The 144,179-nt window shown below is 36.4% G+C and overlaps 2 protein-coding genes across 2 annotated transcripts; one reads left to right on the top strand and one right to left on the bottom strand.

Annotated features, from left to right (window-relative positions):
• Nucleotides 1-10,570: 10,570 nt before the first annotated feature.
• LOC149799712 (uncharacterized) lies at nucleotides 10,571-14,085 on the bottom strand (the record flags this gene model as incomplete). The annotated part of the gene is made up of 1 exon (XM_089958263.1): nucleotides 10,571-14,085. A coding segment is annotated over one exon (3,504 nt), but the record flags the coding sequence as incomplete, so codon positions are not given.
• A 65,721-nt stretch (nucleotides 14,086-79,806) lies between these two features.
• On the top strand, nucleotides 79,807-141,919 carry LOC149799711 (beta-1,4-galactosyltransferase 4-like). Its single transcript, XM_089959083.1, has 8 exons — nucleotides 79,807-79,941; nucleotides 85,840-86,159; nucleotides 119,687-119,922; nucleotides 120,356-120,558; nucleotides 129,594-129,716; nucleotides 136,473-136,577; nucleotides 137,258-137,417; nucleotides 141,297-141,919. The coding sequence occupies exons 2-8, from the start codon at nucleotides 85,844-85,846 to the stop codon at nucleotides 141,333-141,335; spliced, it is 1,182 nt and encodes a 393-aa protein (XP_089815209.1). The 5' UTR covers nucleotides 79,807-79,941; nucleotides 85,840-85,843; the 3' UTR covers nucleotides 141,336-141,919.
• The last annotated feature ends 2,260 nt before the right edge of the window (nucleotides 141,920-144,179 follow it).

The raw sequence follows: 144,179 nt of genomic DNA, 5'->3' as shown, positions 1-144,179 counted from the left end.
CCTAGGTACATAATCCTTTCAGATCTTGGCTGAGTAGAAGTATTATAAATGTTCATCTGCATTGATGGGGTGATTTTCTGTCTGATTGGTTGAAATTGTCATATTTTAGCGACTCTGTTTTTTTCATGCTTTTATAAAAAGAAAACAAAAAACAAAACTTTATCAAGATATCGAATTTGTTTTACTATCCGCAATATCTACGCTTATTAATTAGGCTATTTTGCCATGCTGAATTTATTACCACTCCAGAAACGGTGTTTTTGGTCTGATTTTAATCAAACTCGACAAACAGGCCAAGATGTCGGATGACTTTTCGTATTAGCCTGACATATACATCATTATGAATTGATTTAGCATCTGACACGATGTTTTGTCTACTCCATATACTTCAGTTTTAATAGGATTTTAATCAGACTGGATAAATTGGTCTACGTAATTAAGATCTTGTCTGATTATGATTAAGACCGAAATGTACGCGTATTAATTAAGTAACCCTGCTTTTTGATTGGTTGAACTTCTCACTAATCTATCAACTTTATTTCTATTCCGATTTTGATGAAACTTGTTAAACAATCTTCTATTGTCAAGATATTGGGTGTGTCCGAATATAAGCTAGGTGTACGCTTATTAATGATGTAATAATGTGTCTGATTGGCTTGTTACCAATATGTATATATTGAACTCCAATCTGATTTTATTTAACCATAAGCTTATATTATCATTGTTCTACGCAGGTTATATAATAAGTGAGCTCATTGCGTATTATTGAGATACCTTTCATCTGATTGGTTGATGAGGTCATCTACCTGAACGTATAATTTGCTCATCCAGTTTCCTTTAAACTTGTTAAATGGGTTCATATGCTAGTAATTTATATTTTGGATGACGTCGGTTATGGGCAAAAGACGGTGCATATTAATTATGCTTTTAAAATTGGAAGAAGTTATTATCCCGCCTGATAAAATAATAAAATAGACAGTCGCTTCACTAGGGTTTGTGTCACCCAGTGCGGTAACTCATGGTGTCACTCCCATGGACCCACTTCCTGCACACAAATTCAAACATTTTATTGACAGTCATGTGCGATAACTCATGGTGTCAACCCCATGGACCTCCTTCCTAGTCAAAAATTCCAAAATTTTATAGACAGTCATTTTGGTGTCACCCGGTGCGGTCCGCATCTCCGGCATCCCCCTAATGACGCCGCTGAAAAAAGATTCGATTGTAATCAGCGGTACCCAGTTTGGGAGATACTTGAAAAGGAATGTGTTCCTAAAATGCTACATAAGGCAGCTTGGGGAAATGATTAACTGTTAAGTTATGTAAGGCATTTCAGTCAGGGCCATTCGAGCCTGTTATTATTTGAATTTAATGACTACACCTTAGAGCTGTCTCACTGTATGCAACGTATTCACCAGTCACAAGTAGATCTGTGGTGACTTGAATATCTGGAATACCTTGCTAAACATTACTTTAATGTAACCCTAAACGTAGCGTTAGTTTATTGGAGAAGATTAGCTCAGACCTGTGATATGTCACATGATGCCGCCTTTTGTTATATATATATATATATATATATATATATATATATATATCAAAAGACGGCATCATGTGACATTAAAACAATATATATATATATATATATATATATATATATATATATATATATATATATATATATATATATATAATTTTTTAATGTCACATGATGCCGCCTTTTGCTATATAGTTCTTTTGTAAATAAAAAATAATCTAATTAATAACTATTGGCGATAATGTACTATTGTAAGACATAACAAAACTGAGTGAAGTTGAGTGAATGTTGTATTAGTCTTTACTGCACTAATAATTAATTCTGCAAATAGAAAACCCCGCTAACCTTAAACCGCATCCAAACAATACGAGAATCTAAGCTACTTTACAACAGACATGTTCAGATTCCTTCAGGGCGGGTCCGGATAAACGATTTTTAAAGGTACACCCTGTGACGTAAATAAGCAGATAAAACCAAGCCTTAGGTTGCAAGTGCCTAGGTTAAAAAGAAACAAAAAACGAGTGCGAATTGAAACCTCGTATGATAAAGATTATAACCGATTATTTAATTTACTAACAAAGAGTTGGTTATAAATTTCACTTGCTCTGTACCCCTATGTTCAACCAAAACTTACTACTGTATAACATTTGCTTGTCGCAGACGGGTTTATAAAGGGAAAAAACTCTGTTGTAACTGAAGGACTTCAAGGTGCCGTTATTATCTTGTCACAGAGATCCTTTATCCTTAGCAACAACTCTTCCACAGACTTCGATTTTATTTCCTTAATATAAACATACATCTAACCCTGTATTGGATATAATATCACTATTATTCACTAAAGAAATAACAACATTTTATGCAAAAGTCGCTTTACTTGGGTGTCGGAAAATATAAATCGTTTTGCGAATGTAGTGATATTTGATTCTTTGTGGGATGAAAGTGTGTGCTAGAAGAGTTATCTCCCTCTTATTAATAACATATTTCTCAATCGTGCGTGACTTGAATACAAGCCAAGGAGAACATGTAATGTGCACATCATTGAATTTTGCATATATAATGAATTCTACGTCGATTGTATGGAATAGTTGCCAAAATTATACAACAATTTAAAATATTTCAGTTTTGTCGTCGAATCAGCTTAATGATATTGATGTCCTCTGCTTACCAGCAACGCATATTAAAAAGCGCAAGACAGCACCGATGTATTCTTATCGACAGCAAGATCCTCGGGTTTAGTTTTTTCAAGCAAATTGAGATTAGAATGGGCGTTGGTTTAAAAGTAGATTTAAGATGACAACTGCAAAACGGGTAAAAAATTTAAGAATTTTTGCAAGCCGTGATTATCATAGGCCACTACCTTCGCACGGTGCTTACTAGAAAAAATAATCTTTATCACGGTTCAGCTCAGTGTTGTGCATGTTTGATACATGATTCTGACCACTGATTATGAATTGAGCGTTGTCCAAATCTCCAAGTAGGGGAACATTGTACTTTTGGTTCGAGCTAGTGGATGTAATATCAACGTGAAATATTTTAAAAGTTTCTGAGACTTTTATCAGTTCATTCCTATTCTACATAACGTTTCTTTGTGAGCATAGGCATGTTTACTTTTATTCTATTAAGATTGTTTTCGTAGGCCATAATTAGCTTGTGCTTACCCGGTACGAAGCTGATTGTTGACATAGCTGTTATTGGTACCCCACCTAAGGGACACGAATTTTAAGAAAATGTAAGAAGCGCATACTTTTGTTTGTTCATTAAGTTTTTCGCACAGTTTAAAGAAGCACATGTGTTGTTTACTGATTCATTTAGTGCATAAATTGGGTTAATTTTCTCCAACGTCAACCAAAAAGTGAATTAGTGGTCTGATTCTTAACTCAGTCAATTTCAGTTGCAGTTCAACGTGAGTGTTTTAAATATTATTTCATTAGGAATCGTCAGAGGAAATGAAAAACATTGTTCAAGTATATGCAGTGAGTTATTTTTGAGAAATATTCATGAAATCTCTTTAATTTCACCTCATTCATTCAACCTCGAGTCCGCAGTAAATATCGTCAATGTACATTGTGATGCGTTTTAATTTTGGTGACAAAAACAAATATTGATTTTGGTAAATTTGATGCTGATTGCTGGTTACATTGTTGCACAGTGCATTGTTAACTCCTGAAACATAATTATTATTGAACTACAGACTCGAGGTTGTTCGGATCTTACCTTTCGGGCAATGGTGGAATCCAAGACTATTCGAATGCAGAACGGCACTTGTAGGCGGCATTTGTCCAGACGTCAGACTTGGCGAACAATTACTGTATTTTCTTCATTATGTCACAAACTGAAAGAAGTGTGTCGAGCTGTTTTGAACATTGAACTATTCTTGATTAGGACTGGCTTAAGTTGGAAATTAGCAGACGCAATTAGGATAAACTAGCAGTGTTGGAACTACTGAGGGGTGCGGACTGGTGTCTTCCCTTGTGGTATATTGTTACAGGTTAGAACCCCCATCCCTTGATTCATGGACGGATACTCCAAATTTTATTTGTAACGAACCCCTGTGTCTGGACCTATGAATGATGGTCAAGCTGAGAGAGATGATGATGATGATGATGATGATATTATTGTATTCCTCCATTTCCTGAAGATTTTAAGACAAAAAAGAAATGCATTTAAATACACAGAATCACAAAAATAGTGGATTCGTTACTTATTGACAGTATTTCCAATAGCAAACGAATAAATAAATTAAAATCATTACTAAACTAGACATATATATATATATATATATATATATATATATATATATATATATATATATATATATATATATACGATAGAACATTTGCAAATGTATCCTGACAACAAAAATAGTTTCCTAATCGCTTTGCAATCCAGTACAAGTAGGTCCATGGGGGGTGACACTATGTGTTACCGTACTGGGTGACACCAACCCTAGTGGCGCCAGAGAGTGAGAGAGGGAGGGAGAGGGAGAGAGAAATTTAATAACTTTAAAAATGTTAATTAAAGCAGAATAATGACTTCGATGAACTGTCAATATATAAAATATTTTAATTACCTCTTGTTGGTTCGTCATTTCGCATAGTTTCTATTCCATGTTAACAGCCAGACCCGGTCAGACTATCTGGCGCCCTAGGCAAGGTTAGATTCTGGCGTCCCCCCCCCCCCCCAGAAAATATCAATTTCAAAATTTATAAACAATACATTTTTTTAAAAATGTGCCCCCTGAAATCAGCGCCCTTGGCGGCTGCCTAGTTTGCCTATATGGTAGCGCCCGCCCTGCATGTTAATTTCCATAAGCCAGTACTCTGCATGCCTCGTTTCCTTATAATGAAAAATTTATACATGTGGTATATCATTGATACAGCGTATACACTTTATATATATATATATATATATATATATATATATATATATATATATATATATATATATATATATAGAGAGAGAGAGAGAGAGAGAGAGAGAGAGAGAGACTGTATGCATGCATATATGTATAATGTTTAACGGCACATAAGCATAAGCATAAGATGGAGAAATTTGTGTAACAAGATACAAACGTAGAGAATAGGTGCATGTTGATTTAATCTTAAAGTAAAACTATATGAATCAATTAAAACTCTTCAAATTAGGAATCAAAATTTTGAATACGAACAAAAGTATTTTCCAGAAAGGAGAGTTCGTCTATAACTTAAATATTATTGTTACTAGTTGTAATTAGTAATTATAATATTCCATGATGACAATGAGTGATTAAGATTCTTTGACGTGCCTTTTAAAGTTTATGTTTGTGAACGGTTCTCAAAAGTAGTTCACTGACATGCAACGTAGTTTAAATTTATTGGAAATATATGGTAATAAAAAGGAGTTTGGGGGTTAATACTAAGAAAGCCGAATCAGAAAACCAGGACCCATCCGAGTCTCGGAGAAAAGGACCTACATTGGTGAAAACAGGTTCAAGTTGTAAATCATTTAATTAACTGAGTAATGTTCATATTTATAATGACAATATTTCTCTGAATCAAGAAGCATTCTCCGCGAAAGGTCTTAAAAGCACTCAGTACAATGATTGTCAATAGGCACAATTATATTTTGATTCCAAAACATATATGTCATCTGTTTGACGCTTTTGCTGAGTCTGTATTAAGTTGTGCCTGTGCAATATGGGGATTTTAATTTCAAGAAAATTTTGTAAAGGTCAGTTAATTGTTATGTCTTTCACATGAAATATATGAATATACGGGGAATTTGGAATATAGCCTCCATATCTATGTTGATAAGCTCGAATTATTAAATATTTATATATGTTGATAAGCAATAATTAATAAATGGTTATGTATGTTGATAAGCACGAATTATTAAATATTTGTTCATCTCGATAAGCACGAATTATTACATATTTGAACTCAAATGCAAATACTAGAATCGTAATTGTTAAGTATTTATAGAACAGAATAATAATTGATTGTAGTAACGGGTATACAAATTAAGCCAGTTATAGTAAAGCCTTATTAGACGAATATGGCTTTTCTTATCTTTGGAATGAACTATCCGTTGTTGGTGCAAAGAATGTTTCATTTATCAGGCAAAGAATTTCAGTCTGTGTTCATTTCAAATTCTATAAATGACACTGAAAAACATTCTTACTTTACGTCCATACAAACGTTCTAATGATTGGTTAGACGAATATGACTTTTTTCAATTTGTCCTGTTCAAACCATCTTTGTAGGAAATATATATGTATATATTATTATACAGGACCTAGTGTTTTCAAATTTATTGAACTTGGGCAAGTTAAACAAAAAACAACAAATAGTGCGCATAAACTGGCATATATATCTATGAAGCATCTTGTTTCAGCATGACTTTATTATAGTCTATATATATATATATATATATATATATATATATATATATATATATATATATATATATATGAAGTTATACTCCAGACTCTTTGCACTAATGATCTTTCATCCTTTGTAATTTTCATCCACACATAATACTCCATATTTCCGCCTTGTATAGGGATATTTCGTAAACATACGCTGTGTGCGCTTATGTTACTTGGTGTTAGATATTTCACTCCTTACGTATTTCGTATTTGTACTTCTGAATCACAGATTGATGATAAACCGCATAGTTTAAGTACGAATAAGGTCATAGATCTGTTCTGTTCTGCTCTGCTTTGTTTAATCAAGGACCCTGGTCAGTAATATGTTACGACTCGATGGTCATAAAATAAGTTACAAGAAATATCAAAACCAACACGTTTTGTATAACTGAACATATTAATTTATTTCACTAAAATACAAAGTGGAGGAATTGAAAATAACTTACAGCATTGTGAATGAAATCATAAAATCCTAAATGTTTTATCAATTCCAATAGTTTCGATTATGCCGAATGAGTTTTAAAGATATTCCGAATGATAGTTAAGTACTGATATGTCAATAGTGCAGAAGAAATCGCTATGATATAATCCGTAAATATCTTGAAATGAATTCACAGTAATTCCAATACAGCAATAAATCCAAATGGTCTTTAAATGAATTCACAGTAAGTCCGTATAGCTATTATATATCAGAATAATCTTGAAATGAATGTTAGAGCACTTCAACGAATGATTAAATGAAATAAATAATTTCCTTTCAGTGAATAACTTTCAAGACTGATAGTACTACTAATTCTAACTATTAATTCTCTGATATAGAATAGTACCATGCAATAGAGAGAAATGCAATACGGGGCAATGAATGACTCATCTGGTCATTTTAAAATACCCTGTCAGTAAACTTATCAGCTGTTTTAATTCTGTCTAATCAGAAATTAGTTCACACTGGTCTTTTATCAAAACTGATGTATTTGTCAGATCACGTGATGTTTACTTGTACTTCTAGTTCGGCTCAACCTTGGAACTTAGGAATGTATCCGGTTACGCATTTGATAGATGTCTCATCTTACAGTACAAACCAATTCTTAGGATATTAACATTTAAAAATGACATTAATTAAGCGCCCCTGACAAAAGCTATTATTATGAAAACGATAATATAACATTAACAATACTTCTTCAACCAGTCTTTCTCGTATTGAATTAATGCAACAAATTAAACACAGTAAGGATTTTCGTGTAATGAGATTCGAGTTATACTTAATTTTTTCTGTTGAATGCAACGATTTGACGGGAAAACAACTAAAATACTCAAGCTGTCATACTGTATCTACTCTGTACACCGCCACCCCTCACTGTTGCTTAAGGAATGTAGGAACTCAGACTCACTACAACAATAATGACAATGTTAGTAACTGACTTTAATTGTTCACTATAGACCTCATTTTAAAATAAAGGCACACACACACACATACACAAACACAAACAAACCCAACACCCCCCCCCCCAATAAAACAGAACAAATAAACTTTACTCCCTAAAACATTCATTTGCGAAAAATAACAAAAGCGTATCGAAAATTCTCAGTTTTAAAGAACCAATACATTGTAATTTCTCTATTATGCAAACTAAAGACAATAATAATTTGAAATTTTTATTAAAGATAAATGATAGAGGATTGCTTGATAGACTCGAGTGCGTTCATTTATTCAATTAACTTAACATAAGAGCAATAGTCTCTTTAAATAGAGATAATGCGATTTTATACTACATGTGTAGTATATCACAAAATGTGTAGTATATTACAAAAGTAATTTGTCGTACAAAATAACATTCAAGACCATTCAAATATTGCCTGGTCGACTTCAAAATAAACTGGGCGACTTCAAAATAAACTGGGCGACCTTAATGTTTCACAAATGATGCAAATCTACATCTTGCATTCAATTATCACAGCATCGAGACAAGCGACATCAGCCCTTATACCTGGATGATCAATAATGCGTAGTATGAGGAAGAATTTGATGACTACACCTGAACCTTTGTTCATTGACTTTGCTCCTTCATGTGTTTCGGAATACGTTTACACATAATAGTTGATGTGGAATACGTGTTACATAGAATAGTTGTTGCAGAATACGCATTATACGCAACAGTTGATGCGGAATACTTGTTACACAGAATAGTTGTTGCAGAATACGCGTTGCACGCAACAGTTGATGCGGAATACGTGTTACATAGAATAGTTGATGCCGTATACGAGTTACATAGAACAGTTGTTGCAGAATACGCGTTACACACAACAGCTGATGCGGAATACGTGTTACATAGAATAGTTGATGCGGAATACTTTTACACGCAATACTTGATTCGTAAAAAATTTCGTTAAAATAAACAGCCAGGTTTGTATACCATGTATAATAATAATTGTGATAACAACATATATTAATAGTTCAATGCATTCCACGTTTTCTGAATGTGTGTGTGGCACATTCAATAATGCAACTGTACACTACAACTGTAAAGGTATTCTTTACACCCTCCCCCCCCCAAAAAAAAATATCTTTCTTTATCAGCTATATCTCAAATCGTGAATTGCATTTTTTCTTTTGATGACAAATGGTCGAGATAGGCATAAAAATGAACACAAAGTACATGCGTACACCGAAATGTGTGTCCCTTGCCCACGATTAGCTATTGCTATATTTACAAAGGAAGAATAAACTATTTCACATTTTGATAGACATAAATATCGTCATTTGTACCTGACGTTGTAAATATATAAGTTGCAGTTTGGCAGCGATTAAGTGAAGAAGAAGTCATCCTCGTTACTTCCCAATTTATAATGGACTAAATATTTATGTGTATTTTTTAATTAATTAATTAATTAATTAATTAATTTATTCATTGATTCATTGATTGATTGATTGATTGATTGATTGATTGATTAATTAATTAATTAATTAATTAATTAATTAATTAATTCATTCATTCATTCATTCATTTATATGACTGATTGCGCGAGAAGTCATACACATAGATTTGCATATAATTGAGTGATGGGCATAAAACAAACATAGATAAAATCAGTTATATGCTTCCCATTACTCCCAACATCTATCTGATGACTCCAATAACAATTTATTAATTTCTTGGCTATTTTTCTCAATTCACAATGAATACCTTATCTTCTAATGAGGTAAAACGTTAATGTACAATTGAATACATATGCACATCAACTTTGGAAATGTCATTACTTTTAATATGAAGTATATTTCAAATAATTTCAGTTCGAGGAACCTGGTCTGGAAAAAATGGCGATAGCAAATGCATGTTACTCGAACCTCTTGTATATTTTCTGCGGTGAGTCATACTCCATTGCATTTCAAGAATAGTCTCACAGCTTTGCACACCCATTTTTGGTGGTCAAAGAGACAAGTGTTTGATAAATGATAGGAGACGAATTATAATTCTGTAGCCTATCTTCTTAACACACACACACACACACACACACACACACACACACACACATATATATATATATATATATATATATATATATATATATATATATATATATATATAGCCAAACTGTTAAATTGATAGCCTTTGAGGTGATTTATTGAGCAAAATTATCATTTTTGAAGTGGTTATTGAGCAGTCCTCAATTTTAAAATTGTTTACTGAGGGTTTCAATTTTATTTTTATTATGCTTTATTATAGATTTTCTTAGCGTGCTTTGAAGTTAATAAGAAAACTCAGCAGTTGTTTACTTCTTTGCCATTACATTTATCTTTAAATTTTCCTACAACTTGTTTAGATCCGGCACTAAACAGAACATGGTCGCTAGGATAATCACTTGTATCATGTTATGTACTATTGTTTCATCTCATCATCTATAATTTTTCTGTTAGGTTCTAATATTAGACTATATTAGACAGGTTTCTAGAATTACAGTTTATCATGGCAGTTTTATATACCCTTTATGTTAAAAATGTTTTTTCTTCCGTGACCGAGCAACAGTGGGAATTTATTTAGTCATTATGCAAAATAAACTTCAACCAAAATCGCTGTAATGTATAGTCTTACTGATTTTACAAACTGTCTTCTCTATTCCATATTCTAGGTTTCATAATCTGCAATTATTGGACAATCATTTCGTCAACAACCACGGAAACTGCGATGTCTCCTTCCACATCAATGTCCACGATCCCATCGTCCACATCCTCGACAACGCCTTCTTCCACATCATTAAATACAACTGATTTACTTGGAACTTCCACGAATTCGTCTCCTGCATCGATGACAACACCTTCTGCCACAACAATATCAGCAAACTCATCGTCTGCATCAACATCAACTTCTTCTTCCACAACAACGTTAACGATCTTATCCTCTGCATCCACGGCTACGTCTCCTTCCTCAACAACATCAACAACCTCATCGTCTGAAGCGTCATCGAACTCATCTTCTGCGTCGACGACATCGCCTTCTGTTACAACAATGCCAATGAACTTATCGTCTGATTTAACAACTTCTCTTTCCACTTCCACAACAACGTCAACGATATCATCGCCTGCATCCATGACAACGTCTATGTCAACATCAATGAACAGTTCAACTAATTCTACTATAACGGACATGAACTCATCGTCGGTATCGACGACAACTTCTCGTGCCATAGCAACGTCAATGAACTCGTCGTCTGTATCAACAATAACTTCTCCTTCCACAACAACGTCAACGATCGTATCGTCTACATCCACGGCTACGTCTCCTTCCTCAACAACATCAACAACCTCATCGTCTGAAGCGTCATCCAACTCATCTTCTGCGTCGACGACATCGCCTTCTGTTACAACAATGCTAACGAGCTTATCGTCTGATTTAACAACTTCTCTTTCCACTTCCACAACAACGTCAACGATATCATCGCCTGCATCCATGACAACGTCTATGTCTACATCAATGAACAGTTCAACTAATTCTACTATAACGGACATGAACTCATCGTCGGTATCGACGACAACGTCTCCTGCTATAGCAACGTCAATGAACTCGTCGTCTGTATCAACAATAACTTCTCCTTCCACAACAACGTCAACGATCGTATCGTCTACATCCACGACTACGTCTCCTTCCTCAACAACATCAACAACCTCATCGTCTGAAGCGTCATCCAACTCATCTTCTGCGTCGACGACATCGCCTTCTGTTACAACAATGCCAACGAGCTTATCGTCTGATTTAACAACTTCTCTTTCCACTTCCACAACAACGTCAACGATATCATCGCCTGCATCCATGACAACGTCTATGTCTACATCAATGAACAGTTCAACTAATTCTACTATAACGTACATGAACTCATCGTCGGTATCGACGACAACATCTCCTGCCACAGCAATGTTAATGAACTCGTCGTATGCATCAACAATAACTTCTCCTTCCATAACAACATCAACAATCTCATCGTCTGAAGCGTCATCCAGCTCATCTTCTGCGTCGACGACATCGTCTTCTGCCACAACAATGTCAACGAGCTTGTCGTCTGATTTAACAACTTCTCTTTCCACTTCCACGACAACGTCGACGGTAGCATTGCCTGCATCCACGACAACGTTTATGCCTACATCAATGAACAGTTCAACTAATTCTAGTATAACGGCCATAAACTCATCGTCGGTAACGACGACAACATCTCCTGCCACATCAATATCAATGAACTCGTCGTCTGCATCAACAATAACGTCTCCTTTCACAACAACGTCAACGATCTTATCGTCTACATCCACGGCAACGTTTCTTTCCTCAACAAAGTCAACAGTCTCGTCGTCTGAAGAGTTATCCAGCTCATCTTCTGCATCCACGACAACGTCTGTGTCGATATCAGTGATCAGTGTAGCTAATTCTACTTTAACAACCACAAACCCATCGTTGGCATCCTCCACAACGTTGCCTTCTACATCAATAACTCCAAAAACCGATTCATCGAGCTCATCTTCTGTATCGCCAACAACGCCTCCTGTCACAACAATGTCAACGAACTCATCGTATGCATCAACTACACCTTCTCCTTCCACAATCACGTCAACGATTTCATCGTCTCCATCGACGGCAATGTCTCCTTCCACAACAACGTCGACAATCTCATCGTCTGCAGTGTCATCGAGCTCATCTTCTGCTTCGACATCGCCTTCTGCCACAACAATGTCAACGAGTTTATCGTCTGATTTAACAACATCTTCTCTTTCCACTTCCACAACAACGCCAACGATAACATCGCCTGAATCCACGACAACGTCTATGTCTACATCAATGAACAGTTCAACTAATTCTACTATAACGGCCATTAACTCATCGTCGGTATCGACGACAACCTCTTCTGCCACAGCAGTGTCAATGACCTCATCGTCAGTATCAACAATAACTTCTCCTTCCATAACAACGTCAACGATCTTATCGTCTTCATCCACGGCAACGTCTCCTTCCTCAACAACGTCAACAATCTCATCGTCTGAAGCGTCATCCAGCTCATCTTCTGCATCCACGTCAACGTCTGTGTCTATATCAGTGAACAGTTCAGCTAATTCTACTTTAACATCCACAGACCCATCGTTGGCATCCACTACATCGTTACCTTCCACATCAATAACTCCAAAAACCGATTCATCGAGCTCATCTTCTGTATCGCCAACAACGCCTCCTGTCACAACAATGTCAACGAGCTCATCGTATGCATCAACTACACCTTCTCCTTCCACATCCATGTCAACGATCTCATCGTCTCCATCGACGGCAATGTCTCCTTCCACAACAACGTCGACAATCTCATCGTCTGCAGTGTCATCGAGCTCATTTTCTGCATTGACATCGCCTTCTGCCACAACAATGTCAACGAGTTTATCGTCTGATTTAACAACATCTTCTCTTTCCACCTCCACAACAACGCCAACGATAACATCGCCTGAGTCCACGACAACGTCTATGTCTACATCAATTAACAGTTCAACTAATTCTACTATAACGGCCATTAACTCATCGTCGGTATCGACGACAACCTCTCCTACCACAGCAATGTCAATGACCTCATCGTCAGTATCAACAATAACTTCTCCTTCCATAACAACGTCAACGATCTTATCGTCTTCATCCACGGCAACGTCTCCTTCCTCAACAACGTCAACAATCTCATCGTCTGAAGCGTCATCCAGCTCATCTTTTGTATCCACGACAACGTCTGTTTCTATATCAGTGAACAGTTCAGCTAATTCTACTTTAACAACCACAGACCCATCGTCGGCATCCACCACATCGTTACCTTCCACATCAATAACTCCAAAAACCGATTCATCGAGCTCATCTTCTGTATCCACAACAACGTCTCCTGCTACAACAATGTCAACGAGCTCATCGTATGCATCAACAACATCTTTTTCTTCCTCACCAACGTCAACAATTTCGTCGTCTGAAGCGTCATCCAGCTCATCTTCTGCATCCACGACAACGTCTGTGTCTACTTCAGTGAACAGTTTAAATAATTCTAATATAACGACAACAAACCCATCGTCGGCATCTACAACAACAATGACCTCATCTTCAACAACAAGCACAACTATTTCACCTGCAACTACACAAAAGGGTGTTCAAATACCAGATCTAGGTAATCATACGGGTTATGTGCTGAAGTTTGCTTTTACGTCATGTTATTTGTGCCATACGACTATGTGCTGAAGTTTGTCTTTGTTAGTTGTGCAATACGAGTCCAAATGAGCAGAATTGAAACAATGCATTGTCATTAATTATGTTAGGTGTACCCAGCTTACGTTACGGGAATGTACAGGTGGCAAACATGTTTAATCAAACGCAGATAGAACGAACTATTTATTTCTTTGATTTCCAAAAAAGTCACCCTTAATTTAATAATTTCAACACAGTTGCATTAAGTTTTGATTTTTGTCCCACTTTTACAGGTATCTCTAAAGTTGTGGCTATTCACTCGTAAAATCAGTGACCACTATAGTTTGAGTAGATAACCAATGTGGTGTGAAAGCATCTATGCTTGTACTCTCTGCTATTTTTAGAGGGTTTGTTTCAAAACGCTTTCAAAACGGTTTGAACCTATTTTCTTTATGTTTCGTAAGGATTTAGAAACTAAAAAAATCGATTGATTGTTCTAGTGGTGGTTTAATAATTATTTTACCTATAAGCAATTACCATAGTATAATCATGTACTTGTATCAGTTAGAATTAATTACAGCATATAGTGTTAATGTGTTCATTGGAAGTTATATTGTCCAAATACATTTTGTAAGGACCGAAATGACACGTTAATTGCAAATGATTAAATATATGTACCTTGTTATGGGTGAACACGTTTCAGGAGTAGATAAATCATGCCTGAGTTGTCTCTCTTGACTATTCAAGAGTATTGAGTGTAACTGCTGATAGGTGCCCGGCCCTTTGGATGTACGGGGCCCAAGGCAGCAAAAGCGATGAGCCGAGTCCCAAGCAAAACAATGCATTGCGGAGTTGATTTCCTGAAAGCGCGGGGCTCAAGGCGATTGCCTCGTTCGCCTTGCCCTAGGGTCGGGCCTGCATGCGCAGTAATGATCATAACAGACTATCAATATGAATATAGTTGTTTCTCCATTGTTTGAAAGTGAAGCCATTCTAACTCTATCCAAATACGTTTATGCACATGATATAGAAGTAGAAAAGTGAATGTTAATGTTTGTTCCGGAAGACTACCGGTAACTTCGAAAAAAATCGTTCCACCTTTATAAACAGTGAACTACTATCACAAATCATGTACAAATGACATTACTGCTCAGTTCTTCTTTTTGTAAACGATTTTTCATAGATATTTATTATTATCTAGTCCTTTTTGTTCTTGCAGTTGTCCGTTCTGATCGTAAATCAAACATTTGAAACTAATTTTTAAATCATCGAATCTGTCACAAATTCTCTCAACATGTATATCAAACATTTTTAATGAGCACGGGGTTGTATTTCATGTGGCGAGGTCTTGAACGGCCATGACAGGAGTACAGTTATTAAATCGAACTCAGAACCGCAGAGGTACTAAACTTCTTGGCCAATTCCCCTCGCTATACAAGCCTTTTAATGTCATTTTATACATACTGACAACATTTCACTGCATTGTCGACTTCAACCCTGTGAGACAAACGTTTTATGATTTGAACTCAATCCATAAGATGATGATGTGCCACCGGAGGAAACCTCGGTCTTATTTAATGAATGCGGTCAATATTATAAATTATGACCATTTTATTTAATGGTTTTATATTTTTGATGTTAATTCTTTTATTTTATTTTAAAGAATACTGGCATTTTTTGCCTTCCGTATTTTGTCTTGCAGGATTACAGGTTTAATTTTACTTGGTCTAATTTATTTTCCCAAATATTTAGAACATTTTTCATTTTTGCATCTTCAGAATTTACTTTTAATCGGCACTGTATAGCCATTATAGTACCGACTTGCTATGAAATCATAGACGTATACACGTTTTTACTGTAGAACATTAATAAACTTTACAACAAAATTTTATATCCGAATATGGACCCCTGTACAAAATTAATTCAGGGATATCGATGTAAAACAAAATTGTATGACGACATACATTTAAAAACCGAACATATGGCTGAGTTCCTAGGCTAAAATACATATACACGTTAGACCATTGCTTTTTTTATTTTTAATTTGATGCTCCTGAATATATATTTACTTCGTGAGCAATTAGACAATATTTAGCCTTCAATCATTATCCAGATATGATTATTTAATCCTAGGATGTTTATCTTTACGTCACACTGTGGCTTGGCACATAGCAACGTTATAGTTTGATGGATGATATTTAACTTGTACTTATTTTGACAAGAAATTTATAACACTTGTTGAATAATGCAGTATACCACTATAAACTGCTTGAGGATTACATTGTTATTCCACTTGTTTCATAAAGAAAAAAGACAGATTAAATGAGGATTCTACTGCTGACACCTCACAGCCTCATCCCAACACATTTAGCTGGTTAAGACATAGAAGTGACACCCTGGTTTTCTAAAGGTGTTTTGAGAGGTGTTAGGTTTCCTTGTCCACCCAGTTAGCGTTTTATGTTTTGGTGTTGTTATAAAGTAATAATGGAAATATAAATAAATGTAATTTGAGCAGGGCTGCTCTCTGTTTTGTTCGTCAAATGGTAGTTACAGAATTTTGCATTAACCCAGAAAAAGTTTTGGATAATTGTACTGTCTTCCCTATGCCCGGGTTGGCATTGGGCCTGACTTCCAACTTATCATCACTTTGAACTTAGGATAGTACTGCCAACCCCCCCCCCACCCCCACCCCCCAGGTTACTAAGACGAAGGGAGAGGTTTCTTTCCTTTTTTGTCCCTTGTATTTAGTTGCATTATAGTGACTTTGCCAGAGTCATTTGTCCTTGTGTTGTGTATTAATGATTATTGTGTTGTATTTGTACCCATATAAATGAAAGAACAGCTCTATCTAGATCAGATTAATTGTAGTCATGTTTTCTTATCTAAGCTTAGTGGGATAATAAAATTTTGAAAGGATATTTCAAGCCGAAAATAAAATATTTAGTGTAAAAATTAATAAGGTGACTAGGTGCATTTGCTTTTGAGGATTCGTCCTTGCTGCAGGGTTTGCATAACTGGTATGCGATTTGGCGTTGGTTCAGGTTAATACTTAATATAAATATGTATTATTTGATCATTACCAAGGTTACCAACACGCCTAATCAACAAATGAAAGGTGAACTACTTTTCTTTCAGGGCGCCAATATGCGCACTGGTCACATGACCAAACATAATACATGACGTATATGGTAAATTTATGGCTCTGTTTTCATTAGTTAGGAATTACCTGCACGTGTATGATACCAATCGCAGTCTTACATATTTGCTTTTTGATCACACATAAATATATATATAAATCAAGACCTGAGATGATTCCTTGATTCCTTTTCCATATTGTCGATACACTCTATTCACTGAGCTAATCTGAACACGCAGTACGACGCGGACACTTCAATATCTCAACTAATGGACATTTTTTTAAAACCTCCAACCAGATTTTTGATTTTTATACAAAAGTAACGTTTCCGGTATAGTATCGCTGATTACCTCAGTAATTTAACAATGTTTTTTTTTTCTTCTGAATCTCAGTAACAGAGGTATATTTTCACTTTTGTACTTTGGTATTTTTTTTAAATTATAAAATCCCATTATAAATACTAAAATATAATACTTAATATTTTTTTAGTGCAATGTAAAGTTGCAATCTCGCCTTTTAGTCTGTTTACAAAAATTTGAAGTGCTTTATTCAAATTTAAAAAGTAAGTCTTCTTCTGACAAATAACTAATAAAGTTTGGTTTCTTTCTTTCACATCAAAAGAACACTCGTGTAACATTTTCTCTCTCTCTTTCCTGCAGCATCGGAAACTATATATTTTTTTTTTTTACAGCGAACGTCGATTTGCATCAAATAAGCAGTGTCTGACGCAGACATGATTGGATAACACTGGCAGGCGAATGGCAGTCGTTACCATATATTTAAATAGTGTTAGGCTGATGCCGCGTGTGAACTATGTGGTCTGAACCTATTGATGTCAGCTGACTGAGTGGGATGATACATTTTAATCGAGAATATGATCAAGTTAGCCTTTAATTGTTTTCACCATTTCGAACGGCTACTGCAAATCTGAAGAACTTCTGCCAAGAGGAGCAAGACGCGCGCGCGCGCGCGCGCGTGTGTGTGTGTGATTTGGATTTTTATCATAGCTTTAACAATTTTTCAATCATATCACTACGATATCTGCAGTGTGGCAGTATATAATGATGTCTAGCATTGTGGTATTATGCCGCAGACATGTACCACCCAGACACATTATCCTGACACCAGGCCGACCAGTCCTAACGCTGACTTCTTAATGCTGAGCTTCAAGCGAAGCAGCTGTTTGTACCATTTTCATAAGTCTTTGATATGACTTGGCCGGGGATCGAACCCACGACCTCCCGCATCCGAGGCGGACGCTATAACCACTAGGTTACCGGAGCGTAGCAAAACGTTTTATTGCATCAGATAAGTTACATTATACATGAGAAAAAAATACCTCTCACAAAGTATAAATGATGTACTATCATTGTTAGTTTTACACGTTCCGTAAGTGTGAAACATAATGCATAGCACAGGCCTACATTGAATGGAATTTGAGCTCAATGGAATATTTTATCAAATTAGATATTTGGTCTTCTAGAATATCATTCTGCGATTGAGGTTGGGGTGATTTTGAAAATCTACGATATTTTCTAATCGTCTGCATTTTTAAATGCTAAATTTATTGAAATCAATGTTTACATATTTCTGATGTTTAAGTGTCATTTCAAACTATTCTCTGATTTTTTAAAATTATGGGTTCCTTTAAAGTTTTTACCTTATAATGTATCCTAAAGTATTTTTCCTTCTCTCTTTCAGGAAAATATGATCTGGCTTTACAATTTACAGTGAAAGTGAATATAAATTTCGATGATGGATACAAGAATAAGACATCAGAAAAATTCAAAAACTTGGCAACAAACTTCTCCATAGTGGTATTTCATCTCTCTCTCTCTCTCTCTCTCTCTCTCTCTATCTCTCTCTCTCACACACACACACACACATCATCATCATCATCATCATCATCATTATGATCATCATCATCGCTTACTATTCAAAATACAAGCTGTTGGAGATCTTATACCGGCGCTGTGCTGATACTTTTGTATGTATAGTAAAGATGGACTATTTCGATTTCTGTCAGAAAAGAATGCTAATAAACATTAGGGCAAATTCGACCTTAGCTCTCACAATCTTACTTCAGTTGTCAAATGTTTCTGTATCTTAGAGACTTATTTTTATTAAAAAAGTCTGTTAAAATGTTCGATGTGTTATTAATTTCTCTGTATATAGAATGCTCACTTTATAGCTTTCGCTATAATTTCAGCTAACCGATCTTTACAGGAAAACACCCGGCTTCAGGTCAATTCAGATATTGGAATTCATGTAAGTATTATATATAGACTACTTACAACAACAAAAACAATGATAATTTTTACGTTTAGGCTCTTACAAAACGAAACAAGTAAAGACTGAAGACAACAAGCTTTGTAAATTTAACAAATAATTTTTTCCCTAGAAAAACAAGGTAAAAGTGGGAAAAAGAACTTACGGTTCTACCAGTCAAATTCAAAAATAATCCAAGAATAATCCAAGAATAAAATAATAGAAGTCCTTGTAATAAAATGTCCTAATGAAAATGAGTTCGAATCCCGATGAAATCCAAAAGTGTCGTACTGATGTGTCAACAGTTCTTTGTTGATTCACAGAAAATAATATTTCAATGTTTGAATTCTTTGTAAATTTTGATAACTGTCCTTATCCAAGAATTAATTTAGGGCACAAGTTTTTCCAGTGAAAAATAATCTCTTGGAATCCAAATCATTTGAAGAAAACGAAATAATTAGCCCCCCCCCCAAAAAAAAATGGTCACAACACTAAAACACTTTGACTTCTCAAGTGTTAATGCGAGAATAATTATTATTTCTCAATGCATTAATATTAAGTCTCAGTAAGACGCAAAACACGTACTACCAGTATGGCCTCGATTTCACTTTATGAATCTACTCTAAGAAAGAATAAAAAGAATTTTAAAAAACCCAGTTGTTTACTTCACCTCATTGATTTCTGAATCAAGGTCAGGAACTAGGTCAGCATTAGATACAAAGTTTCTGTTATTAATGTTTACAAAAGACAGGTCAAACTGAATTGAATTTCAAGAAAATGAATTTATGGAAAATGTTAAATCCAATAAATAAATTACATTACAATAGCATGCAACGGAAGAAATTAAATTAAATCAAATACGAATTAAATCAAATATACATAACATAATGACAATGCCAAAAGTATATTGGTAATTTATGCCATAGGCTAATAATACAACTAATATATATATATATATATATATATATATATATATATATATATATATATATATATATATATATATATTAGGTTTGAAGGTCAAAGAGCAAGGTGAGTGACATTACTGTAACCTTTATACACAAGGTGACATTACATGATGCTAAATAACACATTACATTATACAAAATAACCAGTTACATAATGTTAAATAGTAGGTGTAACTATTTCTGCATTGACGATATGTTATTTTCGTCAGTTTCAGCTTGCGACGCTTCATAATTTCCTAAATATGAAGAAACCATTAATATCCGCGATACCTACTGTAATTATATTAACATTTGGATGGATCTCCAACTAAACAGTAGTCTCGCTTAGTTAGGCCTGGCGTGGTTCCGCGAGATCTCCTCCAGACGAGAGTACGGCAGTGGTCTACATTGCAATGATTGGAATGCTCAAAACGAGAATTACCAACGATTATGTTACGTTGCTGATTGGGTAACAGGGTAATGAGTGTTCTAAATTAAACATAGATCACATAAATGCAACAATTTCACATTTTTGTTTAAGTTTTGTACCGACCATATCAAATATCTATGAGTAATATAGGCTTCTGCACATTGTCAAAGTATCACACTAACTCATTGAGTACAACAACGGTTCTAGTGTTACTTTTTGGCACCAATACATATTACCACCTCCAAAGTATAATATAAATATGTCTTCATTTATTACTTATTTTTAAATTGTGCTGATGAACTTTATAATAATAAACAATGAAATTATCGGGCTGAATCCCGCCCCTAAGAAAAAATAACATGAAAGAAATGAGCTAAACTTAACAGTGCCAATCAACTGCATTGATTGAATTGGTGTTGAGCAGACCTTTTTTACATAGTCGATCCTCCAGAGTCACGCGAGACTCTGGTTAAACGAGACTCATGGAAAGGATGGCTGCTGTAAGAAGGCTTTAGAGTGAACACTTGCAAGGCTGTCTAGAGTAGAATGAATATATTGTCGTTTTTAATGTGTAGACATGTTTATTCATATCAGATCTGAAGATTATGCTTACTATGGTAAAAAAATGTTTCCACAGATGACTTTTTTTTTCTCACCTAGCAACTACCTGATTAGAACGACCGATACATTTATTCCATTCCCCCCAACATTATTCCAACGTTCTTAATTGGGGACATATATAGGTGCTTAGGCTATCTTTCGTGAGGTAGGTCAAACTAGGCTTACACAGTGTTTGGGGCACTTTCACGCATGTATGGCAAGAAAACCACAATCATATTGCACATAAATAAAGGCAAATAAGTTTGCTATTCATTGAACACTACTTTGACACTAAAATGATAATTTTACATCTTCTATGAGGTATATTTCCAAGAAGCCCTGATTGTAGGGTTACAACTAGAAATACTGTATTTTGGCTCTTTTATTTAGAGGAGAGTCAAATTTGAGCGTCCGTGATGGACCCTGGCAACAGTTTTTACTATCATGTGACTTGATTCTCAATAAAGTCACCTGATTTGCTTTTAATTTAATCGTGTTTGCCTTAAGATCCGCTCAGGTGGCCTTGTGGTTAGAACGTCCACTTCGGATGCGGGTGGTCCTGGGTTTGAACCCTGGCCGAGTCATAGTAAAGACTAATAAAAATGGTACTTACAGCTGCCTCGCTAGGCGCTAAGCATTAAGAGGTCAGCGTTAGGACTGGTCGACCTGGTGTCAGGATAATGTGACTGGGTGGGACATCATGCTGCATGTCTGCAAAAACACAGACAAATAATACATTATGTTTACAAGTAGATTTTTAAACAGTACAGTGTGGTCATAAACGAACTGGAAATACGTTTTTAACCTTTGCGAATTTTTCATCTGGTTTCAAACTTCTACTGGTATATTAGCTCTCCCGACCCCACCCCCACCCCCTTTCTGGCTGTCACAATGGGCGGACTGCCCCCTCGCACTCCCATTGATACGACACTGCTTTGTTCTTTTCATTATCAAATTTTAATGTTATTCTTCTTCTTTTTATTATCGTTTTTTTGTTGCTTTTGATCTTTCTGTTATTAAGTGTTGGTTCCACCCTGTTCTTGCACAACACGTACATGAAATGAAATTTGAGGCAAGACAAATTTCCATCTTTATTTTCAATTCAGTGTTAAAGAAAGGCCACTGTAGCCTTTATCAGGTCCGACAAGGGGGGGGGGGGGCGGGGATATATTCCCTGAACCCGGGCCAGTAAGGGGACCCTGGCCGAACAACACTTTTTAATTTTATAAAAGAAAAAGTTTGTTTGAACAAGAACTAGGAGAGACCATGTTGTTTCATGCCCCATGGCCCGTGATCGCTCTCTACAGCCCTGGCTTTTATATAGCTCAAAATAATGTCATATATAATAACGCAAATAAGTTTAAGAAATAGAATTTTCGTCAATATCTGAAGTTTGATAACTTCTGAAAATTCGAGACCACGGTAAATCTGGGGGCAGAAAAGATTCACGCGGCAGCAAAGCCAGTGAATTTCTTGAGAGTCTCAAGTCACGTGATGGCAACACGATTGTCAAGCATCGTCAGTGACGATCAAATTTAATTGCCTCTCTGCTAGATGTAAGAACTAAAGTGCAATATGTTGAGTTGTAAATCGTGTTGGAACTTAAACTATTCTGCTCAGATGGTGAGAAAAATTGCAATTTTTTGTCCAATTAATGATGTATGACTAGGAGAATGGCTCACCTTAAATTCCGTGTGCTATAGCCATCCATACTTGTGTAAAAGTACCACATATTTAGCTTCCCTCAACAAAGGGACTCCTACGTACCGGACATCTGATCAAAAGCAGATATCTAATGTCCCACTGGAAGATCTGACGGCGACTGCTTAGGGGTCATCTTATGGTGACCTAAGCAGTATGGCTGAAGAGCATCAGTGTGTGCTGAACGAGATGATTCACTTTCAGACTTCTGAAAGCTGCCTTTCCATTGGCTAATGCAAAGGTCACCAGAATTAACGACCATCAGAATGAATTTTCTTTATGGGGACAGAACCAACGATAGCGGTAGCATTAGAGTTAACGTCTTAATGTGCGCTTGCATTTCTATCTATCTATCTATCTATCTATCTATCTATCTATCTATCTATCTATCTATCTATCTATCCATCCATCCATCCATTTATTTAGCAAATTTTTTATTTGGTTTGAAAACCACATATATATATATATATATATATATATATATATATACATATATATGACTTTTTCAGGGCCGGTTCTGTTATAGCTAACTATTCTGTCATTGTCGATGCCGCAGAAAAGGTGAATGATGTTTTAGGTTACATAAACAACACCGTGGTTCCAGGATTGGTAAATGAGACTAAATTTGGGGCCAGTGTCAACGACAGCTACGTCAGAGATCAAATGACAGCGATTATAGGTGATTTATCTATCTTTTGGTTATTTCATTTACTCCAGTCGCCATCATATTTGTGGATAAAACAGGCCAATGTGGCATACATTGTACAGTTTAGAAACTTTGTTACTACCATGAAACAGCTCCGGTGGCCTAATGGTTAGATTGTTATTTGAAGAACGACTGTTACAAGTATTACAGACAATTAATAATGTTGGTGTATTGCTTGTGAGTGACCTAAACTACATAATTAAGCATCTAAATTATACAATTTGCTTTGTTTAAAAAAATATCTTTTTGCATTCATGCACGGGAATATTTGTATTTGAGTTTGAGTAAGTTATAGTAGCGTAAAATAAGGTTATCAGTAATTTCGGACGCATCTTGGTTATCTTGTGTCACACATACATTATTCATCATCTTAACAGAAAACTTAGTGCAGATAACCATGGAACATGGACATATTTTAACAGCAGTTGTGGTTAATGCTTTCATGATTACACTTTAGCATCTTTAAGATTCTGGACTATACATTTTTTTTTTTAAGAAACGAATCTGATAATTTTTTAACCATAGTGTTAAAATTACTTCCCTTTTCTCGAGTTACGTCCCCTACACTGCCGAATACTAATTCATTAATTATGATGCATAATAAGCCTGTAAATGGCTAATCATAACATAAAGAAGACTTTATGATAAATATAAAATGTTTAAATTTATATGGTTATATAACCCTTAGATCAATTTTTTTAATTCTTATGACGTTAGTTTACATAGTGCTGACAAGAACAATACAAAATTAGATAAACCAATGTTGAAAACTGTAGTTACTTTATCATACTATCCCAGACAACCGGTATAGTGTGAACTTTTCAACTTTGGAGACGAAGAAAGAGCCTGGTCTTCTGAAAGACTTTTGAATATCAAATTCAGTATATAGGTTTCTACAGTATGGAAATGCCAGCTCATAATTAATGAATATATTTCGAAACGATCTTTCACAAGGATAAAGTACAATGTAAACATATACTACTAGCCTTCCATGTTAAACAAAATTTATGAGGTGACTTAGAGTATTTTCTAATATTCCTCCTGAATAACTCCTAGGATAAATTTGAAAATTATTGAATAGTAGTAGGTTTAAAGTGAATATACCGTTTGAAGAAAAGGATATTTTTGCGAAATGAAGCCCCTGATGCAAATGGTGATCTCTGGGGAAAATATTATACGAATCTGGATCAATCTCTCACTGCGGAAGAGATTCATAAAGCTATCGATTCAATAAAAGTAAAAAAGTACTGCGACCAGACGGTTTGTAAGTAAGTCATTAATGTCTAGAAAATTACCACAGAATGTAAATTTGAAGAGTAGCTGCTTTATGGGATTATTAATTAATTATGTAAATTTAATTAATTATGTAAAATTAATTAATTATGTAAAATTTGGAGTATAGCGGCTTTGAAGAGTTATATATTAATAACTATTTCGAATGTGTTTAGAAAATTTTAACAAGATGATAAATGTAAATTAACATAGTTGGAAATGGTCACTGAATGACGACATCATTTTGTGGCAATTGGAATATAGATATAACGCATATGTACATTAAATTTGACTATTCTGATGGAACTTGTTGATGTGAAACTTAATGGAAAAGCAATTTTATTTAAATATCATACTGTCGTCTTGATCATGTTGAATCATGAAACGTCCATAAAGTTTAAAATTTAGCATATTTTGTACTCTATGTAATGAAAATGTGAACTGACTGGAAAGCAAGGCAAGGTTGATTAGTACATTAAAAATTGAAATGTCCGCGTTGTATCCTAAAAACATTATGTTTTGAAAATAACAATTACCACTTACTGAATTAGCTTCTGTAACTTTCAAACACACACACACACACACACACACACACACACACATGCGTGTGTGTGTACGCACGCACGCACGCACACACATCAATACCAAATAATAAATAAATCAGAAAGTGAATAACTGCAATGCATAACTGCAATACATACAACTTCTTTGGTACTCTTTTACAGTTAACCTGAGCAATGTAGATAAATGTACACTTGCAACGTCAAAACTCTGTCCATTTGGATACACATGCTCGGAGGAAAATGGAACTGTTCTTTGTTCAGACAAGTGTAATAAACACAACTGTGTATACGGCTCCTGCTACGTAGACCATCTAGAAGAGTCAGTTCTGAAATGCAGGTAAATAGGCGTTTGTATTATTAAATCCTTATCTAACTTGTTTCATCGATTCTCTCCTTCCATTTGTCTTCTTCTGTTTTATTTCCTTCCGTTAATACATGCAACAAATTTATTACTTACCTAAATACCTTATTACTTATTTCTTGACTTACCTGTATTGTTAATATTGCAATAACATATACAGTTTTATGGGGAGAGAGTGAGTTCGCTTCCTGTTAAGTAATGTATGAATCTATAATTATGTTAGATAATGCTATTCTAATATTGATGTCTACCTACAGTTCTACGCGTATTTCCTGTTTTGACAATGATTAAAATTTAAAGTTAAATTTCACAAAATCTTTTTAATATATACAAAACATTGTGTACAGAATGTTGTTGAACTCCATAATCAAGATATCTGTGACATTTATTTCGTGGTTATAAATGTTTGAAATATAGAAACATAAAAATTGCGTTAAATAGCAATGGCCCTGGAGATGAACTGATCTCTCGACAAAAAGCCACCTCAATGTATTTTGCTTTTCTTCTTCCTTTCTTCCACCATCATGTCTTCCTAGCAACTAACGGTTGCTGAATGTATTTTTCCTTAGTGTTGCAACGATCTCTTCGTTCAGACACCTAACTCGTTTCTTTTTTTATCCTTGCAGATGTCCCGTAGATAGCTACGGATATGTCTACAGCGGGAACCTTTGTGAGAACAAAGAACTATCAAATCTAGTTGTGATAACATCATCAGTAGGTGGGGGTATCCTTGGCATGGCAATTATCATAATATTAGCTATATGCATCAGATCCAAGCAAAAAGGATATCTGTATAAGTCAGACGAATTTTCGTGAGTACATTGAAATCAATTTACTCTGAATATTTTTTCTATTGAACTTAATTTTATATTTCTTTAATATTTATAAAGTTGTTCCTTTTACGTATGCATGCTATCATTGGTTTCCTTTCAAGTGTGGATGCAATTTATTTGCGGAGGACTTTTTTTCGAATTTAAAAGTTGCTAAAAAGCAGCAAATGTAAAATGTTCCATCTGTGAACAAAATATGACCTGATCCATTTTCACAATGTCTAACATCAACAATACTGAGGTTATACCATTATTTTCCAAGTCAATAATCTCCATACCACGAAAATGTATTAATCTTTTACATTACATCTTATACATGATGGATGGATGGATGGTTGGATGGATGAATGAATGGATGGATGGATGGATGGAATGATAAATGGATTGATGAATGGATGGGTGGGTATTCATGTATGCACATGCCGCTGAGTGCTTTGATTACTTATACATGAGAGCTTCGATATGACAGATTTAGTAAGATTAATCAGCCCCAAAACTGTGCCGTACAGGTCTGAGGCTACTTTATCGGACTATCACTGACCATAGGAACTACCTGGTTATTATAGAAACGTGTAAATTCGATTGTTATTCTACTGAATTATGAGACCAAAAAAAGTAAAAGGAAATTGCTTATGAAAGTCAGAGAAGTAAACGAAAACTAAAGGTCTCGAGTAGTTTCTTTTAATCACTTCTACAGAGGCAAACAGACAGAGACGGAAAAACATAGATTCAGCATGAATTCTTCCATTGTATTAATATTGTCTTTTTCAATTTCCTTTCCAGATTACAAGAAATTCCAGATTCCAACGAATGGTTTGCACGTGCATGCACATACCAGCCCACATTTCGTCATGAAACCTCGTTAGGAACTGGAAAAGGCGCACTGGTACATTATTTAAGAAAAGTGGACATTTACTTGAAAGGACTTCACACTTAAAATATATACAAAATAATTAAAAGACATGTTGAATTCAACCGGTAAAGTTCATGCTTTAAAGAAGCTCAAAATCACATTGTCATTCCATATGTGGCGTATAAACATAATATGCCAAACTGGGAATTAACGGATATATTGGTAAACAAAGTTATGACCTGAAATATCGTATGAAGTAATGAAATATTATGGTAAAAAGAAACAAATCTGTCATGTTATGCATTCAAAAATTATAAGATGCTGACTTAATGACAATTTTTATGTAGGTCTTGTATCACAATGCTTCTATATTGAAGTTATATATCACACTGGGCCAGACTTTTTTTTAATTCATTTGAAAAACTTGAAATATTAGTTTAAAAATTATAGAAGGGCAGTTTTGGTCAAACGACGTCAAGTCTGTGTTTTAATGGTTGCTTCAAAGTACTTCGTTGTGTGTAAATACAACATACATTTTTTGTCGATTGAAATCACAAAAGACAGATGACTTAAAACAATTTGAGCAATATCAGCAGCACGGAACAAATACTAACTTCCTTGTACTCATCTGTCTTTATCTTGCTCATTATTTCAGACTTTTTTTTCCCCCAAGAGAACAAACATTCAAGGAAAAGTGAAAAGTGAAAGCATATTTTTATTTCAGAGTGCAGCTTTCTCTTACGACAATATAGACGACTTAAACAGAAACTACAGCCGCGACAACGTGCCAAGAAGCGGTCCATACGACTATATAACGGTCGACAGAAAGGTATGAATTGGAGATATAAATAGAAAGTGTTCATTAAATGTTAGGACAGTCTACATACGGATAATTGTGTGCACCCGGTACCTCTGTTATAAACGTACTGAGGAAGGCATCATACCAGAAGACAAATTTATAAGAATTTCCTCATTAAAAAAATGGCCAATAGCAGATGGCGGATGTGCTGCAATAGTCTTGTATGGTCAAAAAAAAAAAAAAAAAATACCCCGAGGTATGGATAGTGTAACATAACAAGAGTTTTATTCTTACCGGTTTTTTTATGATTTGCTCTGGAAGGATCGTCAGCCAATATTGTAACGGCTATTGGAAACTTACTGAATTGATGTCCTTATCTTCCATCAAACGTGGCAAACTTTTTAATATTCTAAAAATGTCTTCATGCGTAATGCAAATTAACTCTTGCCCTCAACCATGTTGAAAACTATGTAAGCAAACCATTCAGTGAACAGTCCCCTTTCTTTTCGAGATGAGGTCATTCAATTACACTGCATTTTGCTATATTTGATCATGATCTCATTATATATAATGAAATTAGAAAGCCGGTGAGGAATGCATATTAAAACAGAGATACTAGATATAAAACATTTAAAACTAGTCACAATGTAAACATAGTGAGTGCTATGTTTTGGAAGAGCTTAGCAAAACTACATTTTCACATGCAATTTATGAAGTCTGTCATTTTACAATCCCGTTAATCATTTCAACAGTTCAATGGATCACTAGACAAAACAACTGCTACTGACTCCTAAAATAGTCCCCCAAAAAATAATTCATTTGTCTTCTCTTTTTGACTAAAGACCTACTGACTAGCGAACAATGTTGCTTATATTCAGTAATTGAGGCAATAAGCCTAATCAGAAAACAAAATGTTTAACTAGTTCAACCTCTCTGCTTTTGCGTAATACGAGAAAGCAAATAGGTGTGATTCGGTCGATTCTGGGAAATGTCACGTGTGCTTCAAATCACAGGTGCCCGACACGAGCTTCATGTTGAGAAAACAAAAACAACAACAATAATCTGAAGGAAAGAAATCATTCACTGACAAAAATACCTTAGATTACCTCATGACCCGTTCTGAAGCCTGTCTTCCATGCTGTATAAGAGAGAATGTAACTAACTTCCTAATACTTCGTTCCATCCATTTCCCTCGATTTCCTTCTGCTATTTCCGTTTTTAACGGCACACGATCATACTCTATAGCTTGTTTTACTTCTGATATATTTTTCTATTCATCAATACATAATTGACTCTTCTGCGTTGCACCAAACTGAAGTTACTGGTTCCAAAGCATGTGAAATTTGTGAATTTTGCTCGCCGAGACAACGTTGTTAAGCTGTCTGCATAGTGCTCCATCACCGCAAGCAATGAATTCCTTATATTTTCCTTCTAGGTATTTGGAAGAATCTTTCTAATTGGCACTAAAGCCACTATTGAGAAACGATCGCAACAAATGAAATATAAACTGATTGTGACCTATTTCTTGAAATGTACGGTTTTCTCAAATTAACAGATTTCCACCCAACGACGTCGTGGCAGTGGCATTAGACTACCCAAGGGAGATAATCCACATATAATTATGTGAGATAATCTGAACTTTCAATGTTCCAAATATTGATGTTATTGTGCCCATCCAGCAACGCCATTTTAAATAAAATACAAGCAACACCATTTAGTTAAGAAAACAAAGCTAGAATGTTTAAAAATTTCATAAACTTTCTGACTGGTTCAATAAAAATAACCGTGACCTAAACATATATGACTTTCGCTTACTTTTACAATAACCTAGTATCAGATGGATTATTTTATTCCTGAAACTAAACGGAAAACGGTTTTCCCGAAACAGACTACACTTGGATCAGGATCTTGTACAGTAAAAGTTAGTTTAATTATACATGTATATTTGGTAATTATGCATATATATTTTGTACCTGAAAAGCAGCAGAGAGGGTGAATAGTCTCTAATTGGTCCACCCGTATTTCGTCAAAATAGACCCTCCTAGAAAATCACCAAAACAAAAAACCCACTGCATTTCGTCAAAATAGATCCTTGTCAAGGATACATTGAATTATCCGCCTATCGCTGATCGTGATACATCGAAGGAAAATACACGATCGTGTCGGTGCCAAGTTGGAGTCGCGCCCTCTCTGCTGCTATGAATTTATCCAAAAATTTTATCAATGCCTATACGATATCTTGTTTTAGGAGCATGTAAATTTATTGTTATAAATCCGTGTGGAAAAGCTTGCGCTCGTGAAAAGAAGTTTCTAAATTTAATTATATCCATGTCACCGCCACACCAAGTTTGATGAATATTTCGCAACGTATGAGTATCGACTCCATTAAACACAACTAAAATATTACAGTTGTCTCTGATTACTTTTGGTATTTGTGTGTATCGTTGAGTAACATAGATCACATCAGTGTTTTTATGTCTACCTCGAGGAAATATTCTAGCTGGATTTGATTGTTTGTCCAGCATCACATCATCGTATACAACCAAATTATTAATAAATCCGTCTATGGAATCAACTGACGGTGCTTCATTAATATCGGTTATAAACTCGATAACATCGTCATTCAACAATCTTGCGTTTTCATTAAAATCCTTAAGTACATCATAACATCGTTGATCATCCACAGACGGGGCTACCAAATACAACTTATCCCATTTTAACCATCTCATTATCAAATTAAACAACAACTGTGTCTTTCCGCTTCCAGATGGTCCTATTATTATCATTCTGATGGAATTCGGTAACGCGGGATGATGCTTGACTGGATCTCGTTTTCGAGTCGCTGAGAAATCAATTATATCCATATTAAGTACATGGATCTATACTGTGTGAAATGCAGGACACGTACCCCAACAGATGATCTATAACGGTTACAACAAAAAATAACAGATCAGCGGTTACGGGTAAATGTGAACGATGCGGTACAAAAAAAATAAATTTATTCCCTGGCAGTCAAATAATATTATAAAAAAAAAACAAAACAAAAAAAAGCAAGGAGGTGATATTGCAGCAAAATTAGGAAAATTACCAGGAACTCCGAGGGCCAAGTACCCAGGAGAAAAACATCTTCCAGGCTATAGTTATTGTGGCCCTGGAACCCGACTCGATATCAGACTTGATAATCAGGATCAACCAAAACCAGGCGAATATCCAATAAACGCTACTGATAAAGCGTGCCATTTTCATGATGTAGCATATAAAAGTAACTATCTACAACATAGGCATCTCGCAGATGTGAAATTAATTCACGCGCTAAATTCTATAAAAAATAAATCCTTCAAGGAATCATTGGCTAACTGGTTAATAAGATCCGCGATGAAGGGTAGATTAGCGCTAGGTGCTGGTAATATATAAATGGAATCGATTTATTATTCCCCAAGAGGATACTGGAAAGGTAAAGCAGCAATTAGTAAACTCGCCGAAGCAGCAAAAGTTACACGTGTTACTGCTAAAAAATGGTTATCTAAGCAAGTGATATGGCAAATTTTCCTTCCACCACCGAAACGAATTCCGTATTGGTATTTCGATGTTAGTGTTCCTAAGGAAGTTCATCAAGCTGATATTCTGTTTTTACCACATGATATCGTTAAATTCCAAAGAAGTCAAATAACATACAAATACACGCTAACTGTAGTTGATGTTGCAAGTAGATATAAAGAAGTAGAACCATTATCAACGAAGACAGCAACTGAAGTAGCCGACGCGTTTGAACGAATTTATCAACGAGGACCCTTACGATGGCCACATTTACTACAGGTTGATCCTGGCAAAGAATTTCTTGGTCCAGTATCATCGTTGATGAAGCGACATAATGTCAAAATACGACATGGACATACTGCAATTCATCGTGACCAGGCAATTGTTGAACGATTTAATCGAACACTTGCTGAGCGGTTATTTGGACATCAATACGCGAGGAAATTTATTCAAGATGAAAGATCGCGCGAATGGGTATCAAGATTACCAAGTGTGATGTCCGCGTTAAATAACGAGATTACTCGACAACCAACATGAAACCGATTAGCGCAGTCACAAAAAAAACATATACCAATACAACGACGTGATTTTTCAGCGCAGCCTGTATTAGGTAATACCAATGTTACTGTAAGATATTTATATGAACCCGGTGAACTTGATGGTGGTAAAAAAGAGCGACTGATCCTATTTGGAGCATCACGACACACAAGATATCTACCATAATATGATCTACTGGTAGACCTGCAATCTACAGACTGGATTCAACTGCTCCTCAACGTGGATTTACACGTGAGCAATTACAAATAATTCCTGAAGATACGCAATTACCACCGCAATCACTTAACTAGCAACCCTGCTACGATTACACTCAAGACAGGTCAGCATCACATTTTCACGTATATGACCGCAACGATTATCTTTTCTATCTACGGTAAATTGTCTTGGATTATTATTCGAATACTTCCATAACATTATACAATTACAACTTGCACAATGATTATTATGTTGTTGTTTCAGCACTATGACAACGTCAGTGTCGAGATCAAAGTTGCGTTTATTTTTTTTCACTTTGTTTATAACCACCTAATTTTTTTCTTATTATATCGTTGTCAATATCATCATTGATCAATGACGAGTCCATGACGATTCTCCGCAGTTGAGATATTCTTCTGACTCTGGACACTGCAAGATAAACTAAGTTTGACCATTCGATACGATCATCAACGTTCCAAACAACTGTATCAAATATAGTTAATCCCTGAGATGAGTGGATCGTCATCGCGTATCCTAGCGTCCACGGAGATTGGTCAGCGTGTAGAGCATCCTCAACAACACTGACATCAACTGCGACAATATCATTCCACACAAGATTCTGTTTCTCGGTCTGCCCTGGTATATCAACGTCAATATTCTGCCGTCGCGTATCTGCTGGTCGATATCATAACGAAACTGGCAATGTTGGAAACTTCTCTCGTTGTAACTGATACAACTCCCGTTGAAGTGTATCACGAACTATATTTTTACTTGCCACTATTAAATCGTTTGGTTTCCACGTTTGTAGAAATTCGTTCATAGAAGTTTCTGAAATTATTTTACGCGCTATTTCACATTGAATTTTATTCGGGTTTAGTCTGATTAATTTTTTAATTCCTTTCATTCTGCATCAAGAGATCTGTAATCATCAGTTATCTCCGAGTAATAATCAACAAAATCCTTCAACCAATGGTGTGGAGATGGTCCATCTATAGGTGGTGATTGACCATGATCACCGCGCATTATTACAGATGTATTTCTTGTTAATAACCAATCGAGAAATATTTTTAATATTTCCAACGACACTGTACATATTTCATCCCAAATAATAATCCTTGGAATATATTTCTCTCCCATTCGAGCTGGAGTCCATGTGCCACCAATGTAATTGAAAAATCCGTGATAAGTACAGGAATTAACCCCTCGTTGTTTCATCTCTCTGGCGAGTCTGTGTGTTGGTGTTAACACAATCATATCTGAATTCTGAAATAATTCGATTTCCTGAGTTGTCTTACCAGAACCTACCGGTCCGTTCAAATAAACCATTATGTGTCTGGATACTGGATCATATACGGATGGCTCCGACGATAATTCTGATATCTGATCGCGATAATAATTATCCTTAACCGCAACATACGCGGATTCAAAATAACAATGTAATATTTCCTTTTTTATTCTCCACGAACCCCAAGATTCATCAGTGCTTGTAAAACCAACCAGTAATTCTGAATATTTTTTATCGATATAAAATGAATCTGTTGCAACTTTAACTGCAGTGTCAGGAAATCTATTTATCATCGATAGTAAATTTATAGAAACATAAGTGAGCATTGAAGATCTTAAATGTGTATACTGAGGGGATTCTCCATCAATGTAACTAACAATTGTGCCCAGCTTTTTTCCGTCAGACAAGTAAATGTTTTCCCGATTGCAAAATATATTTCTCGTAGCGGTATCAGCAACTATAAAATCTAATTCAACATCATCCATAATCAATCGTGAATGATATCGTTTATGATCATATGCACTATCCTGAGTAAATTTACCGATTATTTTTCTACCGAGATCTTTTGCGGTTTTTCACTGTTGTTGAGTTTAATCCTGAGAATATTAGGAGCATCATAAAAAAATTTGTTACAACCACAGGTTTGTGTTCGAATGTTTCTTTGGAGAAATCAAAGATGGTCTTGTGATCGATCATATTGACGGAAATAAACTCAATGATAATTTATTCAATCTTCAGGCTATTACACAAAACCAGAATTGTGCACGAGGAAATGCTGGGGGAAATAGAAAAAATCCTAAAGCGATAAAATCCTTCAATGCAGAGACCAACGAAGAAATGATATTTCAATCAATGTATGCAGCTGGAAAATACTTTGGTATTAACCCCGCTGCGGTACGATATGTTGCAGAAAATATAAACAAATCCACTTTTTCATACCGATTTGAAAACTGGATTTCGTTCTCTTATATTCTTCTGGTGCTAGATTGAGATAACTCTGTCGCGATTGTATAACAAAAAATTATTTTCAAATATCAATGATGAAGATAACTATCATCTTTCCTCGAATTATTTTTATTTTGCTGAAGAAATATTTCAGATTGTTACAAATTTATTTAAAATATATATATATGTTGCATAATGAACCTTGAAAATATCAATGATATAATTGTTGCTATTAAAAAATTAAAAAAACGATGGTATAAATATATCCGTTGAACTAAATCGGGAAAAAAATTGTTTCAGATTTTGAAACATTGCAAGAATCTAAACACGAAGGAAGATATATTTTGCCATCTGAATACAGATTTATAAAGAAAATTCAGGCGGCGATGTTTCAGTCGCTAGCTGCGGTAGAAGAAACGCGGATAAAAGAGTTTGTTTCGTTGTCTTGTGCAACTGAAAAAATTTTGTCGGAATTATCTCACGAATATGAAGCAAAAAAGATAATTAATACTCGTGTGAGGCAACTAAGAAAAATTATGTCAGATAGTGAAGCGATCGAAATCGAAAGTTAGACTCGTTGATTTTATCAAGTAAGTACGTGGAAATAAAATCGAAAGTAAAAATAAATTTCTGATTACAATATTTTTTTTTATTTTTCACTGACAATATTTTAAACTTTTTTTTCACTAAAAATTGTTGGATTTGCACGATTTTTACTTGTAAATATCCAATCAGAATTGAGAAATTTAACAGATTTTCAGTAAGAAATAAATTTCTTATGATTTTTACTGAAATCTGAGCGACAGTCAGTCATTAAAAAATATATCCACCTTGACTGTCAGGAAAATTATTTTTCTTGAATCGTAGATTGAAAACAGTTTCACGATTTCACAAGTAAATTAATATTTATCGTTTCATTTCTCAAATCCAATAAGTGGCCTAGTTGGTCTGTTAATTTGAAATTAATTCTTGATAATAGACGATTATGACATCGTAGATAGACCGGATTGATAGGCTCTTGCACAATCAAAAATCCAGGTGGTTCTTTTGGTGCAAATGAATAAAGAATAAATCCTTGCTGGGTTTGATTTGATATTGTTGTGTCCGTACTGTAGCTTCCGTCGACGATATCACACACAAGATTGACCGCGATCACAGAAGTTATATTTACGATTTTCGGAGATACATGTCGTCCTTGCCCTGCTTTATCATTGTTGTACCGAAGAATACTTGCCGGTGGTAGTGTTTCTTTGTACTGTGCAAGTATTTTAGAGAAGTTTTCGTTGATTGCATCATTGATCAATTTTCTTAATTCGGCTGCGTTATACCCGGGAAATTTATAATTTGACAGCGACGCTTCTGTTATTTTGTATTATGTTAAAAACTGTTGCTTGTTGTCTGACTTTTCAATATTTATTGCCTGAATCAATCGCTGGTTAATATATGCCATGTCGGATACGAGCTGATTTAATATTTCAATGTGTTTGATGATTTCACTGTTTAAAGTTATATTAAAAAGATGTTCTTGGAAGTGCTGCCGTAGTCGCTGTAGTTGTGTTTTATGTTCTTGATTAATTTCTTCAAAGTATTCAATAATATCACTTAGTTTAATACTTGTACCTTTTTCCCTTCTTCCTCCTTCTACGGAAATTAACTCATAATTAAAAGACCACTGAATATTGTCCTTGCTGATAAAAAAAAATCTACTACCCAACGTTTCATTTTTTATAGCAAGTAAATATTGTTTGTATGATGGATTAACTTCGTGGTATAATTGTTTGTCCGTGACATAGTCAGACTTTTTGGGTTCAGGTGGTATCGGTGGTGTCGGCGGTGGGATTTCAGGCCATCCTAACAGTGTTGCGATCGAACTCTGATATAAATCCATGGCGTAGTCGGGAGATTTTATCTCGATCGCGGAAGACAGCGTTGGTTCATGAGCTGTTATTTCTATTTTGGATTGTTTTCCTGTGATATTTCTTATTCGACGTTGTAATTCCTCATTGATTTCTTCGATTTGATAGCTCCCGGTTGGTATTCCAACAACGTTCCATTCGGGTGTACCATCTTGTTTATTTTTATTTGCAAATACAAGCGAATTATTTGCTGATAATCAACCAAATGATTTTGATCTGATATTGGGCCAACTGTAATATACTCGCAACTGTGCCAGCGCGATCTCGCTTACCGGAATCGCAGTTGGAAAATTAATACTGAATTCAGGTTTGGTTGAGCTCACAGTTATCATTGTGGTCCGTGCTGGAGTTGTATTTGCGGCTATCTGCTGAAGTAGCTCTGTCATTGTTATTTGTTTTATTTTCCTTTAAAACGTGAATTTGTTTGTATATCTCAACCATTGACGCGAATTCGGAATCTGATATTGTTGTATCGTTGAGGCTTGATGATATCAGCGACGATAATTTCGAATACACGTTCGTGGCTGTGTTTAGCAGCGTGACATAATCGTTGAGTTTTGTGTTTGTGCATGTTGATATTTTTTTCGCGATTATATTAAAAACTCCTGCAATTGCCGCTGATGAAGAGATGCATATTGTTACTGCGATTGCAGTTGTAACTGGCGTTGGCGCTGATAATACTACTCCGGTGGACACAACTAACACGGATACTGAGTATACTGCAACGTCAAGAACAACTGTTCGTCGCCGGTATTTTTTTACTTTTGTTGTGTATTTGTCGATGATGGTTTTAACTCTGACTGCCATTCACGTACTTGATTGTATCTGTAATGTTGTGTTACAACATCATGCTGGACTTCTGTTGACATTATTATTTTACGCAGTAAACAATTGAAGTGCTTCAGCTACAAACTCCAAACACCACCAGTAAGATGCCGCGGTTAATTTCTCATCGGCAGCTTCCAAAATAAATATTTCTTCGGTTCCCTTGTTTAATATGATAGTCACAACCCCGGAAAACTTGTCAGTTGAATGACGCCATAGATACGTTGTAAATATCTCAAATTTTGCAGCACTGAACACAGACAGCATGTACACGCCAGTGACTGTTGCGGTATTTTTGATAGTCTTATTCTGCGCTGACCATGTTGCAAATCCAGATGATACTGTTATACGATGTTGTTAATATGCCTGGGAGTTACTTCGGGTGGGATTTTAATCAAACTAACTTTGTTGACAATTCCAGTAATTCCACTTACGATATCTTGCTGTGTTTTCTTGATATCATTGAGTGTTTGTTTGTTTGTATCGATGTTAGTTTTGATATCAACGAGTTTTACGTCAACGGTCAACGTATTGCCAAAGAATTCCTCTGCGGTTTCATTAATTTTTCTAAAATTTCTGCGAAGATTTACAAACGCGTTTACGTGAACTTCATACTCACCCCGCAACGTGGGTAGTTTACCATCTACGGTGTTGTAGTTAACGTCAACGTATTTTTTTGTTGCTGCGTCTTCGTCTGATGTTGTATTTCTTAAAACCACTATTTTATTTCCATTCATGCTGAGTTCACTTGTCATTGTATCACCGGTATTTTTTAAGTGACCATCAACACTTGCTGCAATTTCATCTCTGATGGTTGTAAACGATATACTCGAGTCTCTGATTTTTCCGCTGTCAGTGAACACAGGAATGTTACCCGGAGAAACTCCAATAACCCTACGAATTATCTCATACCATCTGATGTCACTGGTTTTTAGTTTTCCATATCGATCCTGAAAAATAACAACCTCATCTGGGTCTATCCCGGACAACGTTAAAAGATTATCGATTTCATGTTTGGTAGCATATTTTGATAAATCTACAGCGTCGCGTTTTTTATTTTTACTCGTGCTGAGAGATCTTTCATAAATGTCAACCATTATTCTTCAGTGATTTGTTTAATTTATCCGCAGTATACACGTGCACGACTTTGTGAGGTGGTTTGGTTGATTTTGATAGCGCGTCAAGTACATTAATTACTTCACGGCCACATATTGGAGGATCAGTTAATGTTTGTGTGGGTAGCGTTGAATACCAAACTGGAATGGAAGTGTTATGTACATATTTTAGAAATTCAACCGGCGGTGCTAACCCATTCGAATCGAAATAAACAATTCCACGTGGATGTATCGCGTAAGCAACCCAGTGAGTCCGTGGACCATCGCTGTTATCGAGATTAATAATTCCAGTTTCTGGATTATTCGGTTCATGCGGTAAATGATCTCTCATAAAAACACCTCTGAAATATTTTATATTTAATTGTTTAGCAGCATCGAGCAAATCAAAATTTGATATCGGTAAAACACTCTGTGTTAACGGCGTTTGGGGTACCATAAGGGCGGAGTTCCTGGAAGTCTTAGACACTTTCCGTACCATGAGGGTGGAGTTCCTGGTAATCTTAGACCCTTTTCTTTTTTTATATCCTTTTCCTGCTGCTTTCTTTAATACCATTCCAGCAGCGGTTCCAACAGCCCATAACGCAGCTGCTTTTGGTACGGCTGGAGCGCCAGCAGCAATTAATGCTGGTATTGCTGCGAGAAGTGGAAATATACCACCTTTTTTAATCATGTCTTTGATGGCACTTGGAGCGAAATCAAGTTTTTGATTTCTGCGCTTTATTGAAATGTTTTAATTGAGTTTTAGTCAACGATATCTTGTTTGGACCACCATTAGCAATTTGATCTCGCTTTAGTGTTATTTTCGTCCCGCATGCACTCGCGTTTTTTGATTGTAATTTTTTCACCTGACCGGGAGTCAGAGTGACATTAACGTGACTATATGACATTTTTATAATAAACGCGGTTGGTCTAAGTATCTACACATTGTTTTAACAATGTTACATGTTTTCTACTGGTGCATCAATGACTCTCATTCGTCCACCAACACCTTAAAGTAACATTGCTTTATCGCTGATGATAACTGCGATTACTCTGTACTCATCTATAACCCCCCTTGCCACATTAGCTCGAAAGTATATATCAACGACAGATTGTCTAGCTAAATCAAGATGTTATATTGAAAAGTAATAGATTGGATAACGTGCTGTAAAATCTAATTGTGATATTTGTAAGCCAGTATCTATATTTATATCACGCCCTAGATATTTCATCAAACGATAATATACACGTACAACATGATTATTAGTAAAATTTAACAGTATATTCTCAGATGGTTCTTCATGTCCGTTTATTCTTAAGGAAACTCCAGTGACACAAAGCTGGTCAAATATCATGTGACTCCGTGTTTGTGAGTTTTTTTGTGTAACATCTTGAAGAGCAACAAAGATATGTCATGGTGCAGAAAATCCCTGCTGCGATGCTATATGCCAAGTAAATTCATTGACGTTACTTTGCGCACTGTCTGTGGTTACTGTAAGCCATGATAGCAACGATTTACCACCTTGATCCATAAAAGAAAGTAATCGCTGTTCTTCAGCAATTGCCGGAGTCATTACCGGCATCCACAACGAAAGTTTTGTCAGCACTACCTTATCAGCGTCACCCGCGGGTCGCCATAAAGCATCATTATCATCAGCTTTTCTAAAAAGCACAACTGTGTGTTTTGCTCCAAAAATTACCTTTCGGACTTTTCTACAAAATCCAAATATATGCGACAGCGGAATTGCACAAGAAAAATTTCTACGACCAGCACTCAACATTAATCTACGTGTATAAAAACCTAAATTATATTCTGTGTTAGCGCCATGAACCACCGGCCATACATCAGCGTCGGCGTTATTGGCATTGTTTCTTGGCCGTCTAATATTGTACTAATCATCGTTAGGAAAATCAGAAGTGTCTTTAGCAAACATTATTGATGGACCAGCTGATCTTGTATAATCATCGGAATATCTTTCCAAACCTATTATTGTTGTAACCACATCAACATTATTTTCAATTGATTCAATTTTTTTCCGTCAATCATATACGTGGCACTTTCAAACAAGGCCATAATTCCATTATTAACAAAACCGACTTTAACATCATCTCCGTATGCTGTATCATCTGTGTTTATGATTTCACCTATGACTTCAATAAATGCTTCAGGGGGTAAGAAATATCTACTTGTATATTGAACCTGTAATTCAATTCGTCCTCGCTGATTTGGATCTCGTGCGTCATAAGAATAATACTGAAAATCACGCACCGATTCATTTTTTAAGAACCGGTTCGTCTATGTCAAACGCTGTGTCGGATTCACGTTTAAACATTTTATTATAATTTGTTATCGTCTAAAACGAAGACCACTTCCTGATATCAGACTTGTATGTATTTGTTCAGTCCCTTGATTGATCAGCGCTGCTAGTTTTTGATTTGCGGCTTGATTTATTTCTTTACTGACATACACGGGCATCACTTCAGTGCTTGGTAATTTGACCGGTTGTGGCGGTCTGCGTATTCATCGTGCTAGTCTGTCCTTGATTGCCAAAAACGATTTACTGGCAACGTTACCAATAGCACCAGGAGCTTTATCACGAATAATATCCATTGCTTTCATCGATAATTGTTTTGCAATTGGTATTGCTTTAGGGGCCATCCTAGTGAATAAACCCTGAACAACATCACCGAAACCATTTCCGTAAGTCATCCTGTATACTGGTAATCGCGAATTCACCACCCTTACCATGATTGGTCTACGATGAGAACTGTGTACGACACATTTTTTTTTTAATTATTTATTTATCTAACAACTAATCACTGTAATCATCAACAAGCTCATCAATGAGCCCTCGATAAACATTAATGTCCATGATACCGCCTTGAAATAATCGTCGACAGATATCAGCTGCTTCATTGGTTATTTCTGGTGAGTTATTTCCAGCTCGTTTTCCTCCTATGAAAACTTCTAATTGTGATACATCATTGAGGATAATATCAGGACAAGCAATAAGACCACTTCCAGTAAAACCACTTCCGGTTACACCTTCATGTGATGGTTGTCTCCGTGGTCGAAATCGCTGCTTTGTTGGCGTTGAAACATCTTATTTTATTTCATTAACTTTTTCAGTAAAATCTTCATATTCGCGCTTATGTTTTTTACTGATTTGTGAAATACCCTTATATTCACGAAATACTTTAGCATTCCACTCGTGTTCTGGAGTATTATAAAATTCTGGCTTTAGAAACTGATATCGAATTTGATATCCCGCTGCAGCAACCTTAACAGGATCAGCCATAAATTCTGCATAACCCTGCTGAGTAAAATATTTAGTTTTTAATTCTGGTTTAGATAAATACTCGACAATATTTTTAAAATCCCCGATTTCAGCACGTGTTTTGTCAGCAGACTCCATGGCTTCAGTAATTTTTTTAGCAATTCCGCGACAACCTTATGTGATGCTGTTATAGCTGCAGCAATCTCTTAGGTTGGTTCAACAATTGGTTTAAATAATTGTTCTGTACCCTCTCTAAATTCAACCTGAGATTCTTGACGCGCTTGTAATTTTTGTCTGACACTATCTCGTACGGGAAGAAATTTCTTTATTGCCTCTAGTCGCTCTCGAGCTAATCTAGTGGTCTATGCTTCTCCGATATTTGTCATTATTTTGATATAATATAATGATTTAATTCACAGCAACAGAGAGAGCGCGACCCCAATTTGGCACCAACACGATTGTGTATCGCGATCAGCGAGTAAACCAATTTGTCGTTGACAATTTCCAGGAGGGTCTATTTTGACGAAATACAGCGTTTTTTTTTTTTGTTGTTGTGATTTTCCAGGAGGGTCTGTTTTGACGAAATACGGGTGGACCAATTAGAGACTGTTAGCCCTCTCTGCAGCTTGAAATTTGCGTCTAAATGTCACGGTAAAACCTGAAATGTAGCAGGACTGTAAAAACCAAGTTTGGATTTTATAGAAGCTTTTCAAGCGAAAAAGGGTGTTAAGTTGTACTCACAATTCATCTATTGCGTGAAAAAGTTTAACATTTCAGCAGACTTTTTCGCTTAAAATGCAGCAAATGCTCCATATTTTAGCAGGTATCATGATGAGCTTCGTATATATATATATATATATATATATATATATATATATATATATATATATATATATATATATATATATATATATTCTTTCTCGAAGTTTCGAATAAATTCTCATTCATGTCTTGAACGTTGCCAGAATTCAAGACTGGATCACCCTGGTCCCGTAAACTTTAGTCGTTCTGCTGAGGATGGCAATACCAGGGCTATGCGAAGAATCATGGTTTCTAAGGCAACGTTATGGCGTTTGTGATCAGAAATATAGTTCGGTCTAAATGATAATCACATTTGTTTGGGTGACTTTTGTTCGTCTGTATTTTAAACATCAATCCGTTTTCGGTAAATATAACCAAGGTTTCCGACACATCTAAAACACATTTTAAATGTGAAACGATTTTCTGTTCCCAACATCAAAATGCAACCCAGCCTGTCTCTGCACAAAAAACAGATGCAGATATTGGACTCTGCAAGAACGGAAAAAGCTACGACCCATCGTAGTTTGTTTCTATCAGATTTTTGTTTACATTATCTTTTGAGGATTTATTGATATCGTGAAAATTACCTCATAATTATATATATATTCAAATCTAGCAGTCTGGCATATTTTTGAATATATATATATATATATATATATATATATATATATATATATATATATATATATATATATATATATATATATATTAAAAATTATGCTAGACTGCTAGACTTCTATACATATTTACATTATTCTATAAATAGTCTTCGTGACTGATACAAATCATAATATTCTTTACTTAACAGTGAATTGACACGCCCTGTTTTATTTTTTGACTGTAATTCGCATTAATAAGATATTATTGTATTACCTTAATCGTTTATTTTATATACATTTTACCCAATTTTAAGATCTTTGCTTTTTTTATTTTTACTTGTACATCAAATGTCATTTATTGGAATTTTCTTTTTTGTGTGAAATTTTTCATTTTCTGACTTTACCTCTAGTTAGCAAAATATATCCACTATGTTGCTGAGGTTTAGTGCTATGCTGCTACTGCTACAACTACTACTATTACTGTTACAATCATAGTTTAGCACCTTAAAATGTGTGTTCCTCGTTACGTTTTACTTTAATTTTTTTCCCCAAGGTTCCTGTTTTGATCTATTTATTGGATAGGGATGTAAGCTGAAGAAGTCATGTTGACGCAGAATAGGCTGGGGAAAAAAGACCCCCTCCCCAAAAAGCCCCTCCCCTTTTTTTTTCGAGTTAAACGAAAGCGATGCGTTCATAATTTGGCGGCACTTGATAGCACCGTAAGCTTTCCACGACGTTAATTTAATAACGAAAACACACTATGTCTGTTCCAATATTTAAAATGAAGAAATGTGAAATGTTTATCAGAAAGTAAAAATGCAGTGGAATAAATTTTCTACTATATCTGGATCATGTAATTTTAACGTCATGCAAAAATATGATGCCTAATCTTAATGGTATTAATACTTATTAAAGGAATATGATGAAAATGTATTAGCTTCATGGAAGCAACAAAAATTAATCAAAAATAAAAATAAAAAAATAAACAAAACTAAATTAAAAAAACAACAACAACAAAAACATTTTAAAAAATGGCACGTATTTTAAAGCATTTATCCCATACAGTGCATAGTCGAAAAATCTGCCCGGACTTTATCTGCATAAAGAATTGATTTGCCTAACGGTTGTATGGTTTGTTATGTCAATACTTTTTTCTCTTGTAAAAGAACATTTCTTTTTCAAGACATTGTAAACAGTTTTCTGTCAGCTGCACATAGTGATATTGTTTTCAATCATATTTCAAAGTCAAATAGTTCAAGTTAATTGATAAAGTAAGATGCAGTTTACATTTTGCATATTGATTTTGATATTTTTTTGGTATCGTCCTAGATCGAATTTGTTCTGTGTCGGGGATTTTGTTTTAATAATTGTCTAATATGTCCGATTTTGAGACAGTGTCATCATGCACGCAGTTAATGTGTGGAACAGTAGGATGTTGGCGGCAAAAAGAGTTTACAAGTCTGAAAGAGCTCACCTCATTCTAAGGTGCAAAATATGACGAAAATGGTCATCATAAACAGCCACCTTCAACTCCAGCTAGCTACCATTCTTAACCCAGCACGAGTTTCCCCACTTATCTCCCCTTTCATATCGGCTACCATATCTTTGCGAGCTCAGGCCAAACAATAGATTTAGCATGGTTACTCCCCTCCTCCAAAGTTGGCTGAGTAGCAAGAAATTAAAGCTTTCATTTTCATTGTGTGACTATTATTATTTTTGAAAATTTACTATGTTTATTAGCTTTGCACTAACTTTATGACGCATTTAGTTTGACTTTACCTAGCTAGTAGAAAGCATTACTAAATTCCTTTTGAGGTCCAATTAAAAGGTCGCATTTACGAAAACGATAGAATCAAATATATCACTAGAATTAAAAATATAATTAAAGGAATATTTGTAATGTTATCTGGTCTGAGTTCTTATTTGTATTTTATCCTCTTCTGTTCCAGTTTGAAATCAAGAGACCGCATATCCTGAAAGAAGCGAAAGAAGTGAATGAAGTGAAAGAAGTGAATGAAGTGAACGCAAAAGACATTAACACAACTCTATAGAAATAAAATCAAAGTTTTCTTACAATTTTTTGCATTTACAAAATATTTGGCATGAAGCATATAAACAAACAACATGATTTAATATAATATTTAATTTGCATTGGTCATATATGTGAATAAACGTCATCATTCATCGGTTTGATTATTCTTGTGTATGAGGCATCATTGTGCTCTCTCTCACATTCTCTGTCTTTTAAACCGTTCGTTACTCAGATCAATATATCATATTCTATAGAAGAATGCTTGATAATAGTAAGCGGAATTAATATTTTAATACAAATAATATTATCATACAGGTTAGAGAATTTTTAATTCGTACTTTACGGAGATTCGAACCCATGCTCACAGGTAAACGGCATCCATGGCCTTGCCTGCACACACGAGCCCATATTCCCTCACGACTAAGCACAAATCACCACATCAATCGGTGTTATATGCACTCGTGTATATATATTCTTTATTACTTTCTCAATAATAATAATAATAATAATAATAATAATAATAATAATATCAATAATGGTTATTATTATTATTATTATTATTATTAGTGTATGACAAAAATGAATTTTAACTGAATTTAATAATAGCTTTTTGACCCTTCAAAATAATATCATCTATCAGTGTTTGATTATTTCAGATGTATATGGATGTTATGAATATAAAGTTGAATCGAATAATTGTTGTGCTATGCTTCTTCAAATTGTCTAATTATTGATTTAATAATATTCTGACAACACTGACAACATCATCAATTACAGAAGCATAATCCTTTTAAGTTCATCAATCAAATCATGCAATATTTCATTTAACAGAAGTTATTAAATATTATTTACACTATGAAAATCGAACATTAAAGATTTCGAGGTAATATTTAAATTCATACCGTGACATTCTGGAACATTTGTTAAGGACAAATATTTTTTTCATGTTCCATAAATATGTTATAAATAGACAAATTTTGACCACAGCGTCGTCGATCCAACTCACAGTTAAAGAAAATGAAACGATAAAGAGCATCCTCGTGCTCTTTTTCAGTCATGGATTACTTCTATTAATTCAATGCAAAGCTATATAACAATAATAGTGGTATATATCTTTTTTTTTTAGCTTTCTGCAGGTCTGAAAGCTGTTCTTTTTTTCAGACACAGGTTGTCGTGTATTGATCGAATATATGTATATATGATATATATGCTTTCATTGTGTGTATTGTGTTCAAGCATCAAATTCACTAACAGACATAAATGTATTTGTATATTTTTTCTGATTGCCTGTTGGATATATGCAAAGTTCCACATTTGTTATCACAAAACCGTTCCAAATCCTGTGTAATGCGGTCTAGAAATCTGAGCTAGTTGATTCCTAAATCATGATTTTAATTTTGATTTACAATATTTAACCAGTACATGTTTAAATTTAACCATCAAAAGAATCAACTGAAACTGAGGTCACAAGCCCATTATACCAGTGTGGGGATGGCTTTACGATATTGCCTACCTGACTGCCATCACTGTAACAATATTGCATGTATACTAAAGTGCCGTTTGTGGTGTATCAATACTGCATGTATATTAAAATGCCATTTGTAGTGTATCAATGCTGCATGTATAATAAAGTGCCATTTGTAGTGTATCAATACTGCATGTAAACTAAAAGACCATTTGTAGTGTATCAATACTGCATGTATACTAAAGGACAGTTTGTAGGAATAGGTTACTGCATTTGTATGGGAAAATATGAACGAGTTTTCTCGGATTGAATACTGCACGACATTGGGAGTGCAGTATATCCATCCGGCAAAACGAGTTCATATTTTCCCATACAAATGCAGTAACCTTTTTATTATATGCTCATATTCTTATTCTACCTAAGGCTTAATTATATAAACAAAATACACCAGAAGAAACAACGTAAATGAAAAATGTATGCCGTATTCCAAACTAAATACACAAGCGCAGATTCATCATTACACAACAACAACATTATTTATGTGCACATAACTCCGCCCACATAAATTTGAACTTATCGTGCACTAGACAAAGTTTCGAAAGAAAATGGCGCTTTTGTCTACTTAAAATTGAAATTTGGAGTTATATTTTGTATGAATGCTCATTACAACAAGTTTTCCATTTGTTCAGGAATGAATAGAGTTTGGTATGTTTGTCGATTGTACGAAATTTCGTGATTATGGACTGGATCCATCTGTGAAAATTGTAATTCGGATTTGCAGAACTAAGAAAGTACATTTTGAGGAAATTCAGAATGTAAAACTATGTTTTGCCATTCTTATTGCCAGCTAAAGGAGACAGTTTATGCCTTTATAACTTGCATGCTATTTGTAGGTACCAAGCAATTTTATGAAATCTGGCGTCTATCGCGAAACATTGTATCAGAAATATTAACGCGGAATGTGGCAAAGCAGCTGGTATGTGTCAGTCCACGAAAGTTCATTCAGAAACAAATTTAATGAACCGAAACGTGAAGCGTCTGCTACACGACAGTACATGTTTTGTTTACAAAGTAGTTTTTAAGTGGAATCAGTGTCTATCAACTCTGTGAACTAATGAATTAAAAAAAAGATTACTGTTCATTTTACTGTAGGGATACCACCATTAATTCACTTGCATAATAGCTTAATTTTAATATATTACAAAAATACACCTAAGTGTTTCCCATAATTATCTTGTACCTCGTGGTGCTAAACAGGGGAGGTCCTGGTCTTCAGTTAATAACGTATCTTCTGACCATGAGAACATGTGCTATTTTATCAGTAGGAACGTAAATACAGGATAAAAAATGAAAGTAAATACGATGTTTTCAGCTCTAGTTCATAGACTGAAGTTCGTAAATGTATAACGGAATGAAAGTTATATCTATTTACAAGCGAATCGGTGCATCTCCAAATATTTAGTACCCTGTGTTTTTCTTCTCATCCAGTAGATTGGCTCTTTAGATGTACAATAATTAGCGTTCCGATACCTATACCTGCATATTTTTGGAAATTGACAACGTTAGACACTAAGTATATACTATGCTAATCTTCGTAGTGTTCGGGACACAAACACTGGTAATAATCAGCGCTTACATTATGCTGAGATATAATGCGTATCATTTTGCAAGAAATGTGTAAATATTCATACGTTATATTATGCAGATAAATGAATAAATAAAAATGCAGCGATTTCAGTAGTTGGTCTCATGTTTCCCTCACTTCGCTTGTGTCTGCCATATTTGCGTGCATGCATTAAATATGCACCGATTGTCATTATGTAATAAGAACGAAATTACACAACTCTGTTGTTTCACCAACTACTGGTGTGACGATGATAATCTGAATGTATACAATGCACTTCATTTGAGATTTTGTTTCTGAAATTGTAAATTCAGACAACATCATAACTTATATAAGTCATTATGAACCCGCTCCGGTGTCCTAAGTGGCTTGGGTGTCTGCCTCAGATGCACGAGGTCGCTGGTTCGAAACCTGGTCGAGTCATGCCGAAGAATTATAACTATGGTACTAGCAGCTTCCATGCTTGGCGCACAGCATTAATAAATAAGTATTAGGACTGATCGGCCTGGTGAAAGGAGAATATGACTCTGTAGGACATGATGAGATATGTCTGCGGCTTGATGCCCCAGTGTTAGACATTAGTATAACTGTCACTCTGCAGATATCGTATGACTTAAATTTTTTTAAAGCTAAGTTCAAAATCCAAATATCTCTCTCTCTCTCACACACAGACACAGACACACACACACACACACAAATAATTACAATTCATAATTAAATATTAAATCTTTAATATAATAAATTATTCAAGACCATTTGCATGAAAATAAAAAGCAAGAAGCCTTTTGAGAAAATCTACCCACTCACGGTACTAATTCCGTTCCCATAGTAAACCTATGCAAATACCATGATATTTAAGATTCAATAACTTAAAATTGCTGAGTGCTCATGATCAAACCTATATTTATCAGTATAGATAGTGTAGAGGAAAGGACCTGCATGTGTTTGAAACATGTGCTTTCAATTCCGCACCAAAGAGTCAGGTGATAATTTTAGTAATGAGTGTTCCAAACTCAAGACTGTTAAAGGACTGAAATCCCATCAATAAAACAATGTCTCTATTTATTTTTACTTACAACTAGGATAAGACCTCAAAAGTTTCTTTTTCCCAAAAAAATAATTTACATTATTAACCAATCCTGGCCAGCCAAACCCATAGATACTCTATTTTAGTTTCCCACATTCCAGGATGGTTCCCATATTCCATGATTTTAGTATCTTGTGTCCATTAGAGTTCAAGAACACTCAAAGGAATAGGGAACCCCATTTTCTTTATTATTCATGGGTTGCAACACTTGATTCGTAACCAGACTTAATAATTACAAGCACCTGCTATTTACTGAGATTGCTGGACTCAACGTTCAGTTTGTTCATTTATGTATTGATTAAATAAATATACATGTGATACATATTTTTGAACTGTGTAAATCGAGAGTGCCGCCATCTGTGTCTTTAACAGACATTAATGCATACGTATATACTTGCTGATGGCCTATAGGATACATGCCCTTCTCATTTCTGTCTCTGTCTGTCTGTCAGTCTGTCACTCACTCTATATATAGCCATATATATTTACACATATAGACATATAGATACACATATATACACATATAGACATATGTATGTATGTATGTATGTATGTATGTATGTATGTATGTATGTATGTATGTATGCATGCATGCATGTATGTATGTATATCTGTGTCTGTCAGTCTCTGTGTCACTCTCCCTACACACACACACACACACACACACATATATATATAAACTTATATATCTACACATATTGACATAAATCTTTATATCTATGTATGTATACATACACACATACATCCTTACATGCATGCATGTATGCAAACATACATACATACATACATATTGCCGGTAGTACATATATATATATATATATATATATATATATATATATATATATATATATATATATATATATATATATATATATATATATTGCCAGTAGTGCAGTGTAGCTGTAAAACTCATACTAAAAATATGAGTCAGTTTAATTTTGTATTTACACTTTTTAACCCATATAATATAGATTTAACTTTAAAACCGATTAACTAATCAACTGAGTCAGATTTCATAAGCTCATTATACGACGATGGGGATGGCTTCACGATGTTGCCTAACTGACGGCCCTGTAGTAATTATATACGTAGTTTCAAGGGCCAGTTGGGCTTATTGCAATACAGCGATATCTCTTTCTTCCTCTATTTCTGCCAGTACTGTTTGCATCTTTGAAAAAAAAAACCAGTTTAAAGTTTTAATGATTAACACATGTCACTGTTAAATCATCACAATTGCTATACCATTCACACCGCATTTCAGCGGAAGCAATGGCAGAAACTAAAATAATATATTAAAGATAATGATCACTGTTCAGTTAAGTTAAAATCATTTTGTCGCAGGGGTTTCACAAAACCCTTCTTTAGCTTAGTTGTCCGACAGGTGCTTTTGTAAGCGTGGGCAAAGGACATTATACGGACATTATTAATCAGGATTTACAATTGAGAGCTAATTATAGTTAAATAATGGAGAACATAATAGTATGTCATTAGCTTATGTTTATAAATTTATGTACAAACATGGAAATAAGCGAGGGTCATTCCGAAGGATTCCCAGCAGGGAGCTGAATATTAATGATAAAATAGCAGTGTCATTCAGAATGCTATACTAAGCATACAACATTCCGATGATAAAGTTTGTGATCGACAAATTGGATCAACACGGTGGGTTCTTTTTTCTTCTTGAAAAGCCCGTCGAGCAGATTCAATAGAATACGGAATGGACTCAATCCTGAAATTATAAGTGGTTTTTGTTTTATAGTATTAAGTTTGGATAAAGGTAATTCTTGTAACCAAATATCTTTGTTATCAAATTTATCTTTACCTATTACAGATTGGTATAAGTATAAATTTTATGTCGGTCTTGTATAAAAACGTCTCTTCTTCAAATCTTTCGTACATATGTAGGAGCTATGATCATCTCCACTGTGTTATACTAGAAAAAAAAATCAAGTTTAGATTCTGAGTCAGAGTTTGTTTAAATTTCACTATATAAACATTAAGAATTATTTAAGAAACATTCAGGTAGTTTCTTAAATATTGTTGTATTGAGTTTATTTTATGAAAATCACATAATTACAAGAAATTTTGGCTAAACATGTATGCAGATATTAAGTATTAGTCGTCAAGCAATTCAAATTGTTTATGTGGCATTGAAGAGACACCTGTATTGCCTGTATATAACCTGATAAATTTCTCTGTCTTTGTCGTATTTCTAATGTCCAGCATAGGCCAGTCTTATTTTCAAATGCGTAATTTCACAGTGTGGGTGATTTGTGAATACCAGACACAGTCTCCTGAGAATTTACAGCGAGACTGTCGCAATATCTTCGAGGTTTCCTTCTTTTCCTCTAGCGATAAAATCATCTTCGTTTATCCGCCTTTGTGATGACAACCGAAGCGCATGGCTAGTGTGACGTGGGCTGTATTTCGTCATTCGTGTTTGGATATTTGGCAGCGTCATCGAAGTTGAATTTAAAACCCTTCTTGGAGATGGAGTTGTCGCTGAGAAGTTTAAATATGTGTCCGGATATGTTCTGTTGTGTAGTACTAATTCCTTCGTGCAGGTTGGCCTTTCCAAAGATGAAAACCAACCTGTAGACCATGTCGTGATCTCAAATGACAACTGCAATAGGGAAGAGTGATTGCTGACAAAATAGCCACATATTTACACATATGCCATAGCCTTAAGAGCGGTGTTAACATCATCAAACGCGTGTGCCTCACGTATGCACCTTTGAAGAGGGTTTGCCGCTGTTCGGTCTCTGGAGGTAAGGAAATTTAAGTCTGGTGGATCCTTGTTTTGGAACTGTTGGCATATCGACATCATAACTCCTCTATGAGCAACGTGAAATGAAAGTTCAAATGAGCCGCAGGGTATGAGGGGTTAGCTCCACTGTAGACATGAGGTGTACTGGGAAGGAGGTGAAACTGTTAATGTAAATGTCAGTTCCTCTAATATGGTTAGTTCGATAACGGCACGATCCTCAACAAGCCCGTCACAACGCTCGTCAAGAGTCACAACCGGTGGGTCTTATGTTAGCAACGTTAGTGATTGTGTGTTTGTTTTTAGACCGATCACTGCAATGCAATAAAAGACACTTTCGAACATGTGTGGCGAGTGACAGAGGCCCGTGCATACCTTAAAGGAATGGTTACCACTGAAGTCGTTTCGCCAGATAGCAAATTGCAATTGTTTTCCATCCCAGGATTCCTACGGTAGGGTGGTAGCACGTTTGACTGATGTTTCCCCAGCCAAATCAATCGCAATTAATCTCGGCTGTTCGAGGGTTAATTTAAGGGCTGCTGTAGGAACCCCAGTGGAGAATGTATATATGTATAGGATCCCATGTTCCACCCCAATCTGAGCTGGCTAGTGTTAGTCACACCACGTAGGCGTAGGTAAAATTCATAGTTTTTGTCAACGTCATACAATATTTGGCCGAATGTTCCCGTTATATCTTCGTTGCTGAGAGGACCATCAGGTGCCAGTGTCTCGAGATTCCGCTCTTTCGTCGCTTGCTCTTAGCATATTTTAAGCTTGTGGCAAAGAGCAGGCTAAAACTGTTAGCCTGGTTTAGATCCTTTAAGATCTCCATTGACGTCGAAGTCCTCTAACTTGATGGCTTTTCCGGCTGTGAGCACAGAGGCAGAGCTGACCAATACACTATCGTTTGAAAAGTTTTTGGCGGTTTCTATGCTTTTACTATGGGCGCGTACAGAATAGATTTGAATTTTGATAAAATACGACATCACCAAATGTTTGCAAATCTAGTGTTACATTATAGCGAAAGCAGCCAAAATCATGTCCCACATTAGATTAACTGACATATTTGATACCTGTCAGCAGTTAAGTACTCAGCATCCTCCTTTTGAAAATATACCTGTTGTCTGCTTCATTCACATACTTGACGAAGTCCGCCTACCTCGTTTACTAGGAGTGGTCAAAGGGGACATAACATAGCGGGATGTTTATGAACGATGGATGATTACGTGTTATGTGCGTGCCTGGCAAATAAAGTTTATTGCCGAGAACCCTATGACATAGGCTGTAAGATTGGGTCAGTAAGCGTGATGCTGATCCGCCCAGTTGAAGCGTTGTAGTCCATCTTCATTTCATACATGACAACCAGAATCACATTATTTAGGGTGGCTATTTGTAATACCCATCATTGTCTGTACTAAATCTCTTGGAGCACCAAAGATCAATTCAGAGGATAGGCCAAAATGACATCATACACTATGGCTACATGTCGCTTGAAAGCAATTGATCTTCCTTCGGCAATTCGCATTAATTGCGTCGCAAAGTACAGAGTCGATTCATGAACTACTGCTTATACATGACATCTATGTACATAACAAATTTAGTTGACTTTGCCAATAAATATCCACTAAAATTAGACTCAGTTATCTGGAAAGGCATTCCCACCTATGAGGACATCCCAGTGTATATGACCGAGTGTGTTATACATTTAAGGGTCCTGCAGGTGTAAGGTAGCACGTTGAATATTATGCTTGGGAAATGTTCAGCACACAAAATGAAATTTGCTATTAATATTGGAACCGGGGATGGTCGTTAATGCATAAATGAAGATTTTGGCAAGCGTGGAGAATATGTTGGAGCTAACATATAACGATGCCCACAGCTTATTAGCTAAGTAGTCGTCGGTGTTAAGCGGCTCTGCAAGTGTGCTGGATTATGTTGCTGTGTAAAATCGTCTCCTAAAGAGCACAGTGCTGAACAATGGCATATAATCATGGCGCAAGCAATCTTTTCTTGTAGCAATCAGAAATATCGTAACTAGCACACACCTCAACATTTGTTCTGAACGGATGCCTACAAAGTCACTTGCGCCTATCCCAGTAGTCACCCAAACAACAACAAATTTGAGATGGTGTTGATGCGCTAGAACCGACCTCACCTGGAACTACGAGTACAATCGTGCTTATGAGAATCACGGTGAGAATTTAGGCTACAGTGATGCCTAGCTCGCAAACGAACCTTCTCAGCTTTTCGCCAAGGGTCGTATCTACGTTGACAATATGTCCAATAAGCTTCTGGAAAGATATATAGTGGTTTTGGAGCCTTCATCATAACGTTGTGCTTTTAAAAAAAGTCACCGAGTTCCACCTCATTAGTTGCAAGTTGGGGTTGCAACTACTTTGCTCTGTTTCATTTTGGCATTGTTCTACAGCCTTTTTGATGTTGGTTTTGAATTTGTTGATTTTGTCAGCATTGCTTGCAAGCACATTGTTATAGGTTTGCAGTGTCTTGTTTAAAGCACACAAAGTCCCGCAACAGGGGCCTACTTGGTGCTCGTGTCGTAGCCGCCATGACTGCTGTGTCGTTCGACCCCAAAACCTCGAGTAGTTCTGCATCTGTGTATTCCCTGTACTATTATAAGTCTTTCAGTACATTTCGCAGTTTTTGTGCTGTTGTGCGGCTGACAACTGGTCACGGAGGTTTGTCGCCAGATATTTGTTTATGTATCGACTACGTTATTTTAATAGAGAAGGAACTGCGAACGGCATAGTTTTTCCATCGCGTTCATATTCTAGGTTGAATGGCTTTCAAAGGGATATGCCATATAAAAGGTTATATGTATCTGACCACTAATTCGCTTCCCATAGAGCTTGATGTTTATATATTTTAAAAACTTCTGCTTAAGCTAGTATGCGCAACACACATGTTTCAATTCATTAGAGTTAGATACGTATTTTCAGCATTAAAATGCAGGTGGTTTCGCCGCATTTGTTTCAGTTTCCTGCTAGTAAGTTGGGTGACACTCTGGTCTGCACCTAATAACATAGCCTTGTGCTAAGAATCCAGGTGCCATTTTTGTCCGTAAGAAATTAAAAACAGAATAACGACATAAAAGTAAATAGTGTATATTTTGAAGTTTATTAAATGTATATTGGAAAGCAAATTAAATTCATGTAGGAGTCTATAGCTGCATGTACAAATATTTAGTAATCTAGCTTATTGCCCCATCAGCAGACTGGTTTACTGTCTGCAAATCAATAAGTGGTCTGATGCATAAACTAGGCGCTAGAATGACAGCTTCGTTGGAATTGTCCCAGCTTAGTCTGTACGCAGCGGTCGAGAGTCACATTTCGACCATTGATAGCAGCAATCGACTTGCAAGACATTTTAAAGAGGATCCGATTAATTCTTTGACACGCATCATTTCGACTTCAGGAACTGATCGGCATATTGGAAACAATCAGACAAAAGGGTATGTTTCAAAGAATGATCAGTACTAGTTTGGAATCAGTTACCGCCTTCGTGGAATTAACAGTGTTGCAAGCGTACAAAAGTTCCCGAACCGGCCATAAAATTGCGGAAATTACTATTATGCTGGTCACTAAGGTTTAAATTTTAGGTTGAGTTTTTGCAGGTAAAACAATTTGTTGCTGTGATAAAACGATGCACAGGGACTGATGGCATCACAGGAAATGGCAGAACTTCTACACAAGAGGAGGATAGCTTGATGCAATTTCATCTTGTGAGGGTAACGACCAATTTTGGCAGATTACCTTGCGTACATCTTATTCCGTGGATCATCGTCGGAAAGACAAGAACGACGGTGGAAAGTGGTGGGCAGCCTGTACGACAGGGGCAGACTAGAACGACAAACGACACGTACCCGACCATATTTACACCGAAAAGCATTGCGTTCCGTAAGCGTATGTGAGAACCAGCAGGACAAAATCTAGGTGTACACCACTTTAATATTAATGACCTCCACAAAACAATATTCAGCGGCCATGACGTAGGGTGTACGATTGAACAAACGTTTGTTAAGAATAATACCAGTTGCCCTTTGCCTCCTCGACTTCGAAGCAGTAATAAAGATTGTTACTGTAACAGCGTTAGAACTTTGCATATATAACTTGCTAACTAAGAAAGGCACCGTTCCATCTAATATCATCCCAAACATTAATGGTCCAGGTTGCTGGCATGGTCTGCTGAGCGCTTTGCAAAGCACGTGCATTCCCTGGCTGAAATTACCCTTGCTCTCGAGGAGAGAGAGAGAAAAAAAAACAGTTGAAGAAGAACACCCGCCAGTAGAACAGCTCCGAGCTGTGTTGGCTGAGTGCCAACGTATGCCCAGAGGGGTTATAGACCTCAGCAACATACAATAACAGCAGAAGTAGGCCGGAATACAGGAGTTTCAATCAGTTAATGGGACTGCCATTCTCCCAAAAGAACAGCTGGAGAAAAAGGAGATTGGCCCCGAGCAAAATCTCTTTGACTTCACATATTATCTAACAGGCAGCAAACTTACGAATAGTATTTGTCTTCAAATTTGCTGCTTATAAGCGCTTATAAAATATTACTAGCTGATAACCTCAGACTCACGTCATCCACAAAGGTCTGTTTCAGCAGGACCTCTATCGTTGTAGCCAATACTGAGATGTTCATCAGATTGAAGAAACCTTTTTCCAGCTCTGATATCGCCTTGAACCTGATATCGGTGTTTTGCTTTATAAATGTGCCATTTGCGGGCTTTTGTCAGACTCAGAGATCCTGTAAACCTCGATTATACGCATTCCGAGCTGCAGACTGTGAACCACATACGCTCCTTTTTTTTTCGCACGCATGAAACGAACTTAGCGCAGTTAGTGAAAGTCCCCAAACCCGGTTCACTCACTGGACTATGCTGGTACTCGCATAGACAATCTTCTTGAACACACGGATAGTCGTTGTGCGCACTACGATGATTCTCTTCACACTAAAGATTAACTTCAAAAATGTAAAATATTTGGTGAATCAGATGACACGGCTGGAATCTCGCAAGCAAAGTTAGTTGGATCTGTGGGATCAACCCAGTCAAAGCCACCAGTTGGCTGGCTCAGCTTTATGAACTTGTAAATTATACATATTGTTGCATTAATGACAGACATGCAATATGACCCACGTGTGACAACTTCATGATGCATACGTTTTTAATGAAACATCACATGTCGTGAAAGAGATGAATATTTTTGCTTCACTTTTTTATCTTTATTTGGCAAGTGTTTGCTTTAAAATAAGTGTGCAGCTTGGGCGGGCATATTTGATTGTATTGCTATGGATAGCTTGGTGGTTAGTGTTTACTTTACTTGACATAGTGGCCTAGTGGTTAGAACGTCCGCCTCAGATGTGGAATGTCGCGGGTTCGAACCCCGGCGGAGTCATTCCAAAGATTTAAAAACAAAAAACGGTACTAAAGGCTGCTTCGCTTGGCGCTCAGCATTAAGAGGTTAGTGTTAGGACTGGTCGGCCTGGTGTCAGAATAATGTGACTGGGTGTGACATCATGCTACATGTCTGCGGCATGATACCCCAGTGCTAAACATCAGTATAAACTGTCACACTGGAGACATCATTGCGATATGACTGAATTTTTTAAAAAGCTACGTTAAAAATCCATATCGCACACACACACACCCACCCACCCCACCCACCCCTCACCCCACACACTTGACATTGCTTGTGCAGATTGAGCATTTTTGATCGTGTTACCACGGATAGCATATTGGTTAGATTTTACTTGACTTGACATTGCTTGTGCAGATTGAGCATTTTTGATTGTGTTACTATGGATTGCTTATTGGTTAGTTTTCACTTGAGTTGACATTGCTTGTGCAGATTGAGCATATTTGATTGTGTTACTATGGATAACTTATTGGTTAGTTTTTACTTGACTTGTCATTGCTTGTGCAGATTGAGCATATTCGATTGTGTTACTATGGATAACTTATTGGTTAGTTTTTACTTGACTTGTCATTGCTTGCGCAGATTGAGCATTTTTGATTGTGTTACTATGGATAGCTTATTGGGTAGTTTTTTCTTGACTTGACATTGCTTGTGCAGACTGAGCATTTTTGATCGTGTTACCACGGCTAGTTTATTGGGTAGTTTTTACTTTAGTTAACAGTGCTTGTACAGCTGGAGCATCTTTGATTTCATTTCTATGGATAGTTTATTGTCACAGTTCAGTTGTATGTAGTAACTTGCATACCTATTATTAAAGGTTGTATACTTGATCTGTTCAAAAGATCATTGCCTGCACCACATGACTATAGAACAAAGTGCAAAATAGGACGGGAAAACTACTCATTTCAAAGAAAAGCCACATATACAGATAAAGGTATGTGATCTAAAAATGCCATATTTCACATAATTGTAAAGTCATTTCATCACACGTTCCTTGTTCGCAATGTTTTATTGTTAGTTATGATAAATATACCTTTTTAGTATACAGTTTACCTGTTTTTTTATTTCATGTTGCAGATCCCTGTAAACCTGCATGGTTACTCCAATTTCTTTAGAACATTATTCATTCAACCTAGATTGTTTTCTCTATTAAAAGAGAAATTTTGTACCAGCATAGCAAAGATAAATTTTGTACCAGCATAGCAATATGATAGAAAGCGATACAATTGTCGCAAATAGGACAATATAAGATTTATATATTTATGCAAGTTAGAAAATGGACAAAGAGACAAATATTACCCATCTTCAATGCAAATATGACGCAGGAAGATTTAGTTAGCCAAAAGATACTGTCTTCGTAAAAGTTTAAAAAGTACCTAATCGGCAGTTCGAGAAAGAAACATTCTTTGTTTTCAGCATTCAACTCAACCGCGGACGCTACGGTGTCCAGTTTTATCTGCAGGAAGATAGAACGGAAAATGTCTTGTCAATTTCATCACCAGAAGTGCCTACTTGAGAGAGAGAGAGAGAGGGAGAGAGAGAGAGAGAGAAATTGGTTCACATGTTCCTTTAAAGGGTAGATTCAGATTTCTGTCGAAAATGTTGATGTTGCATTTTACACTACGTGTGGCAGCAACGATAATTTAAATTTGTAATTGAGTTCGACCGTTTATTTGCTAATATCTACATGAGTCACAGGGACAGTTTTCTCGCAAAAGTAGATACAATACAGTGGATTGAGTCAGTCAATAAAATCTTACCATTCACTGTGCCAACGAGACGGTCTATTCAAGTTCTATCCGGGTTGGCTCTGCACTTTGGGTGGAAAACCAATTCACGTGTTAAGTTATGACATTGTCTGTCTGTTGATAATTTCGTTTGCACACAATAGCTCCGGTTGTTTTCCAGCTACAGCTATAAAACATTTCGATAATTTGTACGTGTGGGAAGGAACAGCTTTGTTATTTAACTGCCAAATATCAAAGTATCTGTGACTGAAAAATTTTAATTATTTTTCCGCATGATTAACAAATTATGCAAAATGTTCATAATGTTAACACATGAAATTTTATATTCACCTGGTATGGCAACAAAATGGTGTTACATGTTTGTTGGAAGAATAGGTCACATACTAAGTCTAAGCATACCAAATCTAGGAAATTGATACGTACTATATTTCTAATCGCGCTGGGAATGTTGTCAACTACACGGTCGCACACACGGCTTGTTTAGACCTTTCGTGCTAGCACGAGCAGCAGAGGGGGCGAACAGACCGACTTTGGAAGCGTCCAAAAACCGAAATAAGGCTTCTTTCGAGCTGACTATTTGCTTGAAATAAATGATTGAGGACTCCGGTTAATTAGAAAACTCGTGAAATTACAAAAAACGAACCAACTTGAGGTCATGGCCCCCTCTGCAGCTATTAATTTATCCAAATATTTTATCAAGTCCAATAGGATATCTTGTTCTAGGATCGTGCAAATTTATTGTTATAAACCCGTGCGGAGTAGCTTGCGCTCGTGAAAAGAAGTTTCTGAATTTAATTATATTCATGTCACCGCTGCGCCAGGTTTGATGAATATTTCCCAACGTGTGTGTATCAACTCCATTAAACACAACTAAAATATTACAGTTATCTCTGATCACTTTTGGTATTTGTGTGTATCGTTGAGTAACATAAATGACATCGGTGTTTTTATGTCTACCTCGAGAAAAAGTCCTAGCTGGATTTGATTGTTTGTCCAGCATCATATCATCGTATACAACTAAATTATTAATAAATCCGTCTGTGGAATCAACTGATGATGCTTCATCAATATCGGTTATAAACTCGATAACATCGTTATCCGCGTTTTCATTAAAATCCTTAAGCACATTATAACATCGTTGATCATCAACTGACGGGGCTACCAAATACAATGTATCCCACTTTCACCATCTCATTATAAGATTGAGTAACAACTGTGTCTTTCCACTTCCAGATGGTCCTATAATTATCATTCTAATTGAATTTGGTAACGCAGGATGGTGCTTGACAGGTTCTCGTTTTCTTGTCGCTGAGAAATCAATTATATCCATGCTGTATAAAATATCCATGGATTTATATTGTGTGAAGTGTAGGATGCGTACCCCGACGGATAAACTAACAACTATTACCACAAAAAATAACAGATCAGCGGTTACGGGTAAGTGTACGCGGTGTGGTACAAGGAAGTTTAAATTTATTCCCGGTGAAAAACCAAAGTCAGCGTTAAAATAAAAGCAACGCGGAGGTGATATTGCAGCAAAATTAACAAAATTACCAGGGACTCCGTGGGCTAAATACTCAGGAGAAAAACACCTACCAGGATATAATTATTGCGGTCCTGGTACTCGACTCGATATCAGGCTTGATAATCAGGATCAACCAAAACCAGGTGAGGAACCAATAAACGCTATTGATAAAGCATGCCATGCTCATGATGTGGCGTATAAAAGCAATGATCTACAACATAGGCATATTGCAGATGTGAAATTAATTCATGCGCTGAATTCTATAAAAAATAAAAATATCAAAGAAAAATTAGCTAATTGGTTAGTAAGATCCGCGATGAAAGGTAAATTAGCACTAGGGGCTGCTAATATATAAATGGAATCGATTTATTATTCACCAATTGGATACCGGAAGGGTAAAGCAGCAATTAGTAAACTCGCCGATGCAGAAGCGGTTAAACATTCTACTGCTAAAGCGTGGTTATCCAAACAGGCAATATGGCAAATTTATCTACCGCGTCCTAAGCAAATTCGATTTGCACATTTCAGTGTCGGTGTTCCTAATGAAGTTCATCAAGCTGATATTCTGTTTTTACCACATGATACTGTACGTAAAAAAACGTACAAATACGCGCTAACTGTCATTGACGTTGCAAGTAGATATAAGGATGCAGAACCGTTAACGACTAAAACAGCTGCTCAAGTTGCTTCTGCGTTTAAACGAATTTATCAACGAGGTGGCCTGCGATGGCCACAGCTGCTGCAAGTTGATCCTGGCAGGGAATTTCTTGGTCCAGTATCATCGTTAATGAAACAACATAATACTAAAATACGACGAGGACATACTGCAATTCATCGTGATCAGGCAATTGTTGAACGATTTAATCGAACACTTGCTGAGCGGTTATTTGGATAGCAATATGCGAAGGAATTTATTCAGGATACGAGATCTCGTGAATGGGTGGCAAGATTACCAAATGTGATAACTGCATTAAATAATGAGATTACTCGAACAACCAACATGAAACCTATTAATGCAATTGCAAGCGCGCACGTACCAATACAATGACGTGATTTTTCAGCGCAACTATTATTAGGTAATATCACTGTTAGGTATTTATACGAGCCCGGTGAACTTGAAGGTGGTAATTAAAGAGCGACTGATCCTATTTGGAGTATTACGACGCACAGATATCCACCATGACAAGATCCTCAGGTAGACCCGCAATCTACAGACTGGTTTTGGCTGCTCCTCAACGTGGATTTGTACTTGAACAATTACAAGTAATTCTCAAGGATACACAATTACCACCCAAATCACTTAACTAGCGCCAAGGGTGCCAGCACCCTGACGTCGTTTACATTCAAGACAGGTCAACATGATATTTTCTCGTGTATGACCAAGATTGTTATTTTTTCTCTCTACGGTAAATTGTCTTGGATCATTTTTTAGATACCGCCATAACATTATACAATTACAACTTGCACAATGATTATTCTGTTGTTGTTTCCGCGCATTAATAAAATCAACATCAACATCAAAATCGCGTTTCTTTTTATCACACTGTTTATAACCAGATAATTTTTTTCTTATTATATCGCTTTGAATTCGTCAAGGCCTCGACGATCGAGGTCATCACTAATCACTGACGGGTCCATGACGATTCGTCTTAATTGAGATATTTTTCAAACTCGAGACACTGCAAGATAAACTAGGTTCGACCATTCGATACGAACATCAACGATCCAAACAACTGTATCAGTAATAGTTAATCCCTGAGATGAATGAATCGTCATCGCGTATCCAAGCGTCCACGGGGATTTATCAGCACGTAGAGCATCTTCAACAACATCAACATCAACTGCAACAATATCATTCAATACAAGATTCTGTTTCCTTGACTCGGTCTGTCCTGGTATATCAACGTCAATATTTTGCCGCCGTGTATCTGCTGGTCGATAACATAACGGAACTGGCAACGTTGGAAACTTTTCTCGTTGTAACTGAAACAACTCCCGCTGAAGTGTATCACGAACTATCTTTCTACTTGCAACTATCAAATCGTTTGGTCTCCACGCGCGCAAAAGTCTTTCATGGGTGTTTCTGAAATTATCTCGCGCATTACTTCACACTGAATTTTATTCGGTTGTAGTCTGATTAATTTTTTAAATTCCTTCAACGCTGCATCAAGTGCTCTATGATCATCAGATACTTCTTCGAAGTGGTCAACGAAATTTTTCAGCCATCCATGTGGAGATGGTCCAGCTACGGGTGGTGGTTGACGGTGATCGCCGCACATTATCACGGCAGTATTTCTTGTTAATAACCAATCAAGAAATGTTTTTAGTGTTTCTAGCGGTACAGTGCATATTTCATCCCATATTATAATCCTTGGAATGTATTTCTCGCCCATCCTTAAACATGTCCATGCATCACCCTTCCATCGGAAAAAGCTATGATAAGTACATGATTGTACTCCTCGTTGTTTCATCTCTCGCGCGAGTCTGTGTGTAGGTGTTAGCACAATCATATCTGAATTCTGAAATAGTTCGATAGCTCGAGTGGTTTTACCAGAACATCCAGGTCCGTTTAGATAAACCGTTTTGTGTCTAGTTATTGGATCGTATATCGATGGTAACAACGAAGTTGTCGACGATAGTTTTAATGTTTGATATTGTTTACAGTAAATATCTTTAACCGCAACATCAGCGGATTCGGAATAATCGAGCATATATTCCTTTTTTATTCTCCACGAATCCCACGATGCATAAGTGCCTATGCTTAATCTTTCTAACAGTACTGAATGTTTTTTACTTATATAAAACGAATCAGTAGCGGCTCTGACAGCGAGTGTAGAAACCTTATGTATCATCGATAATAGGTTTATTGAAACGTTCGCTAACATTGAATATCTTAAATGAGTATACTGCGGTGACTCACCGTCCATGTAGCTCACAATAATACCTAGTTTATTTCCATTTGACAAGAAAGCTGTTTCTCGACTTATAAACGTGTTCTTGTTCGTTGTATCAGCGATTATAAAATGTAACTCAGCATCATCCATAATCAATCTTGTACAATGTCGTCTGTGATCATATGCTCCTCCTTGTGTAAACTTGCCAATTATTTTTCTACCAAGATCCTTTGAATCAGTTTCATCCGAATGTGGTAACCAAACTTCGGTTTGTTTTCGATATGATATAATTGCTTCGCTGATCGTCAGCGATATTAATATCGCACAATCAAGCATATACTGTAATAACACTATTGGTGTCCACATTTTTTCTGAAAAAAGTTTTCCAAGCCAAACATAACAAATTGGATGAAGTCCTTTAGACATTTCGAATGACTCGATACGAGCGAATCCAGTTAGGTCAAAATCCGGTAATGGTCCATTTATCGATACTCGAGTCATTTCGTGCGTCGGATGACCAAATCGCTCAAAATACTCAGAACAATCTCCGTATCCAAGAAAACGTCCGGGATAACATGCAAGCATATCAACTGAAATAACATCTCTGTGATTGTATTTAGTATTCCATAGTCCGCCGTGTCCATATTCGACACAACTGGATACTATGTCATTGAGAAAATCAAACCGAGTTGGTTTCCACGAATTTTTCTTTCTAGCAAAATGAGCCGCAACTGACGGAATAGTAAAACAGTTGCTCAATAGTTCGTCAGTATCATCAGTATATTGCAGTGCAAGATTTTTCATTTTCTCGTGAAGAAGATCTGTTCGATAAATAACGCCATTTGGTCTCGCAAACTGATCAAATTGATTTTTGTCTTCCACGCAAGACTGAAATAACCATACTGACACAGGATCGTTTTTACTTATTTCATTAATAAAATCAAACATGTCTCCGCGGTAAATTTTAACAGTTCGATCTCGTGGAAATATTGTTACTGCGTTAGTCCACGCGTGTACGTTATGATCAATAATTTCGATCGAAGCTCTTTTTGATCTATATTTTGATTCATACAAAATCTCTCCTATTATCGTTGCTACGGTTATTGGAAATTTTAATATTTTTCCTAACTCAGCGACATCTTTGATAGACGCACCGGTATCTTTAGCCATTTCTTCCCATGTGTTTATTATTTTACGTCTTTTATCCGTTAGACCGTTTCAACGAGTCGAAACGGTAAAATGTTCTGCTACTCGTTCAGCCACACAATTTGGAAAATTTCATCGGCGCTAGTTTATCAACGCTGGGTTTTTTATTTATCACATAGATTCCATAAATAACCGCGGTCACAGGATATGCTCGTTCATAATACACTTTGTCAATACCTGTCAATAGACCTGGTTTGGAATCTCTACTTAGTAAGACAGTTTTTTATTACCGTGGACAGGATCATATTTGTCACGGATAATCCAATCATCTGTTTCTGTCAACACGACAAATTTTATTCTGAAAAGATATTTGCGATTATCAAGATAGCTAATGATAATTGCTGCTCGTTTGTCGTTCATCATAGCGTCGATGATATCTTTGTTACGTATAATCTTGAACTTTGACCAGACATAAGATGCACCATCTGTGTGAAATTCTTTCTTGGCGTCGTGAATTTTATTAATCAAACCTTTGTTTTTCGGATCAACCAGATCTTGAATCGATAGGTTAGGAGATATTCTGTCGAGATTAAATTTATCTCCACTCAAGGGATTTATTCGGGATAATCTATCGAATTCGTTCATATTATATTTCAAACAAATATTTAAATTAAAATATTATGTATACAATGTCTCAATGCAAATGGCTCATGGTGGGTTCATTGACTTGTTGTAATAAATCCTGTTAAAAGGAATTCTGTGGACAACACATGCAGTGTGTTAACCGTGGAAGCTTAGGACCAATACCATGTCTGCGATGTGGTGCTGGAGTGCGAAGAAAAACACAGTTGTGTGCGTGTTGTGGTGGTAAACGATACAGAGAGCTTAAAAGATATTATGACAAAAAAAAATAACGTCAATACCAATGCTACAAAATCCGTGGAGGATTGTCTAACTAAGTTTTCGGACAAATTATGATTTAAACAAATAATATTGTATAATGGAGGAAAATATGAACCACGAGTTTATAAAGCATCCTTCAATAACAGACTACGAATCAAATATTGATGGTATGATAAGACACTGTCGATTGAAAAAACCAGTTGGTTTTATTAATAATCATGGTTATCTATTGTTTACTGTTGGAAAAAAAACTTATCTCTGTCATCGTTTCACATACGAGTGTCACAAGGGGTTGATCAAAGACGGTCTTGTAATCGATCATATCAACGGGGTGAAAATTGACAATAATTTATCCAATCTTCGAGCTGTTACACAGAGCGAGAACTTAACACGTGGTAATACTGGTAAATATGACAGAACAATTGTAAGGAGGGCGGTAAAGTCTAAAAATACAGAAACCGGTGAAGAAATTATATTTCAATCAATGAACGCGGCTTCGAAATACTTTGATATCTGCATGCCTTCAGTACGTTTTGTAGCGAAATATATATATATATAAGTCCACTTTCTCAAAAAAATATAAGCAGAAAATCACCTTCCAATATTGTTAATGAGATACACTATCATCATTACCTCGAATTATATTTAATAACCATTTATTATTTTGGGTACCGCTCCGGTGGCCTAGTGGTTAGAGCGACCGCCTCGGATGCGGGAGGTCGTGGGTTCGATCCCCGGCCGAGTCATACCAGAGACTTAAAAGATGGTACTAACAGCTGCCTCGCTTGGCGTTCAGCATTAAGAGGTTAGTGTTAGGACTGGTCAGCCTGGTGTCAGGATAATGTGACTGGGTGGGACATCATGCTACATGTCTGCGGCATGATGCCCCAGTGCTAGACATCACTATAAAGTGCCACATTGCAGACATTGTAGCGATATGACTGAAAAATTGTTAAAGCTACGTTAAAAATCAAAATCACATCACACATCACATTATTTTGGGTCGCAGCATTTCCCCCATATACTACTGAATTTTTAATTATGCGAAAGGGAGATTACTTCTGTAATCTATAGTTTTCCGATTTTTATGGTCATAATTGGTCTATGTAGTAATTAATTAATACCAAAGAAAGATATTTATGGTTTCTAACTTACAAAATAAAAAAAGAAACATATTTTCCATCACGAGTTATTTTTAAACTTGTTATGAGAAACACGCTGTTTTTAATGCAGATATTTACAATCTGTTCAGAATTACACAAATATTTAAACCGATCTGTAGGTGGTGGTGCCGTGGTAATACAGAACACGCTGCTAGTGCAAGATCTTGGCAGAAACTGCTGTTTTTAATGCACAAGTATTTACAATCTATTCATAACCACTGTTTTAATACAGAAATTTACAATCTATTCATAACCACTGTTTATAATACAGAAATTTACAATCTATTTCAGAACCGCTGTTTTAATACAGAAATTTACAATCTATTCATAACCACTGTTTATAATACAGACATTTACAATCTATTCATAACCACTGTTTATATTACAGAAATCTACAATCTTGGCAGAACACGCTATTTATAATACAGAAATTTACAATCTATTCAGAACACGCTGTTTTAATACAGAAATTTACAATCTATTCAGAACACGCAGTTTTAATACAGAAATTTACATTCTATTCAGAAACCGCTATTTTAATACACAAGTATTTACAATATATTCAGAACCGCAGAAATATTTACGTAGCTATATAATAACCTTTGAAACATATATGGCTAGATGAATTCGATAGCTCACTTGGTAACGCATCTGGCCGTGATGCTCGAGACCGCAGGATCGAATCCCATGACTGACAACCGTCGGTGGTTACGCATATTAGCGATTTTTATAATGAATTGGGGCGCCGTCAGCCCCCCCCCATTCTCAACAGAACCCTCCAAACCACATATCACCGGTGGTTGATATATGTTTTGTGTCACCCATGGGCTGATTATTGGGGTGTGTGTGATCTGTTGAGCGTGGAAAATGGCCTCATTTCATTTCATCTCATCTCATTTCATCTCATTTCATTTCATTTCATTACATATATTTCATTACATACTTACTGAACCTGCTTATTACATATATGTTTGTGTGCAGTCCTTAATTAAGATTGTCATTCATTGCATACTTACTGAGCTCGCTAAAACACTCGATTAGGGGTCGTCATTCATTGCATATATGTTTGTGCTGTCCTCCCTCTTGGGCCTCTAGACCGTTGTTTGACGGGCTAGGGGCTCTCGTAGAGTGTAGTATTTCGTGTGCCCGTTGAACTTGGTAGAATGCGATGGCAAGCTACGAGTTCTGGGTTGTACTGTCCTTACCCTTTCCTGAACTTGCCAAAAGACTCGAATAGATGTTCATAGGGGAAATATTTTTTTTTTATTTTAAATATATATATGCTAAATAATGAACTGCGAAAATATTAATGATGTAATTGTTGCTATTAAAAAATTGGAAAAAGATGAAATTAATATATCCGATGAACTAAATCCTGAAAAAATAGTTTCTGATTTTGAAATTTTACAAGAACGTAAAAACCAAGGAATACACACACTATCATCTGAATACAAGTTCATGAAACGGATTCAGGCGGCGATGTTCCAGTCGCTAGCTACTGTAGAAGATAATCAGGTGAAGGAATTCGTTCCTCTCTCTGCCGCAGTAGAAAAAATTAGATCGCTGTTATCCAACGAGTACGAGGAAAAGAAAACAATTAGTACTCGCATAAGACTATTAAGAAAAATTATGTTAGCGAGTAACGTAGTACAAAATAATTCTGGTGAAAATGAAAATGACTGGCCTGACCATGTGTAGATCTTTGATAAGAAATATTATTCTGAAATATTTTATTTTTTGTGAGATTATATTTTATTTATTCTGAAATATTTTATATTTATTCTGAAATATTATATATTTATTCTGAGATTATATTTTATTCTTTCTGAAATATTATATATTTATTCTGAAATATTTTATTTTTTCTGAAATATTTTATTTTTTTCTGAAATTGATGGGCTAGTTGGTACTCAGAATCATGCAAACCAATCAATTTCGTAATTTTGATGGGCTAGTTGGTACTTAGAATCATGCAAACCAATCAATTTCGTAATTTTGATGGGCTAGTTGGTACTTAGAGCTATGTAAAATGATCAAATTTTCAGAAAAAAATAAAATATTTCAACATTTGTTAAGGAAAATTGATGAATTTTCCAATATCATCAGGTCAAACCTCGAGCGGTTCTCTAATTGATTTATCGATAAATCGTTAAAAATCAGTAAAATTAGCTCAAAAAATGAGATTTTTTCATGCGATTTTTGTTAATTTTTCTGGTAATTTTCGAAAAACATGAGGATTTTAACGATTTATCGATAAATCAATTAGAGAACCGCTTAAGGTTTGACCTGACGAAAAACTGTAATTTGACAAATTTTCCTTGACAAATCGACTAAAATAGCTGAAAAAACTAACAAATTTGACTAAAAATGTTGAAAAGATCTATGATAAAATAAAATATTAAGATCACAGATCTATGATAAAATAAAATAAAATAAAATATTTCTGATAAAATAAAATAAAAATATTTCTGATAAAATAAAATAAAATATTTCTGATCAAAGATCTATCATTATGATAAAAGTCTTTCTACGATCAGTAATTATTATGATAAAAGTCTTTCTACGATCAGAAATCTAAGATTTTACATGTAGATTGACAATCAGTTCCTCCCCACGCAGGTCAATTAATCGTCCTATGTGGTCTGTGAGTTTGAAATTTATTCGTGACAAATACTGATTATGTGTGCGTAGATAAACAGGATTGGTTGGCACTTGCACGATCAAATCCCCAGGGGGAACTTGTGGTGTGAACGTGTATAAAATGTATCCTTGTTGAGCCTGATTTGATTTTCCAAGATCTATTTGATAACTGCCTTCGATTACGTCACAAACTAGATTAACCGCGATTGTCGATGTTATATTAACGATTCCCGGAATACGTGTCTGCCACCACCGTGTGGATCATTATTATATCTAAGAACAGTTGCTCGTGGGGCTATTTTTTCCATGCATCAAGTATTTTAGGAAAGAACTCATCAATGATTTCGCTGGTGGATTTTCTTAACTCAACTACACTATACCCGGGAAATTTAAAATTTGGTATATCGGCTTCTGTTAATTTATATTTATCTGACCATTCTTTTATATCAGATCTTTCAGAAAATTCTAAACTAACCATCGCTTGAACTATTCGGTTGTTAAAATATTCCATATCTGATACAAGCTGATTTAATATTTCCACACGCGTGATGATTTTTTCACGTGATGACGCTGATATGTCAAAAATATGTTCGTTACAATATTGATTAGTTGATCTAGTTGTTTTTTACATTCTTGATTGATTTCCTGAAAATATTCAATAATATCACTTCGATAAAAACCTAAAGTAGTTGTTTCCCCGGGATTTTTAAAATTCCATGCCTCAATTGCCCCAATAATATCACCAGTAGTGACAAATCTGCTAAACAGTGATTTACTTTTTAAATGACGTAGTTGTTCCCGGTATGATGGATTAATTTCATGATATGATTGCCTATCCGTGACATAATCAGACTTTTTCGGTTCTGGTGGTATCGATATTATCGGTGGTGATATTTCAGGCCAACCCAGTACGGATCTTATCGTGGACTGATAAATATCAACGACGTAATCAGGTGAATATATTTCAACCGCAGAAGAAAGCGTCGGCTCATGAACATTAATTGATATTTTTGCTTCTTTTCCTGTTATTGATTTTATTCTACCAGCAAATTCATCATTGATTTGTTCGATCTTATAACTGCCAGTTGGTATTCCAACAACAACCCAGTCAGGTGTTCCATCTGGTTTATTCTTATTAGCAAATGCAAGCGAATTATTTGCTGGTGTACCATTAAATGATCTCGATCTGATATTTGGCCAACTATGGTATACTCGTAATTGCGCTAGTGCAATTTCATTCGGATGAATTGCAGTTGGAAAATTGATGTTAAATTCAGGATTAATCGAGCTTACCGAGATCATCGTGGTCTTGTGCGGGGTTGTGTTCGTCACGATCTGCTGGAGTAATTCTGTCATTATTAATACTCGTACCTTTAATACCAACGCAGTGGTATATTTTATTCATCATTGAAAACTCAAAATCGGATATAATTCCATCACTGAGACTCGCTGATAACAACGAGGATAACCTCGTGTATGCGACAGTTGCTATGTGTAATTTTATCTTGTAATCGGATAATTTTTCATTCGTGCAAGTACATATCTTTTTTGCAATGATATTAAGCACACCTGCAATCGTTGTTGATGCTGATATACAAATAGTCACAGCTGCTGGCGCCATCATTGTTACCGCGGATAATATTATTCCAGCTCCATCAACAACAGCGGATACCGAATAAACAACAACGTCGATGATAACTAATCGTCGTTGATACTTTTTTATTTTTACTGTATATTGTTCGACTCGATCTTTCAACGCTCTCTGCCATTCACGCGCTTGATTGTACCTATAATGTTGCGATGCAACGTCGATTGAGGTACTCATTATATTTTATGCAGTAACCAATTGAGGTGTTTCAGCTACAAATTCCAAACACCACCAGAAAGATGTTGCGGTTAATTTCTTATCAGCTGCTTCCAGAATAAATATTTCCTCGTTTCCGTTATTTAATATAACAGATACAACCCCGGATACCTTATCAGTTGAATGACGCCATGGATACGTTGTAAATATTTCAAATTTTGCATCACTAAACACAGACAACCTGTACACGCCAGTGACTGTTTCAGTATATTTGATAGTTTTATTTTGCTGCGACCATGTTGCAAATCCCGATGATACCGTGTATACGATGTTGGTAATATGCCCGGGAGTTATTCCGGCTGTAATTTTAATCAGACTGGTTTTATTAACGATCTCAGAAATCCCCGCTACGATGTTTTGCTGTGTTTGTTTGATCGTGTCGATGTTTGTCTTGATATCAACGAGTTTTGTGTCAATGGCGTGCGGAGTGCCGCAGAATTTATCTATGGATTCATCGATTTTTTGAAAATTTCTTCTAAGCGGTTGCTTGTATAATCATGCACGACCTTATGTGGCGGTTTGGATGATTTTGATATAGCGTTAAGTACATTAATTACTTTACGGCCGCATATTGGCGGATCTGTCATTGTTTGTGTGGGTAGGGTTGAATACCAAACTCTGGAACCAGAGGTTCTTGCGTGAAGTGGTGCAACATACTTGATAAATTCAACAGGTGGAGCTAACCCGTATGAATCAAAATAAACGATTCCACGTGGATCAACCGCGTATGATACCCAATGAGTACCAGGTCCTGAATTCGAGTCAAGATTAATAATACCTGTTTCAAGTTTGTTCGGTTGTTTCGGTAATTGATCTCGCATAAAAACACCTCTGAAGTTTTTTATTTTTAATCGCTTAGCAGCATCAAGTAAATCAAAATTTGATGCTGGAGCGTCTAACGTGGGAGTCTCAGACCTCTCCCCCAAAGAGATCCCGGCAATCTTAGACCGCGTCCCTTTCCTGTTGCTTTCTTTAGAGCCATTGCAGCAGCTGTTCCAACAGCACCTAATGCGGCTTCTTTTGCTACGGATGGAGCGGCAGCAGCTATTAACGCTGGAATAGCCGCGAGAAGTGGAAAAATACCGCCTGTTTTAATTGAGTCTTTAACCGCACCCGCAGAGAGATAAAGTTTGATGCCTGTTTTTGATTGTTTAGCGCCGTTGAAATGTTTAAGCTGGCGTTCTGATAATGATAGTTTATTTTGATCACCCGTGATCTGATCTCGCTTTCGTGATATTTTCATTCCGCAGTTTTTTGCCGAATTTGATTGAAGGTTTTAATCTGACCAGGAGTCAGACTGATGCTAACGTGATGATATGGCATTTTACGATAAATGCTTGCCACGCTCCAAATGGTGATTAAAGATTTTCCACTGGTGCATCAACGACTCTCATTCGACCACTACCACCTTCACGTAACATGGCTTTGTCATTGAGTACAACCGCAATTGCTCTGTAGGCCCCGCGAATAAGTGGTGGACCAGCTATATTAGCAGAAGGATTAGTAACACGAGCTCGAAAGTGTATATCAACGACAGATTGTTTGGGTAAATCAAGATGTTCCAGTGAAAAATAATAAATCTGATACAGTTTTGTAAAATCTAACTGTGATATTTGCAGCCCAGTATCCACGTTTTGATCACGTCCCATGAATTACATCAAACGATGATATGCACGCGCTACGTGATTTTGATCAAAATTTAACAATATATCCTCAGCTGGCTCTTGATGTCCATTTATCCGCAAGGAAACTTCATTAACTCCAAGGTTATCAAATATCATATGTGAACGTACTTGATCATTCGTCCGGACATTATTTTTGCAGCGTAATAAAAATATGTCGTGGCGCAGAAACACCTTGCTGTGATGCTATATTCCATGTAAATAAACCATTAACAGAACTTTGAGTAGCATCTGTGGTTACTGTTAACCATGATAGCAATGATTTACCGTCTTGATCCATAAAAGAGATTAATTTTTGTTCTTCAACAATAGATGGAATCATTACTGGCATCCACAATGAAAGTTTTGTTATATTTACTTTACCAGCATCAGCAACACCAGCACCTCGCCAGACTGCATCATTATCATCACCTTTTCTTACGAGCACAACTGTGTGTTTAGCTCCAAAGATGACCTTTCTAACATTTCTGCAAAATCCAAAGATGTGAGACAGTGGAATTGCACATGAAAAATTTCTATTATTTTCTGACAATGCTGCTCGGCGTGTTGCAAATCCTAGGTTGTAATTAGCATTAACACTTTTTATAACATCAAAAGCAGCACCTAGTCTAGCTTCATGTTCAAAATCATCTGGTTGTGGATCAGATGAAATAGCTACTGGTGACCGTACCTTAATATACTGAACGTTATCAGCGTTGTCAATAATATCCTTAGCAAACATCATTGTTGGACCGGCTGATCTTGTGTAATCATCAGAATATCTCGCTAGACCAATTATTGTTGTAGCAACATCGACATCCTTCTGAATTGATTCAATATATTTTCCATCAATCATGTATGTGGCGCTATCAATCAGTGCCATAATCCCGTTGTTGACAAAACCAACTCGGTCATTGACGTCGTAGTTAGTATCATCCACCTTTACAAGTCCACCTTCTACTTCAATAAACGCCTCAGCGGGTAAAAAATATCTACTTGTATCCTGAACCTGTAATTCGATTCTCCCCCGCTGATTTGGTTGTCTTGCGTCATAGGAATAAAATTGATAATCACGTACCGATTCATCTTTGAGGACCGGTGCATCCATGTCAAATGCTGGGTCGGACATACGTTTAAACATTTTATTGTAATTATCATTTTTCCTAATGATGATCTAAAATTATCATCGTCGACGAAGACCGCTTCCTGCTATTAAATTTGCTGTTATATTTCTTTCTGCTTCTTCAGATAATTCCGCTAGTTTTTGATTTGCAGCTTGATTTATTATTTTACTGACATTTGCTGGCATAACCTCAGTACTTGGTAATTTTATTGGTTGTTGTTTTCTTCTTATTAATCGTGCTAGTCTTTCTTTGATCGCCGAGAACGCCTTACCAGCAACATTGACAATTGCACCAGGAGCTTTTTCACGAACGGCCTCAATAGCCTTCATCCCTAATTGTTTTGCAATCGGTATTGCTTTTGGAGCCATCCTTCTAAATAGACCCTGAACAACATCACCATGTCCATCTCCGTAAATTGCTTTGTAATTTGGCAGTCGTGAGTTTGCTGCCCTGACCATGATCGGTCCACGTTGAGCAGTGTGTATAATCATTTTTATATACTGATTAATTAATTGTTTAGTCGCTGTGATAATCATCAGCAATTTCATAAATAAGGGAACGATAAATGCTGCGATCCATAATACCAACTTGAAATAATCTTCGATAAATATCAGATATTTCATTAACAATTTCTGAAGAATTGTTTCCAGCTCGTTTTCCTCCAATTAGTATTTCTAGTCGTTGCACGTCAGAAAGAACACTGTTAGGACAGGCAATAAGACCACCTCCTAAGCCACTTCCTACAGCGCCAGGAGGATCATCGCCAGGATCTCTTTCTTCACCCAGTGAACGTAATTCCTCCTGCTGTTTCAATTCTTCTTTTGCTTTTTGCTTCATTTCTTCTTCTATTCTTTGCCTCACTTTTCTTGCCACCTGTTTTATTTTCTATCTAGGTGGATTCAACATAATCTCTTTCTGTGGTGAAGAAGATTGTTGGTGTTCTATTTGTTGCAGAGGTGGAGGAAGTTGATATGAAGGTTCCTGCTGGGAGAGTTGTTGTTCTTGTTCTAGTTGTTTCAGTCTCTCTCTATAAAGTCTTTTTACTTCTCCACTAAGACTTTCGTATTCTGGACCTCTAGCTTGTTTTTTGTTGTAATATACGCGATATATCCATCTAATAAAATTATCATCACTTACTTTTTCATGACTGGGTTTTAAAATACCAGATTTATTAGATATACGAGATAATATTTCCTTGGGTAATTTTTCTCTTTCAGTATTTCTAATATCTTCAACAACCCTTTCGTTAAATCTTGCAATCAATTCTAAGTTTTCTTCTACTGGTTTGGGTTCAGATGCAAGTTTTTTTCTCACGTCGGCGACTTCAGTACGAAGTTTTCCAATACCTTCAAGTATTTCTTCACCAACGGGTGGAGGTTGAGCTGCAGCTATATCAGTTGGAAGGTCTCGTAAAATCCTTTTTGGTTTTTTAGTTCTCGCTGCTATTTTTTCAGGCTGCGCTGCAGTTTGTTCTAATACTGGAAAAATATCCTTTTTCCTCTTCTCATCATCCTCAATATCTTCCCATATAATTTTTTCAACAGCTGCTGCAGCTTTCTTAGTAGCTGCAGTGACGGGTTTAAATAGTTTTTCAGTGTCTTCTTCGTACTCAACTTGTGCTTCCTGCTGCGCTTGTATTTTTTTTTCTGAATGAATCTCTAACAGGAAGAAATGTTTTGATTGCTTCTGATCGTTCTCGAGCTATCCTTGCAGTATGAGATTCCGGATGTACCATTATATTATAACATAATGATTTAATTATAGCAGCAGAGGGGGCCATGACCTCAAGTTGGTTCGTTTTTTGTAATTTCACGAGTTTTCTAATTAACCGGAGTCCTTAATCATTTATTTCAAGCAAATATTCAGCTCGAAAGAAGCCTTATCTCGGTTTTTGGACGCTTCCAAACTCGGTCTGTTCGCCCCCTCTGCTGCTGCACGACACTTCAAACACCACTATAAGGTCAACGCGGACTTTCCCACCGACAATGTCTGGACTATGTTTAAGAGATAACGAGGCTTCCTTGATTTGAGTTCATATTTGTATCAACAAAATAAATCTTGGACTGGAAGAATGTACATGTAAGAAAGAGAGAGGGAGAGAGAGATGCTCTAATTTAAGGGAAACACTTGTTTCGTTAAGACTGTATATATATATATATAACAAGAAAATCTAGTGCACAGTCTAATATGGATTACAAAGACAAGATAAAATTTGATGCGTGATTTTGATTTTTGTTGGCTTATGATAGAATTGGTATCAATTGCTTCAGGAGCTACAAAATTTTTATAGATAATAGGCTGGAGGTATTACTGTCTATATTAATGAACCTGGGAGGCATAATTTAAATATCCATCAATGCGAGAGTAAATCGAAAATATTTTCTGGTTGAAAGACCAAAACGTTTGGTGTACTATATTTGTAACCTGAACACTCTACAATACATGCAGGAGACGACTTGTCCACCATTACTGAAAACAAATCGGCACATGATAGAATTATGTATCCAAGCCACACATTTTTTATTGGTGGAGATTTAAATGCTTATAATTCCACAAAACCTGATTTTAAAATACATTATAGCAACACTATAGTGATAAGAATATAGACTGTCTCGAGGATGTTGTTTTAGGGGTAAGGGCTAACAAAGACAGGAAGTAGATAAATTGATATAGTGAAACGTTAATGAAACGTTGTCGCCTATCTGAAATGACGATTGCAAATGGCAGATGTGGGCATGATCAAGGTATTGGACACTTTACACATATACACGTTAACTCTACTTCATTCATAGACTACTTCTTGTTAGACCAATCATAATTTGTATGTAAAACTACCTTATGGATTGGAAATACGATTGAACCTATTCATCAGCTGATAATGTTTCTCTTGATGCTAGCTGATCCCAATACAACCACAGCTTAAAATAATGAAAGTTTTCCTCGAAGACAGCAGTATGTGTGGAATGAAATACAAATTTCCATGATGACAATGACTGATAAAGATGCTATTTGTAGTGCCTTTCAAAGTGGTAGAGGCATGCCCTATACAATAGTTATCCCGACTTGCACCTTCACAACCACATCCTTATCTCCAATCTCAGTAGAAAGATAGATAGGTATATATCTTATTATAAAAAATATAAATAGACTTACATATCTATGGTCATCAACTATACTTGCACACCTACCTACCCACCCACCTACATACATACCAATCATCATACCCACATAATGCTCACAAACGTAAAGACGTATATACATGTTCTAATAAGGGTCATGGGATGATTAAATGATAGACGGATACCATGATTTTGCTAATATGATGATGGTTTGGAGAGTTTCACACTAATAATAATAATAATAATAATAATAATGACGATGACAATAATGTCATTTACATGAAGACATCGACTGATGAAGATGCTAATTTAGTGCCTTTCAAAATGGCGGAGGCAGGCCCTATAAAACAGTTATATCTATTTCCACCTCCACAGCTGCGTCCTTATCTTCTGTCTCCTTTGAAAGATCGATAGGTGGATAGCTTACTATATAGACAGATCAATAAACTTACATATATATGGTCAGCAACTAATATGGTCAGCAACCTACTCATCCATCTACATTCATGCATGCTTAATACTCATGCACATAAAGGCATACGTACATATATGTTATTGTGAAGGTAGATGGGACGATTGGTGGTTAGATCACGGAAGCCATGCTGTCGCTGATACGATCAAAATAAAAATGCAGGTAAATATATTATTTTTGTTAATTATATATATATATATATATATATATATATATATATATATATATATATATATATATATATATATATATATAAAGGGAGAGAAAGAGATAGATAAATAAATGTATATAACTTGCTAGTGTTTATGTAAATTCAATTTGTATTGTTTATTGGCTTTTTATTACTATTGGATGTTATGTTTATATGTATTTAACTCTTGAAATTGTCCAAAATTAAGTTCATGCTATATCTGCTCAGTGACATATTTTATATAAACAACATAATACATAGCTAAATATTGCTCAAAGACTGTGGATTGAATATTCAGAACATTATTAATGGTAAACATGTTTACAGTCTTGATTTTGATCTTAAAAACTTCTGGAAAGGAAAATGCCATTAAGTTTGACAGAGTATTTCCTGAATGTGGTAGTTGTGACGTATGTTAAGTTGGAAGAGTATATAATTTTGGATTTATGCATTCTTGAGCTCAGTTTTTAATTTGGATGATTTATTCAAATTGTCATTGGACAGAAACATTAATTGGGAATTATTTTGAATTCAGACAAAGACAGTTTGGATTATATTATTGTTGTACCACATCCCAGGCCACATTAGCACAGCGAGACTACAGACGCATCAACACATTCAGCATTCTAACTTATTTAGATTTGGCATACATTTGGATTCAATTAGAACGTCATGCATAATGACTTGTGATAGAACGTTTAGGACTATTACAGATTTAATTCATAATACTGTAAGTTTTCTTTAAATGTTTGCTTTGTATTCTAGTGAAACATATTATTGTTGCCTTTTACAAATTTGTGATTGTTTTCACTCTTCTTTTACTTAGCTTAAGACCACTGAGTGGTAACACTAGTTAGAAAACTAGAGAGACAGCGATATGGACGGAACATGCATGTCTATCGAAATACATACATAATACTCACGCAGAGACGTACGTACGTACATGTTTATATGTATGTACATGGGATGATTGGAGGATAGACCATGATGCTGATAATATGGTCATGGATTGTAGACTTTCAAAATAAAAATGCATGCAAATATTTTTTATATATTTTTTACGGAGCAGAGTGGTTAATTTGGTATCTAACAGGGATAACACTTGTAATGGATGATTCGCTTAAACAACATTATCGCTTATAAACTTTAGTGCATTTTCTGGTTTCTTTATTCAGTTATGGATCCTGTACAGTCATAACAATCAACAAAGCTAATTCAAAAAGACCCTTTGTATTGAGATAATGCTACTTCATAACCACCAGTAGGCGTTCTCGTGTATAAAGAGTTCATTTTACACTTCCTTGTTGCCTTTTGCTATTTCAGCTGTTAGAGGTATTAAACTTGAGTTACATGCTTCATGGTAGCAAGGGGACTCTGCGTGTTATAGTGTCTCATAGTGACCATATTTAAGCGTGCTGGAGGAAGAAACCTGTAGCATATCAACAATTGAAGAATCAAGAAGAAGTTGTAAGTACACATAGTGTATGTGATAATATTATATGATTTGATATATCGAGTAGAAATGGCTTTTATGTGCAGCAAAAACTATTCACAGAGGACATTCAAAGGACTACAATGTTTCTTTCTCTGTGGGCTAGCGTCCTTTATATATAAAGTATGAATACGAAATTAAAACTTAAAAAAGTGTATCACATGACATATGTTTCATTTATGTTAATATCTTTACGTAATAATGTTTATATATGTAGCAGATGTAATACAACCACGTAGTTTAATCTGCGAGTGGTCGCTTTAGAATAATAATTAGAGTCTTCTGCAATTTACAGTTCATACAAGGTGTGACAGAGCTATGGAATGCAGCGTATTGTTTACATTTCCCGTAATGATACACATTACACTGGTCAACAGTGAAATCATTACTGACTTGAAAAGGCCCTAATCTGTAGTATTTTGGTGTGCCGAACACGAATATAACCGTGAAAAATTTGTATTGGCTCTCGTTTTGAAGATATTCATATACCTCATTTTCTATGTTTCACTGTGTAAATTTCTCCAGTAGGACTGCAGCAACATCCGGAATAATGATGTAACATTGCATAATACCATCATGCTCACATCATCCACAGTTGATTGCATCATTTTCTGATGCAATGCAATACTAATGCCATGCGGCTGCTGAAGTAAGTTGACGTCAGCAGTGTACTATACATGTGTAGGCCTATTATACTAATGCCAGGCGGCTGCTGAAGCTGACGTAAGCAGTGTACTATATAAAGCCCAATCAGATAGGTTCAGCATTTAAAATATTTTAGACGTTGTGCGAGACAGTTCAAGCTACTGTTACATAAAACTTATTATTTTATCCATTTACGTACAATAAAGAACGGTAATGCCTCGAAAGTGTGTTAATACCGCGGACAATTTTTGCTATATTTGTGGGGAAGTGACATTTGCCAACCAGAAGAAAAGTATCAATTCTCAAGTGAAGAAGGCATATCATCTTTACTTCGGATGCAAGGTTGGTGACCAAGACAAGCCTTGGGCTCCGCATATATGCTGTGCTACATGTACAACACAGCTTTCACAGTGGTTGAATTGCAAAAGGTCATCAATGCCGTTTGCAGTCCCAATGGTGTGGAGAGAGCCAAGCAACCACCTAAATGACTGTTACTTCTGCTTGGTTCCTCCTCTTTCCGGCGGAATAACGAAGGGAAAGAAGTCGAGAATAGTCCACCCAAACATTCCGTCTGCATTGAGACCAGTTCCACATGGTGAGGGACTTCCTATTCCAGAACCTCCAGCAGAATATTCTCTTGATTCATCTGACGAAGACAAAGGTGAGTCGACCTGTTCTTCTCCTGGTCCATCAGCATGCAGTGATCCAGATTTTCACTGTGGTGCATCATCAACCCCACACAGAATAACACAGGAAGAACTAAATGACCTGATTCGTGATTTGGACTTATCAAAGAACAAGGCAGAATTGCTAGGATCAAGACTCCAACAATGGAATCTTCTAGACGAAGATGTCACAATTACTGCATATCGAAAGCGCCACCAGCAATTGGAGCCTTTCTTCAGAAAGGAAAGTAATCTGATATTCTGTTCCGATATTGAGGGCCTCATGAATGCTTTAAAAATCACTCATGACCCACAAGAATGGAGACTATTTGTGGACTCTTCGAAACTGAGTCTCAAGGCTGTGCTTTTGCACAATGGAAACATTCTTCCATCTATTCCAGTAGCGTATGCTGTCCACATGAAAGAGACATACGATAACTTAAGGCAGCTACTGAATTCCATTGAGTATAACAAGTACAGCTGGCACCTCTGTGGTGATTTGAAGGTAGTTGCCCTTTTAATGGGACTGCAGCAAGGATATACAAAATACATGTGTTTCTTATGCGAGTGGGATAGCCGAGCAAGGGAAATGCACTACATGAGGAAGGAATGGACTCACAGGCAGAATGTAGCCATTGGAGAGAAGAATATCCAACACCCAGCTCTGGTTGAGGCTCAGAAAATCTTGCTACCACCCCTTCACATCAAACTAGGTTTGATGAAGAACTTCGTGAAAGCCATTGACCGGACTTTGCCAGCATTCCGATACCTGCATGAAAAATTCCCTCGACTCAGCGAAGCAAAGATTAAAGAGGGAGTTTTTGTGGGTCCTCAGATTCGAGAGCTTTTCAAAGATGACCGGTTCAACAACTTGCTGGAAGGTGACGCGAAACAAGCATGGAATGCTTTTCGCCTAGTTTCTACAAACTTCCTCGGAAATGTTAGGGCAGAAAACTATAAGGAACTAGTAGAAGACATGTTGATGAAGTATAAGAAACTTGGCTGCAATATGTCTCTAAAGATTCACTTCCTTCATTCCCATTTGGATTTCTTTCCTAGCAACTGTAGTATTGTTAGTGATGAACACGGCGAACGTTTTCATCAAGATATCGCAACAATGGAACAAAGATACCAGGGAAAATGGTCCACTACAATGCTGGCTGACTACTGCTGGACACTCCTCAGAGATGCTCCCGAACAGCTGTACAAGAGACAGGCGAAGAAATCTAAGATGTAGTCAATGACTTGATTTTTTATAGGTAGGCTATTACAGTTGACCTTTTACTATTGGAATGCATTTCGTTATGTAAACATTAATTTCTTGCAGATTACAAAAAAACTAGAGCCAATTTTGCAATTTGACTGTCATATTCGTGTTCAGCACATAAAAATTGATAAGAATTGACTAATTTTATTTCAGTAACATGACTTTTGTAAAAATTTGTTGTCCAGTGTTATCTGTGTTCCAGGTGTCTTCAGAGAGTCTAAAGCTCACTCCGCAAAACTGTAAAAGTTCAATGCGATATAGAATGTGCTGATTACTCAACAATCAGGACTGAATAGACTTTGGTAAAACTACAATAATATTAAACAGGCAAGATGTGTTTGCATACCAGTTTTATAGAAAGGAGTTACCTCTCACCCAGTGTTTGGTTGATATGTAAGGATCATTATTAGTCCTCTGTCTTGAACATATATTAAAGAAATATCAAACAATGGCATGCACTAACTACATAATGCACATATATTGACTCTGTAAATCCTTGCTTAAACAATAGCCAGATTTATCACTTCTATGGTACTCGACTTTCTATTCAAATTCCTACTCAGCCTTTGTCACTCACACCGTTCAAAATATCCCGGACGATAGACCCCTTTGTTAACTTCGCCCTCTTAATAAGAGGGATGGTTAAATCGATTTGGCTGGTGTTATACAGAGGATGACCTCTCTCAATTTTATAGCCCGGTGGGAGTGGATAGATAGAATATCAACAGAGAACTGAGAAAGATCATTGGGAAGAAATAATGCAATACGAGCCCCCTTAGACAAGAAAAATAAAAATTTAATCAATACAAATTGATAGCGGTAATTCAAACTCAATCTAAATTTTGCCAGCAAAATTTAATAGCAGTGTCTAATTTCGATTTATTTATCATAATCACGAGTGGTGAAAAGGATGCAATGTCCACGATTGATTGCATTACCTTCCTCTCCTGACCCGTGTATCACGTCAGTCTATTCTCTAGTCTTCCATTTCAGAACGCTTCATCTGTTTCTAGACTTCCTAATCCTTTTTTCTGAACACGTCATCTATTTTCAGACTTCCGACTTCCGTCTTTGGACTGTCCTGTCTCTACCAGAAAGCCGTTTCATTAAAGGACAAAATTATCTCTAAATCTCTACACATATCAATTTCTATATGTAAATAAAATTCCCTTACTTACGATATTCAGAAGAATAAATATTATCCGAACACTGCATACATTCTATCATAATTCAATAGATCATTACTCTCGCTCCACAGAGACCGACCATAAATTAACACTGAGCGGTGCATCTAAATTATCATATCCCTTTACCTACGTTACCACATGCTCGATTACTATTGCATAAAATTCTCAAAATTCTAGCTCACAGCAATCCCTAACTTGCAAGATTACATAAACATTACAAAATCAGATATAAATATGCGATTATCGTTAACTCACGATAATCAGTATCGTCTTAACAGACAAAGGAAAGTATTTCTTTTAACCCTATGAAATCCTACACATATGAAAATTTGGATAGCATGCAATCGTCAATTCTATCAATGAACTAGTAACTGTAAAATTAAAGAGATAAATTGCATAACAATTCTAGCATCAACGTATTTCCATGAAATTGAATAAACGATACACAGTATGGATCCTAGTCATATCAAACACTCAAAACTAGAAGGATGTTCTTTTTCAGGAAGTGTGCGTCCTTAGATCCTGTCTTTTCTTACAAGAAAGCCACCTAATCCCCTTTTCTTGTTTAACGAGGAAAGCACTATTCTTTTTAGGCTTCCTAAGAGCCAAACTTCTCTTCTCTCAGGATATCGGACTAAAGAATTTCGACCAAGTTCGTCACATTAAATTTACATTACTTCCAATTTGTACACGTTAATTTACTTTGACCAATCGTACGCAGCGGTTCCTAAATTTATTACAAGATAATCTTTTCTTTCGACAGATTTTGGAGAGCCTAGAATCTCTGACCTACATTGCATATAAATTTCTCTTTAATACTGATAACTTGACATGTGTTCCTATCAAGCAGTTATGGTTGGTCGCTTAAATGTTTACTTTGTCAGGATAGTGTTGCAATGTCCTGGTCAAATTTCAATGAGTCATAGATGTTAGCCTTTCAAGTTTAACACTGACAAAGGGGAGGAAATCAGAAAGATCGAAGTGACCCCTCAGAACGACATTTCTGGCTTAAATATGATAAAATTGTAATGCTCAATGCATTCAACTTTAAAGTTCAATACTATTCGAAATTCGACACTTTATAGTCTCAGACATTTTTACCTTTCCCACAGGAAAGACCGATAATAACGATGACGAAGGCATGGATTTTGTTCAAACAAATGATTTAAGAAATACATTCTATTGAAGATACTTTGAAAATGTACCAAACCTCCGTGGGTTATTTTCGAGAAATAAAATTTGTGTTCCGGCTTTCAGATGGTGGGAATTAAGAAACTACCTTTTTCCTCGGTGAATATATGCTCCAAATTTGTGCCACTAAGGCAACACTGCTTGAAAATGTAAAGCTTGAACAATCCATTATGAATCTTTCTGACAAATTGACAAATTTGAATGTTTAAACATGCAGAGTGTTTCAGAATGTCAACGCTTAATGGTATGATTTCGCTTGTTGGAGTTATTCCTAACAATGTTCATTTATTCCCTGATATGCGATTTTGATTCAGTCTGAATGAACTCATGCGATGCATAGTCTTCAATTAAAAAGAAGTAATTTGTCTTTTAAAAATGATTGGCTTATATGTATGCTCTCTCCGTCGCCCATACAATGACACTTACATGCACACATACATTCATCCTTTAATTTTAGTGTTTTTCCCATCGCGTTTATTTCTTTTGTCTTGTAATCGATATCACTCAACTATACGGTCCAGCCAGCACAACTGACGTCAATATTCCACTTGATAATGCTCACCTGTGAAATAACAGTTGCTTGCGCAGTACAAATAAAACATGTATTACCATTACGAGTAGAAAAGAACAGAACTAAACTTTTATTAAAAAATTTAAATTCCAGGCCACATATTTAAAAACGCATCTGTGACGTGCATAGGACAGAGTACGCTAGAACAATTGCAGCTTAACTTACCCGTCAACACTACCACGCTTCTATATATATTTTCAAGCTATCACATATCTGGCACTGTTCGTCGTTCTGTTTGTCCACCTCTCACTGCATGGTGATCCGCTCTCGTTTTATGTTCTTCCATCTCCTCTCTCTCTCTCTCACGTCATTTGAGATAACTTTAGTTTTTGTTTCATTTTCGGCAGGACAATGGAATTGGTAAGCTGTTACAAGAACGTATTCAGCAGAAAAAGCCTATTTATTGCTTTCTTAATCCTGATCTGCATAACCGTCTTCCTAATTTCCATGGTAATATGGCCGTCGGCAAATGTTGGTTATGGCGTATATATTGACGGAAACTTGTCTCGGTTGCTGAACAATGGGAGAGACAAGTTTTACAATATCTCCCAGGCCATCTCTTTAGTGAATTCATGCAAGGATAACCTAGCCGATTTAGTCGCGGGAGGAAAGAGAAATCGAAATAGACCGAGTCTAAAGCCTTGCCCTGAAACTCCTCCTGACCTCGGTAAGTTTATCTTCACTCAAACTCTATAGGCTTTTCCCTAAAACGTCTAGGTAATCATATACAGTAGAACACTGTTATCCAAATTTAGTGGAAGGCAAGAAAACCTTTAAGATAAACAAATTTTGGATGAACGATATTGAGTTATGCCAATTGTGAACGTGGTTCGCATACGCCGATTATTCTTATGCATATGTGTTCTCCGTATAATTAAGTGGATATAATCACGAATGCATACCAGTCCAGAGTTAATGACAACAAGGGACTACGAATATATTCAAGACGTTTGTACTAAATATAGTTTTATGAGACGGTATGATTACGGAACGAATCGTAAATAGTGTGAAGTCAATTAAAAAACAACATTAAATCGGTTAACTCATCTTCATGTAGTGATCTAAAATACTCAGAATGATAAATAATGAGTTAATTCCCTGAAGAAAAAAATTACATGTGAGATTACCCCGAGTTTATTTCCCTATAATATTTATGGTATTGTAGTACCATACAAAATAATAAACAAATGTTTGGTACAAAGACTTTGCTCCTTTGATGATTCTATCCAACCCGTACAAACGAATGTCCGGTCTGGAAATTCACAGCAAGGTATACCGTGTTGCTACGTATCGCGGTATGTTCAGAAATATTACGGGTATCACGGTGCAAAACTGTAATTCTATGCATGTACATGTATTTTAATTCTACACATGTATTTTAAATTATTATAAGCTTTATATGCTGAAAATTCTATCCTGTATTACTCTGTCTGAATTGCCGAATTGTTCTGTGATGCATATTCTTATTGTAGCATTATATTTTGCGTTTTCGTCGCGTGCAGATGCATATTCTAGGTTGCATCTTTTCAGCTGCCTTTATTTAATGTATATTCATAACAAATCCTTCATTTACATTATATTAATGACACACGTTTAATTGACAGTATATTCAAGACATACCTTTAGTTGACAGTATAGTCCTGACACACCTTTAATTGACATTATATTAATGACACATGTTTAATTTACAGTATATTCATGACACACTTTTAATTGACAGTATAGTCGTGACACAAGTTTAGTTGGCAGTATAATCATGACTCACCTTTAATTGAGAGTATATTCATGACACTTTTAAATGACAGTATATTCATGACACATCATTAATTGACAGTATATACACGACACGCCTTTAGTTGACGGTATATGCAAACGGAACCTATGTACCATATTGCAGGTGGATTAATTTTGATCAAATAAAAGGTAAAGCTCTGCAAACAAGACGACCACTAGCTTCGATTCAGCCGTGACCTCATTTGTCACTGTTAACTGTTCCATTAGGTGAACCGACAGGGAGGTGGGTGCTGGTGGGGGTTGGTGGGGATTGGTGGGGGGCATGTGGTCTACAGCGCTCGACTTTACAACTGCCATCTCAGAGTGGGTTCAAGTCTCGGGCTCGGCCTTTGCGGGCATGTGAGAAAGCATGCCAGTAGATTCCCGCATTTCGGTGAGACTTCCTTAGATATTCCGTGGTTCTTTCTCAACCATTTATACAGGCCGCAATGTATAGCATATCGTGTGCTAAAGCAGATGTGAAGCCCCCAAAGAAACAACAGCAATAACGGTTCCTTTCATAGACGAACGGCTCATTCAAAACTTAAATTCTAGGCAACGTTCCTGTCGATTTTTCTCGTACTAGGAACAACACAACCATAATTGCTGGGTTCAAAAACTTTACAGCTATAAGGAAAATTAAAGAATAGATGTTTCCCGATAAGATCACTTGCAGACGATATTATGCCCATTTTACATGGACGATGGGCATCGAGGCAGTTTCTCTTACATGCGACCAGCAAAGTTGATCACTTTCAACAAGGCACACTGAAGCAAAATAAACTTATAAATTACAAATACAGATACTATCAGAAAACCTGATTTTCATTTTGTATGTCTTATGTATGTCCTTTTTGTAACAGTATCGTGAGATTCAGTGAATTTATTTCAACATCCAAACACCATCTAAACTCGACGGTTAATCTGCCAGCATACCACACATATGGCTGGTGATGACGTAATTCGGGAGCTATCTATTGTATTCAACGCATATGTGATAAACTTGTTTACATTATAATCTGCTCTTTAACTGGTTTCAAGTCGCGGTAATCTAACAAGGCTAACAACCGATTCTTTCTTCTGTTTCGAATGATGATTATACGATTGCAATGGATAATATTTATCGTTATTAAAATAACTCTTCACTTGTCAAAAAGCAAATAAACACCATGCCGAATATAAAACATAAGCAAAGTCGGAGTTGTCAGAGTTTAATTTAAGCTAGGCAATCCAGCACCATGTAAGCATTACCCTTGATAGATGGCAAAACATTTTTTTGGCACTGATTCAGTAAGGAACACTAAAGGCTGTAAATTCGTATATAATAATATATCAGGATAACATAATTAGAATACAAATAAGAACAGAACATTTGTTATCTAGCAGTCTGAATCTGGTGTTAAGGCATTCTGTCCATGCTAACAATTATATTCGGTTAATTCTTCATCCCAGCTAAATGGACTCTTGCCCCGCCAGTTAATGGGGTTTTGTCCGGACGTGTAGATATAACTATCATATCATTTAAGTACTTGATTTATATCATGTTTTTACTTGATTTGTTTGTATTTTTTGTACTCGATATTGATAGATCATTCACTAATGTGATAGACATGTCTAGCTTATATGTTGTATAAAATCACCTTATTTTTTGAAGGCTCGTTTATTTTTGCGTGGGTTTGAGTAATTAGCATTCTATTTTTCTATAGGATATATTTGTCAGGTGCTTGATTACTTTGTCACATGACCCAATAAGAAATTTAATAAGCTCTTTTGAATCTACAGTACCGCTGATTTGAAATAAAAGAAGAATCGTTGCAAAACTAATTAGAGTTACGCAGAATGCACAACGAGTTTCAAAAGAGAGATTGAGTGTTAGATGTCTAACTTTGCTCCTCATTTTCCTAGGTTTGATCTTTACAGAATATATCATAAAAGTTAACTATATAGAGAGAACTATATTAGTCGGAATCATATATTATGCTTATGTAAAAACTTCAAAATAAGTGTTATTATGGTGGTTGATACAAATGAGGCCAATTCTAAGAAAAATTAAGAACTTCAGGGAAATATACAAAATGAAAATAGGCATGCCAATCAGAAACCTTGAGAATGCTTTTAAAAAAATAGTTTCGCAAAGCTTTGTAGATTATTGTGAATCCAAGCAACTCGCCTCAGTCCGTCTTGTCAGTGTAACTATAGTTTGTGACTTTCAAAACAATCTATATTGCAAAGGCTTAATGCCTAGTTGCTGATGCAGCGGCCGCTCTATTCCACCGTGATTATGTAGGTGAGACGATCAAACTTGTTTGAGTAATTTCTTTCTGTGATATATATGTGTGTGAGTTCGACCTGCTATGTGTGTTTGAAACACCTGCTACCCGATGTTGACACTACAATACTTTAATTAAAGTAAAAAACAGTAAGCTCTTAGCTTTGATATAAAGGGTCACATAATACCCTCTTTGCTGTATGTTGATCCTGTATCTGCGAGTATGCCTAATTAACTTTAAACCACACTACTTACCACCGTATTGCGAGATCAAGTGTGCGCCATTTTACAAGGAATCTTTATCTGCAGTCGGCCGACTGACTTTGTTCAACACGAAATATGATTCCACTTGTCCTTCAAACACTTGACATCCTAGCGACCGTATTGGATACACACATAATGACTGAGTCAAGTTCTCTAGCGTGTACTCAAGACACAAAGTCTTTCATTGACGTAGTTTCACAGTAAGCGTCTTGCAACGTCAAACACGACTGGTATTTAGTATGTATGACCAACGTCCCATATATATATTTTATGTTATAAATTATATGATTAAACAACGCATCCATCATTCACTACAACGTAAATTTTGATGCCAAAATATAGTCGTTTAAAAAGAAGAAAACAAGCTTAAATAAAACGCAATAATGAAGATAAAGTATGCTAGAGTTTACACTGAAATCGGAATATATCGAATTGGCCTGTAGCAATAAACTGTTTTCATCTTTAAAGAGTTTGCAAGTCAGGTAAGATAATTTTCCAGATTTAAAAAGTAAAATAGCACAATAACAAAAACAATTTTCACATTGTTGATTTAAATTCGTGTCGTCTCTAACGGGAGGCTGCCATATTAACCTCTCGACTACGTAAGCGACTAAGAGTAAATTCGAATTACATTATTATAATGTATTCAGTGTCTATTGACGGCAAGTGAAAAATAATGTGTTCATTCTGGTGAAATATCAAGATTAATTTTCTCATAAATCCAGTAATTCACTGAGTAGCATAAATAAAGTATGACATTCATTTTTATTTGTAAAGCGTACCATGCAGTACAGATACGTTTATTTACATGTATTCTATATTGTCTGCTACTTTTATTTATTACATTATGAGTATGGCATATACGATGTTCAATGACTGTATGAACGTTATTTGGCGATGATGAAGGTAATATTCAATATTTAACTGCCAGATAAATTATTTCCAATCATCCATTCTGACAATTCGATATGCCCGAATCTTTTTCTTACAAAAACGAATCTTGGCTTTTAAACACTGCTTATAGAAAAAATGAAAAGGCGTTTAATTTCCTACGCTTTGTCAGATCCAAACTTACACTGGACAACAAATTTTTACAAAAGTCATGTTACTGAAATAAAATTAGTCAATTCTTATCAATTTTTATGTGCTGAACACGAATATGACAGTCAAATTGCAAAATTGGCTCTAGTTTTTTTGTAATCTGCAAGAAATTAATGTTTACATAACGAAATGCATTCCAATAGTAAAAGGTCAACTGTAATAGCCTACCTATAAAAAATCAAGTCATTGACTACATCTTAGATTTCTTCGCCTGTCTCTTGTACAGCTGTTCGGGAGCATCTCTGAGGAGTGTCCAGCAGTAGTCAGCCAGCATTGTAGTGGACCATTTTCCCTGGTATCTTTGTTCCATTGTTGCGATATCTTGATGAAAACGTTCGCCGTGTTCATCACTAACAATACCACAGTTGCTAGGAAAGAAATCCAAATGGGAATGAAGGAAGTGAATCTTTAGAGACATATTGCAGCCAAGTTTCTTATACTTCATCAACATGTCTTCTACTAGTTCCTTATAGTTTTCTGCCCTAACATTTCCGAGGAAGTTTGTAGAAACTAGGCGAAAAGCATTCCATGCTTGTTTCGCGTCACCTTCCAGCAAGTTGTTGAACCGGTCATCTTTGAAAAGCTCTCGAATCTGAGGACCCACAAAAACTCCCTCTTTAATCTTTGCTTCGCTGAGTCGAGGGAATTTTTCATGCAGGTATCGGAATGCTGGCAAAGTCCGGTCAATGGCTTTCACGAAGTTCTTCATCAAACCTAGTTTGATGCGAAGGGGTGGTAGCAAGATTTTCTGAGCCTCAACCAGAGCTGGGTGTTGGATATTCTTCTCTCCAATGGCTACATTCTGCCTGTGAGTCAATTCCTTCCTCATGTAGTGCATTTCCCTTGCTCGGCTATCCCACTCGCATAAGAAACACATGTATTTTGTATATCCTTGCTGCAGTCCCATTAAAAGGGCAACTACCTTCAAATCACCACAGAGGTGCCAGCTGTACTTGTTATACTCAATGGAATTCAGTAGCTGCCTTAAGTTATCGTATGTCTCTTTCATGTGGACAGCATACGCTACTGGAATAGATGGAAGAATGTTTCCATTGTGCAAAAGCACAGCCTTGAGACTCAGTTTCGAAGAGTCCACAAATAGTCTCCATTCTTGTGGGTCATGAGTGATTTTTAAAGCATTCATGAGGCCCTCAATATCGGAACAGAATATCAGATTACTTTCCTTTCTGAAGAAAGGCTCCAATTGCTGGTGGCGCTTTCGATATGCAGTAATTGTGACATCTTCTTCTAGAAGATTCCATTGTTGGAGTCTTGATCCTAGCAATTCTGCCTTGTTCTTTGATAAGTCCAAATCACGAATCAGGTCATTTAGTTCTTCCTGTGTTATTCTGTGTGGGGTTAATGATGCACCACAGTGAAAATCTGGATCACTGCATGCTGATGGACCAGGAGAAGAACAGGTCGACTCACCTTTGTCTTCGTCAGATGAATCAAGAGAATATTCTGCTGGAGGTTCTGGAATAGGAAGTCCCTCACCATGTGGAACTGGTCTCAATGCAGACGGAATGTTTGGGTAGACTATTCTCGACTTCTTTCGCTTCGTTATTCCGCCGGAAAGAGGAGGAACCAAGCAGAAGTAACAGTCATTTAGGTGGTTGCTTGGCTCTCTCCACACCATTGGGACTGCAAACGGCATTGATGACCTTTTGCAATTCAACCACTGTGAAAGCTGTGTTGTACATGTAGCACAGCATATATGCGGAGCCCAAGGCTTGTCTTGGTCACCAACCTTGCATCCGAAGTAAAGATGATATGCCTTCTTCACTTGAGAATTGATACTTTTCTTCTGGTTGGCAAATGTCACTTCCCCACAAATATAGCAAAAATTGTCCGCGGTATTAACACACTTTCGAGGCATTACTGTTCTTTATTGTACGTAAATGGATAAAATAATAAGTTTTATGTAACAGTAGCTTGAACTGTCTCGCACAACGTCTAAAATATTTTAAATGCTGAACCTATCTGATTGGGCTTTATATAGTACACTGCTTACGTCAGCTTCAGCAGCCGCCTGGCATTAGTATAATAGGCCTACACATGTATAGTACACTGCTGACGTCAACTTACTTCAGCAGCCGCATGGCATTAGTATTGCATTGCATCAGAAAATGATGCAATCAACTGTGGATGATGTGAGCATGATGGTATTATGCAATGTTACATCATTATTCCGGATGTTGCTGCAGTCCTACTGGATAAATTTACACAGTGAAACATAGAAAATGAGGTATATGAATATCTTCAAAACGAGAGCCAATACAAATTTTTCACGGTTATATTCGTGTTCGGCACACCAAAATACTACAGATTAGGGCCTTTTCAAGTCAGTAATGATTTCACTGTTGACCAGTGTTATCCAAGACCGTATCTGTATGTATCTGAAGCCGTATCACTGTATCATATCTTTGATTTCTGAAGTCCATTTAACTCCTTCAGATTCAATAAGTTCCATCATCATTTTGTAACATTTGTGCCGGAAATACGTTCTGCACATATATACCGTAATTAATGTTTGTCTTGTTTGTGATGTCCTTCGTTATTTTACCATAGTTTAAACTTTTAGACATCGATAGAACCATAGCTAATGCTTTCCTTCGATCATAATTATTTTTATTATTATTATTGCTGTTATTATTATTTATGTTATTGTTGTTGTTGTTTTTCTTATTGTTGTTTTTGTTATTATTATTTCTCACCAACCCTTCTTTGGAGACGAAGCTGTATCACGCTATCTGAACCCAGGGCATACGTTATCATCTTATACAATGTGTCAAACTTATTATCGATACCACGAGAGACAACCTTTCTCGGCTTTGATATTACAATGGAAAAGTTGCATGCTGCCTGTCGGCTCAGACGCATCCACTAAAACAGTTATTATGCATTCATGCTTTGAAACGTAAATGCAATCCCTCGAATTCATTAACTTGGAATATAATCAATTAAAAGAAAATCAACTCTGAAATCAGATCTGTTAAAATATTTCTGCACCGAAGCTTTAAAGAATGATTATGATATCCATGGGAAGAGTACCTCTATTCGAACACATGATCGACCTTCATAAAATATTCCCCTTTAATTTATTCAATATACCGGTGAATAAATGTGTTTTCTTACCACATGCAAAGCACAAAGGCAAGACAGTTATTGGAATCAATGGAAGATCCTAGTTGTGTATTTGACAAATCAGTAGGTTCATACTAGAGTAATTTCTGCTAAAGTGTACTTTGACATATCAACCAGCAATTGGCGTCGCCAGGATTTGTTTCCTGGTTTGGTGGGGGTGGGGTGGAAGTTATTTTAATTTTAAGTTTAATCTTATATTGCTGCCCTTCATTACACACATGTGTATAAATGTACGCTTCAAAACAAGATGAAGAATTCGAATTTTATTTTGAGCCATGCGTTTCGAATTTACAAAGTGCATGCAATGAAGCACGTCTCAGTTCCCTACAACAGTCATCAGTTGTATAGCATAGTATTACTCAAAAGATGAGGGTACGATGCTCGATGTGTCATTTTTTTATATAAGCTGTCAAGTTTTACATATATAAAGTATTGTTGGTAATTTAAAGCACTAACCTGGATAGAATTCAAAACAAGCATTTTTTGATTGATGAAATACGTTCTCGAATGTATAAATAAACAATCCATTATACTGTCAAATATTAAAAACAACGATTGTGATGACGAAGGGTCAGTTCACAAATCAGTGCAAATTTCCCATATTCATATATATGTCCGAATCCATTTTTATTGAAGAAAATAACACACTGAATACTATGAAATAATCTCTAACTCTCAATCCACCCACCCCATGCAAACGAAAAGAATTAAGAAACAAATCTACATTGTCTGTAGGAATCACTTGTTATATGTAATTTCAACGACCACTAACGACTAGTGTAAATAATAAGTATGCATCTAGACTAGTAATAAAAGTCTGCATTTAGATTTCAATATCATTTTCATTCTAATGATAAATACGTATATTTCTGGGTAAAGTCGTAATACGTTGCTTTCTGCTTAAGTAGATGGATAATGACTTCTGCTGATTATAGACCTATTCTATACAGCCATCCAATTATAGAACAGAAACATTAAAATATATTATTAAATCAGACTTTGGTCCAAGAACCTCTCTATTCACAAATGTTATACTGCTTATACTGTTATACTGGTTGTGCATATCAACGTCGTATCTGCAATGATCATAATCCGATAGCCTGACTCCTAGAGTCCCTGTAATTTCAGATCGGGCCTATCTTGTATTCTAGAAGAGTTGACCGTCGGGCTTGCAAAAATAAAATCATCAAATGTATCAGAGAAAACTTTGATCTAGCTGATGAAATGCAGAAATGCATTTTCGGAATAGTGAGAAACTTGCTATAGCACGGTACAGTCTGATTTAAATCCGATGGCCATTGTTTTACGTGAAGTCGAGATTTGATTTTAATCAAATTGTAACAATACATATACTAGAAATACGATTTAGTACTCCAAGAAAACCCGGACATGGTCGTGTTTCGAAGAAACACAATGTTTGGTAATATTCGAAAAATACAATTTCAGTATATGCCTGCTACGTGAAAACAATCTTGATTGAAGTTGATGTTAGTCTCTCCTTTGGACGGTTTAAATAGCGGTAATTAAAAGCAAAGAGGTCAGACATAATCCATTTCACAAACTACTTATCTGGGTGGTAATATCTCGAGAGATGTGGGTGAAGACTACAATGGGTGAGCCCATTGTGCTAATTTGCATATGTGAGGAAACACAGTATATAATAATAAATAAATTTTGGTTCATATAAATACAGTGCACTCATTGTCTCTGTTTCATAATACAATTTTAATATATGGTTTTTAAGGCGATAACTAAATATTGTTTACGTCTTTATTGTCATACTCTTAGTGACAACGGTACATTATAGCGCATTGATAAACAACTTGCGGAGGGTATAGGTAGTTATCGACTTGTCTGAAGTACGATAACTAGAATCTTATGATGCAACATTTGTCAATTTTTAACACAAGCTATTGATTTTCATCTTTCACAAAATGTATACTAAACCTGAAAGTCTGTTCCCAATAAAGACCTAAAGTATGTCACCGCTTTGTTGAGAAAAAATTAGGTAAGGAAATAAATTAACGAGTAGTATTTCAAATGAGATCAGACTAAAGCTATGTATTATCGTTTTACGGAGAGAGAGAGAGAGAGAGAGAGAGAGACTAGCATATATCCATTAGTTTTATTCGTTTTGCATCTTATATAACAAGTTTCGTGCTTTTTAAAAATATAAATATTGGCGCGGTGTTTGTAATAGCAAATTGAAATTCACTGATTTACCCAATGACAGACGAACACTTGCTTTTTACCGATGTAAATATATGACTACAGTCTCGCACTCCACGAATGCAAACTAATCAGATGGACATACTGGTCATGACACATTATGATGGAGTTACAAACACCCTTTCTTAGAAACCAACATCTATATTTGCAAACTATCGGTTAGGGATATACATTGATGACAAGCGCTCTTTCATACAAACCATCATGCACACTTAAAATCCAACATTCATCGCTACATACTGACGGGGACGATATCTTTTGCAACAGGATGAAAATACTTGTACTTGCAAATAAAACACATACTTGTTCTTATAAATTCTCATTATTACAAACAAGCATACAGGAAGAACAAATGATTTCTATGATACAATTATTATTCCGTTTACACGACAATCATCACTCCACAATCACCACCACGGTAAAACTGATGATCATTCAAGCGTCAAAGACGCTAACTAACACCCAGTGATTATTTATATAATGAGCCTGTAAGCGAGATGATTCGCCAAAGGGTAAGCTTGTCCTATCAGATTTAAGAATCTTATGTGTTATGTGTTTAGGCTCGAATAAACAGTAACACAAGAAAGAGTGAAAACATTTAGCTCTGAAAAGTATAACAAATACTTTATTTCCCTGGAAACATTCTGTAAAAATGAAAATATATGAACTCACGGTTTCCAGAATCAAATCCAAAAATAATCCAAGAATAATCAAGGAATAAAATTTAATACGTCCTAATAATGAAATGCTTTCATGATTTCAAGTTCGGGTCTCGACGAAGAATCCAAGATGGAAGGCGATGACGTATGCTGTAACTTGTACTGTGTTGAAGTCTACAGTTCCTTGTAGAAACACAATAATTAATCCTCCGGTCCTGGAAATCCAAATAAAATTTTCAAGAAATGTCCTTGATCAAGAATTCTGTATGAATACAATACTATTTCCAGAGAAACGAATTAATCTTTTAGAGTCCAAATAATCTGAAGAAAAATTAACGAATAACTCAAAAACTCACAAATTTAATACAGGTCGCATCAGAAGAAAACAATTTGACATCAAGTGTTTAAAAGCCCGGACTCTCTGGGGTCTCTCTCTCTCTAAACATCACTATTAATACTAAGTATTTTGCAATTTTGGAAACGCCTAATTGCGAAATAGAGGATCACGTGATCATATTTACATATAAAATAAAATCACATAGCCCCTGTATATCCTTGATAAGAACCAATCATTTTACTCCGAGAAAAAGTTTTTTACTTGAACCTCAATCAAGGCCAGGAACTAAGTCAAAAACAGAAACAAGTATTTCTATTATTAGGTATTTATGGAAAGATTCAGGTCAAACTGAATTTTCTGGAAAATATCTAATTTCTTGTAAACAAAATTACATGACATTGACATGTAAAGAAAATAAAAAGATTCCAAAACCCACACACAATCAAATCAAATCTAACACAAATTAAATCAAATATAAATTAAATCAAATATACGTAACATTTTTCTTAAGTTACAGTGGATAAGGCGGCCAAATGTATTATTGGCTTGTCTGATTTTACGTAAAGCGAGTTTAAGCGACACTGTCTGGGTGAAGATCAAGATCAGTTGAGAATTGATACCTTCTGATGCACGTGTAAGACTGAAATCTAGACTGGCTTAAATAACAGTTTCCAAAATCATCAACAAAATTCAGTACGGCACCACACACGGAAAAAGAGTATATCGTCAGGTCCATGTCGCAAAGTATTATCCGTGTAAAACCACTCAACCAGCAAAAGATGTATAAGTCATGAGCATCAACAACAAAGCCAATATAGATTTAGCACACGTATGACGGTAGCTAGAAAGCAAGCAGAAAAAACGGAATGAAAGCGATTATGGATGGCAGAACAATAAACAATCACAATACCCCAAAAGAGAAGAAAGGCAGATAAACTCTTTTGAATGAAGCTGATATTTCTAAAGAGGCTGTTTTGTAGACCTGTGAATTAAATTCAAAGTATACCAACGAGTAATACTTCAAAGACTCAGTTTTCTTGACGAAAGATACATCAGCAGCAGAGGGGGCGAATCGGACATTTTGTCCAATCGTTATTTTGCTTAATTATTACTTTCTGCACTCAACGATCTAGTGTCGTCAGCGCCTGGTAAAAAAAAAACGACGACGTCGTTGGGGGATCGTCGCGTCGTCATTTGGTTTAATTAACACCTTCTGCGCGCCGATTCCCAGCGTCGTCAGCGTCCGGTAAGCACATCGACGACCGCGTCGATGTCATCGCCCCCTCTGCTGCTAAGTGGTTATTTACAATGAAAATTATTTACAACTAACCGAATATTTGGTCAAGTCCGATACGATATCGTGTCCGAGGATCATGTAAATTTATCGTTATGAATCCATGTGGGGTCGACTGAGCATGACTAAAAAAGTTTCGAAAAACATTAAAGTCCATGTCACCGCCGCACCATGTCTGCCAAATATTTCGTAGCGTGTGTGTATCAACGCCGTTGAATACAGCAAGAATATTGCAGTTATCTCTGATTACTTTTGGAATCTGAGTGTATCGTTGAGTGACATATATCACGTCAGTGTTTTTATGCCTGCCTCTGGAAAATATCCTAGCTGGGTTCTTTTGATTGTCTAACATAACATCATCGTACACGACTAGATTGTTAACGTCGCCATCAATATCATCAATACCCGGTGCATCATTGATATCCGTAATAAACTCAATAACATTCTTTTTAGCGATCGCTGATGCATTCTCGTTGAAATCTTTCAACACCTCGTAGCATCGTTGATCATCTACGCTAGGAGCAACCAAATACAACTTATCCCACTTCATCCATCTCATTATTAAATTGAGTAACAATTGCGTCTTGCCGGATCCAGATGGTCCGATGATAATCATCCGGATCGAGTTTGGTAACGCTGCAACATGCTTAACTGGTTCTCTTGTTTTAGTCGCCGAAAAATCAATTATATTCATATCTCTATACATAAATTATGGATCTATATTGTGTGAAGTGTAGAGTGCGTACTGGCACAAATGATATGACAACCGTTACGACAAGAAATAACAGATCGGCGCTTACTGGTAAGTGTGTACAATGCGGTACAAAGAAATTTAGATTTATTTCTATTAGACCCGGAGATGTTTTAAAAAAAAGCGAGGAGGTGACATCGCAGCCAAATTGGCAAAACTCCCCGGAACACCGTGGGCAAAGTATCCAGGAGAAAAACACCTCCCAGGATATAACTACTGTGGCCCCGGAACACGATTAGATATTAGACTCGATGATCAAAATCAGCCCAAACCCGGTGAGTATCCAATAAACGCTATCGATAAGGCGTGTCATGCTCATGATGTTGCTTACAAAAGTAGCGATCTGCAACAGCGTCATATCGCGGATGTAAAATTAATTCACGCGCTAAATGCTATTCCTGATAAATCCGTCAAAGAAAAATTGGCCTCATGGTTGGTAAAATCGGCTATGAAAGGTAAATTAATGATTGGCGCTGGTAATTAATAACAATCATCCAAGAAAAACGATGGATTCCATCTATTATTCTCCGAGAGGATACTGGAAGGGGAAGGCCGCAATTGGTAAGCTTGCAAGCGCTGCAAAGGTAACAAAGACCACTGCGGCTAATTGGTTATCCAAACAGGCTATATGGCAAATCTATCTACCACCGCCTAAACAAATCAACTTCTCGCGCTTTGATGTCAGCGTACCTAATGAAGTTCATCAGGCTGATATACTATTTCTGCCGCATGACAACGGTTACAAATACGCGCTAACCGTAGTTGATGTTGCGAGTCGATACAAACAAGCGGAACCGTTGAAAACAAAGTCAGCAACTGAAGTAGCCGATGCGTTTGAGCGGATTTATCGAAGAGGTCCTCTGCGCTGGCCAAATCTATTACAAGTTGATCCTGGTAGTGAATTTCGCGGCGCTGTTTTATCAACGCTGAAACATCATAGCGTCGCGATACGACGAGGTCATACTGCGCTACATCGTGATCAGGCAATTGTTGAACGATTCAATCGGACTCTCGCTGAACGGTTATTTGGATATCAATACGCGAAGGAATTCATCCAAGAAAAACGATCTCGTGAATGGGTTAAAAGGTTGCCAGGTGTAATTGCAGCGTTAAATAACGAGATTACCCGAGTAATCAACATGAAGCCCAGCGACGCGATTAAATACGAGTATATACCCGGAAAATTAAAAATAAATAGCGTTTCTAAGCCGATTCTTGGCGATGTCACTGTTAGATATCTATATGAACCAGGAGAGCTTGAAGGCGGTAAAAAAAGGGCTACCGATCCTATTTGGAGTGTTACCACACATAACATATCAACGATAACACGATCAATTGGTAGACCACCGATCTATAGACTGGATTCAACTGCTCCTCAGCGCGGATTTACACGCGAGCAACTACAAGTGATACCTAACGATACTCAATTACCCCCGCGTGGTCTTAACTAGCGCCGTTGCGTCTATTACACTCAAGACAGGTCAACCTCACATTGTTTTTGACATGACCGAGACTGTTATCGATCCTATCCACGGTAAATTGGCGAGTGTCTTTATCCGAATAACGCCAACTCATTATACAATTGCAACTCGCGCAGTGATTATTCTGTTGTTGTCGTAGCGAGATTATTAATTCGGCATCAATATCAAAACGCCGCTGTTTTTTTTTATCCTGTTGGCGGTAACCCGAGAGTTTTCTATCAATGACGCTTGCATCGATGGTGACTTTGTCGCCGGCTTCGTCGGTGGCTTCGTCAATAACAATTCTTCGAAGCTGATTTATCCTTCGTACTCTGGACACTGCAAGATAGACTAGATTCGACCATTCGATGCGATTATCAACTATCCAAACAATTGTGTCCGTGATGGTTAGTCCCTGCGAGGAATGTATTGTTGTTGCGTATCCTAGCGTCCACGGGGATTTATCAGCACGTAGCGCGTCCTCGACGACGCTGATATCAACGAGCACGATATCATTCAGCACGAGAATTTGTTTTTCTGTCCGACCTGGAATTTCAACTTCAATGTTCTGCCGCCGTGTGTCCGCGGGTCTATAACATAACGGCACTGGACGCGTTGGAAACTTTTCCTTATGCAACGTAAACAACTTCCGCTGAAGTGTGTCTCTGACTATCTTTCTACTCGCTACAATCAAATCGTTTGGTCTCCATGTTTCCCAGAATTCATTTAACGGCGTTTCCGGAATCACCTCGCGAATTATTTCACATTGAATTCTATCCGGCTGTAATCTGATTAATTTCTTAACCTCGCGCAGTTGTTCATCAAGTGCTCGGTAATCAGTATCGGTTTCTTCATAATAGTCCACAAAACCCCTTAACCAATCATGTGGACCCTCGCCGACAAATGGTGGTGGTTGGCCATGGTCCCCACACATGATTACCGCTGTATTCGCGCGCAGCAACCACTCAAGAAACATTTGTAAAGTATCTAACGAAACAGTACATATCTCATCCCAGATGATAATGTCGGGAATAAATTTTTCACCCATTCGATCAGGAGTCCACTCACCGCCGCTGTATCGAAAAAAGCTGTGATAAGTAACGGCGTCAACATTTCGTTGTTTTATCTCTCGCGCTAGTCTATGGGTCGGTGTAAGCACGATTATACTTGCCCGCGTTCGAAATAATTCAATTGCCCGAGTCGTCTTTCCTGACCCGCCACAGCCGCTTAAATAAACCGTCTTGTGTCTACAAATTGGATCAGAACACGATGGTGCATTAGACCATTCTGACAATTTATCACCGCGTAAGTAGTTGTTCTCAACGGTGACATCTGCTGACGGGGAATAATCGCGTCGTATTTCATTTTTAATTCTCCATGTACCCCAACTCTCGTCCGGACTAGTAAACTCGGCTACGTTTCCTTTATACGCTACGTCAACATAAAACGAATCAACGGCTACTCTAACCGCGGTATCGGGGAATCTATTTATCATCGAGAATAAATTGATAGCGGCATATCCCAGCATAGACGCCCTCAAATGTGGATACGCCGGGCTGTCTCCATCGCTGTAGGTAACAACTGTACCCAACCTCGTTCCATTGGACAAGAAAGCTGTTTTGCAGTTCACGTATCTATTTTTTGCCACTGTGTCCTTGATTACGAAATCATATTCTGCGTCATCTATAATCAGCCGTGAGCAATATCGTTTGTAGTCGTGGTTTTTTCCACCTTGTGTGAACTTACCAATTATTCTTCTACCGAGATCTTTTGCCTCGCGGTTTCGTTGGTTAAATATCCTCCTGGACCATTCGATGATATATTCCTCGTCGGCATCAATGTTTTTTCTGGACTCGTCAATTATGCTATCTAGACGCTCCGGTTCTGGTAACCAGACTTCAGTCTGTGCCCGGTATGATATAATCGCGTCACTGACAATCAACGAAACTAGCATGCTACAATCAATCATATACCGTAGCAGCGCTATTGGCAGCCATCTCTTTTCAGCCATGTGTCTACCGATCCAAATATAGCAACAGCGATGGAGTCCTGCCGCGAATTCAAATGATACTATGCGAGCGAATCCGGTTAAATCAAAATCAGGCAGTGGTCCATTAATAGCAACACGAATCATTTCATGACTGGGGTGTCCAAATCGTCTAAAGTACTCAGCGGCGGATCCATACCCGAGAAAACTCGCTGGATAACAGGCAACCATATCAACCGAGATCATAGCGTCGCGGTTGTATTCAGTGTTCCATAGTCCACCGTGATAGTATTCCAAACAACTGGATTGTACATCCGGTAGAAATTCTCTGCGCGTTGGTCTCCACGCATTTTTCCTTGCTGCAACATGAGCTACAACCGATGGAATCGTAAAACAATTTGTTAGTAGTTGTTCATCATGCTCCTCAAATTCTATGGCGGTTTTTTTCATCCTGTTGTGAAATGCTTCAGTGCGATATAATTCACCGTTTGGTCTTACAAACTGATCAAAGGTATCCGCATCGTTTTCAGCGCTGCGAAGTAACCACATTGATACAGGGTCGTTTTTACACAAGTAGGCAATAGCATCAAATAGTTTCCTCTCCGCGAGAAAACCGTCCTTGGAGAATTGTTCTCCCAGGAATTCTTCGGGGATATACTTTACTGTTCTATCCCGTGGAAATATTGTGATCACGGGCGTCCATGCGTGTTCGTTATGATCAATAATTTTGATTGGGGCTCCCTTCGATTTATACTTCGATTCGTATAATACTTCACCGGTTATCGTTGTAACGGTTATTGGAAATCTCAGCGATGTTTCTAATCTCGCTATGTCGCTGATGGTTGCTCCACGCTCTTTTACGGTTAGTTCCCACTGGTTGATTTTGCTACGTCGTAAATCAGTCAATTTGTTTCCTCGACATGCATTTGTAAAATGCTCTATTATTCGTTCTGCTACACAATTTATCCCAGTTGACTGTTTCATCGGTTTCAGTTTTCCGATATCAGGTTTCTTATTTAACGGGTATATTCCATAAACAACTGCTGTTTCAGGATACGCTCGTTCATAGTATGGTTTGTCAATTCCGGTTAACAACCCCGGCTTGGAGTCGCGGCTGACAGTAACTGTTTTCTTGTCGCTGAGAACTGGTTCAAATTTATCACGCATGATCCAATCGCCTGATTCCACCCGGACAATGAATTTTACTCTGAAGAAATACCTTTTACCGTCAAGTTGTGATATTATCATTGCTGCGCGGTTGTCGTTCATGGTAGCATCAACAATGCCATCAATTCGAAATGTTGACCAACTGTGAGATGCGCCATCACGCTTGAATTCATTGATACAATCGCGTATTTTACTCAACAGGGTTTTATCGTTTATTAACGCTTTTGGTGTGTCCTTGAGGACTCTATCGAGATTAAACCTAATATTTTTCCGGGGCTTAATTACTGCTAATCTCTCGAACTCATCCATATAATTAAAACAAGTATTTAAATGAAAGAATATAGTATAATGAATCACTGCAAATGGTTGATGATTGGGTCGACAACCCCGTGCAATAAATCATGTAGAGGTGAATTCTGCGGGTATCATTTACAAAGCGTTCGTAATGGTTCTCTTGGCCCCCTCCCGTGCTTGGTTTGCCACGTCGGTGTAAGAGGAAAATCACAGTTGTGTATCAATTGTGGCGGAAAGCGATACAGGGAACTAAAACGCTATTATGACAAGCGAATTAAAAACGCCGTCATTGACCCCACCGCAGACTTCGTCATCAAAACTCCTCAGGACTACATTGCAAGGTTTATAATTAAACCAAATAATAAATTAGACAAGTAGTATTATTATACAAATGGAACAAGAGTTCAGACCTCACCCTGTGTTTGTTAATTACGAGGCATCTCGCGACGGTATTGTTAGAAACCGCAGACTGAAGAAGCCGGTTGGTACCGTAAATAATCACGGATACTTGCGATTTAATGCTGGGAAAAAAATCTGTCTTATTCACAGGATGGTGTATGAAGCGTTTAACGGACTGATCAACGACGGTCTCGTTATTGATCACATTGATGGATGTCCTCAAAATAACAGACTGTGTAATCTAAGAGCTGTTACACCGAGTCAAAATTCCAAATTTGGAAAAACAGGAGGGATGAGAAAGGCAAAACCCGTAAAGTCATTTGATACAATAACGCACGAGGAAAAAATATTTCGCTCTATGAATGCGGCTGGTAAATACTTCGATATTTGTAGTAAATCAGTTCTAGATGTTGCGGAGAATATAACTAAAACAGCGATCTCAAAAAAGACGGGTCATAGAATTCGATTTTCATATATAACATCAAAGGGAGATAACTCGTTTTGTGATAGCGTCGCATGACAAGAGTTACGTCCCTTGAAGTCTAATTAATGTTGCGTCCCTTGAAGTCCAATTAATGTTGCGATTAATTAATCATTTTACGATGAAAACTAATGAAATACACGCTATTATCTAACAGCTGTATTCTTTTTTTTAATGTTTTATTTGAGTATTTGGTTTCATTTAAATGCCGTGAAACACCATTAATAAGTATTTAAGGATTCAAACGATTCAAGGGAATTCAAATTAACACACACCTTGTGACTGACGCCGCTGTATTAGTCACTTTATATACAAGATGACTCGTTATAAGCCTGGGGCTTTCGAAAGCCAATTCAACTAATCAAAACTAACCCACGCTCTTGACCCGGGCGTGTGGTTGTCTTTTGTTCACAATCATGCAACCGGGTTAATTTAATTGGGTTGCTTTTGATTGGTTGAATTGGCCGTAGAGTTCCGCCCCGCCGTTTTATGTTTGTGCTGTCTTGTACCGTCCCATCATCCATCAATCATTTCATTGTAAATATATTCATCCTTAATTAAGTACATGTAGTGATGTCCCCCAAGCATATCTTCTGGGCGGTCTACGATGACGTTTGTCACCCTAGGCCTCCCTCCCGGAGATGTATGCTTTGGGGTTCCAAGATGTGAATGTCCTTAATTAAGTATATGTATATGCCTGTAATCTGCCACAACACTCGAGTGGAGATCTACGGCATTGTACTGTCCATGTATGCCTGCAATCTGCCACAACACTCGAGTGGAGATCTACGGCACTGTACTGTCCATACAAAAAACGGGGTCAAAAATGGCCCCAATAATTTTATTAAAATTTTTGATATTAGAAATAAGATGTTTTATAAGAATAATGAATATCGAAGACATCAATAATATATTAACTGAGATTTCAAAATTAAAAAATCAAGGAATTGAATTATCTGATGGTCTCGACAGTGAAAAAATATTATCCGATTATGAGATTATTAACGAACAGTCGAAACGGGGGCGTTTTACCCTGGCCCGCGAGTATTTTTTTATAAAACGATTACAACATACGATTAATGAGAACCTGTACCACAATGACGCAAATGCATTCATTGGACTATTTACTGCCGTTGAAATAATACGAAAAAAACTCGGACGTGTTTATGAACGACGCCGGGAGATTTCTAGTAAGATCAAAAACATTAGAAGGATTATAGACGAAAACTCCGTGGAGCTCCCGATGGTACACTCGGCGGAAAATTAGAAAATTGCGGATCAATTTACAATAATGGTAGGTGAATCACTTACTACTCGGCTAGCCAGAGAGCGGCTAGCAGCGCTTAAAAAGTTTATACCGTTACGAGACAGAGTGAGAGAGAAACTTCAAACGCGACAACAAATGCAAACCGATTTTACTGTTGGAAGCGAACAGTTATTTGCCCCGGTAACTAAAGCGACTAAGGATGTTACGGCGGCAACTGTACCCGTTCTTGGTGCGCTTGAAAAGATAGCGGCAGAGACAAAACAAACAAAAAGGTCTTTAGAAACACTCCCTGCAAAAATAGCGGCTGCTACAACACGGAGGCCACCACCACTCGCTATAACCGAACCACAAGAACCTTATGTTACAATGGCCGACGAAGAAGAACCAGGCGCCACCGCAAGAGAACCAGAAGAAGAAATACCCGAAGAAACACCAGAAGAAGAAATACCGGAAGAAAAAGAGGGGAATATACCCCGTATTGTACTCAAGAAGAGCACAATAGATCAAATTAGAGGCTTCAGCAACAGGGAAGAATTAATTAATTTTACTGCCAACAATTTTGCTAAGAACATACGAGATAAGAAGCATATCAATAGCGGTTACGAGAAAAATATAAAGTCGTTAAAAGACTGGGCAAGAATAGTGTATTTAGCAAGTAAACATAAAGATGCATTACCACATCGTAGTAAATCCGATTACGACGCATTCCACAAGGAAGTTAAGAGTATAACACCAAAAAAAGGAAAAGGATACCCTGTTGGTAAAGAATCCTACGGCGTTACCTGCCCTAATAGTGTTCTCAGTGATATATCACGGCTGGAAGTACTAATCGGAGGAAAACGAGCCGGAAATAACTCTCCGGAAATAATCAATGAGGCCGCTGATATTTGCAAGCGTTTATTTGCAGGCGGTATTATGGACATTAATGCATATCGAACGCTCATAGACGAGCTCGTGGATGATTAATTGGAAAACTGGTGTTTTTAATAAGGATGATCATACACTACAACCATGATAAACCAGTACTCGTCTACGTGGTAAACTCGCGATTGCCTGTTTACCGCGCGTACTATGGAGATGGTCTCGGTAGCACCATTGCGGGGTTATTTACAAGAATGGCTCCAAAAGTAGCGCCGTTAGCCAAACAATTAGGAATGAAGGCTATTGATGTTATTCGTGATAAGGGTATTAGTGCTATTGGAGATGTTGCCGGAAAGGCGCTTTCTGCCGCGCGAGACAAACTAATGTCGTTGGTGAAATCCAGGAGAAAAAAACAGAAACCACCGGTGATGCCATCAACGACAGTGATGCCTGCAAATGTCAGTAAAGTAATAAATAACGCCGTGGAAGAAAAATTAGAGTCGTTGGCGACGACTCAGTCGTTGGCGACTTCGCCATCCGCCGATGCGGCAACCAACGCGCTCATGAACGCGATAGCGGGGAGTGGTTTAAATTCAAAGAATTTACGACGAAAAAATCGCAATTGAAAACATCAACATGATAAATAATAGAATGTTTGCGCGTACCGCTGATCCCGCGTTTGATATGGATGCCCCAGTGCGCAGGGATGATTCTGTCCGTGATTATCAATATTATTCTTATTATGCAGCGCAACCCGACCTACGATCGCGAATTGAACTTCAGGTCCAAGATACCAGTAAATACTTTCTGCCGTGTGAAGCGTTTATCGAAATTGAGGGAGAACTCGTGACAAATGCCGCCGATAATACACCATACGCAGATGACCATCGTGTTCGAGTTGGCTTCGTCAACAACGGTATCATGGCGTTATTTGAGAGCGCCAGATATCTTATTGACGGGCGAGAAATTGAATCAATAGAACGCGAGGTTGATGTTGCAACGACGATAATTGGGTTGGCGAGATACTCGGATGATTATACAAGATCGGCGGGCCCATCTATGATGTTTGCGAAGGACACCACCAATAACGCTGACCATATTCAGTACATCAACGTGCTGGCGGAAAGAGATACCGCAACTGACCCACAGGCTGAAGCAGCCAATCCAGACCGCAGAGCAAGACCAGGTGCTAATTTTAATATTATAAAAAGCACCAACAATGATTACAATCTAGGATTCGCAGCACGAGTAGGAATGTTGCAAGGACCACGCCGACAGTTTTCATGCGCGATTCCACTCCATCACATATTTGGATTCTGCAGAAATGTCAGAAAAGTTGTCTATGGGGCTAAGCATACAATCGCGCTGACGCGAAGGGGCGATGATAACAATGCAATATGGCGTGCTGCTGGCGTCGCTGCCGGTAAAGTCATTTTAACTAAAATGGCATTGTGGATGCCGGTGCTGACTCCATCAGTTACCACGGAAGCACGATTGTTAGCATTTATGGAACAGGGAGGGAAATCGTTGTTGAGTTGGCTAGCGGTAACAACTGATGCTAAAGAGGATAACGTCGCCGATACGTTTACATGGCACCTGGCGTCAAAACAGGGTGTTTCAGCCCCGCGTCATATATTCATAGCGCTGCAGAATAGGGAACGATTGGGTAGTCAAGAACGCAGCCATATGATATTTGATCAATTAGGAGTCAGGGATGTTTCGCTGAGAATAAACGGACAACAGGAACCATCCGAGGATATACAGCTTAATTACGGCGACAACCATATCGCACGTGTGTATCATCGATTGCTGTCGTATATGGGTCGTGATCAAAACGTCGACACTGGTTTGCAAATATCACAACTTGATTTTAAAAACCTGTATCCGATTTATTATTTTTCACTGGAACATCTTGATTTAACGAGACAATCCGTCGTTGATATACACTTCCGAGCTCGTATAGCCCCGGGTGGTGTTAATTATAGAGCGGTTGCTGTCATTCTCAGCGATAAATCAATGCTGCTAGAAGGTGTTGGTGGACGAATGAGAATCGTTGATGCGCCAGTGGAAAACATGTAATTGAAAGCACAAAACGCGTTTACAATAAATGTCGTATAGTGTCGTCAGTGTAGAGTTGACTGATGGTCAAGTCAAGAAATTACGATCAAAGTCGGCTAAACAATGCGGAACCACAATAACGCTGAAGCCGTCGCAGATGGCGGGTGGTAATCATAAGATATCGTTGACGGCGCGTCAAATAAAACATTTCAATGATGCGATGAAGAATAAAAAGGGTGTTCAAATAGATTTTTCGGCCGCAGCAATTAAAAACATGGAAAAGACCGGTGGGATATTTCCGCTGTTAGCTGCGATTCCGGCATTAATTGCCGCGGCCGCACCAGCAGTGGCTAAGGCGGCGGCGTTAGGAGCCGTTGGTACCGCGGCGGGGATGGCATTGAAGAAGGCAACCGGGAAAGGCTACAAAAAAAAACGACCCGTAGCCGGAAAGGGTCTAAGACTACCGGGAACCCCGTATTCATGGTATTCGGGAAAGGGTCTAAGACTACCGGGAACCGTTTATTAACGCAGGAGTCAATGACTCCTGAGTCAATGACTCCCATGTCTAATTTTGATTTAATAGACGCCGCAAACGCGTTAGCGATAAAAAACTTCAGAGGTGTTTTTATGAGGGATCAATTACCGGCGGCCCCAAGGAATACTGAAACCGGTATAATTAACCTCGATGGGTCCTCCGGAGCGGGAACTCATTGGGTTGCATACGCGATTGATCCGCGTGCGATCGTCTATTTTGATTCATACGGGTTAGCCCCGCCGAAAGAGTTTATGCGGTATATCCGGGCGTGTTCAGCCCCGGCGTGTTCAGCCCGGGTTTTTTATTCCACGCTGCCAACACAGCAGTTAAGTGACCCACCGATATGCGGCCGTGAGGTATTGAACGTACTCGCGGCGATTTCATCATCGCGAAAACCACCTCATGTGGTTGTAAACGAATACACTAGTGGGGTCGTAGAGGCCCGGCGGGTTAATTAGAAACGTCGTTTTTTTCTACAATAACGATGATTGATATTTGGGGACGACCGGTTTCGGCGCTGAAAGAATCCACGGAAACGGCCGCCGCCGACATAAAAAAACTAATTGAGGATGAAATCGCTGATATGTTAAATTTAATCAGTGTTGACCCAGGCGAAATAGTTGTATTTCAAGACCGCCAGGGTAAATTGAAATCCGGTAATGTGTCACTGAATGATGTTTTAACACGACAGCGTGATGCCGCCGAGGACACTATCGCGTTATATACCGGCGACGGACGACTCAAACCGGGTGAACATATATCGGCGGTAACATTAGTCAAAGACGGTTTTATAAGGTTGGATAGATCGGTGACCGAACTTGACGCGCAGGTGAAAAAATCTGTCACCGAGGTGAAAAAATCTATCACCGATATACAACTCACTACCGCTAGTTTTTTCGGGACCCCGGCGGTAACCGAACCAAATCTTGCAGCAATAATGGGTGCTATTTTGGATTTTGCAACGCTGTCGGGCCAATTTGTCTCGTTACGGAAAAATGTTAACAGGATCGATGACAACTTTGAAAAATTCTTTGGTAAAAAAAATACCAGACCGGATGAGATTACAACAACTATAAATGATATCACTGCGTATGGACAGGAAATAAAAACAATCAAACTTGATGTTGCAGAGAACAGAAATGGTGTAGTAGTACATGAGCGGGAAATAGAAATAATCGGCGCTAATGTTGCAAGGATCATAAATAATGTAGACTCGCATGGACGGAAAATAGAAACAATCAAAACTGATGTTACAACGATCATAAATAATATGGACACGCATACACAAGAAATAGGAATAATCAAAACTGATATTGAAGCGAACAAAAAGAGTGTAGACGCGCATACACAGGAAATAGGAACAATCAAAACTGATGTTGAAGCGAACAAAAAGGGTGTGGACGCGCATACACAGGAAATAGGAACAATCAAAACCGATATTGAAGCGAACAAAAAAAATGTAGACACGTATTGGCGGGGAATAGGATTAATCAAAACTGATGTTGCAGCGAACAAAAAAGGTATAGACGTGCATACATATGAAATAGGAACAATCAAACTTGATGTTGCAGCGAACAAAAAAAGTATGACCGAGAATACACGGGAAATAGAAACAATCAAAACTAATGTTGCAACGAACAAGAATAATATAGACGCGAATTTGCGGAGAATAGAAATAATCAAAACTGATGTTGAAGCGATTAAAGACGGACTACCGAGAATAACAGAGCAACTCGAAACTAATATTGAAGCGAACAAAAAAAATGTAGACGCGTATGGAGGGGAAATAAAAACAATCAAAACTGATGTTGAAGCGATTAAGGACAGACTACCTAGAATGACAGAGCAACTCGAAAAAATGAAAACACCTCATGGGATCATCGGCAGTGGCGTATACACGGTTCAATACGGATCATTCGATTGGACTCCTACGCGTAATGCAATAGATGTCACCGCAATTGTTAAGGGTATTTATCGATTGACATTGATTTCGGCGATGCAGTTCAGTATATCATCGCCGAGTTCATCCGGGTTTAACAATACAATATCAACAATCATCGACAAGGATACAATCGAACGGTTTATAATTAAAGCCGTTGATAGAAATCTAGCCGGGGCAAACATTACATGGTATGTGGAATTTGTAGCGAATCTAAGTAATTAAAAACACTAGTTCTTTTAAAATAAAAATGACCACCAAGGAAATTGAATCAGAGGTATCACCGACGTCACATCAATATCGATTCGATACCGCAAAAGAATTCTCCGCGAACTTGAAAACGCTTTCCGAACAATACCGTGCAAAAATAAAAAAATACCGCCGAAAAATAACCGCCATCGACGCGGTCGTGTACTCGGTGTCGGGTATAGTGGCCGGTACCGGTGTTATTTTATCCACGGTGACCACGATAGCCCCGATCGCTGTTCCAATCGCTGTCTCCGCGATGACAACAGTTGCTGGAGTCGCCAACGCAATCACTAGGAAGATATCATCGTGTTTTCAGAAAAAACTCAACGAGTATACAGTAAAACATCAAATAGTATCCGACGCATACTCGAAATTATCCGGGTTGATCTCGTTATCGATTGATAATTTGTTCGTATCCGATGTTGAATTCTCCACGATGGTCCAGTTATATAGCTCCGCGATGTCAAAAATCGAGGATTTTCAACTGGAAGCCGAAACCACCTGGTTGTTGAAATTAGACACTAAAGACAACAAATAATAATAATGTCGCTGAACCCCGAAGGGTTTCAATTACTTCAGCGGATCGCGGAGAACACCACTCCGGTACAAACAAATATGATATCAATAACGTCAACGAAACCCGAATTCAGTGTGAACTTCCCGTCGCCGGTTCCAGTGAAGGAAATAGCGCTGGCAAAATTGCGAGTATATCACAGTTGGCCTAATATTCGAGCGGACGCATTTAACGGACAACAACCTAATAACTCGCTGGTTTTTGCACGGAAAAATAAACCCGATGGGACCCCAGACTGGGAGGAGGTTACAATACCAACTGGGTCATACCAAATAGAGCAAATCAATAAAGAATTTCAACGCAGAATAAAATCGATCACAGGAAAGGAATCAAAAATCGCTATTACGGTTCATGAACCGACGTTATCATCGACGATTGAAATAAGCACACCGGGGTATATGGTTGATATTTATAACAGTTCAATAAGAACCATACTAGGATGGCCTAAGAATCCACCCGCGGATTTGCACACAAATGTGCAATCGTATCATGAGATTAATCCCAGTTATCTGAATGATTTGTCTATTATAAGAAACACGTTATTACCCAGCGAGTTTATATTTCAAGACAGGAATACCATGCAATGGTTTTTTCCGTATAAGAAAACTCCTGAATTGTCAGCCAAGGTCACAGTTCGTTTAGATGATATCACTGGTGCGTTTGCCGAGATTAATCGTAATTACCAATCACAACTAGAACAGCTACGGAAAACAAAAGCACGAAAACACGTTGAGGTGTTAAATCAACTTATATCAGACATGGAATATATTAATGAGCGAATCGTTAAGACAATATCCGATAGCAGCGATGATAATAAACAAAAATTCCTAACCGGGTATAATATCACAGAAGCCGATTTACCCGATTTCAAGTTTCCAGGATACAACGCGCCTGAACTAAGAAAGTCTCTTAATGATTTTCTCAGTCCATCAACTTATATCCTCAGACACGATAACGGGGATGATGGTATGCATATTGCTCCATACAACGTAAATATCGCATCGGTGATAGCAATCAATCTAGTGTGTGATGTTATCGAAGGGAGTTACCAGGTAGATACCAATCAATCAAATCAAGCTCAACAGGGATATATCCTTTATTCATTTTCACCAACAGCCCCTCCGGGATTTTTAATCGTTGAGAATCCGATTAATCCGGTCTATATGCGATGCCATGATCGGTTTTTAACGAGAATTAATTTTAAACTCACCGATCAGTCAAATAACCTAATTGATCTACAGGAGGAGGAGTTAGTGATCACTCTGTTTGTAAGATCATTGTAAATAACTTCTTAGCAGCAGAGGGGGCAATGACATCGACGCGGTCGTCGATGTGCTTACCGGACGCTGACGACGCTGGGAATCGGCGCGCAGAAGGTGTTAATTAAACCAAATGACGACGCGACGATCCCCCAACGACGTCGTCGTTTTTTTTTTACCAGGCGCTGACGACACTAGATCGTTGAGTGCAGAAAGTAATAATTAAGCAAAATAACGATTGGACAAAATGTCCGATTCGCCCCCTCTGCTGCTACATCCATGTGTATCATTGCTACAATTATTTTGACCCTAGTAAGAAAAGCAAAGGATTTGTTTAAATATGATAACATTGCAAAGAATGTGACGCAGGATTCTTAACTCGAAATGAATATTAAAATTATGGAGACAGATGGTTTGGCTGCTTGCGTTCGTGCCCTTGTGCTCAAAAGCTAAAGGAATAATTTCAAACTTACGCATGGCCCATTGAGGTAGCAGTGAATGAATTCGAGAACCTCCGTTATATTGCTGTCTTAACGGTAGCACGCTTTTGGACGTGTGAGATACTCGATTTATTGTACCCAGAACTCGCTCACTGGGTTGTAGATCCCATCGACGACTAGACAGAAAGGTCCAGGTCATTTCTGTAACTGTGAAATACGTCACAATGTGCGTTATCAATATGGATGGGTACAATGATGTTTCCATTATGTTGCACGTGTATTGAAACTGTCATCCACAACGCAACACCATGGTTTGAACGTAGGTGAATTTCTTCGTTTCGTACTCTTAATTGTTAATACCAGTTAAACGCAACGTGTGATTTAACAAATCTAAACAAGCAAGAAAAAAAACCCACCCCAAAACAATGGAAAATAATAACAACCCACAAAAAACAGATAGACCACCATCAATAAAAACAACAATGATCTCGATTTATTGTATTATATTTGTGGCATCGTCGTCAGAAACATCATCAAAAGACTGTTAATATTGCGAAAAAATGAAAGAATGAGTTGACCATGAATCATGGCTGTTGTAGTGTAACTGGCATGCATAATGATCAGTTACCGATGCTATTGGAAGCAATCTTAGATTACTGGTTCTGTATTATCCAAATGTTTAAGGTACGGATCTCAATAAAAATCCCAAAAGTCAGACAGATCTCTCCAAACAGCATCATCCATTCTGAAATGATGTATGTTGTCGAGGATGTAAAGGTGAGACTATCCTGGGTAACTTTTATAATTAAGATGATAGGTAATAAAAATAGTAACGTACTTGTATTTTGGGGGATATTTTGCCCATAGAGCCAGGTATATAAAGAAGACAATAAGAGATCCTTTATCATGTCTTTGATCAACATGTAGTTAAATTGCTAGACGTTTTTGGCAACCGGAGGTCATCTATCTTCATTGGGTATTCTTTGGGTTGAGAGATATTAGAAAGAGATGTTCTGAGTGAAATATTGTTGTGCAAAGGAAACAAAAATGGATACTATTTCTGAACTTGTTTTTAGTTTGATTTGTATATGCTAAAGTCGAGAACAATATGTGTATGTGATTAAGGATATTTAACGTAGTTTGAACACTTTTTTCTGTCATATCGCTACGAACTCTGCAGTGTGGCAGTTCTTTGTGATATTTAATAACACTGGACAACAAATTTTTACAAAAGTCATGTTACTGAAATAAAATTAGTCAATTCTTATCAATTTTTATGTGCTGAACACGAATATGACAGTCAAATTGCAAAATTGGCTCTAGTTTTTTTGTAATCTGCAAGAAATTAATGTTTACATAACGAAATGCATTCCAATAGTAAAAGGTCAACTGTAATAGCCTACCTATAAAAATCAAGTCATTGACTACATCTTAGATTTCTTCGCCTGTTTCTTGTACAGCTGTTCGGGAGCATCTCTGAGGAGTGTCCAGCAGTAGTCAGCCAGCATTGTAGTGGACCATTTTCCCTGGTATCTTTGTTCCATTGTTGCGATATCTTGATGAAAACGTTCGCCGTGTTCATCATTAACAATACCACAGTTGCTAGGAAAGAAATCCAAATGGGAATGAAGGAAGTGAATCTTTAGAGACATATTGCAGCCAAGTTTCTTATGCTTCATCAACATGTCTTCTACTAGTTCCTTATAGTTTTCTGCCCTAACATTTCCGAGGAAGTTTGTAGAAACTAGGCGAAAAGCATTCCATGCTTGTTTCGCGTCACCTTCCAGCAAGTTGTTGAACCGGTCATCTTTGAAAAGCTCTCGAATCTGAGGACCCACAAAAACTCCCTCTTTAATCTTTGCTTCGCTGAGTCGAGGGAATTTTTCATGCAGGTATCGGAATGCTGGCAAAGTCCGGTCAATGGCTTTCACGAAGTTCTTCATCAAACCTAGTTTGATGTGAAGGGGTGGTAGCAAGATTTTCTGAGCCTCAACCAGAGCTGGGTGTTGGATATTCTTCTCTCCAATGGCTACATTCTGCCTGTGAGTCCATTCCTTCCTCATGTAGTGCATTTCCCTTGCTCGGCTATCCCACTCGCATAAGAAACACATGTATTTTGTATATCCTTGCTGCAGTCCCATTAAAAGGGCAACTACCTTCAAATCACCACAGAGGTGCCAGCTGTACTTGTTATACTCAATGGAATTCAGTAGCTGCCTTAAGTTATCGTATGTCTCTTTCATGTGGACAGCATACGCTACTGGAATAGATGGAAGAATGTTTCCATTGTGCAAAAGCACAGCCTTGAGACTCAGTTTCGAAGAGTCCACAAATAGTCTCCATTCTTGTGGGTCATGAGTGATTTTTAAAGCATTCATGAGGCCCTCAATATCGGAACAGAATATCAGATTACTTTCCTTTCTGAAGAAAGGCTCCAATTGCTGGTGGCGCTTTCGATATGCAGTAATTGTGACATCTTCTTCTAGAAGATTCCATTGTTGGAGTCTTGATCCTAGCAATTCTGCCTTGTTCTTTGATAAGTCCAAATCACGAATCAGGTCATTTAGTTCTTCCTGTGTTATTCTGTGTGGGGTTGATGATGCACCACAGTGAAAATCTGGATCACTGCATGCTGATGGACCAGGAGAAGAACAGGTCGACTCACCTTTGTCTTCGTCAGATGAATCAAGAGAATATTCTGCTGGAGGTTCTGGAATAGGAAGTCCCTCACCATGTGGAACTGGTCTCAATGCAGACGGAATGTTTGGGTAGACTATTCTCGACTTCTTTCGCTTCGTTATTCCGCCGGAAAGAGGAGGAACCAAGCAGAAGTAACAGTCATTTAGGTGGTTGCTTGGCTCTCTCCACACCATTGGGACTGCAAACGGCATTGATGACCTTTTGCAATTCAACCACTGTGAAAGCTGTGTTGTACATGTAGCACAGCATATATGCGGAGCCCAAGGCTTGTCTTGGTCACCAACCTTGCATCCGAAGTAAAGATGATATGCCTTCTTCACTTGAGAATTGATACTTTTCTTCTGGTTGGCAAATGTCACTTCCCCACAAATATAGCAAAAATTGTCCGCGGTATTAACACACTTTCGAGGCATTACTGTTCTTTATTGTACGTAAATGGATAAAATAATAAGTTTTATGTAACAGTAGCTTGAACTGTCTCGCACAACGTCTAAAATATTTTAAATGCTGAACCTATCTGATTGGGCTTTATATAGTACACTGCTTACGTCAGCTTCAGCAGCCGCCTGGCATTAGTATAATAGGCCTACACATGTATAGTACACTGTTGACGTCAACTTACTTCAGCAGCCGCATGGCATTAGTATTGCATTGCATCAGAAAATGATGCAATCAACTGTGGATGATGTGAGCATGATGGTATTATGCAATGTTACATCATTATTCCGGATGTTGCTGCAGTCCTACTGGATAAATTTACACAGTGAAACATAGAAAATGAGGTATATGAATATCTTCAAAACGAGAGCCAATACAAATTTTTCACGGTTATATTCGTGTTCGGCACACCAAAATACTACAGATTAGGGCCTTTTCAAGTCAGTAATGATTTCACTGTTGACCAGTGTAATTGATCAGTATGCCGTAGATATGTAGCATCATGTACCACCCATTCACATCATCCTTACACCAGGTCGACAAATCTTAACACTTAACTTAGCGCCTAGCGAGACGGCTTCCAGTGCCAATTTTATAAGTGTTTGGAATGACTTACTCGGGTTTCGAACCCGCGGCCTCTCGCATCCGAGACAAACTCTGAAACCACTTAGGCCACCGGAGCGCAAACAATGACTTCTTTCTTTGTTTTTCTGCATCTCAAGCGTCATCACAGACTGTTGCGTATGTGATTAATACGTAAATTGTACCTTATTTACTATACTAATTGTGCCTCTTCTGATACATTAATATGACCTCATCTGATACATTAATTGTATCATATCTGATGCATCAATTGTGCCTTATCTGATACATTAATTGTGCAACAATTGTGTCTTATCTGATGTATTAATTGTGCCTTATCTGATACATTAATTCTAGCTTGTCTGGTACATCAATTGTGCCTTATCTGATAAATTAATTGTGGATTATCTGAAACATTAATTGTGGATATTCTGATACATTGATTGTACATTATTTGATACATTAATTGTTCTTTATCTCAATGCCATGCAATTAATTTCAATAGATTTCGTTTGCTATGTTGCTGAATGACATTGTCAACGTGTAATCCCTCCTCAACATTTGCAACAAATGTTTTCTCCATCACGCATGTTGGAACAATGGTGTGCACAGTTATGTTGATATCATCCATCCGAATCAGTGGTTGAAAAAAAATTAAAAACCAAACGTTCTCTCTGTGGCATGCCTCAAATGGTTTACGACCATCTCATGCCGTCTCCACTTTGTAGAAAGATTTAGACAATCTCAAGACGGAAAAATGCGCCACCAGTGCAGAGAACAATACAAGATCATATATGATCCATTTTGTCTTAATGTATCAGCATGCCAGAACAGCAGAACAATCATAAGTACCTTGCACAATGGCACGTGTTTCGGTGCCAAATGCGAATTCCAGGTCAGACTACACACACCTAGCAGAGCTAGCGAGGGAGAATTATTTCGATTGAAATTTGATTCTGCGTGCGATTGTTCAAACCACAGTTTTACTAAACGTTTATAAATTCCATCTTAAATCCATATTTTATATTATCTTGCTTATGATAGTTTAGACATTTCCAATCTGTTTCATAGAGATAAAGATCGTAGAAAAGATGCAAAATGACGTCTTAGTTTTAAGAAAGAAATAACACGTGGAGACATTTTGTACCTGAGCAAGAGTTAAAATTAGCTACAGTTGCGCATCTCCTCAGACTTTCATTAGAGATTAGGCAATTCAAGATTTGATGAGTGCATATTAATCTTTTATGGCTCAGGTAATAAGAAAGATGATCAAAGATTTCAATCTGACGAAATAACTTTGAAATGCTAAGTAATAATGGAGTTAAAATCCTTAATTTAAACATATGTTTCATAACGAGCACCTATTTATATCAATACGATCAATTGTTTATCTAAACTTTTGCGTTGTATTTAATACCGCCTTGGTTCAAAGCAGTTGAACATCTGATATGACGTGATCTGCAAAAAAGGGTGGGACTGTTTAAAACAGTGGAGTCGTTTTTCGTGTATAGACGTGAAACTGGCGAACCATTGACTGCTAAGAGATATATTGGAATGATAACGAATTATGCTCGGAATAGGCTAAGAGAGAGAGAGAGAGAGAGAGAGAGGGAGACAGAGAGAGGATATATTGAATTACAGTTTGAATTATTGAGTTGATGTGTTTCTGATTCATTTCAGTCGGAAAACTTACAATAAATGCACAGAACATCATAGAAAGTGTTTCCAATGACAACAGCCTTAGACGTGTTGAGTATGGGGGAAGGTACATTCCTGATGATTGTGCAGCAAGGGAGAGAACCGCGATTATTATACCGTACAGGGACCGAGAGGAACATCTGGATATTTTGACAAGACACCTACACAATATTCTTCAACGACAACAGCTAGAGTATCGAATATTCGTTATAGAAATGGTAAACACATACAATAATAGATGTAACACATTTTAATATTTCCTTACTATGATGCCATCGATATTGAATTAAAACTTGATTGTTTTGAGCCATTTCATAAACACAACCCAACAATGACGTGAATGACTCACTCTACCTACATGCAGTAGTCTGCGTCTCTGTCTCTCTCCGTCTATCTCTACCTCTCTCTGACTGTGTATTATGGCATGTTTGCACTATATTAATAGCGGTAACCATGTTTGAATATATGCAAAAATGAATGTACAAACGTGTATGGCAAATCCATGTTCAAAATGTCTTCTAATTGTTGTACACTCAGATTCGCGTATGTTTTATTCTAACTTTTTACCCTACTTTAGATATGTTTTCAGACAGATTAATGCAATTGATTTTTTCAATGTTTAAATCTTCTGAGTGTTGTTTCTTCTTTTAGGCACTTCCAACGCAGTTTAATAGGGGTCTACTGGCAAACATAGGGGTCTTATTTGCGAAGGAAACTGGTGATTTTTCTTGCTTCATAATTCATGACGTTGATGCGTTATTGATGAACGACAAAAATCTATACAGATGTGGAAGCCAACCGAGACATCTTGTGACAGGCAGCACAAAGTTCCGCACAGAGAATAATGAATACGGGTATCTCTTGTTTTTATTTAGCATATTTTTAAGTGTAATGTATATTGTTATAACATCTGTCTTTGTGTCATCCCATTACTTAGAATCATTATGAGGCGCTGCAATTAAAATTACTGATTTGTTAGTGTATTTATCCTCATGGTGTCCATAACCAAGATATAATTTGTTTTCATTATGCCTTGTGTGTCGTTATGGTCGGGTTGGGGGGTTATGTGGTGTCAAATTCTAAAATATACGAATGTTATAATATTTGATATAGCATGGAGATGGACAATTACGAATCCATTATCTGGTTAAAACACTATACGACAACATCCATAAACCACTCTATATTTCTAAATCGTAAAGAAGACACTCGAGCCCTTGTCATAAATCGCTTTTGGTTCAATGTATAGCTCTCAAACAAGCTGTTTTAACAAAAAAAAATAATGGCCAATTGAGGTACATCTTAGTGTGTTGTTTATACTATTACAAACATAGCTCCTTTGTTAGCAATATTATGTATTTGACAATCTTGGATCCTGGATGAATTTGAACATTTTTTTGTAAGAAATTTAAAAAGGAACGAATTTTGTTAAATGATTAAAAAGAGTTTGTGATTATATCTTCTGTTTCCAAAGAATACTTTGAAAGATATTTGAAAAAAAAGGAAACAATAAAAAACAGAATTGAAAGGAACCAGATAAATGTGAAAAAAATTATAAAGACAGTTCATAAGTAAATTAGCATCCATAATATGTGCGTCCACTAGTGCTCTTATGTCAATTCATTATTTCCAGCTTCACAGAAAATTGGATTGACCATACGCTTTGGTAGTCTAGTATGAAATCGGTGACAAGGATATGAATTGGCATTTACTTAATATTACTGAGCATGTGAAATCGTGTTTCACCTTAAATCTTAGGTTACATTGTACATACAGTGTTATTGAATTCATTCGGCCAACAGTTTGGACATTAAAAATTCGATGCAACAACATTAGCTGTTTGCTGTAGGAAAGGTATTGAAAACTGTTAGAGAGACTGTAAGGTGCATCTCATATTCAAAGATGGCTGCTTCCAAAGACTGTTATCCAATATGATGCAGATGTGCGTCTACCGCATTATCTCACAATACTGCAAGTTCACTTGCTGAATGTTCATAGCTTCATACATTCTGAAATTTTCTAACTTAAATATATATATTCAGATTTTAAAATATACAATGAAAAGTTTTGACTATAGTTGAATAAATTATATATATATATATATATATATATATATATATATATATATATATATATATATAGATATATACAGAATTAGCAGCAGACTAGTTTACTCCAGGCGCACAATAATGATTTTGTAAGACATCAAAATGAACAAAGAAGCACAGAATTCTTACGGTAATTAATAAACGTTATCTAATGGATAAAGTATACACTTTTTCTTACGATCACATCCATATATTTTTCGAAAGGCAACTCCTCTCATTAAAGTTTATTTTGTTATGTTGCTAAGTATCCGGAATGGTTCCTTTTATTTTGCTAGGAAATGTTAGATTCCCTTCAAAAATCGTTTTCATTGCTTACCCTCGCGTTATATGAGACTTCCAAACCTAAACTCAGAAAGAAAGGAAGAAAAAAAGAAAAAGAACGTGTACCTTTTATCTAAAATCATGGATAACATGCTTGCACCATTTGTTCTTTGACAATACGAATATCGCAAAATGACTAATTCTACTAAAATGTAGACTTGCTAGTTTGATTGTTTGATCACCTAATCGTATAAAAATCAAGGTCTATCGTTAGTCATATTGCATTAAAGTATACACAGATGATCGCGCTAGTTAACAAATTATCTCCATTCTGTCTCTGTTTGATTGATTGCATTGTCGTTTTAAAATTAGTCACTGGAGATGACCATGCTTTGAGGTCATTTTAAATACGTGTATCCGTAATAAAAAGCCGTGCTTTATACGTGTAAGTAAAAAGTAGCAACAGGTATAATCGTAGAATAAAGCAATGTCCAGTCTTATACTCATCATTAAACGATTACACAACGGATTGGGATCAATCTTAGCGTGCTGGAAGCAGATATATCATTTATATTAACTGCTTCATGAATTATTATTTTAATTTTCTTATCGTTTTGTTGGATTTAATTATTCACGTCTCTATGCCATTTTTCTATCTTCGATCCAAAGATATTATAATTTATTAGAAGTTTATTTTTCGTATGACAAAGTTACGTCACTCTCCGGACATTTGCCCCTGTGATTATGGTCTGCTCGATTGATGGTTTATATTATCATATGTTAGGTATGCTATCTACTCTTCCTATTAGGCATGAATATCAGCACACAACAGTAATTAATTTTCTTTCTGAATGATTCCAGTGTATCTAAACTCTTCTGTTTCTATTTTCCGGAATTGTTTCTTTTTATAGCTCTGTGCCTTTAATAGTTCTTTCATTTGCAAACTGTATCAGGTTTAGTCAATGCATATTTGGCTGCCCAGTTATTGAATTGGAGTTGGTTTGTGGAGGGGGATTACCGCCATATATATATGCGTGTATTTCCTAAACTTCATTAATGCATTATTGTAAATGGCTGCTTGCAAGTGCTGCTTTCATAATTCTAGCAATGTATATTGTATTTTCCTTGTTGCAAATTGTACGTGGCAGTTTGCAAGTGCTACTTTCCTTCTGCATTATTGTAAATGACTGCTTGCAAGTGCTATATTCCTAATTCCAGTCGTGAATGTTATATTTTTCATTCATTCAAGCTGTATATGGTTGCTTGCAAGTTTTTCGATCTACTTTCCTTTTGCGTCATTGTATCTTGCGATTTGCCAACTACTGAATTGATTATGTATTTTGTTGTATGACAAACACTATGTCAGTTATTACAAGTTTTGTATATTCTGTTTAAAAACTGTACAATTACATCATTCCTACTGCTGTTTTCATACAGATTTGGCCTTGTAACAATGCAAATGCTAAGTTTTATCAGTATCGTCTTTGTTGTCCAACTTGTGTCGCCATCTGTTGTCATAATTGCATACTAGTGATTAGCATGGCATTACGACAACAGACGGCGTTCTAAAGTTCTAAAGGGTTTCCTTTACCAGAAATAATGAATGCCCCTCACGGAGCTTTCCTGCATTCATTTTGTGTCGATAATTCTTTCAGTCCCTTTTATAAAGTGTGCATTAGCAACAACGTTTTAATCATCTCGAAAACCATACGCTTTCTCGAAGATCTAAGTGATTTATAGCACCCTAAGAAAACATAAACGCATACACTACACCAGGGTGGTTAATCTTTTACAACCTCGCTTTCGACGCACTTAATTATTTACTTTCATCGTTTAAGAAATATACTTCTTAGTGATATCTCTCATTACATTGGAAACATTAATTATTTTAGCAAAATAAGAATCAGAAATTACAATGATATATTCCCTCGTACTCTTCTTAACGAGCTTTCATAAAAGAAGAGTTTATAGGTAAAATGACATTAAAAAATTAAGCATTCCTTAAATGTGTTCTTATTTATATCACGATCTTCATTTTGGAACATATTTTGCCGCAAAAACCGAAATAATCAAAGTCGAAAATCATGTTCGTATCATGATAAAAATGTTTACTTGCGATTTGAAGTATTAGATTTAGCGTACGACTGTTTTCCATTTGCATTGTTAATGTACAGAACCTTAACCTTTGAAAGTATTTATAAACAAAATCCCCCCAAACCAGCTTTAAAACTAGCTTGCATCCTTTAAAACTTTTGTGTCTAAAACTGGAAATAATCAGAGACAAAAAAATGTTATCGGAGATTTTACTTTTTTTAATTATAGTTCTCACCATTATCAAACCAATTAAAATTATTAATTTGGTTACAGAAGTTTAAGAAAATAAATATAGCAGCCTTAGGTTCTAACTATTCAGCTGCTCTGTCACATTAAAGATTTTAAAAAGCTTTAAAGAATGTATGAAATATCAATGTCGTGACGCATGGTTCTGACTTGTTACTTGTGCTGCTCTTTGCAATATGAAATTAGTTTAGTGAATGATCTATGATCAAAGAGAGAGAGAGAGAGAGAGAGAGAGAGAGAGAGAATGCACCATAACTGTATATTTCATTCAGTTATTGTAATTATATATATGCATCCTGGGTCGATGAGTGTGTTTTGGGACAGTCTTCAGTAAGTATCAACAAAAGAATAAACTCTACTGATCTTACTCGATAATTATACAGTGTAGAATTTTACAGATCGCTGTCTTTTTATTCGGTTTTATTCTTTTTAATTGCCTTCATGTATCCTGGATATTTGTGGGTGTTTTTGGACGTCTTTTGGTGTTTTAGTGTAGTCATGGGGTCTTTCATTTGGTGATAATTACCATGATAATTACCAACACATGTAAAGCTCGCATGATCTTACTCGATAATTATACAATGCAGGATTGTACTGATCACTGGTTTTTTTTTAAGGTTTCGATTCAATATGATGGTATACATGTATCCTGGGTAGGTGAGAGTGTTTCTGGATAGTCTTAAGCTAACCCTATTACTTTCTGGGTGACAGATAGAAAAATCAAACTGTTGGATGTCTAATACATGCATAAGTTGATGGAAATAATCAAACATAAAGTTTGCTGGACAGATTTGGGGAGGCAAACAAGTGTTAAAAACATTGCCTAAAATTTTAGAACAGTTTTTGCTTTAATATTCTTCAACGGAATAGACTATGGAAATCTTGAGGACGCACACATTATGGTCAACAAGTATTGGTTGCTTGACTTGGTATTAGGTAAAGAACCGACATTCTACCATCTTTCTGTTAAATGGCTTTTGACAGGTGTGACAAGATCTATGGTACTTATAAACATCACTTTTAAATTTCGGCAAATAAAAATGATTCAGGATCTTGTGATAAGTCTTATTGACACCAAACTGAACAGCTGAAGGAGTTGCATGGGCTAGACAATGCATTTCCTGTCCATATGACTTAGGAACAACAATTTGATTGCTCACTGACAACTCATCACCAGCAGGTACATCAGGTGTCTCCATTTTCTCATAATGACCCCATTTTTCATAAAATAATAAACAGGTTCATGTGTGGCTTTAATTTCTAAATCCAGTCTTGTGTCTTCTCTGAGGAATATTACATAGGGGCCTCTAACTCACATTAAAATGACTTGCATGCTTATAAAGTAGCTCTTACTTTCTGATCAGATTCCTTACAACTGCAGTCAGAAATTGGCTAGTGATTTATATTATTCTGTGAAGAAACTAACTTACTTATGAATCTCTCTCTCTCTCTCTCTCTCTCTCTGCTGAGTGATTAAGACATTTAAATTATGGAATTTACCTTATCCATTGTTCCAAGGCACATAAATTAGGGATAAGAGGCCACATTTACAATTTCATCTCAGGTTCATAAATATAATAGTTTTGCTAACGTCACAGTATCAGAAATAACAAATTAGCAACTAAAATATAATCCTTTTCATGGTTTTTTGCTCATAGGAAGTCCAAACAACATTTTACGTTGCCCTAAAAAAAATTCTTCAAAAAGTGAGCATTTTTGTACAGTGTATAAATTGAATACAGATCCAGTAATGGAAAGATTTTGGGGATTAATTCTTGAAACAGACACTAGGGAATATAACCTGACTGTTCTTGAGTCAAAAATTACAAATGTATGTGGTATACAAAAGTTAATGTGTCTTGGCCTATCTTTAATTTACAGGTTTAATTCCTCAGAATTTGCAATGATGAATGTATGTCCAATCCAAAAGCCAGAATTGTGTGAAAACCTTGTCTTTATTCATGTTTTATTCATGTGAATGTGAACAACAAAGGGATTGGCAAATAAATCTATAAGAGCAAAGTAACAAGAAAATCTAGGTATTTGTTCCTTATAATTGCCTACCTGCATGACAATTTTTGTTTCAGACTAATTCATCTAGCAATATTGTTTTTAAATTTAAATTCAACTTTTTTTGCCTTATATTTCCTATAGAAAGTTAAACATAGGACAGTATATTGTTTTTATTTATTTATTTTTTAATTTTGCATAGTTGTATTGTACTGATATTTTTTGTGTCATGACAATATTAACTTATATTTTAAACAGGATAAAATAATGATAAAATCACAGACAAATGAAAATGTTTATGTGGGGTGTTGGGGTGGTGGATGCTACAACAGCTCGAGATGTGAGTAGCCTCAAAATCTTTACAAGTTCTTTAGAAAATTATATGGGGTGTGTCTTACTCTTCTAACAGAAAACAATCACATCTGTAGAAGATACATGTAAACATTTGTATTAATCTTTTAACTACTACATTAATTTCATATCCAAATGTATCAAGCACTTTCAGTAATGTATTGTAGCAGTAATAATACAAACAAATTGAGCTGGTTACTGGTAGCGGTGGCAATGTTACTTATATTAAATATATTATAATTTATAATTGCTAAGAAAGAAGTGTGATGTTTTATCAGTGAGGTACCATACAATCAGTCATCTTATCTGTACTATAAATATCGCTTCATATATGGATAAATAAAGTTTTAAATAATAAAAAGGTAAATGTAGTTTCCAGTTTGATATCTGTCGCAATTAAGCATCTCATAATTGTATGGAAGTGTTCTTTATGTTTATATATAGAAAATTATATTTCACACTCTTTGAATTTCCTTTCTTACATAATAAAATAAGTTCATATTTTTGTAGCATATATGCTTTGTATGTGATGTCCTATTTTCAAGTCATTTGCCTCTTGCTATTGTATTGGAATTGGAGATTTAAAATGAAATTGGAGATATTACATACTTGTCACAGACAACTAGTGACAATACTTGCTGGCTATTGCGTAATCATCCATGCCTTGCACATATAAGAATTCTGTATAATTTGACTATTTAGCTTACTTCTTGTTATATATATATATATATATATATATATATATATATATATATATATATATATATATATTATTGCTAGGGTCAGGGGAATAGTCGTTTTGTAAGAAACTGACGCATCACAGTGCCATCTGTTGTCATAATGAGGCATTATATTATGCTAAGTTCCTTGATTCTAACTTGCAAAGTCCTTGATGCTACATTATAGTCATGATTTTGGAAGGTGCATTTGTGTAACTTGTGATATAGCAAGTTCATAAATAGAATGTTAAAACTTGTAATAACTGACATAGCATTTTACCATACGACAAACTACAGAAGCAATTCAGTAGTCGGCATATTGCAAGATACAATGACGCAGAAGGAAAGTAGATCAAGGCACTTTCGAGCAGCCATTTACAGCTTGCATCAGTGAAGAATAGAAAATTCATGACTAGAATTATGAATGTAGCACTTGCAAGCATCCATTGACAATAATGCAGAAGGAAAGTAGCACTTGCAAAATGCAACGTACAATTTACATCAATGAAGAATACAATATACATTGATATAATTATGAAAGTAGCACTTGCAACAAACATTTACAATAATACATCAAGGAAGATTAGAAAATACATGCATAGAATTATAGGCGGTAATATCGCTCCATATTGGTTATGTACAATGTGAAGTTGTTTGTACAGACGTTTTTGAAATTACGTCTATTGAAAAAGAATACTTTCTTTATTATAACCTTTTAAAGCTAGTCCATTTTAGACATTTTCATGTACGTTTCAAAATGTTAAATATACCTTTAAATAGTCCTCGTTTCATTTTTGCCACTGATGTAATCAAATATCATGCCAATATTATGGTTCAACTCGCTGATGATAGTAGTTTCTATTTTAAAAACCCTTTTATCACCATTTATTTCTTTTATTCAACGCTGTAGAAACATTTCCAATCACTGATATACTGAATCTTTGTTTAATTTCTGACGTGTTAGTTTTCTTTCTCCATACATGTCATTAAGGTCCGTATTTCTTCATGTAGTATCTCTTCATAGCAAATGTATTTTCCTTAAGTAAATTGAAAATATCTCATTCTTCTCATATTTAGATCCTTCTTGATATTGTTGTTGCAATCTCTCTTTTCAGACCTATATATATCTTTCAGGGCTCTCTCTGTTTGAACATGTCTCCACAATCATCGCCCTTGTCATCACCGATTTTGCCTCTAATTTGCAGCTCCGACGAACATTCAAAAGACATCTATAATTCTTAAGATCTTTTGTATCCATTATTGTTCTTCTCTTATCATTATACATCAAAAATGTCTGCCTAAAGTAAGGCACGTGACTAACGTAGACATTTCTGCAGGGAATTCAATTTCTAGATCGTTTGTCTAATATGTAGACACAGTCATGAGTTAATCATAATTTCCTGTCAGGATATTTGTACTGTTTAATGTGTCACCATAATTGATTGAAATCTATATAAGCAGTTGTACTTTTTTATTTAATTATTAAGGTAAAGATATGATAAATACAAATATTTGTCAACAATTAAGAACAGTATAAATGATAAAGGTATTAAAAGAGCAATAAAAATACACAGAAAATATGGTACTCTCCCAAAATTGTTATTAAGCGTTACCAACAGGCGAACAGAACGTCCGTCGATATCGCAACATTTTCTCCAGGAGTTTCAGACGTTTCTTAAATGTCTTCAAATATATAAAGGTTTTCAGAGTGTATCAAATTTTGCCAAATCGATCGATCGATAGAAGTCATGCTTTGGTTTTGTTTTTTATACTCTCTGGTACGGACGCTAGAACGCAATATGGGTAATGACGATTTCTTCCTTGACATTGAAACATAAAGCATATATAACCCCTCCCTCCGTCCCACTATCATCGATTCCGTTGTGACCTACATCCATGGGTTCACCATGGTTCTATTCCGAGTTCTTAATAAGGATCTCCGAGAAAGTTATATCTGTCTATTATAGAAGAAATGCAATTGGATTCTGAAACCTCATTTCCATGACGTCGTTTAATGAAGTATGGAATACGGTTTTAATTCAGAGATTTTCTTTCTTTTATAATTTCCAAAACTGTTTATATGTTTTCTTCTGTTCCCAGTTTACCGTACGGTTCATACGTGAGTGGGGTCATTGCTCTGACGAATAGTCAGTACACACGAGCCAACGGCTTCTCCAATGTTTACTTTGGATGGGGAGGAGAGGATGACGATTTTAATGTCAGGTAAACCAGTCTAAATTCTGGATACACGAACATACATACCAAGCAGATCTGTATCACTTTCACAAAGTAGAGGTCACTATGATGGTTATACAATACCCATACTGTTATATTTCATTCTATTTGTTCAAGCTAAACAAATAATTTTAAAATAAAATATTTTATTATATACATAAGTGTGAATTATAGACACTAATTAGGGAATTAATTCTCATCTTATTTAATTCCTATATTTTCATATCTGAAAATATCAGATTTCCCATAAAGAATCGAGAGGCTTGATTTTGTGTTCCAGCAAATGTTGTACATGCAGCAACAAAAACGAGTACTTTTTGGACTAGAACAAGTAAATCAAAACATATACCTTGATAAAGAAATCACAACAGAGAACGTTCGCTTCTCATGCGTTATTTCCATGTAAATACTTGACAGCAGCGACGAACCAGCTGTGATGCAATACTGAAACGAACTTCCATATAACTGCATATTTATGGGAAAATATGAAGGAGTTTTTCTCTGAGATATACTGCATGACCTGTGAGAGTGAACTATTAGTCCGTGAAAACGAATTCATATTTTCCCATACAAATGATGTAAACATTTTATTATATACCCATTTCGTTTTCTTATCTAATGCTTAATAATAATGGAAAAGACCACCAGGAACAAAGTCATTTAATTTATGCTGTATTTCAAAATAAATACACAACTGTAGATTCGTTAATAAACATTATCAATCTTAATATGCATATAGCTCCGCCCAGCGAACCTTTGAACTCCGTCTCGCGCTCATATTGGGAGTGAATTAGCATTGAAAAATCTTTCCAGTTGGTCTGGAGTGGATAGAATGTGTTTTTCGGTTGATCCAATTCAATTTTGCGTTCCTGCTTTGTATTGATTGAGTGAACTCAGTGCGGTAAGGAGAATGTGATTCCAGTTGGAAATGTAATCGAAATTACTGTACAATATTTGTGTGTATCAGATCTTCCATGATATGAGTCATGTCATTTGGATTTGCTAAGAACGTACGCTTTGATGAAATTTAAGATGAATGAATGTAAGTATAATTATTGCCATCGTTATCACCAGCTTATTTTCATGTCACTTCCATGCCCGATGTTGTATGGATCCTAGCTATGACTTATATGACCTGTATCGCAAGCCTAACATTTTATAAAAGTAGCTAAACGTGGAAAATCGTAAAGCAGCTGTTGTATGACAGTCTATTTAGCCAGCATAAATAATATTTCTTCGTCGTCTTGGCTCATTGGATCTGATATTCTTAGTTTGTTTAGAAAACCTTCAATTGCTCTTTTATTTCGGATTTAGTGTTTTTACTGACTTGTGAATTGATACATCTCTGATAGGCATGCATTAGCCCTTGGCATCAGTATGGTTCTCTATGGTATTTGTGTTGACCCAATAGGGCACTGGTTATAGTCTGAACCATTCTATTTGCACAACATTATGAATTCTTCTCCTAAATACCTGTTTGAATGATTTTAATGGTACTTTCAATACCTGTTTCTCTCACGTTTGTTGGTGGCATTGCTAATACAACATTCATTGGTTTCCTTGTTTGAAAGATTAGTTTGTAACTCAGTGAACTCATCCACATAGCTGACTTCATCACCTCTGCTTCCAAATGGACGAAACAACTTGTTTAGTTAACCAACCAACCCCCCTTAAATATTCTACTAAATGAGTGGACATTGTTTACAATGTAGGTCCTAATACACTATACTAGTTTTAGGCAAGATGGTTGAGAGAGAGAGAGAGAGAGAGAGGGAGGAGGGGTTTTGGGTTAATACATTAATGAATTAGTAGCAAAATTATCATCGTGGCAGAATCTGGGCATTAGTACATACGCCAATATGAATTCAGTTCCTAATAATTCATAACACATGTCTTTTGCTGGTTAAAAGTAAAATTAGCTGTAAATAATTGTGTAGAAGTCATATTCCGAAGACTTCGTAATTATTTAAATCGTTTTTGGCTTTTCAATATATTTGGAACAAGTAAATAAAATATTATTAACGTTCGCTCTAATTTCAGGATAACAAACAATACATAAATATAATATCAATATGTTGGGTCCAGTTTCCTAGACAACTGAACGTTACGCCAGGATGTTTGTGGAACTCAACAAAGGCGATCAATTCATTTATTAAGTTTAGGTCAGGGATAACTAGATTATGCTAGAATGACATTGCTTAAGTTGTTTTAGTTGGATTAAAATCAACTAACTACTGCTTTTATCAATCGTTAACCGTTTGTAAATCAGTGTTATATACTATTTTGTAAGTGTCATAACATGAACTGTACACAAACATAATGCTTTTGATCATGAGTTTGATGCGAATAGTAGGTTGTACGTCATAGTGTATGGCATCAACCAAAAAGCGACTTGTTCAATCAAAAGAACAAGAGTAGAAACATTCAAAGAACGTAACTGAGAAAAATGATACTTAGGCTTAATTACCCATTTTAGATAGACTTGAACAATAGCATAAATTGTATTGTTAATAAGGTAAAGCAACCGTACTTACTGTAATGCCATTCATGTTACTAACATTTATTTGCTCTTCTTTAATTCATTGTCTGTCAGATAATATAAAAAGAGTACATATAGGCAATTTATTCATTCACAAATCAAGGTTATTACTAAGTTTATGTCAACGACTAATTTGGTCAAAGTACGCTAATCATTAGTTGAATGGCGGTCATCTTAACGAATGGCAGTCATCTTAACATTGCGTGATCTAGAAAGTATGTTTGTACTGTCGATATGTGACGATTGCCCTAACCACTGATTAGTAAAATTAGTAAAAGTAAAACGTACATTTGATGACCAAGGTATTTCACAATAAAATAATTTAAATATTAAGAAATCTTTTCTATTGATTCAGATTTGTTTATTTATTGCGCATTTGGTGACTATATAAGAGAAATTAAGAGAATTAAAGTACCGCGTTCTCAATCTACAAAGTCAAGTTTGCAAGAGCCATGAGAGAAAATTTGAATTATCTATAATTTGTTTGTTGAAAATGCAGAGTGGAAAAGATTTATTCTAAATATACAGTACCTTGAGGAACTATTGTAAAGTTATGCAAGGAATAACTTACTTAATTTCGTTTGATTACGTGAAAGATTCAAGGACTTTAGTGACATTCAACTTCCACTGGATTACCTTGAAGTAAAATATTTATATATTACAACAATGTTTCTTTATTGGTGCTAGCACGTAAGCAGTTTACAACCTGCATTCTTAATACCTTTGGATCGTTTCTGGATTACTGTGAAATTGATATTACATTTAGGAAATACATGAATTACATTATTTTTAATTCTTTCACTTTCTTTGCTATTATGTTTTAGGGGCATAAATTTATAGTTTGGAAAATTGAATGCTTGTTGGGTTTTACATTGTCTTGTACATAGTTAACTGATGCTGGCGTCTGTGTGCATATAAAATTTAAAAATTCTTGTATCATACATTTCGGAATGTCCTTGCATGCCATTTTCATCAGTTTCAGTTCTAAAGAAATACAATTGAGTCCTAAGACTGTACAATACTCGAATATGTTTGCGTTTCATTTCATATAAGAAGAATTTAACATGTTTCTTGTTTAATAATGGTAAGCTTTAAAGGTTATCTGTAATATTTTCTGTTTCCTAGATGTGCTTTCTCCTGTCTTACTAAAAGCTATCCAATATTGGGAATTTGCTTGAAACGAGTGAATGGTGAATATGTTTCATCACGAATATATTTCATCGAGTGGGTCAAAATGCGTTTAATTTTTGCACCCACTTGATGAAATATATCTCTGATTCGCAGTTAGCAGGCAAAGTTTTATTTTTAATTTTAAGCTTAAACGTATTGACTGTGCGTGTGTGATTAGGATATATAACGTAGCTTTAACAAATTTTCAGTCATATTGCTACAATGTCTGCAGTGTGGCAGTTTATAGTGATGTCTTGCACCGGAGCATCATGCTGTAGACATGTAGTATGATGTCCAACCCAGTCACATTATTCTGACACCAGGCTGACCAATCCTAACACTAACCTGTTAATGCTGAGCGTCTAGGGAGGCACCTGTTAGTACCATTTTTGTAAGTCTTTGGCATGACTCGGCCGGGGTTCGAACCCACGACCTCCCGCTTCCGAGGCGGACGCTCTAACCACAAGGCCACTAAACTTATTGACTAGCAAGTTGTACTGTATAACAAATTGAAGTAGCAGGTTTCTTACACACTCACGCATGATGTCAGGTTCATAGTTTATGTTCTGTTGTATTTTAGATTATTCGTACAGAAAATATAACCCATTACATGATCCTCTTTCCCAATTCAAAGTACAACATCACATCAAGAAACTATAAATCGCTACTTCATGTATTTGAACTTGTTTGGTAGCGTGTTGAGAATAACATCGAATTCCAAAGTTAGTATGATATCGACGAGGCTGTGAAAATATTTTGTCGTAGTTTACTCCAGCGAAGTCTCACAATTACTTTAGTTTAAAAATCCATTAATTGACGGCCTAGCATTGCAAAACTCTGCACCTCTCGCTAATATTGACATATTTGCATCCGTTTTGTTCAGCCATTCTTTAAATACTAACAACGTATTTCCACTCATTTGACTTTTTCGGCTTACTAAAATGAAATTTACGTCAATTATTTTTCTCTTTGCAGTTATATTATTTAGATAATTTTGTTTCATCTGGAGATATTTGAAGTTGCTATTGTATGCATCTCTTTTCATTGTTCTTCAATGGCCTTCAACAACTTTTCCAAAATTGGCGTTTCATTGTTTTCTTAAATTTGCATTTGATTTATTTACATGGATGACACTAGCTACCGATTTCATCAAATAATACAACTTTATATCTACAGAACTCTAACATTATTCTCAGCTGAATATTGTCTTCAATTACGATATTGAAATACTATGTTTCTTGATTTTGCAACGTAAATCATAATTTAGGTACAGTTGGCTTACTTCCGTTTATTTCATCTATCAACTCTTTTTGTAGTGATGATATATCTGTCATACTTTGTATTTCTTTTCCTGGTACTGATGCGCAATGATTGAAATATTCTTGTACCTATGTTTGAATATGTAAATATACATTTAAACTACGTTCATTTTCTCATTATTCTTCTGAGATATTAATTTGTCTTTGATTACGTATTTGTGTTGCTTGGTTGCCCATCTAACGTTTAAACAGGCATAACCCGATTGATAGATCTTGTGAAAGACAGTATCACCAGATACGTACACAACAAATGCTGCTTACCATGACCTATGTTGCTCATGACATCTTTATGTTTACCTTTATTGTGAATATGGTACTTATCATTGGATTTATATGGTACGTATGATTTCATTTATATGGTTTATCTGCTTTTTATAGTGCGAATTCTCCATATACCCGACTTACGTTTCCAGAACATGTACGAATCTTTTAACAACTTTAATTCTAATCCTGTTAACTTTAAACTAGCACCATGAGCTAATCCTTTTGCACCATAAGATTCAACTGCATCAAGTTGAAGTGTTTTAAATAAATCTTTCCATTATACTCAAAGATAACATTAAGCATTCTAATATATAATTCCTAACATAAAAAGCGTAAAGATCACGAAGAGGATTTACACGTTCATATGAAATATTTTGTTTTTTCCTTTGAATATTTATAATTTAAATTATATTCTTATTACGTATGTACTATTTTCCTACCAGTGAAATAATAATCTTTTACTTTACTGTCCACTCATCACATGAAATGTCATGTCAAAACTATAAGATATGTTGGGAGAATTAAAACACACTTTATCTATGTGTACAAAACATTTCATCAGCATTTAATTGTCTAGTGTCTTCATCGACAAAGACTGCTATTTCTTGAAATCATTTCGTCTGTATATTATAGTTTCATCGTCTTTTGTAATGTGTTGATATCGTTGCAAACTCCTAATGGAATACGTGAGATTTAGTTACTTAATTGTTAAAGATGAATCTAATAGAACTTTTATACTAATCACAATTTCCTATGCTTCAACTTTTTATCTTTCTAAAGTTTGTTCCTACTCAACCAAGGAATTCATATACATCTTGATCGTTTCCACCAGTGGTTCGCATAAGCGTTTATTTATTGATTCATGCGTCTACGATGAAATTATTAAAGTTTTCAAATTGTTTACCCGCATTTTAATTTCATTTTAAATGCATTAAAGGTATAATAATGGTTCTACTTTGTTCTAAACTGATTCGTTCAACATTTGTATCTTCTGTTTATGAAAAGTGTAATATAATGATTAGAAGATTTGTTTTCATCTGTACACAAAACAAATTAACATTTATAAATTTATTCTCTACCTCTTTTTATAGTCTAAGCACTATACTGAACACGGATTCAAGGCACTCAGAAATATACTTGAATAAAGGCAAAAACTGACATGAACGCCGATTTCAGATAATTAGAGGATTACTTACGTGAAAAAAGAGGGAACTATCATCAACAAAGAGTGCATCAAGTTAACAGATTCGGATGTAAGCTGGAGATACGATGGCGCTAAATTGTCAAGCATCTCTATGTTCCCGGCTTATGACAAATAGGACGTCATCCAGAGCAGTACATTATTAATTTTATTGCAACAGGAAAAAATGTTTTTTTCCCCCATAAAGTGGTTTCCTTTTTGTACCGCTAGATAGACGAAGAGGCAGATATATATCACAATTTCCATTTCAGGGTTCAAAGGGCGAATATGAAGTTTGAAAGGCCGGAGAAAGATATTGGTATTTACATGGCAATGCCACACGAAACAGACAGTACTAACCTAAAGAACCCTGCAAGGTCTCTCTCTCTCTCTCTCTCTCTCTCTCTCTCTCTCTCTCTCTCACACACACACACACACACACACAGAGTATTGCAGCTTTAGAATTGTCTTCAGACCAGCCCTGTCTGGCTTGTAATGTTAAGGCACGTTGTTCTCATTTTGTGGATGGACACAGATTATAGTGTGATATTGAGCCTTAAAGCACCAATTAACCAACTAAATGGATTTTAATAGATGTCAATAAAACGTAAATAATACTTCGTTTCGTCGCAAATTTATTAATATGTTTAATTGAAAAACTTGAACAGTTGGATTGATAACGCTCAAATCTCCTCTTCAAACAGCCGATTCTCTTTCAAGCTATAATCTGAAATATGGCGACGAAAGAACACCTAGAAGACTAAGATCACTATATCCCTAGATATATCTTCATGATGTTCAATTATAGCTGGTATTTTGTGCGCGGGTTTGCTACATACGTTTGACCAGAGTGTAACCATTAGGTCAACCGACTTGTCTATAAATTCTGGAGAGCAAACATGGTAGTAAACTTTCCCGCCAACAACATGTTTTGAAGACGAACAATAAAAGACAAAGATATAATGAAATAAAAAAAGGAAAATGTGTTCGGGATCATCTATATTACTGCCTGATTCTGTTATTTCTTGTTTATTAGATAACATTTGTTTCCCCACAGATTCGGAATTTTAGATGTATCCGCTGCTAGACAAAGCATAGAGGGAGTAAACTCGTTTTATGACAATCAACTGAAAATTAAGTACAAACGATACGCCATAGAATACCGCCGATATTACACCTGGATTCTTATAGGTGTAAATGAAGCAGCAATTACGAAGGTAAGAAAAATTAAATCTACATCACCTTGCTAGTAAAAAGAATATTAAACTAGATTTAGTTTTTCTCAGCATTTAATCTGCTGTTCCATTGAACTATATATATTTCAAATTGATTACACAACCAGTCCTTTCAACATTGTTGATGCTCTTTGACACAGCTTAGATGAAATCTGGTCCTCTAAGAAGTAGGTACTAATGATTTTGAATGGGCAACCACATACCTAGGCAAATGTCAGAACCAGGAATTAAACCTGGAGTCACACAGGTCCAAAGCGACATCCTCATTCCTTTGCTAATAGCATTACTGTAGAACGGAATAATCTTCCTTATTGTTATGTGCATCTTGATGTTTCCACCATCTGCAAAAGTCATACTATAAACATTTCAAAATACAAATTATACAAACGTTAAATTCTTTTGATAATCTTTATTTCCCATTATTGACCATCGAAATAAGTGATGCATACGACTGCAAAAAGGTATTAAAAGTCGAATTTTAAAATTGACCGGTAGGGCAGGAACCAAAAGTTACGAACAAGGTTTGTGTGGTAAGGTTAGTTGAGCTTTGCTATCTACCCGTTATCAAAGCGTGTAAACACTGTTAACAACAGGCTGATTTCGTGGTGCGTATGAATATTGGCTGATTGGCTCTTCCGTCTACAGCCAATTAACATTGATCGGCGATCAAGCTTATATCTGTACATCACTCTGAGATGTAATAACCGAGGCCTGCTTAATGTACTTTTATAAATCACCTTGAGATTTAGTAACGGACGCCTACCGTAAATCCCTTGAGGCGTAGTAACCGAGGCCTGTCGTGAATTATCTTGAAAGGTAGAACAAGGTCTATTATTAAGCACACTGTGATGCAATAACCGAAATCTACCGTAAAGCACTCTCATATATCGTAACGGAGGCCTATCGTAAATCACCCTGAGATATAGTAATCGAGGCCTATGGAAGACCACCTTGAGATGAAGCAAACGAGGTCACTCGTTAAGCAATCTGCGATTGAGTAACCGAGGCCTATTGTAAATCACCTTGAGTTGTTGAGGCAAAGTATATCGTAAAGCACCAAGAGATGTAGTTAAAGAGGTCTATCTTAATTCAATCTGAGATGTAGTAACATAAATATGTCGTGCAACTTCGATTCCGAAGAGATATAGCATATAGAAAAACTAACAACTCCGAAAACTCTTGATATTGTGAATGTCACATAAAAATAAATTGATGACGACCCCATCAGTAGCTAAAACAATAACGCTTCCCGCGCAGGTACAAATAATTACGTCCTTGTATATGCTCCCAGCAAAAGTGTTATTTCCAACAAACATGCAATCGTGAATTTCACCAATATAGTCTATAACAACGTTTCAATCGAAATAGCCCCGAGAACAAATCCTGATGGAGTGTGTTGAATAAATACTTTGGTGAACAAGGCCAACAATAGTCGCGGTGGTGATTCCGCATATACCAACTACAACCAAGCACTCTCGTTTTTAGTTCATGAGCAAAATGGCTTCGATTATTTCGCGCGTCGATAACTTTTGGATTCTATTTTATTTACATTACTAATGTGATCGCGAAGTATAATTGTTCTAAAAGCTTGACATCTTCAAGTGCAACACACATATACGCACTTCTTTCTAATCAAGTACACCTTTTTATGGGTACGACAACTGTATAATCATAGAAAATATTTACCTGGGAAATATTTAAGTCCCCGGCGACTGCGCCATTGAATGGAGTCAGAAACGATCGGTCTCGTCTTCAGCCAAAGAATTTTTATTAGGAAAAGTGCATCCTTGTTCAATCGCAAGCGAGATTTTTTTCATCTTGGCTGAGTCAGGATTAAGTTTCAGCAAACTGCATCCAGTCACTAATATATTTTTTGCGGAAGAGTAAGTGAACGTTTGAATTTAACAATCACAGTGAATTTTAAACGGTATTTGCCATTCACTGCAAGATTACCCAGGAGTTTGTCCGGCTGTAATTCAGGAACGGAAGCGAATCAATAATCTGCAGGTGGCCAGGTATTTGCCATATTGTTGGTAATTACGCTTATTGATACATTGGATACCGTTGCGAATCAAGAGAACGTTCATTCATTCGAAGTCTGTGTGGGCGATATATGGAGATTTAATTTCCTCATGCTGCACTGTAACATTCAAAATGTCATTGTCAGGTTCTGGCATGATTCTACGCTGCCGATCATCGCATACTTCCATGGCTGTCAAGCAATTGATGGTTTCGAAATTAACTTAGGCATCGTCAACAAGGAAATATTTTAGCATGATTTTTCTGTGTCGGTTAAGTAATTGGGAAAGTTGCACTAATGGGATTTTTATTTTATCTTGGTAAATGAATAACTCAAAATTACATGTGCTGCGTACAGGTGTCCCTAATCTGACAGTGTTCGTATACAGTTTCTCAGTGGAGCTGAAAGATGATTCACAGCTCCAACAATGAGTCGCCTCGGAAACCTCATGTAGGTCATCATTGCTCATAATTATGTCTGCGAGCGATAGAAGCTGTTGTCAGATCATTTCACTCTCAGTTCAAGCATTTTAATTAAGAAACAATCTTAACCGATGCATGGCTGTGACACAACGTAGATACAATGTTGATACAACGTTGATAGCTCAGTCGTTACGGTTTAAGATCGCACGTTGCGAAGATTCATCGGTGCATAGTCGATGTAACTTTTCTAGCGTGTAATTTGAACTTGGAAACTTGGACTCTTTCATGCGCATAATCGAGTGCCTCTTCAACAATATCACGTGCTACACGACGACAATTTTCCTCATCACCAACCAAACGAACAGGCTGCCTGGAGTACACAATAATTTGAATATTAATCGTGCTGTTGTTGCACGAAGTTGTCTTAAGCTCTGATGCTATTCATTTGTGGAATTCAATACCGCAAGTATATCTACTTCTCTTGTGCCTTTGGGTATTAAGATATTACGCTCAAGCGTTGATTGTTACAGTTGTCTTACTGATGATGTTGCCATTATAACCATATGAGGTTCAACCTGTTGTAGTTTCTTTCACGAGTCATTATAGCGTAAGAAATGCCAACCTTTGGGCATATCTTTTGGAATACTAAGATGAGCACAAGCTTTCGCGCGCGCTACCTGAGGGGATTCAAATCGGGACGCTGATATATATGGCAAAACCATTGTCTATTTTCAATTTCGTCAATAATTGTTTTGAAATACCTGCATTTAACCATAAAAGGAAACTACAATCGCTTCATTCGCTTCATTCTAGGCTATCAGTTCCTAGACTTGAATCTTTCTGCTCCATGGTTTTCATATCGCCCTGTTTTTCTACAATAGAAAGTTACATAATTCGATGTGTTAGCCAGCTTTAGACCGAACGCACGATAATATTCGCGAACACATACAGCGAGATGTCAGATCAATAACGTCATGGAATATAAAAGGCGTTGGCCCAAATCAGTAAGCTTGACCCACCACAGTTTTGATACAACTGAGTGCTTAAATCGGTTGGCAATGAATAAGTTAGAGCATGGGGTAAACCCAATTTTGTTTCTGCCTTACAATTCACTTCTCCAATGTTTTTCTTGAATCTTTGAATTATGCATTTACAAGTACAAAGTTCTACACCAGTCAAATACAGATTCTGATATAGTTCTTTGCGAAATAGATTTCCGATTTCAGTAATGAAAGAAAACTTATTTATTATTTTATTTTCATGTCAGTGAACAAATGAATGTTTCGGTAATATGTTACAGAAAAGATAACAATACTGCGGCCCGAGTCACACCTGAAAATATTGTGGTAAGAAAGAAAAGTTTCATTATCCGATAGCATTGTAAATATATATTCTCAATCATTTTTTTCATCCTTACAGCAATACGAAAAATACTTGGGAGAACCTTTCGCTTTGTAGTTATACTGACTGTGATGATCCAAAAAGTGTTCAACATGGCGCAATGAAGGTGCTCAAGAGCTATATTGCTCATTGCCGTAAAGTGTATAATTGCGACTTCACATTGATACAAACCGAAAGGCTATATTAATTCTGAACAAGAGAATTCAATACGGAATCCTGCTAACCTTTTGGAGAGACATTATTCATCAAAGAAGCTGCCGAAAAATCCGAACTTATAAATGATGTGTGAGAAAGATATGAATTTCTGACTGTGCATGATGCGAATTATTTCAACTAATTGCCTACTTTCATTCGTCTTGGTGGAAATTTGTGGCATCAATGGCTCTTCCTGATTTTTCTGCCAATCGGATAAAATTCACAAGAGTTTTGTATAGTCTTTTTATTTCTTTCAAAGTGCCATAATTGTACTGCCGGTGACATGTTTTCATACAATGTGTATTTTGTGAAGACATTTTTCATTTCAATCCCTAACTTTCGGACACCAAATGTTTTCAAAAGTTGACAAAAACGATTCCATATCAAACTTCGTGCCTTATAGGGTAATTGTAATGTGCATGCTCATTAAAGTTTAAAGTTTTGAATTTTTTTCTCAATGTGGGTTCCCACCCCACCCCCCACCCCCGCCGAAAATATCAATTTTTTGTTTATTTAAGTCCAATAAACCATAAGAGGATACATATACCACAAATAAAAAAGAAACATAAAGGGGTGAGAAAATGTCTTAATCAATGCATTTGCATCTTTGACAACATTTGTGACAGGACTGTCTGTTTGTTGCATTATAAAGTCGTTGTGTGAAAGGCCTTGATCTTTATTGGTAGTTGATGCTTGGTAAGAGTGGTCTGTGGGTATTTGTATAGTAAACATCCTGAGTCAGCGAGAAAAAGAAATCTGTTGCCAGTACCATGTTGTTCTTGTGGAAGTGGAACACTGTCAGATTTCTAGATGTAGCATCAATTAGTATATGCCCACAAATAAATTGAAGAAAGTTTGCTCCTCGTATTGATACCCGCGTAGCATACAGGTAAAAGCGTATTGGCATAAAGAAATTATAGGATTTAGAAGATCCATATCCTAGATGTACCGTCACACAATAGCTTGGATTACAACGAGGCGATAGTGAACATACATGACCTGCTTCCAAGATTATTTATTAGTTAAAAAAATTATACTTCGGCGACAGCTAACCTTGATTAGCTTGAGCACACGCTAAGTCAACGGCAGTGTAAAGCGCTGATTTCTGTCGTAGCTGCGTTGGTAAGCACAGCCGAGAGTTGTCGGAAAGAGAACAAAAGTCTTATGTTACTTGTTTAGGCTCGAATAAAGAGTAAGACAAGACAGAGTCAAAACAACAAGTTTTGAATAATTTAACTAATATTTTTTTCCCTGGAAAAATACTGTAAAACTGAAACAAAAATAAGAAATTACAGTTATAAGAATCAATTCCAAATATAATCCAAGAATAATCCACGAATACAATTTTAGAAGTCCTAATAATGAGATGTCTTAATGAATTCAAGTTCGAGTCCCGATGAAGAATCCAAGATTGAAGGCGATGACGTATGCTGTATCCTGTACTGTGATGTTGTCTACTGTTCCTTGCAGAAACAGAAGAAATAACACTCCAGTGTTCATCCGAATCAAATTTTTATGAAATGTCTTTGTTCAAGACTTCTATTTGAGCACTCAAATATTTACAGAGAAACGAATCAATCTTTTAGAATCCAAATAATCTGAAGATAAATTAACATGTAACTCCAAAACTGGCTAAAGGAGATTAAAACGATTTGACATCAAGCGTGTTAAGCCCAGACTGAAACAATGGTTTTACAGTAATTTTGAGACGCAGAATAGGTACCCGTACGAGGGTCACGTGATCATGTTTACATCATGTACTCTCAACATGTCCCTGACAAAAAGCAATCATTTTACTCTAAAAATGAAATAAATAAAATGTTGTTTACTTCACACCAACTATTTACAAGCCTAGGGTCACGTATTCAATACTGCCTCGATCTCACCCTTATTATTCCCACAATACAAATAAATAAAAAAGAACTTGATAATGTGGCTGTCCCTAAGTTTGAATTAAGGTTGGGAACTAGGTCAGCTTTAAGTGTTTACAAATAAACAGTCACGGTCAAACTACTTTCTGGAAAAGTATCGAGTTCCTAGTAAACAAAACTACATTATTTGTACATATAATGACATATAATGAAATAAAAAATAAAACCTTTTAAAAACTTACAAACAATTAAATCAGATAGAAATTGAATCATATATACATAACAAAAGCAAGCAAGAAAAATAAGAGTTTAACGCAAAAGTACACCAAACATAGATCGCAAGGGTAAGGAGCTTTCTGACCCCCATATAGTGAATACCTATACCACAGTGGTGGAGATTTTGTCAGGTACAGAAAGAGAAATGAGACGACTAACCCTCAAATGTTGGATACCTTCGATGACATTTTCTTACGAAACTGTTTCTTGCGTTCTTAAGAACTAGTTGAAAAACTGTGTCTCTTAAGACTTGAGGTTCGAATTGTCTTTCTAAGTAAGCCGTGGAAAAAGGAACTCCAACGAGAATGATAGGGACCAACCATCCGTCATCTGCCATTGCTTGGATTCTGTAGAACTTCGATGGGATATCCTGGAAGTTTGATTGAATCAATGTTTTTCTCACACTTGTAGAACAAAAGAAAAATCAGACACTAGAAACATGTCACCAAAAGACCGCAAATGACGTTATATATGAGGGGTTATGGAAACTTTCCAATCCTGGTTATCCTCTTTCAACTAGCGGCTGCGAAAGTGGTGTTTATCTGGTATTATTATCGAC

Source organism: Sinohyriopsis cumingii, chromosome 5 (genome assembly GCF_028554795.1).
Source record: "Sinohyriopsis cumingii isolate HCF-2022 chromosome 5, ASM2855479v2, whole genome shotgun sequence".
NCBI lineage: Eukaryota > Metazoa > Mollusca > Bivalvia > Unionida > Unionidae > Sinohyriopsis > Sinohyriopsis cumingii.
The sequence above is the reverse complement of the archived record's forward strand: the minus strand, read 5'-3'. Positions and strand labels throughout refer to the sequence as shown.

Bases quoted from the DNA above. Each gene is read 5' to 3' on its own strand.
- LOC149799711 (XM_089959083.1), top strand. From the start codon at position 85,844: ATGGAATTGGTAAGCTGTTACAAGAACGTATTCAGCAGAAAAAGCCTA. The intron at 119,923-120,355 runs GTAAACACATAC...TTCTTCTTTTAG, and splicing joins GAATATTCGTTATAGAAATG to GCACTTCCAACGCAGTTTAA. The intron at 137,418-141,296 runs GTAAGAAAAATT...TCATCCTTACAG, and splicing joins ATGAAGCAGCAATTACGAAG to CAATACGAAAAATACTTGGG.